At 55.1% G+C, this 141050-nt stretch overlaps 2 protein-coding genes and 1 long non-coding RNA gene across 8 annotated transcripts; 1 reads left to right on the forward strand and 2 right to left on the reverse strand.

Moving 5' to 3' along the window:
* Window positions 1–28425: 28425 nt before the first annotated feature.
* On the reverse strand, window positions 28426–95227 carry Myom2 (myomesin 2). Of its 3 annotated transcripts, none has more exons than XM_046446435.2 (37): window positions 95073–95227; window positions 91369–91486; window positions 90005–90154; window positions 85874–86012; window positions 85605–85762; window positions 84473–84565; window positions 74552–74640; window positions 74420–74470; window positions 73457–73621; window positions 71248–71409; window positions 69125–69266; window positions 67130–67329; window positions 66475–66528; window positions 62105–62232; window positions 59544–59727; window positions 58268–58442; window positions 56708–56829; window positions 54980–55167; window positions 53328–53454; window positions 52134–52312; window positions 50983–51097; window positions 49641–49797; window positions 49447–49553; window positions 47316–47360; window positions 46750–46886; window positions 42697–42841; window positions 42543–42602; window positions 41559–41626; window positions 39610–39723; window positions 39333–39420; window positions 38786–38824; window positions 37127–37232; window positions 32451–32614; window positions 32176–32212; window positions 31194–31216; window positions 30642–30697; window positions 28426–29086 (listed from the first exon to the last, which is right to left on the reverse strand). In XM_046446435.2, exons 2-37 carry the CDS (start codon window positions 91473–91475, stop codon window positions 28769–28771), a joined length of 4392 nt encoding a protein of 1463 aa, XP_046302391.1. In that variant the 5' UTR covers window positions 91476–91486; window positions 95073–95227; the 3' UTR covers window positions 28426–28768. The 3 variants fall into 3 exon arrangements, with proteins under 3 accessions (XP_046302391.1, XP_046302397.1, XP_046302404.1); XM_046446441.2 differs by lacking the exon at window positions 95073–95227 and adding an exon at window positions 94197–94323; XM_046446448.2 differs by lacking the exons at window positions 91369–91486; window positions 95073–95227 and adding an exon at window positions 90600–90747.
* Window positions 95228–111658: 16431 nt separating this feature from the next.
* Window positions 111659–132137, reverse strand: Kbtbd11 (kelch repeat and BTB domain containing 11). 4 transcript variants are annotated; one of them, XM_058580157.1, is made up of 3 exons: window positions 132042–132137; window positions 123001–123160; window positions 111659–117869 (listed from the first exon to the last, which is right to left on the reverse strand). In XM_058580157.1, the coding sequence occupies exon 3, from the start codon at window positions 117176–117178 to the stop codon at window positions 115208–115210; it is 1971 nt and encodes a 656-aa protein (XP_058436140.1). In that variant the 5' UTR covers window positions 117179–117869; window positions 123001–123160; window positions 132042–132137; the 3' UTR covers window positions 111659–115207. The 4 variants fall into 4 exon arrangements, with proteins under 4 accessions (XP_058436140.1, XP_058436137.1, XP_046302415.1 ...); XM_058580154.1 differs by having other exon boundaries at window positions 131998–132097; XM_046446459.2 differs by lacking the exon at window positions 132042–132137 and adding an exon at window positions 131911–131968.
* Window positions 117770–130837, forward strand: LOC124093937 (uncharacterized). Its single transcript, XR_006852085.2, has 3 exons — window positions 117770–127800; window positions 128654–128813; window positions 129698–130837. It is a non-coding gene; the product is annotated as an uncharacterized LOC124093937 (long non-coding RNA).
* Window positions 132138–141050: the final 8913 nt, after the last annotated feature.

Consider the following 141050-nt stretch of genomic DNA (forward strand, 5'->3'; position numbering starts at 1 on the left):
ATCCTGAGACTTCTGCTCTGTTTTGTTGTGAACCCAAAATGACTCTGAATAATAAAGTCCTTTAAAACAAATAAACGCATGCTCGAGTCAGAAGCACGCAAGTCTGCAAAGTGTTGCGGAACGAAGGTGGACGAGCAGCCCACTCAGATCCAGGGGTCAGCTTCCCTGGTGGTCTTGCAGAGACCTTGGTGGTCCTCCTTTCTGTTGGGGCCTCATGTCCTGCTTGGTCCTGTTGTTAGGGACGCAGTGCTAGAGCTGTGCAGTGGGACCAGCAACGGGAGTCCAGGAGTGGCTAGGGTCACACTAAGGAAGTGCAGAACCTGTGGCCAATCCAAAAGGAAGCCACCGCCCCTCTGCTCTGTTGGGAGACTCCAGCGCTTTGGCAGAAGAGGAAGGAAGGTACTTAGGAGCTGGAGAGGGTCTGAGTGCCACGCCCCCTTCCACAGGGACAACTGGCTTCTGCCTGGAAACAAAACATGAACCTTGTTCTAGGCAGCAAGGGAATTTCCTGACTTCTTGTCAGACTAGCTAATAAGGTTGGTATTTATTAATTATAATGCTGTGATATCTAGTGCCAGATGAAAAATTGCATCCCATTAAGGACTGCAAAGAGACCCAACACAAGGCAGCTTCATTCATCTGCCAGATGGGGGGAGGGCGCGGCTCCTCCATTGTCTGCCTCATCACCATCTCACTGCCTGGGTTTTATCATCTCACAGTCCGGCTGAGTGGCCCTCACTGCCAGTCTGGTGCTGATCGGTCTCTGTTTATCAGCTCCAGGCTGCCTTCATCTCCAGTCCCACCCAGGAGCAGGAACTAATGTGAATCAGGGGTTCCAGTCACCCCTACAGAGGTGTTGTCTCCAGGTGGTTCTGCAGCAGTGCAACCACAGGTCACAGGTGCAGGGACTTCCGTCCACACTGGGCTTGCTGGTCTTACTGCAGAAGGAACTGCTAAGGCCAAGCCAGAGAGCCTGCTCTCAGCTGGACGGCTGCCCGTGAGGCTGACCCGACATGTGCACTTGCACTGCGAGGGGTTCTGGGTGCCTCTCCCTTTCTCGGGGACATTCTTACCACTCCCTGAGAACACGGGAAGTGTGAGCTCCAGGTCTTTCTCATGCTCTTGTCACTATTAGTGGCTGACCCAGCATCTGGCTCAGGGTTGGAGGAGATCCAAAGCCATGGCAGAGCTAGGTGGGCACTGGGCCTGGTGTTCCTGCAGGACCCCTGCATCTCAAGACAAAAGATTCTCCTTGCTCGTTCCCCTGGTATCTTTCCACCAAGATGCCAGCAGACTTCCTTGCTGGAAGAGTCTGTTCCCTGCCCACGGCCCTGGCCTCACACCTGTCCCTCAGTGCTCTGGGGAATCTGAACAAAGCAGCTCAATTTGAGCCTGATGTTCTCCACTGCTAAGGAGAGAGACTCCAGGAGCGGCCCCCGCCAGGTCAGGCCCAGCAGGTCAGCAGTGGGAGACAGCGTCCCTCACCTGCACTCACCTCCCCTGGGGCCAGCCCAGGTGGGAATTCATTCACATTGGCAGTCCCACTTCCCACGGGACTCTAGACAGGGTCCACCTAACATTGTAGTGTAGTGTGGCCCAGCAGTCTGTCTGGCGTGGCTCCGACCTCCCGTCTCCCCTGTGAACCAGGCTTCCCCAGCTGATGAGATCACAGCGGGAACCCACACCAAGGGCATTCTCTTGGGCCACCACTTGCCGCAGCGAGGGGGCTCCAAGGACGTCTGCCTGTGTGTGACCCCCAAAGCTCATGTGCCAGACACTTCACCCCAAGTCCACACGATGGCTGAACTTGGAGGCCGGGCCTTTGGGAGGTGATGAGGTCAGGTGGGGTCCTGAGGGTGGGCCCACGACAACTCTCACAGCTTTACAGGGAGAGGGGACAGACTTGAGCCAGCACGCGACGTACCAAAGTCCCAGGACCTGGCTGTGACTTCTCTTGCTTTGCAGTCCCTTTAGGTCTTTGTACATGTGGCGGGCTTCCTGTGGCCAGCAAGTTCTGGACCCCAGGGAAGCCTCAAGTGAAGAAGAGCAGGGGACATCAGGTGACAGCATGCGCCCTACTTGAGCGTCACACATTCTGTGAAACCATCCTAAAAATCACAAGTTCTCTTATTTAAAAAATATAAAAATTAAAAGATATAACATGAACTTCCACTTTTATGAGATATATCGTGAAGAAAAATCTGATTTATAGTCAGGAAACACACAGGATGAGGTTGTTGTGATCTTACCTGCCTCCTGTGAACACTTGGCCAGGGGCTAGAAGGTCCCTTCCTGAGCCGGAGAACTGGGCGCCTTTCATCGTCAGCTCCACAGTTCCCGCAGCACAGGTCCTCGCGCAGGGCAGGTCAGCTCTGATCACTGGTGACGTAGTGGACCGTGGCTTCACAGCCAAGCCTCCGGCCACGTGGCAGAAGTGTGAGGCTGAGGCCAGGCTTCCTGGAGGACTCCGAATATTTCATCACAAACATCCCAACTTGTCGCTGACTTTCTACACTTGTCTGTTGGGCTGGAATTCTGAAGTCTGGGAGGAATCCAAGCCCAGGGGCAGAACAATAAGACGTGAAGGCCCAGAGAGACCACGAACAAACTGGAAGTCACAAAGGCACTCCTTGGAACGCAGCTCATCGACTGCTCGTGAAGAGTGAGACCGACCAGTGTTGTAAGCATCGGCCTTAAACTCGGACCTTACAGACTGATGTCTTATGTCTTATGTCCGTGTGTGAGTGAGCATGGTATGCAGATGCACTCGAGTTTTAGAAGTGCTCCACGTCACTTCCTCCCTCGGCCAACAGGAGAGGGACCCCGTTGCCGCTGCACTTACTTCAAGTTTCCTCCTGGATTCTGGGAGCCTGCCGTGTCACCCCGGGTATCTCCACTGCTCTGAAGCCGGCTGCAGCCACCTCAGTGGGAGCCTGTGCGGTTGCCCACCATGGTCACCCGGATGGGCTCATCACTCCACTCTGGAGGGATTTCCCCTTTTCCTCAGGAAACAGGGAACAAAAGAGAAAACTGGAAAAACTACCAAATCAAAACAGTTTCAACCAGGGGAGAGCTGAGGTTTAGGGCTCCCCATTAGCCCAAATCTAAGGGGAGACAGGTCTCTGCAGGAGAGATGGTCCCCCATGCAAGACTTCAGCTGGTCAGCAGGGGAAGCTGGAAGCTGAGCACGTCTCCGCGTGCCGTGCCGTGAGGGCTGCCGCACGGCAGCGCAGAGCTGGCCCGGAGTGGGCTGCCGGGGGCCGTGTGGCCTGCTGACCTGCAAAGGTAGGGTCATGGCCACAGGCAGGCCACGGCCGACATCTAGGTCCATTTTCCAAATGCATCTGAATCCATTTTTATCTTAACAAAGATCTTGAAATGCCCTGAACCCCAGAATGGGAAGGTGGGCTAGGATGCTTGATGGCTGGGACTTGCCACTCAAAGACCCAAACCTCCGGATGTTGTCTAAATACTGATCCTGACTCCCACGGGGCAGGACGTGTCACCAGGTCACCTGCTTCAGGCGCCCATAGGAACCTGGACACCCGGCCTAGGCCCCTGCATGTCTCTCCAGGGGTGCACACATCGCAAGACCACGGCTGTCTGCCTGCTTGCTCTGTGGGGGTCACTGACGCGGCAGTGCCCTGGCAGCAGCTCCGTGGCCTGATTGGTTATCGAAACCAGGCTGCGACCTGTGAACTGCTCTGAAGAATGTAGCCAGTCCTCAGCAGGTCACCAGAGAGGAAGGAAAGCTAAGGGACCCTGTGTCAGCCCCTGCCCTTTGCCCACCAGGCCCAAGTCATCAGTGCTGGTGTCCTGCACTGTGTCTGACCAGCACAGACGCTGTGTGCCCTGCTCTCGCTTCTGGCTCTTTGCTCTGCTCAGTGGAGATTGACGCTGGGTGGCACCTGTGCGTTTCCTTGGACATCGCTTTGACAGTCCAGCCCCTGAGGTCCCAGCCCAAATATGAAGGACTTTTTGAACATTGGATAACTGAATTAGGGCAAAACACCTTAATTTTGCCATTGGTCCTACAATCACTGTCATGGAGAGAATCACCATGACAATGACCATCTGCACATGTGAAGGCCTTTGGGTCTGAACTGCCTCTCCTCCCAGCACCACCTCTGAACTCCTGGCCACGCCCTGCCCAGAGCCTGCCTGCTCCCTGGAGAAGCAGCACTCACACTCAACACAGCAGCGAGAAGCTCAAGAAAGGCAATCCTGGCTCAAAGGAAGCAGGCATGAGGGATATCTGGACAAAATTGTGATTCTGTGAATACTAGTCGTCTGGAACATTTTACTCCCAACCACGGGAAACACAAGATCTTTTCAGCATTCACCAGTAGAAAACAAACAAGAAGGAACAACAATACAGAATGCAGAGAGAACAAAGCCGTGCAATAGGAGCAGGTGTGCGTGACCTGGAAGGCACAAAGACAATAGCAGCATCTCTGGTTCTCTGAAAAGCAGAACAGTGCAGGAAAATACCCACAATTTCAAGGGAGAAATGACAAAAACAGAACTGGTGTAAATTGGGAGAGTAGATTGCACTTTTTGTGTTGTGAATTTGGAATGTCTGGATGAACTGGGTGGGATTTCCCGCACACCCAGTGCCCACAGGACCCCTGCTGTGAGTTTCCGTGGGCCTGGTGGGCTGTCCCTGCGTGGCTTCCTTCCCATAACTAAGTGAATGCAGACTGTAATGTGATCTGGGACTTTCAAGCTCTGCCTTGGTGTCGGGAGGCACCTGGGGGGAGGCTGCTGCTTGCTGCTGGGCCTGCAGGAAGACTGACCACTTGACGCCCGCCACAGGTGAACAGGGACGGACTAAAGGTTGGGAAAGAGGTGGGTATTCTCCCAGTGAGGATGCACCTGCGTATCTGAGGAGACTTGAGGATCAGTTACCCACAGGTGTCACAGCTCAGAGGGACATTCAGGAAGGCAGAGTGAAGGCTTCCACTTGGGCTGTGCTAGAGTGAAAGGCTCCGGATTTGCCTTTGCCTTGAAGTGGGACTACCTACGGCTGAGACCAGCGGAGCCAGGTGTTAGATCCAGGGAAACTGGCGGCAGAGTCTGTGAACTGAGAGCAGGAGAACTTAGCAGCTGAGTCCTGGCTGCTCCCAGTTCCTCCCAGAGGCTCGCTCACATCCAAAGGAGGAAGGGTCCCCGAGTGCAGGAAGTCCTTCTGACCAAGGGAGGAGTCGAAGAAGACCAGAGGCCTGGCCTCGGGAAAGGCCGGGAGGAAAGGGGAGGAAGGACGAGAACCAGAAAGAAAAGGGCTCCAGAAGTTTCCAGGGGCCTTGTGTCTGCCTAGCGTACGGCACGTGTGGGAGGTAAGAGGGGGCGCCAGGCGACTGCCTCTGCTCCTCCACGGGCAGCAGATGAAGCACTGAGAGCAGGGCCCTTGGAGCTAGAGGATCTGCCCTCTGAAGAAGGCCAACGGGAGACACCAGGTCAGAGCCACACTCACTTCTATTCACACCTGGGATGTGCCAGACTCCACGGCCCCTTGCTTCACTCCACAGGTAACAGCAGCACACTCTGCTAACTGATGGGGACGGTGTAGACAGTGCCGACGGAGAGAAACCAGGGCAACGGGGTTGGGAGCATGGGAACTGGGCCCAGGTGGCCGTGGGGGTCTAAGTGTCCAGGACAGGGCCACCTGCAGTTAGCTTGGAGGACGCTGGAGAGCAGAGTGGGAGATCCCCAGTACGCGTCTGCACAGAGAGACGGCCTGGGAAGGGTCACTGAGGAAGGGCCACCCGGGGAGAGCTGGGCCGTCAGGCGGTCCCAGTGCGGCTGAGGCTGCAGCAGAGCCCAGGACTCTGGTCTCCTCGTCGTCCTCCTCACAGGAAAGTGGGCTCATCCTTCCAAATCCCAGCAACAAGGACTCGCGGCTCTCGGGTCCGCCTCGCCCTCGACTGGGAGGAGAACGCCTCACACGTTTCCTGCATGTGTCTCGCACAGAGTAGGGCTCAATCCATGGTGTTCAACTGGATTTTTAAAGACCTTCCTTTCCTTCATTAACCCAGCTCCCCAGCACTGTATTTCACTATCTCATTGCAAACCTAGCCTATAAATCTGAAAAGTAGTGGTGTGGTTCAGAATGTCTTCAGAATTTTCGAGAGTTGATTCATGGTTATTTCTGTAAATAACAGATGTGATTCTGTTTGAATCTGGCTGACATTATGGCTTGCAAGTCACAGGAGGTGATTTGCGGCTGTCATCTGTCCCACCTGTGAATCGTGATTTCTTGCTTAGAGACTGTGCTCAGCCCCATGCTCCAAAAAAGAGCATAAATCTCAGGAGTGGATACACTTAGGTCAGCTGGTGTGCCAGAGCAGAAAGGTGCACGTTCATAGAGGGAGAGGCCAGGAAAGGGCCCCGCGAGCTGGGGACGGGGCTCAGGACGCAGCCCTTCTCCTGCAGCCGCAGGCCCGTCCCTCACCTTGACCCCTCGCCTGCGCACTGTGCTCCTTACAACAGCGTTTGGGCTCTGCTTCTTTGCCCCCCTTTCCTTGTTTGCTGGATGATTTCTGCAGGATGAACAAGGACAATGAAGTGCAGCTTATCCACGCGGCAGGGACCTGGGACACGGGGCCTCTCCCACCTGTCTGCATGCACGGGGCTTTCTTCCTTTAATTTTTTTAAAAACATTTTTAATTGTAGATGAACAGGATCACTTTGTGTTCTTTTGTTTTTGTTTTTGTTTTGTTTTGTTTCTTGGTTTTTGTTTTTTTATGTGGTGCTGAGGATGGAACCCAGTGCCTCACACGTGCTAGGCAAGCGCTCTACCACTGACTACAACCGCGGCCTGTTCCTTTTCCTGTCAACACAGCCCAGTCCTGCTGTGACACCGTGCAGCAAGTTTGCGTTCACTTTAACAGACCGCCACAATCTTGTCTTTCTAGGTCTGAATCCCTGTGGCAGCTTTTTGCTAATGATTCACATTGCATGTGCAGTACCTTCCTACGCATGCTCCCAGGCTGGCCTCCTCACCGTCACCACCACCCACTATCCTGCAGACGCCCAGGCCACAGCAAGCCCAGAGGGCCACTGGCAAGGGGCAGGCACGACTCCCCCGCTAACGTGATTCTGAGCATGCACACATCCATCCTCGCTACATGACCTCTAAGGTGAGTGTCTGCGATACAGAAACGGGCTCATGTTTCTATCCTTGATCCATCTCACTCTCAGTGCTGTGCAGAACCCACTGACTTCAGTGACGGGGGTCAACACTCGCTCCAAGGCTGCCTGGCATCACCCTGCACCTCCGCCCTTCCTCGTGAGCACCCACCGCCCATGAGGGCTCTCTTGGTCACTAAGAATGAGCGTCCTTGTTTACGCAGGCCTCTGGAGTCCTCGTGTTTCTGAGAGACAGGCTCAGAAGCAGAGGCTCTGCCACAGGCACGTGGGTGTCCAACTCAGGTAGATTTGTTCTAACTTGTTCCAACACAGCTTGCAACTGTTTTATTTCCAGCAACAGTGCACACGAGTTCCCCAGGCTCACTCACATGCGTGTCTCTGTGCTCACTCACACGCGAGTCCCTGCGCTCACTTACACAAGTGTCCCTGCGCTCACTTGCACGAGTGTCCCCACGCTCACTTGCACGAGTGTCCCCACGCTCACTTGCACGAGTGTCCCTACACTCACTTTCCTGCCTGAAGTCACTGCTGGACACTTTGCCAATCTGGTGTACATTAAATGATCTCCCATGTGGTTTTAGCTGAAATGTCCTTATCGACTTGCGGTTTTCAAACATGGACGACCTCTCCCACCCGTTCACGTAGGCCTTTAGTTAACTGCACAACTTGCTGACACCACATTCAGAGTAGCAGCCAGCACAGTGTCTTGGCAGCAGCTGGCAGCAGCAATGGGTCCCCTGTCCCATGCTTGGGTCTCCTCCTTGAAACAGCCATCTCTTGGAGCCCTGGGTCCCAGGTCCCTGCTTCTCTCTTTCTGTGCTTAGTGACTCTTTTCCTGATGCCATGGACTGAATTGTGTCCCTGTCTGCTGTCATTCTCATACCCCACTTGGCTGCATTTTTTGAGATGGCTCTCAGAGGTGGTGAAGGTTGAGGGCCCAATGGGGGTCCTGACTCAGCAGCACTGGTGTCCTCACAGAGGAAGAGACACCACACCTTCTCCACCATTCATCTAGAGATGAATACGTGGTTTAATCATGTCACATTGAAACACACATCAAAGCATCACGTGGTACCCCTGTATCAGTCAGCTGCCATCACTGTGATAAAACACCTGAGATAATCAACTTACACAGAGAAAAGGTTTGTTTTTGTCAAATGGTTTGGGAGGATCTGGTCCATGATCAGTTGACTGCATTGCATTGTGCGAGGCAGCACATCATGGTGGGTTTGTGCAGCAGAATAAAACCACTCTCCTCATGGCAGGAAGCAGAAAGTGGAAGAGGAAGAAGCCATCCTGCTCTCCCCTCCTAGGGCGTGTCCCCAGGACTTGACAAGCTGCACAGGGAGGGGGGGGGCACCTCTCAGAGGTTCCACCAGCTCCCAACAGAGCCTCCCTGGGACCACACCTTTAAACATGGGCCTCCAAAGATCCAACCTAGGGCAGACCCTTAAATATACACAAGTTAAAAATAAAAGTCACAGTAAAAAATAAAATTTAAAAATACTCAGTGAAATTATAAAATTCAAAGAGAAGAGGAAACTTGCTGAGAGTAGAGTTTTTGTAAGTGAGTACGTGAGGCGTGAGTGGGTTGACCAGCTCTGTTCAGCCTTCCGTCATGAAGACACTGCAAGTGGGTTCGCTGCAGAACAACCATGCGCATGTTAAATGATCTCCCTTGTGGTTTTAGCTGAAATTTCCTGTCGACTTGTGGTTTTTGAACATGGATGACCCTCTCCAAGTGCCAACTTGTACAGAAGAACTGAGGACTGGGATCCAAGCCAGCTTCCTCCCTAGGCCGCGGGAGCTTTCAGTGGAGAGGCATTTAGAAGCACAAGCAGGTGAGTGCATGGTGAGATCAAGACAGTTGTTTGTGCATAAAAAACTGCCTCAGGATTCTCACCATATACATCTTAGCTGCACTCGCTTACTGTTCACTCCATGCAAAGAAACACTGAATCACAGGCACAGCTAAGGTCAAGAATTTCCTGTTTCTCTTCACATCAAGGACTGTCAGATTTAGGAAAAACAAACCATGCAAAACTGCAACCACTTCTCTGTGAATTTTAACTTTCGTCTCTAGCATAATGAGCCGGGCCCTTTGTAAGTCCCCTCACACACATTTAACCAGGTAGTCATTAAGTTGATTTAGCCTGTAGGTAGATCTCCATGTCTGGTGTTTGACTCTCCCTCAGTGAAGACTTCCTGTGCCACATCACAGAGAGGCAGATGGCTGAACACGAATGGGCCACGCCCTGATTCAGGCCAGCAGGACAGTAGGGAACTGGCACAGCTCTCCACCCGGCAGACAGGCTGGAACTGATCCTCAGGCTGGGGTGGCTATGGACTCTCGCATTACTCAGGAGAAACTGAGAAATGCCCGCGGACGCTGCCTGCCTGAGCCACCTAGTCCTGTCCCCCAGCCTGCCCCACTCCAGGTCTCGCCCACCGGGCCCCAGGCCAGAATTCCTGCTGTGCAGCCCCTCAGCAGCTCCAGCAAGGACCACGACTTCCCTCTCCACGGCATGGCGGCGGAGTGAGGCTCTTTCTCCAGGTCCTGTGACTGGGTCGTCGTGAGCCCTGCAGAGTACTGTCCGGAGTCACTGCAGACAGCGGAAGCAGGTGGAAAACGATGAAGAGCCACCAACCAAACTGCCCTTGGCTCCAGAGAACTCACAGATGCTCCTCTGACCAGCACCGAGCGGCCACACCACAGCCAGAGCATCAGGACCAATGCTCCTGTGTGCCAGTGTTGAGTCACAGTCACCCTCGGGGACACGCGCCCGCGGGAGCCTCGGGGGCAGAGCCTCAGGAGAGCAGTGGGGGGGGGGGGCTTCCTTCCCAGGGAGCTTTGCCTTCTGTGGTCTTTCCCTTCACACCAAGAGAAACATGCACACGACTCCATCTTTAACTGGAGCGCAGCTAATTATCCCCCTGGCTTTGTGAGGATCGTGTTGTGTCTGTGCTGCCCTTTCTTCAAGTAAAATACTGTCTTCAAATAAAATATTTAATCGTTTCATTCTGGTTTTTGATTCAGCATATTAACTCATAGAGATACCAGCAGCATTTAAATGACTGCAGGTGGAGGTACCAAGGACAGTTCCCAGGGCAGCTACAGGGGGCTAGACCACGAGGCAGGAGAAGATGCATGGCCCCACCGCCCACACCCCTGCCCTCCCTCCCACGGTGGGAGAGGAGGGGGCTGGGGAAAGGGACAGGTGGGGACACTGGTGTTCCTCCTCCTTGAGAGAGGCAGGGAGCCCTTCCTAAGGGCTGGAGGAGAGCCTGGCGCTCCGACGTCTCCAGCCTGAAGCAGCGACTGGCAGCAGGAGTGTGGCAGCTCCCTCTAGTTCCCAGCCGCCTGCACCCACCCGGAGCAGAACGCAATCCAGCCTTTCTCTGTGTCTTGAGTCTGCTGAACAGCACTCAGCACCCGCACTCCAACAGGACAAGGGTGGCCACCGCGTGCTAAAAGGACACGGTATTTTTATGTTCCTTTGGCTGAAGGGATGTCGTTTAAATTCAAGAGAAAGTGAGTAAATTAAACACGTATTGGGGTGAATATACCCCTTCAGGGGAATAAATACACACTTCTCCTTGAGACTGTGAATTCTAAGCCAGGTTAAGCCCAGGAAGCCCACCATCTGTCCCACAGTGCGGCTTGACAGATGGGATAGAAGAGGTCAGCCACAATGGGCTGACCCCTGCTTGTCCCCGAGAGCAGGTAATGACACAGAGCACGCCTCCATGGACAATTATCCCACCTCTGTGCGTTTTTGTTGTTGTTGTTGTTTTGTCATTGTGTCAAAATGTATAGCCATTGCCAGTTTTTATGATGAAACATCAATTCTTTCATGGTAAAAACTGGCAGGAAATCACTCCTCGCATAAAGTTTCATCAAAGGCTCAAATTCTGCTCAACATCAGTCAAGTCGTAACTGACCTCGAGGACGTGTGTGCTGAGTGTAGGTTCTCCTGAGCTGGGCACTGTGTTTGGGAGGTCGGGTTTTCCTGTGTGTTGCTCTGTTTGTTAACATTTGAGAACGAGGGCTCTCTGCACCCTGGGGCACCTTACCTGCTTGCCCGGCACTAAGCCCTTCAGTACCTCTGCAGGGACCTTGCTCACCCACCAGCAACCTGGGTTCTGCACAGAAGTCCCCATCTGCACTGTGACTAGTTTCCCAGGATTGAGCACCAGCCTAAAAAAGGTCATCTACAAGAACAAAGAAGAAACTAGCAGGTATCTACAAGAGAGCTAAAGGGAGGGTCTGCACTGGTGGTGTGCCCAGTGTCACCCACGTTCTTATTTCATGTTTCTGTAGTTGACAGTTCATTCAATACGTATTTTGGACACTGGCTTCGGGGGAATTATAGCCCACTGGTTTTATTGGGTCTTTAATATAGTTAAACATTCTAAACCTGCTGAGATGGAAGCAGCTTCCCTCTTCATCCCAGTCCTTGGCTACACAGACTCGTGTGTTTTCTTAAGACTTGTTACAGTTTTCATTGTCTTACGAGCTACTGAGCTTGAAAGATAAGATTATCTCCATGTTTCATCATTGAGTCCAAGTGAACTATGAACAACAGTCATTGAGTGGTGTTGGGTCCCACGAGCTACTTCCCCCTGAGCTTTCCGTCTCTCTCTTCTCTTCAGCCCAATTTCCCTGCACTTTCTGTCCCCGTCCTGCAAGCGACTTTGTAAGAGCACCTCCAGTTTTGAAATGAGGGGAGGGATAAGATGACTGTCTGGTTTTAAAATAGGTGAGATAGACAGACGATTGACAGGTAAGCAAATAGAATGATTAAAGATGTCATTAGTCCTCCACACCTGCGCAGAAGGGTGTCGACCGATTTCCTACCATTGTCACCCAGTTTGAAGATGAGGATATAAGAGAGAAAACAGAGATAAAATTGAACAAGAAAGCCTTCCTTTTGACCTCTTTGGTAATTTCCTGCAATAAGACTTCTTATAAAAAATATATACATATTTTATAAAAATAAATGTTAGATGTGTGAAATATTAGACATAAAAATAAATATAAAGCAAACCTAAGATTGACATATCCTTTAATCTTACATATAAAATGTCATGGAACACATTAATACCTTGCAATCACAGAGGATGCGTGATGTGTTTGATGATGTAGAATTGAGAAGAACCTGATTCCACTCTAGTGCATTCTTCAGTAGTCTCTCCAGCTCTGGGGACAGAATGATAATAGCCATTCTCAAGTCCTCACCCCCAGGACATCCTGACACTGACTTCAGTTTTAGCCAGACCCAGGGTTCCAACACGACCACATCCATCCGTATCAACGGTCACCTCCTTTCTGATGCGTTAGAAGTGCCTCTGTTACATTCTGATTTTGTGTGGAAGATGGAAACCCAAGTGAAGTACCTGACCCGGAGGGAGGAAGAACCAGACGGTGCGTAGGTTCTGGTAAAGTCAGAGCAGTACTCAATGGTGTATTCATTAACTGTCATATTACATTATTTTATATCTGCCTGCTTACTAGGTACAAGTGGTAGTAAATAAGTAAAACCCTAGAGATTTTCTAAATAAAATATAATATAGGTATGTTTGCATATTTTACAGGTGACTGGATTTATTTCCAATAATGAAAGATACAGAAATATATAGAAAATTTTTGATTCACACAAGTAAACCATTGACTCTAACACAAACACAAATACACATTTCCTACTTCCTTCTTATTTTCTCCTAATTTCCCTACTTTTGCATACTTTGAAAAAAATTGTATTGATAAAATTTTAAATGCTATTTTAAAGAAAATATGTTTTACAGCAACTAAACAAAGACAGGACTTTCCTTCCCCATGGGATGAGGACCTTACTAGATGAAAAGAACCAAGTCCAAGAAAGGGCCTTTCAAAGATGCTGGTCCCAGTGCTGGCCAAGGCACCTCGAAGGCCCTGGCTCCTGGGAATCACTGCTGGACGTGGGACATCCAGTACCTCAAACTCTGGATGGGAGTGTCCCCAGGGGGCTGGCGCTGCCTCTGGCAGGACCCCTGCTGGGGTGGCCCCTGGGCTGCCCCTCCTGAGCTCCTGCTCGAGCCTCAGCCACAGCTTCTCTCCTGGCCAGGGGCTGGCACAAAGTCTCCAGAGACAGCAAGGCCATCCTCATCCTCACAACCCTGGGCTCTTACGGCTCCAAAAATAAAGAAGCCTTTCTTTGCTTTCTCAAATTCGCCGTGACAACACCAGATAAGGAATAATCTCTCAAATTTTCCGACATTTTTGGAGACAGAAATCGCGTTCCTCACAATGTTTGTTTGCACACAAATATTTCTGCCCATTGGTAACAGAGGGAAGATGTCAGCCTGCTGTGAGCTGCGTCACAGTTCCCCAAGGTGCCTGGGTGGAGCCCAGGGAGAGACGTGAAGCCCAGTCCCGTTAAGCCTGACGCTGAGCAGTGAGATCTCGTAGTCCTCAGGCAGTGGGATCCTGGGACTTCAGGGTCACACTGGCCCCTCTGGGCCCTTCACTCTCCTACTCCCCCCAGGAGAGTCCCTCTGTAAGCACCACAGGTGGACGCAGCAGCCTGAGGGGACAGTGATCATAGCAAATGGTGGTCAGAGGCCAGATCCATGCAGAGCATACTGTGCTGAAAAGCAACAGGTTTAACGTCTTATGCTGAGCTCTCTGTGCATTTAAAGTACATAAAAGCAGCAGATGAGAATGAATCCATCCACTGGAGATCTGTCCCTCCACCAGCCAGAAAGACACCAACCAAGAGGAGAGGGAAGGCGATGCTGAGGTACTCTAGGTCAGCCCACACTGACCAGGAGGGAACGGGGAGCTCCCCCCGCAGTGTCCACACGTGGCCTCTTTCTATCACGTCACCACGGCTGAGTCCAGCAGAGAAGGCAAGGAGCGTGAGCCCCCCCGGGCGGGGAACAGGCAGTCAGCAGTCGGGGGACCCTCGCGGGGCTGCCATTGATGAAGCAAGCACCCTGGCAGCTTTCACAACAAGGGGCTCAGCTCTGGTTGCACTTTGCTTAGAAAAAGGTAACCTGGGCTGGGGCTGGGCTCCGCAGGAGAGCACTCGCCAGCCCAGGTGAGGCACTGGCTCCGATCCCCAGCGCCACATAGAACAGCTAAAACCACGCCTTAGAAGGCAGCCTTTCCTTATGGGTGGTGCTTAGCTCCCATCTCTAACAAATGCCCGAGACGGACACCTCAGAGGAGGAGGGTTCTGTGGGCTTCAGAGGGTTCAGTCCGTGGTCACTTGGCCGTCCCTGGTGAGGCAGCTCATCAGGGCGGAGGCTTGTGGCAGTGGGGTCGCTGCACCCATGGCAGCCGGAGGCAGAGAGGAAGGGCTGGGGTCCCTGGCCCCACCCCAGGGCATGTCCCTGAGGACCTGACTTCCCTCCACGAGACTCCACCACGTCTCCATGGCACAGGGCCGGGGACAGAGCGCGTAACACGTGGGCCTTTGGAGGACACTTCACATCCAAACTGAGTGGACCACAACCCCGCCCTCTCCATGATTTTCAAGGTGGTTCCTGAGGACTCAGCTCCTGCCCAATCTCTCCTGCTCACCACCATTTCCACTCCATGGAACCCTGCCTAGCACTGCCTGGGAACTCGCCATCTGTGACCAACTGAATCAAAGAGGGGCTGCCTGTCCAGTGCCCCAGGAGTGACCTGATCAGAGGGACCTCGCTGTCCAGTCTGCCAGGAGTGACCTGATCAGAGGGACCTGGCTGTCCAGTCCCCCCGGAGTGACCTGATCAGAGGGACCTGCCTGTCCAGTCCCCCCGGAGTGACCTGATCAGAGGGACCTGCCTGTCCAGTCCCCCTGGAGTGACCTGATCAGAGGGACCTGCCTGTCCAGTCCCCCCGGAGTGACCTGATCAGAGGGACCTGCCTGTCCAGTCCCCCCAGAGTGACCTGATCAGAGGGACCTGCCTGTCCAGTCCCCCCAGAGTGACCTGATCAGAGGGACCTGCCTGTCCAGTCTGCCAGGAGTGACCTGATCAGAGGGACCTGCCTGTCCAGTCCCCCCAGGAGTGACCTGATCAGAGGGGACCTGCCTGTCCAGTCCCCCAGGAGTGACCTGGATCAGAGGGGACCTGCCTGTCCAGTCCCCAAAGGAGTGACCTGATCAGAGGGACCTGGCTGTCTAGTCCCCCCAGGAGTGACCTGATCAGAGGGACCTGGCTGTCCAGTCCCCCCAGGAGTGACCTGATCAGAGGGACCTGGCTGTCCAGTCCCCCAGGAGTGACCTGGATCAGAGGGACCTGGCTGTCCAGTCCCCCCAGGAGTGACCTGATCAGAGGGACCTGGCTGTCCAGTCCCCCCAGGAGTGACTTGGTCAGAGGGGACCTGCCTGTCCAGTCCCCCCAGGGGTGACCTGATCAGAGGGGACCTGTCTGTCCAGTCACCCCAAGAGTGACCTGACCAGAGGGACCTGGCTGTGCAGTCCCCCCAGGAGTGACCTGGATCAGAGGGGACCTGCCTGTGCACTCCCCCCAGGAGTGACCTGGATCACAGGGGACCTGCCTGTGCACTCCCCCCAGGAGTGACCTGGATCAGAGAGAACCTGCCTGTGCACTCCCCCCAGGAGTGACCTGGATCAGATGGGACCTGCCTGTCCAGTCCCCCAGAGTGACCTGATCAGAGGTGACCTGCCTGTGCACTCCCCCCAGGAGTGACCTGGATCAGAGGGGACCTTCCTGTGCAGTCCCCCCAGGAGTGACCTGATCAGAGGGGACCTGCTTGTGCACTCCCCCCAGGAGTGACCTGGATCAGATGGGACCTGCCTGTCCAGTCCCCCAGAGTGACCTGATCAGAGGTGACCTGCCTGTGTACTCCCCCCAGGAGTGACCTGATCAGAGGGACCTGCCTGTGCAGTCCCCCCAGGAGTGACCTGGATCAGAGGTGACCTGCCTGTGCAGTCCCCCCAGGAGTGACCTGGATCAGAGGTGACCTGCCTGTGCAGTCCCCCCAGGAGTGACCTGGTCAGAGGGGGCCTGCTTGTGCACTCCCCCCAGGAGTGACCTGGATCAGAGGTGACCTGCCTGTGTACTCCCCCCAGGAGTGACCTGGTCAGAGGGGACCTGCCTGTGCAGTCCCCCCAGGAGTGACCTGATCAGAGGGGACCTGCTTGTGCACTCCCCCCAGGAGTGACCTGGATCAGAGGGGACCTGCCTGTCCAGTCCCCCCAGGAGTGACCTGATCAGAGGTGACCTGCCTGTGCACTCCCCCCAGGAGTGACCTGGATCAGAGGGGACCTGCCTGTGCAGTCCCCCCAGGAGTGACCTGGATCAGAGGGGACCTGCCTGTGCACTCCCCCCAGGAGTGACCTGGATCAGAGGGGACCTGCCTGTGCAGTCCCCCCAGGAGTGACCTGGATCAGAGGGGACCTGCCTGTGCACTCCCCCCAGGAGTGACCTGGATCAGAGGGGACCTGCCTGTGCAGTCCCCCCAGGAGTGACCTGGATCAGAGGGGACCTGCCTGTGCACTCCCCCCAGGAGTGACCTGGATCAGAGGGGACCTGCCTGTGCAGTCCCCCCAGGAGTGACCTGGATCAGAGGTGACCTGCCTGTGCAGTCCCCCAGGAGTGACCTGGTCAGAGGGGGCCTTCCTGTGCAGTCCCCCCAGGAGTGACCTGGATCAGAAGGGACCTGCCTGTGCACTCCCCCCAGGAGTGACCTGGTCAGAGGTGACCTGCCTGTGCAGTCCCCCAGGAGTGACCTGGTCAGAGGGGGCCTTCCTGTGCAGTCCCCCCACGAGTGACCTGGTCAGAGGGGGCCTGCTTGTGGAGCCCCACTGAGAGCTGGTCGAGGTCTCTGCCTTAGCCGTGACCCCAGGGTGCTGGGCCTCCCCTCTGCCGCAGCTCGCCTGTGACTTCACCTCCTCGCCAGTTTCTTCAGCTCCCTCCTGCAAGGACGGGAGGACGTCACTGCAGACAGATGATGAAGTCCCTTACCTGCTGCAGCCTGGTGCATGGGGAAGGCTGGATGCACCAGGAGCCACTGTGCCCACTCTGGGCGGACTCCAGTGAGCCTGCGCCTGGAGGAGGAGCGAGGCGCCTGGAGGAGGAGCGAGGCGGGGCGCCGTGCACTGAGGCTGGGCGCCCTGGCCTGAGGAAGCGTGGGCACGCTGGTCACCCTCTGCCCTCCCTCCCAGGCCAGGAGGAAGAAAGGAGGGGAAAACATGGCCAGCTACAAAGACACTTTGCTCATGTTGCTTCTCCTGGTATGGAGCATGGGCCCTGGCTTAGGGCAGGAGGGCGCGTCCTGAAGCCACCCTGGCTGCACCTGGGGAAGCAGCAGCTGTGGGTGGGAGCCAGCATGGGTGCTAGCAGCACAGGACTCGGGGGCAGCTCTGTGTGGGGAAAAGCCAGACCTCACTGCACACAGCCCAGCTCCAGAGGCCACGCAGTGACCCCTCGCCTTTGTGCTCAGCCCCTGCTGATGGTGGAGTTACTCTTCTCAACCAAAAGGTTGCGTTCCCTCCTGGTGACTGCTCGACCCGACAGCTCTGCTCGGGGGTTCTGACAGCATGAGGAGGAAGACACAGGGCAAACCAGCATCTCGGAGAGAATACTGTGAGCATGACGGGATGACTATAGGGTCTTGATCGGGACAGGTGAGGTGCATGCTTCTAGTCACGGAACATGCTGCGTGATGCTTTAACTAAATGCCACAAACCTAGATGTCACCTGTCCTAGATGGGGAGAATCTGAAAGCCCCCTATAGTCAAGATGAGAAACTTGAAGAAGTCTCTTATGCCGTAGGGTCCTTTTGAGTAGTGGTGTTTTCACGTACATCATAAATACCAATGTGTCTGGCAAGCACACTCACTAAATGTTCAAAAAAGATGTGGCAATTCAACCAAGAGAGCTCGCCACAGGCAGAGGATGGCAGGTGGTTCAAGACAGGGTTCGATCCTGAGGAGGCGGCTGCAGAAATCCATCTGAATGACCCAAACTGTCACATGACCCCAGGTGGCAGCCAGTTCCTGGGGCACCGGGCACTGCAGGACTTCAGTTTTCAATCCATGTAAGTACTCAGCAAGTGACCTGTGTTATTCAACCTCCGTTCTACATTTGCAGGTAAGTGGATGGAGCTGGAGAATACCATGCTAAGTGAAGTTAGCCAATCCCAAAAACCAAGGGCTGGGTGTTCTCTCTGACAAGTGGATGCTGATCCATAACGGGGGGGCGGGGGCATGGAGGAATGCCTCCATGGATAGGGCAAAGGGGGGGGAGGGGCATGGGGCAGGAAAGACGGTGGGATGGGACGGACATCTTACCCTAGGCACAGACGGGGGAGAGGACAAGGAGCAGCCCGTCCTCTCGCTGACTGCTGTGGAGTGCTGAAGGGCTCAGCCACTTTGGGAGACAATCTGGAAGTTTCTTCCAAGCTGCACACTCTTGCCCTGTGACCCACAATCGCACTCTTCAGGATTTACTAATGGGGTGAAAACTCGGGTCACACTAAGGCCTGCACGCAGATGTGGAGAGCGGCTTCACCGTGACTGCCACGCACACTCGCTGCCCAGGTGCCCTCAGTGGGGGGTGGCACACGCAGACAGAGGCACTGTCAGCAGTAGAGACCCACTCGCCAACTGCGAGGACCAGGAGGAGCCTGGGTGCCGGGGAAGAGAGACCCGCCAATCTGAGGGGGCAGCTGCATCACACCTGGGGGAAGGGGGCGCTATGGAAACAGTGGGCACATGCGCAGCCCCGCAGCAGCCCCAGGTCCATCAGCTGTGGGCCCCGGGAGACGATGATGCATCCATGGGGCTGACTGAGAGACGCCATGCCCGGGGCGGTGCTTCCCCTCAGTGTCCCTGCTCCGGTGCACAGGCACTCTCTTAAGGCTGCAGACCTACAGGGAGTGACAACCCTACCTGAGCTGCCATGCTCAGCACTGGCAAACTGCCAGCCGCTGGGAGCGACAGCCCCAGCCCGGGGTGGGGACCGGCCAGGCCCCAGGGCACAAGAGGGAGACGAGCTACAGCAGGTGGGTGGAAAGTGTGTCTCAGACGCCTGCCTCAGTGAGGGAAACAGATTGGAGATCAATGAACTAGGCACCCATCCCCGAGGGGAGACGGCGGCAGAGTTACCATGGCAAAATAGAGCAGGACCTTGTGAGCAGAGACCGCAGGGAGGCCGTCAGAAACAGGCTGCGCCTGAGCCGTGCACAGCCGAACCCAAGGCTCTCGCCCGTCGACTGAAGAGTGCAGCACAGACTCAATGGACGTGGGGGGCCGACTCCAGCAACAACAGGGGTTTTAAGTCACAAGACAGGCTGCAGGACTCTGCCGTCGTGAGCCTGCCATGTGTGCACAAAATGAACCCTGAAAGTAAGACTACACTGCTCTGGTCGCCTCAGAATTCACAGAAGGGCACCATCAACCCGTGATACTGTAGGGCAGATCACAAAGAGGACACCACAGGAGATTTCTGCTAGACCTGTGGTTGACACCCAGACCAGGAGCAGTGACAGGGCTGGTCACAGGAACACCAGTGCAATGTCCCCAATTACACAGCTGCAAATAACCCAGCAGCAGTTATTTGTAAATAATCCGGACTTCAAGGATGGCTGAACCCTAGAACGTGTTGTGTTTGATTCAACCTGCTAAAGAGCACCGAGCAGACATGATGAGCACTGAAGAATCCTGTGACGTGAAATCAAACACCAGCCATGCCAGCAAGGAGGAGTGGGAAGGGGCTTCACTAACCCACACGTGGTGTCCACAAAAGCACCTGCGGACCTAGAAACAGTGGCCAGTGCACTTGCCACCTCCTACACCAGTGCCTACTCACAGGGTCCCCAAGGTGGAGTTTGCAGACCCAATAAGAAAAGTAAAGCTCATGAGAATCATAAAGAAAGAAAGGAACCGGTCATTTGTGAGCCACACAGTTGTCAGCTGAGAAAACCAAAGTGGATCTGCAAGCCATCAGAACCAACCCCAGAGGGAACTGTCTCCAACTACACGCCATTCTGCAGCCGCAGCCGTGCGCCATCAGGACAGGTGTGCACAAGAACGCAGAGTAACGGGAACGTCACACTCAGTTGGCTGCAGCACGAGCGTAACAGCCCTTCCAGAGAGCAGCCTGGCAGTGCCCCGACTGTCGGTGGCACGTGGCTCCTCCTGCTTCTGCATCTGTACCCTAGGAAAGGCTCATAAATGCACAAAAGTCATCAATAAGGACGTTCATCTAATACTGGTTACGACATCAAAAATTGGAAACAGGCCAGTTGTTTCTCAACAGGAGCAGGTAGAACTGACAGGTAGTTAAGAACCAGAGAGGTTAGGGAGTTCTGCTCAGCCTTGGGCCCTCAGTGGCAATTCTGGATGCAAGGAAGGAGAGGGGAGGGAAGGAGGTTGAGCTGCATCCAGAATCCAAGGGTGTGTGCACACGCTTGTGTGTGTGTGTGTGCACATGTGTGTGTGTGCCCTTTATCCAGTTTCCTAAAGCGTTCTGTCTTAGGTTTTACATTACAAACAGAAGCAGCCCAGTGCACATACCTGGAAAGGAGAGAGGAGAAAACCCACAGAGGATGGTGACCCGTCCAGAAGTCACCACCATCAGCCTTTAATATTCACAAAGCACAATTGTCCTTGAATTGGTCATGCACAGACAGACGACCACTTGAGTCTGGTTGACAGATTATAACTTATACAACTATGGCTCCTATTCCTGGTGCTTCCTCAGCTCCCTCTAGCAATGCAAAGTGGACCAGCCCGGAGTGCCCAGCGGAGACCCCCCCGGCTAGCCCGGTGGTCCCACGTTGCGGGACAGCCACGGAGCACCTGCCTCGAGCTCTGTCGGAGGTGAATGTCGCGACCCCTCGCCGGCAAGGGAAAACACGACACAGGATTCTTCTTTCAGAAGTTTATTCAGGCCTTGATTCAAGTATCATCTTCTAGCGACCCCCCGCCGAGCGCCCAAGCACAGCCTAATAAAGCCTCCCGCATACCAATCCCAAGCTGCCACGTGGATCTCTCTCATAGGGTGGTAAGGGATTGCGCGCCAACTCTCCATATAAGGAGTTGTTTATCACAGGCCACAGTGGAAGCCGGCGCCATCTTCTAATGGCGGCCACGGTCTATAAGAATGGCTTACCACAGGTGAACGGAAGGCCCTTGCTGGTTCTTGCTGCATGACTCTCAGAGCAGAGATGCAGCAGGGAGCAGCACCGTGTCTGCCCTGGGGGAGCCGTGGCGCAAAGAAGCCACAGACTCACTGCCTGATGTAATAGTGCTTGAAGGTGACAGGGAAACAGCTTTGTATGAACGAGGGGACCTGTGACCTCGTTCGTACTCGTCATCATGCTCGGTAAATCCTCTGCTCATGGGTAATTCTGATTGAAACTTACGTGGGTACCGAACTGAGTGATCTCAGGGTGCCCGTTCAAGCACCATTTCACCGGCTGATGAAGTGGATTCTTGCTGGAAGAAACACATCCTCCCTGACCTACTGCCCTCCTCTAACACCCTGTGAGAGCTGAGCATGCACCGCGGGCTCAGTGGGCCAGCAGAGCCCTGCTGCCTGGTCTCACTGCCCTGGGCAGCAGTGGGAAGAAGCAGAGGCTCCACCACTTGGCCAGGGAAAGGACACTTCTCAAGTCTGCAAGGCAGGGGGCTGGGGCCAGGTGGGAGGTTTCCATTGCCGACTCAGGTTGCCTAGCAGAGGGATGAACAGAAGAACTCATCTCTTTTTTCATTTTCTGTTTCTTTCTCTTAATCTTTAGAAGGGGAAATGTGGAGACATGTGCCTGGAACTTCTGTGTTCAAGAGAAAATGTGGAGCACCTTGAAAACAATCACTCTGGCAGGAGATGCCATCCTTGGGTGGCAGGGAGGGTCTGCACCTCTACCCTGCTGGCCAGTCAGCAGGTCCCCCAACCCTTCAAAGCAGCCTTCCTGGCCTTGCACAACCAGGACCCACTCGCTCTCAGCCACAGGCCCTGCCTGGGCCTCAGCAGGATTCTGCACCTACAGGGAGCTGCACGCTCCTTGGCACCAGAATCCTGGAAAGACTTAGTCTTACTTTGCTACTGGATTCTAACCTGTGCGTACCCCATGAGCTGACCCCTCTTTCCTAATGCCCCAACTGGCCTCTCTCTGCACCTGCTGAAGATGCCCTTCCTGCCTTGCTGGGCTCCTCTGTGCTACACGGGCCTGAGATTGCTTCCTGCAGGCTGCAGGTGAGCCCTGGAGATGCTTGTCCCTCTGCCTGGGAGCTCAGGGACCAGCTGCCCTCTCGCTTCACAGTGACTGATGAGTTCCTAACATGACTAGGACCTGTGAAGAATGTCAAAGGAAGAAAGAGCAGGCTGTCTGCTGTCGCAGTGGGCACCACGGATCCAGGACTTCCCCAGTGGACCTCAGATTCCTGCAGGCTGCCTGGGCAGGAGCCTGGACGTAGCCGAGAAGGCCAGGAAGGGGAGCAGTGCCTATTCCCTGGCGCCCACCTCTGGTCAGCACAGCCACATTCAGCTCATCGAGGCCAGGAACTGTGGTTCTGTATTTAGAGTCATCAGAAAAAGACAGGAATGACGACACCCCACCTCTCAGACCTGAGGCTGTTAGGTGTGCCGGGGTGTCATGAGGAATTAGACAGGTGCTTGGAATAGCCAGGCAAGGCCAAGGACTTCTGCAGAGGGTGTGCTACCAAACAAGGCCTGGAGAGCAAGGACACCCAGGTGGGCGTCCACCCGCTCTTATCCCTAAGTGCCCCTGACCTGATAGGAAGAACTCAGGATTACAATCCACACAATTGGCTAACTGGGTTATTTAAGAAATACCCCTTCAGTTATGCCCCCCTCCCTCTGTTCTCTCGTGGTGGGAAAGCCTTCCTGGGGTGCATGCATTCTGACATGTATGCAGCTCTTACTTCCTCTTCTAAGTTATTCTTTCTTAACAGAGAGATTTCTCTTCGTTGGTCAGACCACCCCTTCCCCTACCTGCTTGTCCAGGGGCTGATCAGGTGGTGGACTTTGGATCTGCCCCATCCGTAGGCTGTGGTGCTTTCCATTCTGCTATTTCCCATGTGGCTGCCTTTCCTACATCCCAATTTTAGCCGATTTTTAAGGCTAAATAGTGCATTCTGAAAATGGACCACTGGACTTTCTATCTCTCACAAGAAGAACCTGAGAAAGAACCTGATCCTAAATGAGAAGTGAGCATCCCGAGAGCCTGCTGGAGGGAATCATGGGAAAGCCCGAGGCCAAGACAGGATGAGCCTGGTGGGCCGGGAGGAGGCCCCGCTGTGGCCAGGGGACCCAGGAGCACACACAGACACCGCCGAGCCCGAGGATGCTGGTGCCACAGGAAACGGAGGCACAGGAAAGGACACGGGTGTCAAGGCTGCCGCCGGCTGAAGGAGCCCGGACGGGTGTGGATCTGGAATCCCTCCCGCTCTCCCCAAGGCCCCAGTTCTCAGCAACTCAGCCAAGGACAGGCGTAGTACTGCTGGGGAAGCAGCGGACCCTCAAGAGCGCCAAAGCAGAAAGTGGCTGGATGAACACTGGCCAGGGCTGGGGGAGTGAAGCCACAAAGGGAGCCCAAGGCCACTGGGCGCTCTGCTGGGGTCCAGAGCAAATGGATCCGATTCTCTGCCCGGTGTCAAGTGCCATCTACGCTTTTCATACACTCCTCCAACGTCCTCCTCCAGTGTGCCTCTGTAATATGCTCCCTTTGTTTATAAAATACGGTCATGTTTCCACGGGTAAGATCTAAATAAGACATTAATCCACGTTAAGCCAGTGAAAAATGAGACTATCATAAGTAATCTTTCATCCCATTCATTACCTAACTAAACCTCACAGAGTCAATTAAAGCAAAAAAGTAAAGATGACAAAAGTTAATCATGTTTAGTCACCATGAAATCCAACGCCTGTAGGCCCTGCTCTGCCCAGATGCCCCGGAGAGTCCTATACAATCAAGAAGCAGAACAACGGAAGAGAAAATGTTGGACGGAGGAAGACAGGGACCTGGGTCCTGGTCAGGCCCTGCTGTGACAGCTCGCAGCCGTCCTGCGCTCGAGGGGGAATGTCAGTGCCCTAATTTATGGCTCTGACAAACGAGGGAACCTGCTGCCTTTCACACACTCCCTGACGGGGGTGCTCAGAATCCACGCCCCACACCTGCTGTCCAGGTAGATCACACTTTCATGGCTGCGCTGAGGCAATCAGAGCCCTGCACCTCACCAGGTGTGTTTCCTCCTCCAGGTGCAAATCATGGGACAACTCAGAAGCTCTATCTACCTTCAAAATGGCCTGCTATTTCCTGGAAACGGACATTGGCCAGCCCGTCCTTGTCACTGGGGTGAGCCTACTGCCTTCGGCCCATCTTCACTCCCTAAGTGACGCCTTTGCACAAGGGACCAGCTGGCCTGTGCGTGGCCCCAGTGTCTGTTGCATGAGCGCCATCTAGTGGTCCCCCAGGACCATGACCGCAGGCCAGGCCTTTAAAAACTTTAAAAGGCTGAAACTTCCAACTCCATCAGTCACATGCCAGGACAGAAAGAAACCAAGAGGACAGGTCCCAGGAAAGGACTGAGGCTGGGTCGGAGGCACACTGAGCCCCGGAGCACCCCGGGGTGCACCAGGCTTACTGTGATAGCTGCAGACTGCTGGGAGGCTCAGCCTGGAAGCCTTAAAGGAGAGCTTTTCTAACAAGCCACACACGGGATGCAGACACTTGAAAAGACATTTCCTGGGCAGCCCCTCCTCTCAGCTTGACCGGCTCAGAAGTTCAGGGGTCCCCCACCTGTGACTGGCCGACATCCCGCTGACCCACCAAGGCCCACATGGTGCAGGGCGCAGCAGCCAGGGGCCCGTGGGCATTTCAGAGCTTGTGAGGCTGGCGGGCCAATGCACAGAGGGCGCCAGGCTGTGCAAAGCCACATGGCCGTGTGTGTGTCTGTGGGGGCTCCTGCACCAATTGTCAGGCCGGGTGTCACCGGCATTGGCGACTCTCTTCATGCAGAACCCTGAGGGTCAACTGTGATTTGATTTGAACTTAGGTCATATACTTATAAATTTGACAAGTCTTATTGTAATTATTGCCTCTGATGTATCCAAAATTCCATTTTGAACTGCTGGGGGGAAAGCAATTTTGAAAGAAGTGAGACACAACCCAACTTACCAACAGCCTTTTCTTTTCCCCTGCCCTGGGATAGAACCCAGGGCCTCGTGCACGCTGGGCCGCCACTGCACCACTGAGGGGCACCCAACTGCCCTGCTTTCCAATTAACTGTAGAGATGGAAAGAGAGTCTTCCTCGTGGCTCTAAGGCCACGTGCAAGTGGTGTGGGGAGAGACCCTGACACCATGTGACACTTCACCAAGCTAGACAGGGACAGCGGCACAGGGCAGAGAGCAGACCTGGACCTGCGGTCACGGCCCTGACTTCTGACAAAGTTGCCAGAGGCACATGAGGAAGGCGGAGTCGTCTCTTCCAAATGCTGCTGGAAACTGCGAGTCCACATGCCGAGGAGTGGAACTGGAGGCTCACTTCCACCGCAGGGAAAAGTCGCTCAACAGGGATCAGGGAGTGGAATGGAAGGCCCCACCTGGAAACACCAGGAGGCCTGCAGGGAAACGCCCCAGGACTTGGTCTGCACAGATTTCGTGGATACACCCCGAGACAGGCGGCAAACGTGAACACGGTATGGTGTCAGAAGAGGGGTTGGGAAAACCTAGTGAACCCCATGCAGGGCAAGAACTAATACCCAGGACATGCCAGGGCACAACTCCATGGCACAATAGCTCAAAATGCGCAAAAATGGGCAAAGGGCCCAAATGAACACTGGTCAGAAGAAACAGAGACGGCCAAAGGTCCTCGCAGTGCTGCTCACTGTGACCGTCAGGGAAGGGCCAATCAACCCCAGGGGGACTCACCCCACACCTACTAGGAGGCGACTGTCACAAAGACACAGAGGGCAGGTAGAGGGGCACGTGCCTAGTGGGGCCACCGGAAGCTGCAGAGGCTCCTCAGGACACTGACAGGGGGTCACCACAGGATGCAGCGGTCCCCACCACTGAACCTAATTCCAAAGGGCATGAAGCCCATGTAGCAGAGGCACCCGCACCCCCAGGGCACCCAGCACCACGCAGTGGCCACCCTGAGAGGACAGGCTGGCGTCACAACAGAAGCACCTTCAGGACAAGATGGTGCACACGATGGGAAGCCCGGCCTCCAAGTGGGGGAGTGTTGCTCTTCGGGATGACCTGGGGAACCTGCAGCCATCGTCCTCCGGAGGGAGCAGTGCTCACGATCATCGTTACAGTGACCAGTCTGCGAGCCTGTCCCACACCCGGGCAGCAAGTCACCCTAAACCGCGTCAGAGAGCACTGCACGTGCTCATGTACAAAGCCCCGACACCCCATTGCAAGGTCACAGGACCCAAGTTCACTCCAGCTACCACAGCGCTCTCAGAGGGTGTGGTCCTCATCGTAAGTGGCATCATTCACCCTGGGCTTCCGGGTGTGGGGGATGGAGCCCAGGGCACTCTGCCACGGAGCTGTACCCCAGCTCCTTTTGTTTTTGACTTTGAGACAGGGTCTCCCTGAAGTTGCTGAGGCTGGCCTTGAGTCGCTGTCTTCTTCCTTCAAAATCATCAATGGATTAAAGACAAAGATCTTTTTGCAAAGTAAAGTGTTGACATCACAGGGCTGATTCCCCTGGCCTGGACTCGCACAGACGCGTCCCTCCCGTGAAGGACGATATTGACCACTGGTGAGACTGGGGTGTGGTCCTGGTGCACAGCGCCAAGCCTGAGCTCCTTGGATTCGATGGCTGTACCATGGTGACGGGAGACAGCCCCACGTCCTCTGCTCTTAGGAAGCGTGGGCCACAGCGTTACCGACCAGAAGGCAGAGCACGGCTCGTCGGCAGAGGCTCCCTGGGGTCCTGGGAGAACCAATTCTGTCCGGCCCAAGATCAGCGGCCCAGAAGGGCTGTCTGCACTTCCCCAGCTGTCCCTTGCCTGGTGGCCCGTGCACAGCTCCTGGCTACCATGTGAGGCCGACAGAGAGGGAACCAGGGAGGTGGGGCAGCTGACCTCCCACCTCCTGACTCCAGCACCGCTCTCGGCCACAGTTCCAGCCACACAGGAAGCTAGTGGACGGCCGGGACATCCTCCCCAGGTCCTTGGCTCTTCACCCCGGCCTCTGAGGGGCAACTGGCCGTCAGAGCAGTCTCCCCCCTCACGCGTCCTCCTCTTACACCAGAGCAGTGGGGTGAAGGTGTGTGACAGACACCGGAGGACCCTCCACCCGTCTGGGTTTCTAACCCCGCTCTCCACCCACGGGCCCTGGGAGCAGAGATGGCACAAGATGGCCCTGGTGTCGCATGGTGCCAGAAGGTCGGGGCCACTCGGCAAACCAAGCCGGGAGCACACAGGCTACACTGAAAGGGCACGAGGCTGAGCTGGAGCAGTGTGAAGGACAGAACAGAGGGCGGCGTGGACTCCGACCCCGGTGCACAGCACAGATCCCATGAATGAGCAACTGAGGCGAGGAGGCGGGCCTTACTTGGGAGAGAATTTCAATCAGTACGTTCAGACACTCCCTCCAAGAAGGGGAGGCTGGACTGGCGGCCACAGTAGAGATGGGCAAGAGGAGAGGACACACCTCAGCAAGTCGTGAAGGTTGACAGAGACAGGCGCCCGACATGATGGAAGAGCACCCCACACCCTGGACTAGAGGACGAGCCACACCCGGCCCACTCCTGGGAAGACAGGGAGGAGAGGGGGTCACAGACCCAGGGAGGGAGGACAGGGGACAACCCAACGGAGCTGAGCCGTGGGTGGGACTCGGGGACAAGGAGCGGTGGCACTCTTGGTGAAACAGAGGCACGCAGAGTTCCCCTGGGGCTGAGCAACAGCCACACAGACTCCCAGCCCTCAGCTGTGGCAGTGCCTGGGAAAGCAGGAGGTGACAGGAGCCTGTCCCGGGGCTGCGGGGCCTCTGCCTTGTCTGCACAGCGTCAGGGTGGCTCGGGTCACTCAGAACAAAAGTCCCCACGGAGGCATCTGGACCTGGTGTAACTTCTCCAGCCGCACACACGGGCTCACTCCTGGGGACCTGGGCGCTCAGGGCCCCTCTGCCCGTGTCAGCGGTGGCTGCCCAGCCCCACGGGAGGAGCTGTGAGATGGAGCCGTCCTGGGGGGGGCGCCCACATACCTGGCTCTCCTCTGGACTAAGCTGTGCCCCTGCAGGGAAATCGTGACCTGATCAAGTCAGGAGGGTCATGAGTCAGGAAGATCAGTACAGAAACACAAGGTGACTTTTACAGTTTTATTAGTCGAGAGCAAGAGAAAACTGGCCAGGGAACAGAGGGACTTGAGAGCTGCTGGGCCCGGCCTGCAGCCACCTCCTGGGCCGCCGCTCAGGTCACGGCCCCACCCACCACCAGGAGAACAGAGCTGTGTCCTCCACCAGCTCCCTGTCCTGGCCCCGTGAGCACAGAACCCGTCCAGCCTTGGGAGAAGCCAATGAAGACAAGCACCTAATGCCCAAACCAGAAACTAACGTGTGGCCCGCTCTGGACGCACATGCAGCCCACTCGCACAGCACACGGCACCCCGCGACCTCTAGCCCCTCCCGCCCACCCCAGGCGGGGACCCCTATTCAGCTGCTGCAGAGGTGGACGCTGGGATGAGCTTCGGTCTGGCCTGCTGGGGCGGCGGGACATCCGGGATCTTCTCCCCGTGCTTGTACACGCTGATGGTGACGTCGATCTTCTCTCCCCCATACTTGTTCTTGACGTTGATGCTGTACTTCCCTGAGTCCTCGGAGGTCACCCCCTTGATGGTCAGGCTGACGTATTTGGCCTGCTCCACCTTCACTGAGAAGTGTTCGCTGAGCTCGACGTCCATGTCGTTCTTGAACCAAACCACCTCAGGGTCCGGATTTCCAAACACCGTGCAGGTCAGATTCAAGGTCTTCGGGGGAAGCGGTGGGGAGGGAAAGGAGAGGGGAAAAGGGAGGTCAGGCCGTCTCCCAGTGCTCACGGTCATCGTTACAGTGACCAGTCTGCGAGCCTGTCCCACACCCGGGCAGCAAGTCACCCTAAACCGCGTCAGAGAGCACTGCACGTGCCACGAGAGCCCTCCCTGCTCACCTCGGAGAGCCCTCCCTGCACGCCCTGGCATCCCCGCCACACGGCTCTGACAGCCCTTCCCGCTCACAGTCCTGGAAGAGCAGGTACGAGGAGGGCCCGTTTCATGGCAGCTCACCCAGAAACCAAAGGAGTGGTTCAGTGAGCGCCAGCTGGGAGCCGGGCCTGGGTGGGTCAAGAATGTGTGGGCCGTCGAGCTCTGCATTTCATAGCAGGTGCCTCAACCGTTTCTACAGTCCCTCTATTTCAGAAATGAATCCTTTTACCAGTTCCTCTTCGCATCCAGAGAATACGTGTTCTGACAGCTAGCAAGCTGGATGCAGCACTGCACTCTCAGTGCACGTGCAGACACTCTCAGCCTCTGACAACGCAGCTGCTGATTTCTCAATTACATCTTTAGACAAGAGCCATTTCTATTCTGTCCCAGGGCTCTCTGGGCTTTGTCAGCTGCTAAAGGGAAGGTCTGTAAATTTTTGCATTTTGGCCTGATAAAATCCTCTCAAGTATCCATGTCCCTGTGACCTTGCATTAGAGTCACTGGAGCAACCAGAGAATTACCAATTAAATATCAGTAATTCCACTGACAGGGAACCCATTAAATCTCCAATCAGGGGTTTTCATTATATATTCCAGAATGAGAGGTGGAGTGGAGAACTTCTCTCACGTGTTTCATAACAGCTGTGACTGCTGATGCCCAAGGGGCTTTCTCCTTCATGGGGGGAGTGTGGGGGAGTGCCCCACCTCCTCCTTGCTCAGCTATTCCTGAGTGGCCACGGACCAGGGGCGTCAGACCTGGTGGGCCCTGACGGTGCCTGAGTGTCACCGCCCTCTGTGTCTCAGAGGTGCCGTCTGAGGATTCAGAATACTGAGCTTAGCTTTTGGTTTTGTTTCCAGTGCTGAGGATTGAACCCCGAGCCTCGCACACAGGAGGCAGGCACTGCACCCCTGAGTCGTGTCCAGGATCCGGGGCCACTCCATCCTCCGACACTGTAGAGATGGTCACAATGGCCAGAGAGAGGCGGGGGGGGGGAGATTGCGGTGACCTGCAGGCCTAGTGGTGACACCTCACACGCTCTCTGGAGCTCCCCTGCCTGCCCTGAGGATGGGGCCGCGCCCCCACTGCGTGGCCGCCCCCTGCCCTGAGGATAGGGTTGCACACCCCTGCGTGGCCGCCCCCTGTCCTGAGGATGGGGTTGCACACCCCTGCGTGGCCGCCCCCTGTCCTGAGGATGGGGTTGCACACCCCTGCGTGGCCGCCCCCTGTCCTGAGGATGGGGTTGCACACCCCTGCGTGGCCGCCCCCTGTCCTGAGGATGGGGTTGCACACTCGTGCGCGGCCACCCTCTGCCCCAGCTCTGCACCCTGCAGCCTGCTCTCACCTTGCCTTCCATTATGGTCACCACATCAGGCAGGCCACCAATCACCTTGCCACGATCTGCAACAGGAAAGCCACTGTGTTGGGAAGGCACTGACAGCACGTTCCCTGGCACCTCGTGGCACCAAGGTGGAAGTGGGAAGGGGCATGTGCCCCTCTGGGAGGCGACAGGGAAGAGAAGGATACATGCACCGTGGGAGAGGAACCACAGGCCACGGGCAGGCAGACCAGAATAGCAGGCCCTGTTCAGGGGCAGGCGACAGGCTCCAGAGGGAATGTGGGATGTGTGCCCGAGGGTGACAGAGAGTGCCAACCCATGACCCGGGAGGAGGAGAGGGGTTGTGGCATGGGGAGCAGGATTTTGCAAGGGGGGGTGGAAGACAGGAAGGAGAAAGGTCCAGGTTAAAAAAAGCGAATCTAGAAGGAGGCTGGACATGCTTGAATGGGGGCAGGAACGCTGGCCGCTTATTGTCTGCACACCAAGTTAGTCATGGGAAACGGGCACCCTTTGCACCCAGGTCACCTGCCGTCCTGTTATCATCCCACATGTACTTACTCTTCTCTGCAAAGGCCGCAGCCCTAACACCACGGGGAGGAGAGAGAGAACAGACATGCTGCTGTCAAAAACGCACCACACAGAAGCACAGGAAGAGAATACACCTGCTTCTCTGTGCAGTCTCCCTCAGTCCCCAGGGTCTGTTCCAGGACCCCAAAGACACCAAACCCCACTCTGCGCAAGCCCTTCAGATGAAGAGGACTGGTGTTTGCATAGAACCTAGTGCCTCTGGTTTCCTTTAAATCATCCCTGGACTGCCTGTAACTCCTAATGCCAAGTGGACCCTTGGAAAAGCGCACTTACACTGAATTGTTTTAGGGATCATGATGAGAAAAAGTCTGTGCATGGTCAGCACACATGCAATCTCTTTCCAAGTGCTTTTTATCACGGTTGGCTGAACCCAGGGATATGGACCCTCTGCTCACAAAGGCCAAAGTTGACTTTTCTGATCTCTTCCTCTGCCTTTTCTGTGATGGGGAGCACACCAGCCAGACACTGGGTCGCAGAGGGAAGGCCGCAGGCAGACCCACCAGGTGGAGAAACTTACTTTCTTTCACCAAATTCACCAGATCACATTGAAGACTTTTAAAGTGATTCTGAATTGATGGTTTGGGTTTATCTTACTTGTGCAGATGTGACACATCACTAGCAAGCGCTCATTTGAATCCTCTAAGACTCAGACAGGCATGTGGAAATCCCCAATCATTTGTTTAAAGGTTGTTCTGTATGATGTGTCACCATGATTTCAATGATTTCAGAAATCTAATCATTTAAAGTAAGCAGGGTCGTGACAACTCTGAAAAGCTAACTCATAAATGTGCTTCTGGTTTAGAAGAATGCTGCCCTGCTACAGAGTGAACTACCTGAAGAGCACATTCCTGGGGTCACCTGGGCGTTTATAGACATTCCCTCACATAGCAAAATGCCCTGAGCCAGCCAGACCACGATCTGATATAAAAATAATCATGTATGAAGGTCTTACTTGAGTTGCTGGAACTCCGCAAAGGCTTCATCGAAGGCTGCAAGGAAACAGTGCACACGTTACTAACTGTGGAAGAGCTCAGCTCCTGTCTGCAGATGTTGCAGGTTTGATCAACAGAAATGATCAATGACCAAACGAGTAATGCACTGCCCAGAAGAGATTTTCTCTGAATGAAATCACACACTCAGGTGAACGGTCAGCACATCTCCTCTGTTTTGGGATCTGAATGGATCACTGGGTACCAGGCATGGGTAGATAATGCACAGGTCTCTCACCTTGTCCAGAGAGGTCGAGTGAGCGATGATGATTGTCTTTGCCATCAAAAATCTCAAAAGTGTATTTGCCTTTGTCCTTCTCCGTGGGTTCACAGATCTGCAGCCAGGCCATCTCCTCACTGCCCCCTATGCGCATGTGCTCGCTGGATGAGATCTTGGCATCTCTTTAAAGAAGCCACAGCAACACTTCGATTCAGTTTCCATGTCCGACGCACAGTACCAGGGGCAACACTATGTACGCTGGGGGGGGGGGGGGGGGGGCGTCTTTCTCACTGATGCCAATGGCCTGGAGATGTTCTGGCTACTACAGTTTCACCAAGAACATCAGTAACTCAAACCTGACGCTTCCTGAAATTACACTGTACTTAATTTTAAAGATGCATTAGTATATAATATACACCTGTCACATGATAAACTTCAAAATACTTCATACAGCATGGCAGCTCCTCACAAAACTGCAAATGAAACTCTGATATGCCGCAGCAATTGCACTTATGGGAGTACACTCCAAAGACCTGGAAAGAGGGGTGCAGACAGATACATGTGCACCAAGATCACAGCAGCACCGCACACACAGCCAGATGTGTGCAACTCGTGTCTGCTGAGAGAAGAAGGATAAGGCAAGGTGGTCTCTACAGATGGCGGGATTTACTCAGCCCTAAATGGGTAAGGAGCTTCTGCCCCGGCATAGCCTGAGTGAACCCTGAGGACGCCAGCTCAGTGAAACGGCAGACACGGGGGACAGCCACATGGGGCCCCACTCAGAGGAGGCCCTGGGACAGAGGTAGGCTGGTGCATGCCAGGGGCTTGGGGAGGGCCGGGGAGCCGGTGTTCCGTAGGGACAGAGCTTCAGTCCACAAGGTGAAGGAGCTCCGAGGAGGACAGCGGTGCCAGCTGCGCTCCATGTCATCGTGCTGTCTGCTTACAAACGGCCGAGGCACTGAGCCCCACCTTTGTGGACCTACACAGGGTTTAAAGCTTGACCAAGGACTAGGTGCCAGCCCTGCCTTCCAGCACGACCCCTAGGCCACACTGTGAGGCCAGCCTGTTTGGACAGGCCTGCAGAGACCACCTCCCAGTCACTGAGAGTTAGAGGGTGAGGGAAAGATTCACAGAAGTCACAGTCCTGGGCTCAGGGAAACAGACTCCAGGGCCACACACACACTAGGACGCAGGTCTCTCTCCACCCACCAGCTTCAAGCAGAGGCCACAGTAACTTTGGCCAAGTAGGGGTTCTGCAGAGAACCGGCCCTGGAACTCACGGTGTGTCTTATCACCCTTGCAGCAGCCAAGGATGGGGTTCAGGGGGCTGCAGGGGCCAGGCCAGGAGGCAGCTCCTGGGCTTCCACACTGATCTCAGGGAATGGGCTACTAAGGACAGCCCAGGCCCCGTAGCCCTGCTCAGTGCTCTCTGTCTGCAGTTGCCACCTGATAGCTCTTTTAATAGCCAAGTAGAGCATCTACTTTTAATGGCCAAGCCTTGCATCTCAGTGATGGACTACAACCACAGAGCAGATGCTGTTTGATAGTCAAACAGTAAAACGTACCTAAAAGTACATCCTTTCCAGTTTATATAATACCTTGAGGCCCAAAGGTTATACTTGGGTTATAAAACTGCTAAAGAAGTGCCAGCTCTATTATATAATAAATCCTGTTTGGAGAAGAACAAGCAGAAATAATGCCCCTTTAACAAGTCAGGAATTTGCTGCAGTGTTTCTGCCTCTCTGTGTATCTAGTGACTCTTCCCTGGATGCTGCATGGTGGTGGTCAGACCTATGCACTGTGCCCCTGTCTGTCTGGGATGAACACCCTCATGAGGCTCCCTGTCACTCACGAATGCCTGGTAGTAACTGCAAACTCCATTCAGTTCCCTGCTCTTCACTTACTAATTGTGTGGCCTTGAACAAGGGACATATTTCTCTCACTAACCCTGAACTTCCTCATCTCTAAAATGGGGCATTAATACCCAAGTCATCGGGCATCTGTGAGCACCACCTGAAACCATGTGTCAGGTGTTGGGCACAAGTGCCACAAGCTAGGGCTGACATCGCACATCCACATTACTGTGTGTGCCCGTGCAGGTGTGTATGGGCGAGTGTGGTCTCCAAATCCCCAGACCCAACACAGAGTACACTCCTCAGACAAGCCAGACAAGCTGAAGGGGCGTGGCCTCTCCAGGCATGGACACCATGACCAGCCCCACCATGGCCGGATGCAGGGCACAGCTGCACCTGTGTACAGCTTTCCATGAATCACACTGCCATAAAAGAGGAGGCCTGGGAGGCTGAGGCAGGAGGATTGCAAGTTCAAAGCCAGCCTCAGCAACTTAGCAAAGCCCTAAGAAACTCAGCAAGACCCTGTCTCAAAATAAAGAATTAAAAACAGGTTGGGAAGGACCTGAACAGACACTTCTCAGAGGAGGACATACAATCTATCAATAAGTACATGAAAAAATGCTCACCATCTCTAGCAGTCAGAGAAATGCAAATCAAAACCACCCTAAGATACCATCTCACTCCAGTAAGATTGGCAGCCATTATGAAGTCAAACAACAACAAGTGCTGGCGAGGATGTGGGGAAAAGGTACACTTGTACATTGCTGGTGGGACTGCAAATTGGTGCGGCCAATTTGGAAAGCAGTATGGAGATTTCTTGGAAAGCTGGGAATGGAGGCACCATTTGACCCAGCTATTCCCCTTCTCGGTCTATTCCCTAAAGACCTAAAAAGAGCATGCTACAGGGACACTGCTACATCAATGTTCATAGCAGCACAATTCACAATAGCAAGACTGTGGAACCAACCTAGATGCCCTTCAATGGATGAATGGATAAAAAAAATGTGGCATTTATACACAATGGAGTATTACGCAGCACTAAAAAATGACAAAATCATAGAATTTACAGGGAAATGGATGGCATTAGAGCAGATTATGCTAAGTGAAGCTAGCCAATCCCTAAAAAACAAATGCCAAATGTCTTCTTTGATATAAGGAGAGTAACTAAGAACAGAGTAGGGACAAAGAGCAGGAGAAGAAGATTAACATTAAACTGGGATGAGAGGTGGGAGGGAAAGGGAGGGAGAAGGGAAATTGCATGGAAATGGAAGGAGACCCTCAGGGTTATACAAAATTACATACAAGAGGAAGTGAGGGGAAAGGGGAAAATAATACAAGGGGGAGAAATGAATGACATAGAGGGGGTAGAGAGAGAAGAGGGGAGGGGAGGGGAGGGGGGATAGTAGAGGATAGGAAAGGCAGCAGAATACAACAGACACTAGTATGGCAATATGTAAATCAATGGATGTGTAACTGATGTGATTCTGCAATCTGTATATGGGGTAAAAATGGGGGTTCATAACCCACTTGAATCAAAGTGTGAAATATGATATATCAAGAACTATGTAATGTTTTGAACAACCAACAATAAAAAAAATAAAAATAAATAAAAACAGGCTGGGAATGCAGCTCAGCGGTTAAGCACCCCTGGGTTCAATTTCTGATTAAAAAAAAAAAAAAACAGAAGGAAACAGAGAAGAGGTAATAGATCCTGGGTTCCAGGGGGTTTGATTCAGCTGAAGAGAGATTCATCGTCTTAACAAATAAGTCCCATAAACAAATGCACCACAAAGTGTACCCGAGTGTTAGTCCCCTGCCTCCAATACACTTTTCTACCAAGATCCTCCACACAGATGTGTAAGGAGTCTGCCCAGTGCTGGCTGTCACACTCAAGAGCACAGCAGGCACCAATTCCAAGCACGAGGCACCAAGCTCTGAGGGCCATACTATTCCGTTTCTAAGCCCAGCATCCAAGACAAGGCTGTAGTGTGCCAGACTCTCAACAGAAAAACACAGGAACATGTAGCCCTTTAAAACTAGGAGTTGCTCATAGCTAGACCCACCTGGACAAAATAATACTGTTTAAAATCAATAATACTGTTTATGACCACTGTTTCCCTTCTGAAACCCAAATTAGGCAAATGCAATGTCCAAAGGCACAGTATGGACACCAGGACAGAGATGGGACACCCTGGAAGCACAGCCCATGGACATTGCCCTCTGGCCTCTCTCTCGGGTTACGAGGGACAGCAAAGCAGCACTGGCTCCATCTGCCCCTCCTCAGGTCCTCGCACCAGCAGCTGTGGGCTCTGGGGATGGTGATCCCAACACAGAAACCCTGGGACTTAGATGCCACCTGCCTGGTCTCGGGTGCGAGCCTGCAGCTCAGTTCTGAAGGGCCAGACCCCAGTGGCAGAGAACCCTGTGCATGGCTGAGAGACAGCTCCACGCAGTTGCTCTATCGGTGACGGGACCCGCCCAGGTAGGCGGGACAGAGGCCATGCTGCTCGTGTGGCAGGATGGCGGCCTCTGCATTACTTCAGTTATGGCACGTTGGGCCCCGGGTTCCTGATGGAGCTGCTGGGGATGTGCACCCCGGCCTCCAGGGGCTGCTCCCTCTTCCCTCCCTGCTCGCTCCCAGTGAGGCGCACCAGGAGCAGCCCGGTGCATGGGGAAACTCTGACAACCGCAGGAGTCACTCCTTCTCCTTTGCAGGTCCTCCCCACAGCCAGCCAGCCCCCACCCCAGCCCAGGGCTCACGATGGCTCAGAACTGAAATCAGGAAGGACCAGGCAATGCCGTGGCACCCAGCCCCATCCTGGCCGTGCGCCCAGTACTCACTTGTGGTACCAGTTGACCTTCATTTCCTCTGTGAAGTACTTCATGAAGCACTGGAGCCGGATGCCCTCCGGGGTGCACAGGATCTTCAGTGGAGAGGCAGACGCCCCTGCAGACACAGAGCCATGCAGGTGTCAGGGGAGCAGCGTGAGCCGTCTACAGCGGCACACTGGATATTGTGTGTGGAATACTGTGCATATCTTAAAGATTCGACATATAAAGTCTCTCTGCTTGGCAGTAGTGAGAGAGGAGTAAGGCACTTGCCATAGGCCGTCACACACTGTTATAACCACACTCTTTATCTTTGCTGATCACACAGCACTCTTTTCTAGTGAGGGATGCCCTAAGTGCGTGCCAGGCCCCAGGTCCTATTCTCAGTGACGCTCTCTACTTCAAACACACACCTCCCCAGGCACACCCGCTCCTGTTCTGTACTCGCACGTGTCCATTCTGATCCTGACACTCGGGTGTGTCCACCAGCACCGCATCCTCTCATTTGAGTGTGGTGAACTATGCAGTCAAAGACTTTTGCTCCACATTCCCGTGTAATATTCATTCTCTACATGAGCATTGGCCATGCCAGGATGATTTGGAAAGCCCTTTGCTAAACACATCAGAGACTCATGGCTTTGGAAGAGGATCGGCATCTGCCCCTAGCTGCTTCGCTTCAGTGGGAGAGCCAGAAGGGCATAAACATGCAGCATGGAAAACACTCATTGGCCTGCATCTTAGGTGTCGTGGAAGGTCAGCCAAGGAGTGACACTCGGCAGGAGTGACGGGGTCAAGGAGATGGGGGCCTGGGGTCAGTCCTCCAGCACCAGGAGTTCCTGGGTGAGAGGACAGAAGAAAAATCTAAGCATCACCCCTGGTGGCCCCCAGCTGTGTGCCCTACGTGCATGAGAAGCTTCCTGAGAGGGCAAGGAGAGGCTGCCTTCCACGGGCCTGGTCTACCTTCCCAGAGTGAAGAACATGGGTCCATGCACAACCAGGTAGGCTTGCTGGCAAAACTAGAGAGTCTCTCTTACCCCACTGCCTGGGGTAAGCAGTGGGAACAGACAATCTCACAGGAATGCCAGAGACGGAGTGTCTGCAGTGGACCCTGTGCTCAGCCGAGGGCTTCTGCTGGCTGCCCATGCAGTTAGACCTCCTGACGCCTAGGTCTCGGTTACTCATCAGAAGATACAGATTATGACCTCTCTAAAGAGCCTACCGCAGTAAAATCACATGATTGTCAGCATAAACCACTATGTAAATATATTATTATTGAATTATTAACCCATATTTTTGCTCTCACAGTTTCCACAGGAAGGCAGATCAAGAGAGAGAATTTATTTGCCAATCTAAAATTAATCTAATGCCTGTGACACAAAGCCCGAGTTTTAAAATTTCATTATTGCTATTTATCATTTGAAATAAAGATGCTGATAACAAATTTGGATAAAGCAACTGTCCAGACTAACCAAGGCATGTTGGAAGAGGTGATGAATTCTGATTTTAAAGCAAAACACAGACTCCAGATCCAACGCGGAAAACACTGAAGGGAGCATCATGGAGCTGCGTGCACTGTGGCCCACAAGCTCCGTCCCTGGAGGGGCGAAGGCCACTTCAGGCAATAGACTTTAGCATGCAAAGTGACTGGAGAAGTAGAGGGCACTTGCTTACCACAGACCCGACTCATCGCCAGAATCATGTCCTCGTACACTGGAAGGGAAAAGGGAATGCACGGTGACCACGTGTTATCTCACAGAAAGCAGCCTTTCCAACATTGCGTTAGACGCCAGAAACCAGGACGTTCGTTTGAAAAATGAAGAATGAAAATAGTGATATCCATCCATAAAAGGCCCAAGAGGGCGATAAATCCTTCTAACCTAGTCTCTTTCAAAGTATGGGCAAGAACATTTCATTCAACACAAATCCAGCTGTGGGTTTAATGAACCTCTCCATCACAGCTGCCAGCATTTCAGCTCTGTTGGTGTTGGGATGAGCTGGCTTCCCGTGAAGGGTCCAGATGACATTTCCCCTAAGCTGCAGTAGAATCATACATTTCTCTAAAACACTTCAGCAGCTCTGAATGCAATGAATGTTTCCTTCTACAAGTTTCTGCTGCAGAAACAGTGTGTGTACCCGCTGAGGACACAGGAGCATGCATGTCTCAGCCAGCTCGCCCTGGGGACAGGGCGATTCCTGGCAGGATGAAGGGTCCTTTTACCTTTGCCAGCTATGTCAAGGGTAGACACGTCTTGACCTCTGTCATCTTTCAAGGTCGCCTTGTATTCACCATGGTCCTTCTTGGACAACTACAAATAGAGCACACCCCATATTTATGTACAATCAGTATGTGTGGGGCACAAAGTGTAGCAAATGCTAATCCATTTCCTTGTAAACTATGGAATTTCAGAACACACACTGGAAGACAATGCAGAATTCAGGAGTTATCAAAAAACCTAACTCGCTTGGGTTCTCTGATTTTACTGAGCATACAATACCTTTGGTATGAGCAGCTCACAGATCCCCTTCTCCAGGTTAGGCATGGTCTCAGTCTCATACAGAACATCATCCTTGAGCCACTTGAAAACCGTTTCTTTCTTGGTGTTTGCAACCTACAAAACAGAAATCTTCAGTGTAGCACATGAATCACTCTGGCTTGTAGAAAGACTTTAGGACTATAAATTAAAGATCTTACACACACACACACACACACACACACACACACCATTCTCTCAGATAGAGGCCCATGGATAAGCTTTCCCTCCTCTCAGGACCCTCAGGTGTGAGGCAAGTGCTCCACCACGGAGCTACACCCCGGCCCTTATCACTTCTAATGACAATACTTTCCTAAATTCCCACTTCACAGATGGGAAGTCATTTTGGACCGTGAAATCAGACCTTTTGGTTTATGTGAAGTGCCTCTCATCAGGACTAGTCATCAGCAGTGCATCTTATTTATAAACAGCTAGACTGTCCTTGGAGCGTGTGAAACTACCCAGTGGTTGCTCCTGAGCAGTGTGACGCTCCAGGTGCTGCCGTGCAGAGTGGGATGCAGAAAGAGGACTCTCCCTCTCCTGAACGCCCCGCCAGCCTGTCTCTGGCTGAGAAGCTAGGCTGGGGGAGCCCAGGCAGGTGCTCTGCACACAGGCCCCAGGGTGCGGGCGGTGAAGAGCATTCTCTGCACAGGGGAGCTGTGCTCTCCCACTCCAGGCTAGCAGTCTGCATCCCTAACCCACACAGAACAGGAGACGAAGGCAGGGTTGGGAAGCACAGATGCTTAGGAAACGTGAAGGCTTCTCACAGCAGCCGTGTGCACTGCCGTCATCAGCAGCAATGCCAAAATACAGTCCCCATAAAGCAGGGGTTCCGCCTGCCCAGTCACACTTGCCCCCAGTTTGGGAGCCTGCCTGGCCCAGTGTCTGAGGAACTCCTGGGGACAAGTACACAGGGGGCTGGGAGGCAGGACCTTCCTCTAACATCATAAATCATGCTCCCCATATTTTGTCACATACATAAAGTTTAAAATAGCCATCTGCCACAGTATCGTTAGATGAAAACTGGTCCACAGAATTTCAGAATTGACTTTACTCATGTGAAGTAGGTGCATTAAATTGCAAAAATACTCAAATCTCAAGCAATATTTATTTGGTTTCTCCAACATCTGAGTTTAAAAGTTGGTAGAGCCTTTAGTCAAGGACACAGGGTAGTTTGAAATATCTGCAGAGAGTAATACACCACTTAGGTGACATCAGAGTCCCCAGGGAAGAACTCATATTTTTGCTGCTGCCCATGGGCTGTGCACGACCCTGGGTTCCCCAGGAGTCAGAAGAAAGACCCAGCATACCGAGCACCTGCCCCCATGTGTGCTAAGTACTGACCACCTAGTGGACTGATGTCTACTGACCTGTGTCCTGGGCTGCCCTACTCGGCTCCGGAGTCCTCCCCTTGCTGAAACTCCCTGCTTGCTTTTGTCTCCCGCCCCCTCAGACTGCAATTACGTTGAGGAGAGAGACCGTGCATAAGGGACCTCTTACCCCCCACCCAGCCCAGCGGCAATCACTGAGTGGGCCAACAAGCCACAGGTTTCCTGAGGAAAATGCAATCTAACCAAAATTAAAGCTGGTTAACTGCTGAGTTATTGAAACTTGGAAAACATCACGCTCCCAAATGTGCCCCGTGAAGTTCCCAGAGCAGTGCACAGTGGGCGGACTTCGTCAGGGGCTCTCTCACAGACTCACCTGCCAAGACTTAAACACCCACTTGAGCCTGCTCTTGTAGGTCGCCATCCTGCCATCTTCTCACAAAGACGGAAGGGCAAGCCCTGAATGCCACCAGAACAAAGCCGTCCCTCGGCACACACCTGAGCCAGACCACAGGCCCCAACCCTCAACCTCTGCCAAGACCAAGAGTGGCCCCTGTCTGCTCCACCTTGGAACGAGGTCCTCACCTTACAGATCAGCCGAACCTCACATTCTTCCGTGACATCCCAGTGCAGATACTCAGCAAAGTGAGGGCCTAGGGGGGAAAAGGGAAAGAGCTTATACCCGTGAGTAAGTGTGCATGGTACAGATATTGAATACACATGTGTATGGTGTGTGCTTCCAGCTGTGTGTGGATATACACATGTGTGTACTGCTTACATACAGCACTTCCGTACACTATGAAACCGAGGTACTTTCACGGCCCCGAAGTCGACCTGGCCAACAGCTTGACCTAGAGGTTTTGTTATGCATGGTTTGTGTGGCTTTTAAAATCAAGGATAGATTATGTACATTTGTTTAAAATCTCAATCACTTTTATTTAAAATAAATGTAGAAGCAATATATTAACAATGCGATTGTCCCATCAACACAAAAATGCAAAGCAGGGTTAGAAAGTAAGTGTCAACTCCTTTCATAAAATCACCTTCTACACACTTGGCTCAGATGGAGTCGGGGTAAGGAGAAGGAGAGCCAGAAAATGACAGGCCCTGGACCATGAAGGCCATTACAGATGTCCATCTGACTGCTGATTGGTCAGAGGGTTGCACCCGGTGAGGTGGGAGACACGATGTGGTCACACCCGGGGTCACGGAGTGGGAGTGCGCCCGTGTGTCTCACGCTGTGTGGAGTTGCCAACGTGTGTTACAAAGCCAGGGAGTGGTTGGGAAGGACAGCGTGCAGAACACCAGTTAGTCAGCAAGTTGGCACAGAGACTGGCCAGATGGACACTTTCCCCATGGGCTGTGACAGGACACAAGAACAAGAGAGTCCTGGGGTTCCAAGTTAGACGAACAGGCAGGGTGCGCACAAAGCAGAGGACAGAGAAGCATCCAGGTTCCCTCGGCCACGGAAGGGCGTGGCTTTGCCACTGAAGACGCAGAGACCTGAGAGGATGCGAGGGCTCAGACCCCGGTCCCGGCTCCCTGCTGCGCCTCGGGGAGCCAGCTTACCTTGCTTCCTGAGAAACTCCTTCCTTTGAAACTCAGCCTCTTCTAGGACGGTCCTGAAGGCTACGGTCAACATCCAAGAGAGAGACATAAACAGGTTTGCTTTCCCCTACTGAGGAATTTTCTTTGACACGTGAAAGAATGCAATTCAGCGTACCATCTCCAATAAGAACCAGGGAAGACTGACTCTTGGCTTTTCCATCCTGAATCTGCACAGTGTATGTGCCTTCATTCTCAATGGTGAACCGATCCATCACCATCTCAATGACGCCAGTTGATTTGTCACACTTGATTCTGTGTGTCTGCAAGTAAAGGGACAGGGAGTCACACCACGGAATCCCTCTGGCTCCCTCCCTGCACTTAGAAGTTGCATTGACTATTGTGACTTAGGGGCTTGTGCTGCAGAGTAACACAGAATGAAATGTCATCAACTCAACCTCTGGTGGACCATGGACCAAAGACCAGGAGCCTGCATCCTGACAAAGCCCAGGTTCCCTGGGGACATCCCTGAAAGTGCCACCCCCACACACTCATGCCCAACATGGACACCTCATACCCAAAACAAGCATCTGTGCAAACAGTTAAAATCCAACAGAGAAAGAAGAAAGAAGAGACCCCATGCACAGAGCTACGATTGCATGGCCCTCATCACAGTGGTCCTCAGTCCCTGGGGTGCACAGCCACAGCCTCCGCAGTGCCGCCCACGTGGGTACAGCAGGCTCTGCTGAGCACAGATGCAGCACAGCAGGCTTGTGACTTTGTCACCTGACGTCATCCAGCGCACTCAGGATACAGATAGGGGAGGACCTCCTCAGGGAGGTCTGGCCTCCCTGCCTCCTTTGCTCTGTGTGGGAGAGCGGGGCCTCACCTCACATTTTCCAGTGCAGCCTGTCCCCCAGCTCCTGAGCCTCAGTGTCTGTATCCCAACGACAATCTGGTGGCCCTCTTGCCCTTGACCTCCTCGAGCCCCACTTCTTGTGATAGTCCCCAGGGGAGACTCTCCAGTCACCTTTGGGTAAGGCTGGATGCCCTCTGTGGGTCTCTGTATCCCCCATCCAAATGTCTCTTGCTGGCTCACTAGCAATGGGTCCTGGAGAAGCCGGCATCTCTTACTTATCTCTGCAAACTTTCCCAGCACCTAGCACTGCACCTAGCCAGCAAAAATCACCAATAAAAGTGACATTATAAGGCAGTCAGCCCCCCGTGGAGAGGCAGCGGGCTCTCCCTGTGGCCTCCTGCAGCTGTGGCCTGGCACTGGGGTTTCCTTGGGGGCATCCTCAGTCCTTGAGCCTTCCTACTCTCTCCACCTGTGAGTTCTGAGCTGCCCGCGGCCCTGCAGAAGGAAGCAGCTCCCTCTAAGTGCCTGGCTGGGACAACCAAGCACCTGAAGACGAGCCAGGCAGGACACGGGCCTCAGGGATACGCACTAACAGGGAGACTAACAGGTGCAAAGTCACGCTGCATGGAGGGGAACAGGGACCGAAGGGGGCAGGCTGTAGGTGAGGGCCACGGGGCTGCCAGGGACCAGGCGAGTCTCCTGGATCAGGGTCAACTGGGAGGTTGCACCAGGACCTCCCTTCTCAGTCCCTCCCTGTCCTTGACACTTCCCTTCCTTCAACAGCCACCCACTCCCCAACCACCGTCACCACACCAGCATGCCCTGAGCACACAGCCCATCTGGGTGGCCCTGGGTGGTGACCTTCAATGCCTCCAGCCTAGCCACACCTCACGTGCCCTGAGACTCTGCCCTCTCGCTGTGTGATGAGCCACAGACACGGGAAGGTTTTATGGTTGCTCATGTGCTGTGCCTGATTCACCCCCAGATAATGCACCATCTGAAATTAAGCAGGGGTCGTGGAGGAAGAGCCACACCCACATGAATGAACAGCTGTCCCAAATGCAGCAGGAGCCTGCGGGAGCCCAGACTCAAAGGGCAGGGCCCAGGGCACCTCCTGTAGATCACAGCAGGACTGACTCCTCTGCCTGACCTCTCCACACCCCGGGGGCCTGAGCTAAAAACAGGCCACATTTGTCAAGGATGTCCTGGTTTTAGGCATGAAAGTGGGAGGCCCTCAGGAAGCATGAGCAGAACGAAAGCCCAGCCACCTGTGTGAGCCACGCCTCCCGCCCTCCCCCAGGGCTCCACAGGGAATTCCTACCTGCCCATCTATTCCCACAAGGTCCCTTTCTCATTAAGGCTGCTTCTGGTTTTTATATCCAAATTCCAGTGGCAGAAGAGAGATGCCACAGCAGAAAGCCACCAAGTGACGAGCCGGACACTTCCAGCCGCCCCTGGGTGCACACCGTCCTCCGGGCTAACTGCAATGCAGCTGTTCTGAATATCTGCAGCGCGACTTCAGGCTTTAAGAGAATAGAGCCTGCTCCCCCACCACCCCACGCTTCATCTTCATGAAACCCCCAAATCACCTCTACAATGACAGTTCCCGATGCTCACTATTGAAAACCACAACATGTGGGAGACAGCAGGACAGGTGTTCTACTGTGACCTGCAGGGGGACTCTACAGCCCACGTGACGGGGGGTGGGGCAAGGGGCAGGCGTGGTCCCGCCTGTTGGGGAGGGAATGGATGACAGAAGCACACAGCAACACTGAGCCCCCCTCGGAGCTGAAGCAGTGAGACCACACCTGAGCCGGAGGGCCACCCCTGACCCTGCGAGGGGCCCACCTAGGCCTGGAGTCTCCAGCCTAGCAGACTCTCCTCAGCTCTGATGAGCGTGAAGGCAGGATTCTCGCCCACCCGACTCTCAGCAGTGCCACAGTCTTTTCTGCACTGCGGTATCTGGGCAGATTTCAGAAAAATAATTAGGTTTCTTGCTACCGCCATTATGCAGCAGATAAAGTTCAATGATTCTGTGAGTGCCAAAAACACAGGATTTTATGTGACTTTCACAAAGCAGCGTCAGTCTTCAAGTGTAAAGGCTTCCTGTGGATTGCTAATTAAGAAGTGAAATAGTGCACCACATTCCAAAGAGTAGCCGGGCAGCCAGGACACAATCTCTAAAGATTGTAGGAAAAGCTAATTAAAAGATGTTCTGCAAATGAAGCTCAATTACACTGAATTCTGCTTCATCTCTTGGCGTGATCTCTGCTCAGAGAGACACTTCTCCGGCCACCTATCAGGCAGTGCCTCCTGCTGATGGCATCTGTACAGCTGGCTCTTCTGCAGCCCAAAGAATCTACGTGCTCTCCACTAGCCAACTCTGCCACCCGGACAAGTCCTAAAGCATGCTGTGATTCCCTCAGGACAGACTGAGCAGATCATGTGATAAGTATGCGATCCTGGTCCATGTGAGATTTCCATCTGAAGGACTGCAGTTGACCCCTCTTGGCTTTGCAGAATAGCAGGACTGAAGATGAGGCGGCCACTCGGGAGAAGAGAACTGGGCTGCCCACATGGCCTGGTGACTTGTGCACCTCGAGCGTGACCAGGGCATCAGGACTTGGTAGGCCAGCTGAGTGCATCAATGACACTCACTCAGTGTCAAGAGAAGAGGGGTCAGAAGAGCTCACAATGGTGGGGTCCGAGAGGCACTGACCCCACCACCGAATAAAACAGACCCCTTCAAATAGGTGGTCCCCTAACGGGGTGTGCTGGCGTGCTGTATCAGCAAGAGGAAACGTATCCCACAGGACCAACACCTCAGAGAACACAGGAGGACTCCTAGGGGCCTAGTGAGGGTCATCTTAGCAATTAAGGCAGAACAGGGCAGAGGTCCACAGGGTAGCTTAGCCGCCCCCTTGCCAGATCAGATGTTCCACAGCAAGGCAGCAGTGTGCAAGCTCCAGTGTGCTGCGTCTCCCATGGGAAGCCATCGGGGGCGGGATGCAGGAAGGTTCTCAGGACAGAGACAGAATTCAAGCCCTCCAGGCCACCGCCAGAGGAGCTGCTCAGTGGGGACATTTCCCCAGGTCCAGAACCTCTTCATAAGGCTGAGCTCCGAGTCTCGAGAACCTAATTTGTCATTTTTGGATTCCAACAGGCTTGGATTTCAAAGACTACTGAGTCTCATCCAACCCAGAGCAATCTCTGAGCACCTCGAGGACCCACCATCTCCTCTCCTCTTGTCAACCGCCTACCCCCAGTTTCCAAAGCTCAAAAGGAAGGGGAACACACAGAATGCTGACCCCAAGCCGCGGACGGCCACCAAACCCGGCTCCACCAGGGCTGCAGCGTGCTCCAGGAACTCACCTCGCTGTCTGAGACTTCTCTGTCATTAATGACGAATCGGAAGCGGGCGTCTGGCGATAATTGCTCAGCCTGGAGCCAGAAGCGGACCTGGCCCTTGTCGAAAATCTCATAAGCTAATTCTGATTTCAGAGGAATGGCTGCAGAAGGAAGGAAACCTCAAGTCAAGGTCCCGTCCTCGTGAGGAAGAGCACAGCCAATCGCAGGAAAACACCAGCCCTGAAACACGGGCGGCACAGCCCTGGAGAGCTGCACTGGGCACTGGAACCAGAACTCGAGGGAGGGTGAGTCGGCAAGGAGCCTGTGCTTCACTGACGCCTCGCACCTGTTCTGGGGGCCCCTTCAGGGTGCCGTCTACCACTGCAGCTGCCTGTGTTCGTCCGTGCTCAGTGGGACTCGGGACTGAAGACAGCATCCGACAGACACATTGTTGTACCTCTCCAGAGTATAAAGAGGCACTTGCAACTGTCGTTACGAGCCCACAGGCTGGGACCAGGGTGGGACTGCCCTGCCCTGGGAAGCTGCCCCGTGGGCTTACAAGTGTGCCCGCAGGGCAGCAGATCACTTACTGGGATTCTTTATCTCATGGCTCAGCTCCATCAAACGCTCAAGTTCTAGAATGAAGAGAACAGATTTTAATTAATTTTGACCGTGCATTCAGAAGCCTGTACACAATAGCTAAACAAGAGCAGAGACTCTGTGCCACCATGATCTACTGTGAGGATATGGAAGAAATGCGAACTAACATTGAGAAGATGGAGAGGACACGCTTGCAGGCTGGGCTGGGATATAGCTCAGTTGGCAGAGGGCTGGCCTCCCATGCACAAGGCCCTGGGTTCAATCCCCAGCAGCACCAAAAAATAAAAATAAAACAAAATATAAAAGAACGCACTTGCTCAGGGGAAGCAGAGGGCAAGGTCGAGCTGCATCTTGGGAAGGATGGAGCTGGGCAGGCAGGCAGCTCCCAGGGAGCTAGAGAGGAGGCCTCGGGGAGAAGACAGGGGGCCTAACTCCAAGGGAACCCTCTCCCTGACCTAACCTGGCTGGGAATATGCTGTTTCCTCCCCTTCAAAACTTCCTTCTTGGATTTTATTAACAAGAAAGTGTATATGTGATCAGCCGCCCAGCCCTGACCTGTGCTTTACCATGAGCACAAGAGAGCAGACAGACACACTGCTCTCAGAAAGACCCGAGCAGAGTCGGGGCCACCAGAGCACGGAGCCATTTCTCTATTCCCCCTCTACTTCCTTCCTTCCTAGAATCAGGAATCAGAAACGAGATGATGGCCACCAATGTCTGAGCACGTGTATTTGAACTGGAAAATGCAATCAGTCTTTTCCTGACCGAGAGCAAACTCCATCTGGCTGTTGGTCTGACTGTAGGACTGGCTCTCCCATTCAGATTTCCTGGGAGAATGTTCCACTGAATGAGGTACACCTGCAACTCCAAGGCCTCACGTCAAATATAGTATAAAACAAGGTGGGAATTTCACCCTTTGCTGATTTAAAATTAAAATGGAAAGTGTCATATGAAAACTCACTAGTGCAGAGGAATACGTTCACTTTTCAGAATGATTTAAGGGTGTTTTCTGCAGACAGAATTGTTTGAGCCAGGGCCGGCACAGGAAGCCTGTGTACGTGCAGCACAGTGAGGACCCAGAGCACGAGGCCAGCGCCCCTCTCCCCCACGGCTCTTGCTGCATCTGGCTCACTGTATAAGTTCTCCTGGATTCAACCACTGCAGAGCCACACCTGATGTGTCTCCGGCTGCCTCCCCTGGATGCTTCCCTGTCCTCCCGACCCACGGCTATGACTTGAATGTGCCCCCAAGGTTCATGTGCTGGGGATTTAGTGCCACTGCAGTGGTGCTGAGAAGTGGGACTGTGTGAAAGCCATGTTGCCAGGGGTGGGCTTGATACCAAGAGAGTAGGGGCTGAATTAAGGAGGACCTGGGCTTCCCGGGTTCACCTCCCATCAGGGGTTAAGAGGAAGGAAGGTCCTCACAGACACAGCCCCCGATCTTGGGCTTCCAATCTCCAAAACCATAAGAAAATAAGGCTCTCTTCACTAGGAATCACCCAGTCTGTGGTGTCTGCTATGACCAGGAGGCCACTGACAACTCAAAGACTTGCCTATGTGCCTCCCAGTACCCGGGGGAGCCTGCACCCTACAGAACCAGGCTAAGCCGCCTTGGCCTCCAAGGCCCTCAGAGGTCCTGTGATGCTACTCGGGGTGCTGCAGAGCGCCCGCCCCACGGCTGACCTCTGCACAACACTCAGGGCTGAGGGAGCAGGGGAGGGGAGGGCTGGACAGGAGCGCAGAGCCGCCCGCCCCCGGGGTGGGGATAAGGACCAGCCCCCTGCCTCAGGCCTTTGCCTATGAACTCAGTGGACGCCTGGGAAAACCTGCCCCTTGATGGCCGCCCCAGGCCGACTTCTCCCCGACCCCCAGCCCTCCTCCACTGTCTGCACTCACCCAAGAACTGTGTGAAACCTGAGCCCCCCACAGCTCTGTGGGGCAGAGACCACCCACTCTGGATTTGCTTGATTGTAAATTTTGACTCCTTTGAATATGCCGCCTCTTGCCTCCAACAAACACCCCTTCTCTAGTCAAACGGGTGGATACAGAAGTCTGTATCAGAATCGCTCTTTGAAAGCATGAATAAAAACAAAAGAGCAAGCCTGCATCATTTAGACATTACCTTCCTCATCCAGAACAAAACTGGAGGACACGCCATCCGTGTCACTCACGGACACAGAATAGGTCCCCACGTCCACTTTATCTGGATTCTTAAAGTACAGCTTCGAGCTGGAAACAGAGACAGAGCTGGGGTGAGCTCCTGCTGCTGTCTGCGGGATGTCCAGGGCTCCCAGCGCCCGCCTCCCGGGGGCTCACTGGTCGCCTTCCGTGTGCACGCTGAACCGCTCCTCATCGGCTATCTCCTCGTAGGACTTGCACCAGGTGAACTGAGAGGCGTCCGTCATTTCCTGGCAGTCAAAGCTCAGGTAGATGTCGCCTTCCTCGTCCACGCCAGCGCTGATCTCCTTTGTGCCTGCAGAGCAAGGGTGACTGAGCCTGGCACCAAGTGTCCTGTCTTCAGAGGGTGGTGTACGGGTGAAGAGCTTATCTGACGTCTGATCAGCACTTTCACTTACGTCCACTGACCCAGACAGCAGAGAGGGAGCAGAGTGCTCAAGGGAGCCCTGACTGGCCACTTTCAGGTCACTACATTTCTGTCCACTTCCTTTCTGTGTCCAGTACTATCTAGAAGGCCAGGGGCTGCCTCTCAGGCCTGGCCCCTTTCTCCCTGAGGCCTAACCTGCCTCACCTATGCTGGGCAACTTCACCCACACAGGTGATGATCTTGGTTCTGGGGAGCTCTGCTTGTTTGCTGAGTCCACCCAGGGGTGGAGCCATGGCCAACATGTGGCCAGCCAGAATTCAGCTCTTAGAAATCAGGATGGGATACTGTCCAGGGCACAGTGGTGCACATCTGTTATCCCAGTAGCTCGGGAGGCTGAGGCAGGAGGATCATGAGTTCAAAGCCAGCCTCCGCAATTTAGCAAGGCCCTAAGCAACTCAGTGAGACCCTGTCTCTAAAAAAAATACAAAAATACAGTGATTCAGCTTCCCTGGGTTCAACCCCTGGTACCAAAACAAAAAAGAAAGAGAGCAACTGGGCGGGAGGGGCACAGCTCGACCTCTGCGGGAGAGCAGAACTGAGGCCACGTGACACAGATGCTCTCAAGCTTCCAGAAGGATGGAGAAGTCACAAAGAGACAGCAGAACGAAATGAACAAGAGTCCACAGGACAGTGAAGGCCCCAGGGGGCACAGCAGGTCTCTGCGAGTGGCTCCATCACCTCCCACAAAACCAGCCACACACCTGTACGCAGACCCCAGGAGCTGTCCTGCCCCGGGGGTTTCCTTTGCATAACTCCTGGGGGTTTAACTCATTGCAACCAAGAAAATATCAGACAGCTTTATAAATTTCTGATCAAAACTCAGCAGCTATACAAGAAGCCACCTTTCTTCCTGAACATCATGATGACCAAAAGCACTGTCCTCCTGCCCTGGGTCTCAGCATAAGCAGAGGTGGAGTGCGACTTTATTTCTTGTGCTAACGCCAATCTGCCTAAAAACTGCAGGGGCGCCCTTTCCGTCACCCAGCACACCCGAGAAAGCCCCCCACTTGCACGTGCCCCCTACGGCTGCTCCGCGGCCTTGGCAGCTCTCACCTGGCCTGGCCTCCACCAGCACCGGCTCTGACGTGTCGGAGGGCTTCCCCGGCCCACTGGCATTCACTGCCCTCACTCGGAACACATACGTCCTACCTTGATGCAGGTCACAGACCTTGAGAGGACAGGGAAGTGTCAAGTGTAGGTAGAAAACACAGCCTTTGCCATCGTTCACGTTTTAAGGTGAACACACCTTCCTTCCTTTAAAACGCTTTTCTGGTTGGGAAAGGTGTACTGACCGAGCAGCAGAGAGGGAAAGAGATGCACACCAGGCCCATCTCGCTTCAGGAAGAAACACGTTAGGGTATCTATCGGTCTTTTCTGCACATTTTAAAGCACAATTAAATCATATTGACTAGATTGCAATCTGCTGTTCAGATTTAACTATGTTAAACTATGTTTAACACGGGGCTATGGGACGAAATACTATCTTAAGTGTGATCTGTGACTGCAAAACGGTCACTTGGACACATCAAAACGAAGTTAGCTACTTCCCATACACAGACATGCGGGCCGTCCTGGGTGGAGAGTGGTGTTCTCAGAACCCATCTCTTCATTCACCAGAAGCTCTTCCCAGGGTGCAGAGGTTCAGCAGAGGGCGCCGTGAGTGAGCACCCAGTGCCTGATGCAGGCGAGGCATCTAACCATACCCCAGGCCCACACCAGGAGGGACCACTGGGCAGCTGGCAAGCCTCCAGGCACAGGGGCCTGCGGGACCGAGGACAGCTGTCATAGCCACCCAGGGACAGACGTCCCAAGTGCTAAAACAGGAATGTTTGGAGAGAGGACAGAGCCACATTCACTGTGTGCACTCACATCAAGTGACGTCTACCGTGTCACCTGAGCTATGTAGAGAGCTGTGGGTGGAAGGGGCATGACACAGCATACAGGCCACCCCTGCTGAGAGCTCCTGGGTCCAGAGGTCAACGAGGACTGTGGCAGTGCTGGACTCTGTTAGACTGCGGCATGGCCGGGAAAAGGGCCGGCCACACAGCCCCTGCCACCACCTCCGGGGCTCTTCCTGCCCCGGCCAGGTGCTCCTGCCCTCACTGTGCAGAGCCCAGAAGGGTCAGATCCAAGCCACCTGAACAAGTTCCTCAGGGGCTTGAGCAAAAACACCTTCAGGTAAAAGGAAGCAATGAACAAATCACCTTCAAATAACGATTTGGAGTTGCCACCTCATTCACCGTCTTCCATTCCCCAGAATCTTCTTCCTTAAAATCCACCAAGTACCCAGACACAGGGCTGCTGCCTGCATACACTGGGGCCTTCCACAGCATGACCAGCGAGGTGTTCCGGACCTCACAGAATGTCAAGTCATAGGCAGGACCTGCAGAGCCAAATTGGACCTGTGCTCAGCCAGCTCAGCACACCCCGACCTGTGCCACAGGCAGACGCGCCGGGACATCCCCATGTCCTCCTCATGACACTGAGGGCTCGCCCTTCCTGGAAGGACTGTCCTGATGCTGGGGCTGGGGAGAGCCCAGCTCGGTCCTGCAGCACCCCGTGGCCTCAGGGAGATAGTGGGTGTGTAGCCACGGGCCCACGGTGCTCTCCCGGCCAGCAGGTGGCATCAGAGAGAGGAGTGCAGAAATGGGCAGGTGCGTGCTGCAGCCACTGGCATGGAAACGCGAGGCCAGCTAGCGCATGGCCCCGCTCTGCTCTCTCCAACACCAGGTAAGCCTAAAGCTGTCTGCTGCTGATTCCCAGCTCCAGACGGGCTGTGGACAGGAAGGGGAAAGCTGCCCAGCAGGCGCCATCTTAATTAGAACACACAGGGTCTAAGCCAGTCGGCCAGGTGCCCCGTGAAGGCCCTGGAAAGAAGAGGGTCTTCTCCTATGGACTTCCCTCAGGGTCCAAAGTCGGCTTCACTAGAACAGATAGGGCAGAGAGAAGGAAGCAGGGCAGGGGGAGGGGGCGATAGAAAGGAGGAGGAGGGAGGACAGATGCCTGCTGTGTCCACTCCCGGGGGCCTGGCGGCTTCCCTCCTGCCCGCCCTCTTCTCCTGCCTTGGGCTCCTCTCTGTCCCCAGGAAGCAGTGGCTGGCGCCACACCCTGGGAACATGGACTCTGGAACCCTGTCCCCTCTCCAGTGACCTGGTCAGCCATCCGTCCCTCCCACTGTTGGCCCTCCCTCTGCCCACTGCCTGCTCCTGAGCACCCTGCCTGCGCTGCAACACTGTGGCTGCTCGGCCACTCCCAGGCACGGCTCGTGGGTTTTGCCATCATCTCCATGTCTGCTCACTGGGAGAGGAGGGCATCCACCACAGCTGCCCACCACACACCTCCTGGAAAGCCCACTGGCCTGCCCAGCTCTGGGTGGTGTGTTCAGGGACGCGTCTCACCGGGTTCTGGTGCTGTCCACGCCTCACACTTGAAGAGCTCACTGGGGTCCGATGGCTGTCCGATCCCCGCCAGGTTGACGGCAGCAATTTTGAACTCATATAATGAGCCTTCCACCAAGCCCTCCACCTGCGTAGATTTTGCCTCAGTTACTACAGGAAATAACGTGCATCCCGGTCCACTGAGGAAAGGAGCATTATGGTGGTTTGTCAATGAGTCCCGGGGAAGGGTGCTTGTGGGAAAATTAGACTAGATCACCTAAAGAGAGCTGTTGACAGACCCAGCAAGCTGCAGGCACAGGTCAGACCCATTCACCCCTTGACACTCCCACAAGGATGAGAGGACATGCCCTGGGGTGGTACGGAAACTGAGGCTGAGAGAGGGGTCCCACAAAGAGCACACACAGGTGAGCAGAGCAGGGGCCCCTGAACCCTGCCGGTCCCTGCAGACCCCAGACCTAGTCCTGGCATTGTGGGACGGAGCTGCGGAACCCGCGGGAAGCCCACTCAGGCCTGGCTGAGTGCCACAGGCAGCCCGCCACCCTCCCCACCAGGCCACCTGCTCTGCCAGGCGAGGGCCTCGCTGGCAGCTCCCGGGGCACTACAAGCCCATGTCCACGTGGGGCCTGCAGACTTGCCAGCTATGGGTGAGACCTGGGGAAGGCCTCAGCCAGGACACGGGCTTCGGCCCGCAGGTGGTAGAACAAAAGCCACGTCCAGCACATGCTCTCTAGAACCCTAGAAAAGAGCTCCCAGAACAAGACGTGGCAGTTAAACGTTCCCACTCCCTGGAAAGCAGAGCCCATCCTCATTTAGGCTACTTGCACCCAAAAAAGAGGAAGGTATTTTTTCTCAGGAACAGAGGACCCAATAGAGAACATCTAGAGGTTGTGGCTGAACACAGCAAATATAAACAGGGTCACATCAAACCTGGGTTTTGGCCACATGTATTATAGCATGCATGTATCATGGCACGCTCCATATGTAAGACAGACCATAAAGATAAAACATCACAAAGCAGAATTTTCTGTAAGACAGAGAGTAGACTTTGCCCCCAAAACCCTTGTCTCCTAGCATATGTGGCCCCTGTGAGATGCGTCAATCCGAGAAGGTAATGACAGCTCCGGTCGCTTGTCCCATGCCCAGGAGGAGCCAGAGGCTCGGGCAAGTGGACTGTGAAGCCCAGGGCTGCCTGGGTTTGCCTGGCTTTGCCTTTGGCCCCCCCTCAGTCCCCCTCTCTCCACGCTGCGGACAACGTGCACTGTGGCAAGGGACCACCCAGGATTTCGTAGGAAAGGTGCAGCACATTGCCGAACAAGCACCTGCTCAGCACCACTGGCCCCGGCACTGGGCTCTGCACCAGCTGAGCACCTGAGAGGGCGCCTGCCTTCCAGATGCTCAGAGCTCCCACAAGGGACCGAGCTGGTCACCCACTGTTTGCAGATCCCTCAATTACTGCCTCTGTTCCTCTACTTCTTCTCAGAAAAAAAACAAACGTTACCTAAGATCTTTTCAGATCCAAAACTCCATGGCCTCACGATGCTAGGATTTTTACACTCACTTATTTCCTTATCAAACCACCTAAGGTCATCAAGCTCTGGAACACTGAACAGAGAGTGCCAACATTCCCAGGCCCAAAGAAAAGGGGAACCCACCGTTAAGATCCTCTGCTGCACAGGAGAGGAGTTGACCTCATGCCAGTTCTTGTGGTGAGCTTCACGCTTGTCTATATAATAACCGAGGATGGGTGAGCCGCCGCTGAACTTGGGCACCTTCCAGCCCAGGGTCATGGTGTGGCCATCACAGTTCAGAAGTGTGATCCCATATGGGTGGGATGGGACGGCTGCAGGAAAGCACAGTGCACAAGTGACCAGCCTGGCTCCGGGCCCTCGTCTCACCCATGGTGTGGGGCAGGGCTGGACCCATGACACTCCAGCTCTCCCTCCTGCCTCTGACACTGGTCCTTTAAAGGTGATGAGTGGATGGGTAGACAGCCTCTCTCATGGACAGCGCTGCTCTTTCTAAATGCATCTACCAGTGTTTACAGGATGCAAGGCACCGCACTGTGTCAATCGGTCTGGACAGTGGACCACAGAAGGTTCCCTTCGTGGCCCACTAAGGAGACCTCAGAGGAGCTTTCCCACGTGTGGTGGGGAAGAGCAACCACGGGGCGTGGCCCCAGTGCCTTTTGGCTTCCTGCAGCCATGGAGGCTTGGATCGATGCAGGTGCTCATGAGCGCACATTTCCCACGTCAGGAAAGGGCCACCTCATCCTAGGAAGTTGGCAAGAATTCAACAGCTTCCCTGACTGAGCCACCTGGAGCCTCGACCCCCAGTACTGAGGGTCAGCTGCTAAATGGGAGCAATGGCCCACATTCCCTAGGGATGGGGTGAGAAGGCAGACAGGCGTGCTTGGACGTCCCTCCTGGGAAAGCTGGGAAGAACCAGGACCTTAAGCAAAAATGGGGCTAACTCCTCGCCCTGGGGCCCTGCACATGGTCAGATCTGACGTTCCTTGGAGATCCCAGCAGAGAAACCTTAACTTCCAAAAATGCTTGAAAATTTAATTGCAGATGAAAAACAATAAAACAGCCACAACTGTCTCTCAGAAGTGAAAGGAAAATACTTGATTCAAAATGTGTGACAATTGTGTTTTGAAACATCGCTGAATGTGTCCAAAGATATGGTGTGTTCGACAGGAAAGATCCACAGCAGCAATCACAAACACTGACTCACAAGTAATAAATATCTTTAACCATCACTATTCGCGAATACAGTCACAAGGTGACGTAAACATGAAGATTTCTAAAATGACTTGCTAGAGTTCCTTAAGCTCATAATAGCTGAAAGCCCAGGTACCGTGGTGCACAACTATAATCCCAGTGGATCAGGAGGCTGAGGCAGGAGGATTTCAGGTTCATAGGCAGCCTCAGCAACTTAGCAAGACCCTGGCTCAAAATAAAAAATAAAAAGGGTTGAGGATGCCACCGGGTTCAGTCCCTGGTACCAAAAAAATTAATAAAATAATAGTTAAAGGCCATTGGTGGTTCTGTTTCACACACACTTTGAAAAGAGAAAGTCCTGCCCTGTGGCCTTCCTTTTAGTGTGAATGGGGGCCTTGGGAATCAAGCTGGCCTGCAGTGGTGTCTGTTTCCATTGGGGATTTAGGGGCACCCCCTTGCTTCCCCCCACACTGGCATTTCCACACAGCAGCCAGCTGACCAGAGGCTTCAGCAGAAGGCATGGGCTCCACCGGCCAGCCTCAACGCATATGCTCCCTGGCCAGCCTCCACCCCTGTCCTCCGGTCCTCTGCAGTGGCACCCTGAGAGCTTATTCATGCAGAACTCATGGCGCCCTCGAGGACCACCCACAAGTTACGCACTGAGGGCGGCCTGGACCTTGATGACTTCCGACTCCTGGGAGTTCTCACTCATGCCCACAGCGTTGACAGCTTTGACCCGGAAGATGTACTGCTCGCCCGTGGTCAGACCGTGCACCACGAACCTGGGAAGACACAGGGTCATGGCACAGGCTCACCTAGGTCCTTCTCCTCCAGCTCTTCAGACAAGACGCTCCCTTGGACTAAGACCCAGCCAGCTTTCCTACAAGAGCGCCACACGGCCTTCATTTTCAGTCTCCGTTAACTGATTCAACACCTGGCAGCACAGCATCAGACACACCAGGAGCGGCCGACCTCGCACCAGAGTCATTGATTCTGAGCCTCTACCTTTACTTTTGATTTTCTGGGTCTTGTCCAGATCAAAGACCTTTTGAAAATCAATATCCAGCTCCTGGCACTCGGGAACCACATGCATCTAGAACTGAAAGAGAAGCAACCAAACTGCAGACAGGACAGGCTGACCGTGCCTTGACCCTTGGCAGACAGTGTGTCCTCACCAGACCCGGCGCCACAGGGCTCTGTGCTCCTATCTGTACGGCGGGTGTGATGAGACCTGCTTGTGGTGGCATTATGAGCTTTCAAGGGGAAACTACAAGAAAGCACGCAGCCAGCCAGCCTGCGTGTGGCGAGCATCCAGTGAACCCCAGCGATTGCTTTCTAGCTTATGTAGTGGACATTCAGGTGAGAACACTACTGATGCTCTTATTCTGCTCAGTCTTTCTCCATTTGGGGCCAAGGACTCTTGGACCATCCAGCTTTGCTCTCCTCGATTCCTCCTGCCTTTGCTAACCATAGCTTTTTATAGCATGCTTTTTAAAAAGATTTTAAAATGAAAACTGCCACCCCATCATTACTAACCACCCACAGGGCAATTGTTTGGCTGCCTGTATTTTCCTACATAGAGGCCCACCAACCGCGGGCCCTCCCTGCACTCGGCCCGACCCGGGTGTAGGGTGCAGTGAGTTCCAGGAGGTCACGGTGCTAGCTTCGGCCCGCGCTGCCTGCCACAGACTGACTCCCCACTTTCCCAGTCGGGGCTGAGTGAAGCAGGACTGCCTGAGGTCTGCATGCACAGAAGCCGCAGCAGACCCCAGAAGCACGCACCACTGCCTAGGTAGGGTCGTTGCACACTGTGGGTGTGAACCCAATTGTCCCACTGAACCCCGTAAATTTGTACAACTACAATAATAATTGAAGAAACAGAGGCAAAGTTCAAAATGTCAGTATGGAAAAACAAAGCTCCTGGCGCGTCTTAGTCACCGTCTTAACCCTCCTGCTTCCTGCGAAGTCCTCCGTGGCAGTAAGAAGAGCTGAGATGGGGGCAGTCTGTCTGATGGACAGACAGCAACTCCATGGAGAGCAGCTGGCACAGTGGCAGCTCACTGTGTGGGCAGAGCTGTAAGTTACCCACCCCTTTCTGTGACCAGCCTAACAGACGGCGTCTAAGGGGTGTCCCAGCAGTCTGCCCTGCTCTGGAGCTGGGGTGTGTGCTCTGCCTGCCCACCGAGGCAGTGTGTTGCTCAGGGGCCGCAGGTGGGGCACCTGTTGTATCCGATGGGCTTGTGGTTGCACGGCTCCCACTGGTTAGTCCCCGCCACGCAGCAGTCCACGTAGTAGCCCAGCAGGGCCTCCTCGTGCTTCGGCCTGTCCCACTGCACCACCACGGATGTCTTGGTGTTCCGCGAAGCAAGGACTCGGCCAGGCGCAGAAGGGGCCACTGCAGGGGGGACAGAGGGTCAGCACACAGGAGTTGCTGCACAGAGCTGGGCTTTTCCCAGGGAATGGGGAGCTGGTGGGAGCTGCAGGTGGAACGTGGACAAGGAGCAAGGGAGATGGGGCTGCAGGGTGCTCTCCCCACACCCCACACGACCCCCCAAAGGAACTGTCATCACAAGTCCACAGAAAGATCACGGGAAGGACAGGTTCGCCCGGCTGGGCCAGGCTGCTTTCCAAACGCAAGTCTCACCATCTAAGCAAATAGGGTGCCTGGAGGAAGGGGCCAGAATCAAACCAGTCTGACCCTCTGACCTTCTCCCCACTGCCAGGCCCCCGTGGGCCGTGGCCACCAGCATTTCAGCCCTTGGTGTCACCAACATCCCTAGAACCAGTTAGCTCACCACCTCAGCCACACGCCCCCGTGTGGCCACTTACTGTCACTTTCTATGTGTGCCAAACAGGCGGGGAGGCTTCTGCAAGGTGGCGGGAGTGTCAAGCCTGTGGGTCTGGACTTGAGCCCTAGAAGCCTGAGTGACTGAACCCGGGCCTCCAAGACCCCACTCCCCACACAGCCTGCCCGCCTTGTTCATTTAGTATCTGCCTTCCCATGAAATATGGCTTGAAGGGGGAGGAGACACCTGGGCCAGAGTGGGAGTCCTAAGCCAGATCCCGTGGGAGGCCCAGGGGTGGGGAGGCCTCCTGCTAGCTGCTGGGCTTCAGCATGGACTGCGAGTCAGACGTCCCAAGGTTCACTTTTGAAAGCTTCCAAGAGGGTCTTCCAAGCCACACGGTCAAGAGGCTGAACCATGCTGAGGGCTGGACCCTGGCCTGAACCCACTGTCGGCCCCTTCGCTGATTTCATGGAGACAAGACAGAACTTTGGAGGACTGTTGAGAACTGACCAGAACCTGGTGAGTTGAGCTGAGGATGCAGCTCCGTGGTTCAGTGCCACTGGGTTCAGTCCCTGCCCTGCTGGTAAAATGGGACCCCACACCAACGTGCCCTGTGGTGCACACGACACTAGGGACTTCTTCCACTGGTCTCCAAGGTCACCTTGCTGCTGGCCTGTCCCCTAGCCTGGCTGCTCACCATGACCACTTACCAATGGCATCCTGTGCTTGGATGGGGGGTGTTATTTCTGACGGATCACTCAGGCCATGCTTGTTGGCTGACAGAACGCGGAACACATACGACTTCCCCTCTGCAAGGTCAAAGACCGCGTACCGAGGGGACCTCACGGCCGTCTGGGCATTGACACGCTGCCAGCTGCCACTCCCAACCACAGACTGCAGAGGGAAGGGCAGAATTAAACCAGAGACCCTGGGAGGGCAAAGGAAGACAGCATCCAGCTGCCACACCATGGCATCCCGCACGGAGGACCACAGGGTGTACCCGTCCTGCACTGTGGACGGTAAGACACCCCTGTCCTGCACAGAGGACATTGGGAGCCTCTGTCCCACACAGAGGACAACAGGACTCGTTTGCTAATTATATGAAAGGGATGCCAATTTGGAGAAGTGGGTAAGAAATTGCGCAGGTTGGAAATTTTATTAATAAACATTATTCTGTTAAAGTGAAGGAATTTTAGGAGCATAAAGGAATCAATACGCAGGTTGCAATTTCCGTAAAACGGAAGGGCCTATATATAATTAAAGGTACATTAGGAGAATATTCACGGAACTCCACTGTCGCTTGGTGGCTCACACTGCGGTTAAGATTCTTACCCTGATGCAGCTGCCTAGAGGGTGCTGGTGTGTTGGGCATGTGACCCGAGCTGCGAGCACCGCCAGGTGTGTGTGTACTGAAGAGCCTGTGGCCACCTGCATGGTGGTATGAAGGTCTCTAACCAATGACAGGGTCCTGCCATCTTGCTATAGCACAAGAGGCATGTGTGTGACGTGCCACACATAAAAGGCCGTGAGGCAGGCTGCCCACACGACCCTCGGGGTGACACCACTATTTCATCTCTTGGAACCATGGTGAGTCGAACATCACCAGGGCTCCCGAGTCTCCACATTTCTGTACTGCATAGGTAATGTGTCTCCTTGGTCACGGCTTTCCAAATCTCTATTAAATGTCCCGCGATTTTTCCCTCCAGAGGGAAACTGCCTTCTGAAGGTAGGGTGCCCGGGACGGGGTGCGTGGGGCCTGCTGAAGCCTGCAGGAAGAGCAGGTGTTTGGGGAGCAGCCACAGCCCTGGGAGTGACATTCACCTGAAAAGGGAACTCGCCTCTCGGTTTGGCAGAAATGAAAGTCATTTTTTGAGATCCTGCAGTCCTGGGGATGGAACCCGGGCATGCTCTACCACTTACTCATCTCCAGTCCTTTTTTGAGTCAGGGTCTCCCTGAATCGCACAGGTGGCCTTGAACCTGCAATCTGCCTGCCTCAGCCTTCGATGTCCCTGGGATTACAGGTGTGCACTGCCACAGCTTTTAGGAAGGTTTTGTGGAACCAGCTGCTTGAGGGAGGGCCCACTGATGCCCTGAGGACTGCCCCCTGTGGCTCTAGCTGGATGGTGGAGGGAGGCACGTTTCCTGTCGGAGGAGGTGAACATGGGAAGCAGGAGCCCTGGGAGCTCCCACCCATCACTCCTAGTCTGCACGTCCTAGCCTCTGCCAGAAAGAACTAAGGCCCCGACTCCCTGGCCCAAAAGTGGACCCTCCTCCTAAAAACGTGTCTGCAGGTTCTTGGTACTGCACGGGCAGAAGAGAGCAGGGCCGTGAGGGGAGGAGGTGCCTCCACCAGGGATAGGCTGCGAGTGGGTGCCCTGTGTGCTTTTGTGGTGCCAATGGCACCTGCTCATGCAGAGTAAGTAGCACTGCCTGGGCGGCTGGCCTGCTGGCCAGTGGGGGCCGGGTGTCGCCAGGCACAGTCTGATACCTCGTTCCTCTCCATCCACCTTCTCACGGAGCTGCGTGGTGTGCCACATGCTCACACTGAGAGTTACACCCACACTACTTGTGCACACCATGCACTGAGCTCTACGTTGTATTGTGAGGCAAATTTGCTATCCCAAAACCTTAGCTGCAGGGTTTGTAGGACTTTACAGTGTTGTTCAACCATAGCCCACAACCCAATAGTGGGTCTCCAGATCAGTCGAGTGCCACAGCCTGCATTGCCAATGCAACAGAACAGGCTGATTGAGAAGGCATACTGCATCCAGGGCACCTGTGCATGTGTACTGCGGCACCCGCATGTGGGCATCCTGGGCTGCAGTGCACTCTGCCTTCTCTAAGTGTGTCCCCGTCATCAAGGCCTCAGGCACTGGCCTGATCCTTAACCTAAGCCTGCTCCACCAGGTGGTTCCCTCTATAAGACCACCACCCAGTGGGCACAGGCTGGCGCACAGGCCTGAGCAGGACGATCTGCATTTCTCAGGACCTGCAGCACTGGGGGCTGGAGGAAGTATGCAGATCCCTCGGGCTCAGCTGGGCATGGAAACCAGAGAGAAGAGCCGCAGCTCTGCTCGCACTGGGTGGCAAAGCCCAGGTAGGACCCCTTCCCCTGGAGCCAGGTCCCACTCCAAGACACTCCCCACAGTCACAACTCTGCCCACCCCATTATCCTGTGAGTGTCTGTGGAGACCAGTGGGACCCAGCCCTTCTGTCAAGCACAGCAAAGGGACAGCGTGAGGTCTGCTGGCTGAGGTCTGAAGAGATTACCTTCTCAATGAAATACATTAAGGGCTCCTTGCCCCGGGGAGTGGGCGGGTCCCAGCTGAGGACCACGTAAGTTCTGCTGACCTCCGAGGCGTGCACATTGGAGGGAGGGCCTGGGATCTGAACGTCACCTGGAGGAGAAAGGAACTGCATGAACCCTGTGAACACCAATCCCAGGCTCCCTGGGCACAGCCCGGTGGTGCAGCCTGGGCACTGCCGCTGCCACAGAGCCATCGGGAAGGCCAACAACCCAGGGCTACGGTTTCAGAGCCAGAGCATGAGGCACCTTAGAGATAGTCCACCTACTTTTCTCTCTAATTTACAAGAGTGTCATCCAAAAGCTGGAAGGGGAAAGGATTTGCAAAAAAGGAATCAGTGTTTCCCCAGCACGAGCTCCCACCCCAGTGGGAACGTGTGCAGGAAGACCGACACCTGCATCTGCACCGGGCAGCCTGTGGACACTGTGCTGGAGCTAACAACCCTCCCTGATGCTTTCCTCCCCTGTGCCCTCCAAGCACTCGACTCACAAGTCAGCTCCTGACACACCTGCTTCTCCCCCCCACACACACACACACAGGGTCTGTGCACATTCGCAAGGACCCTGAGCTACACCTGTGTGCTTGAGCTTCTGCAGGGACATTAATAAGCAGATGACAAGGACAGAGTATTTGCAACCAGAGACATCGGCACGCCATCCTTCTGATCTCATCTTTTTAAAAACGAGGTGAGGTGTTAGAGATCTATGCTGGAATTTATAAGAGATTCTTGAAGGGTGGAGGCTTTCCAGACTTGTGGCCCCTTTAATTGTGAAATAAAATCTTGTGAGCTTCCAATTAGATTAGCACATAATTAGAATGGTTGAACTGTCCCCAGGACCTCTCTGTGCCCTTCACAATATCCAATTGCTCCCCTGGGACCCGGCTGCAGGCGAGGAATTGAACAGCCACATGGAAAGAGCACAAAACAAGATTGGGTTTCATTTCATGAGCACAGTGCACTGTAGACCGAGCGCAGGTCTGATCTAGGATCATTCTGGTGAGTGGGTTGAATTTCAAATAGGAGTCAGTGTGTCCCAGGAGAGTGCAGCAGCAGAGGCAGAGGAGTGGAGTGGGGGACAGCCCAGGGCCCTGGGTGGCCTCCCTAAACCCACACATGTCCACACTCAGAGATCCCAGCTAGGGGGGGAGACACAGGAACCCCACGCTGAGCTCCCAAAGCTAAATCTCGGGAGTTTCAGCAGCTCCCAAGAACAGAGGGGAAGACAAAGCTGACCAGCAGGTGTGGGGGCAGAGCCAGAGCCAGAGGAAGTGGAATGAGAAATGCCTTGTCTGACTCCAAGACAGGGAAAAAGAACCCAGTCCTGGTGAGCAGGAGGCCCCTGCGGGGTGAGACTCCTGAGTCAGGAAGACATTCTGTGTCACCCAGGGAGGCAAAAGCACATGCCTCCCAGCAGCAATTCATGACGCTGCCCTTGGCCTCTGCTTCCTATCAGAAGGCCTCCCTGGAGCCCCGTCCAGCGCCCCAGGGCAGTACAGGAGAGAGTGGGAGAAGACATAGATTGCTTAGCTACTCCCACTCGCTGGGATTGTGCTTTCAGGGGAAAGTGGTTTTGCAAACTAAAAAAAAAAAAAAAAATATATATATATATATATATATATATATATATATATATATATATATAATATATGTATGAATGTATACCCATATGTATATAAACACTTATTTACACACGTACATATCTACCACTATGTGTGCATTACTACACGTGTGTGTATACATGCATTATACGTGTGTGTATGCATATAGGTTTCATCCAGGTGCTGCTTAGAAAAGCCTCCACAGCCATCATCTTAGACGTGGAGCAAGATTACAGTGGATTTCAGACAGGAGTCAGCGTGTTCAACGTCAGAATGCAGAAATGGAGCCCGGATCTTTCCAGAGCCCACAACCACCATAGCTGAACTGGACTCCAAGCCTGGGTCTTCGAGTTTTGTTCCATTAACCTGAGCACACCATGACCACCTAGGAGACATTTCTCAGCCACAGAAACCTGAGTTGAGCTGGCATCTGTAGAACCCAGAATTCAAGAGGACGCCCAGCCAGGAAGGCCAATGGCAGAACCCAGAGTGAACTGCTGGCAGGCACTTGAGCTTCACACAGCCGAGTCCAGGGCAGATCACTGGACGCTTGGAAGCCCATTAGTAGAACACAGACAATCTCGCTTCCTTCTGCAGGAGCCAGCCCTGGCCTTCCCAAAGGGCAGTTGAAGAAATACTGGACAAGGTGGACGACATCAAGGAAGGAGCGTTCATTCTAACCTCAGGCTGAAGGAGATACCGACCAACTGAGACCAAAATGATCAGGGAGCAGCCCACAGCAGCCAGGCAGCCATTCTCCGCCAACAGAGGGACCTCACTAAAGGGAATGGCTACTGCCATGTTTTAAAAATCAGCTTATGTGAAGGAAAGGCAAGAGTAGAGAAAGGAGCTCCCAGGCAGCAAATGCTCGGACCCAGGCGAGTTGCTCAGAAACACTGTAGAGCTTCCTCCTCGCTGAGGACCTTTTAGTTAGGGGAGGCACCCTTGTTTAGGTGACCACGGGGAGCAGACAAGTGTTCCAGCTCCTATGGCCAAGCCAGAGCCTTCGACCTCGCTGGCTTCAGACCACGGCAGCCGCCTGTTCCCTGTCCTGGGCTTGCAAAGCCCCTTCCCTGCGAGGCTGAACTGCGGCCAGTGTCAATGTCCCAGGAGGTCAGCCCTCATCTAAGGGTCCTGGCCTCTGCCTCCATGGCCGGCTGTGTAAACAGAGCCTTGGAAATGTCTCCAGGGCATGGACAAAGCACCACCCCACCCAGGAGTTCGCAGAGGAGGAGGGCAGCCCAGGAGCTGCCCACCCACCGCACAGGAGAAGCTGTCCTTGAAGCTTTGCTCCAGGCACGCGGGCCTCTGAGAGCTGGCCCCACCTTGCACACCAGCACTTAGCGTCCACAGGTAAGAGTTGTTCCACCAAGAGGCATAGCTAGAAAGGTCCCTGCCCCCAAAAGACTTGTCAATCTGTGTCACTTCCTGTCTCCACTGCTCATCACAAGGACCTTTACGCAGAGAGGATTTCATCATATTAGTGACGTGTACGAAGCAAGTCACACCTTCTCCCTGTGCTGTGTTGTCTGAATTCCTAGGTGTCCGCCCTGGTGGGCAGACTGCATCTCTCCACTGACCCCATCTCCCCTGAGGTAGAACTGCCCTTCCTTGGGCACACCAGAACCCCTTGTCCCGCAAGGCTGGCCTGCGGCAAGGAAATCTCTCCAGTATAGCCTGGAGTCATTTCTCCATCATGCAAGCCTCTACATTCTAAACTCCAAAGCAAGGTAGAGCGTGACTGTGCACTGGGCGCGGTGCTGGCTGGGGGAAGGAGACTGGGAGTTGGGAGTCGGCCTGCGCAGGACACTGCCTTCTGTTCCTATTTATGGAGCACCCCTGCTGGTGTCTAAGGTCCTGGAGTGGAGGTGTCCCAGGGCTCGGGTGCTGCCTCGGCACCTGTGCACAGCCCTCAAGGGCATTCCTCAGCACCTAACTTCCCTTGTGGGCAGCCGAGACACACCTTCACCCTGGGCCCTAGAAAGGAATCTTTCCCGGGCATAAGAAACAAAGCATGCACACTGTGGAGGCTGCACACGTCAAACACGGAAGCGAATCAGCAAAACCCAGATGTGCGGCTGTCTCAGGGAAGAAGCTCTTCCAACACAGAGTTGATAAAGAAGCTCTAAGAAGTACCTCTCTGGGCCAGTGGCTCCAGGTTGATCCAGAGTCTCACCTCCTGTGCTCTGTGATATGATCACTAACACTGGAATCTCCTTAGCTACTTTTTCTAGCTGCCTCTGAGAAGGTTATCAATGAGAAGTGCTCACAATATTAAACATAAGGAAAGACAGGAACTTTCCAACCAGAACATCATTCCAGAGAAAAGACTCAGCCCATTTGAGTTTAAATGTTAGGAATGAAATTTTTGCTTTAAAAAAAGGTGAATAGAACACTTCTATTAACAGAGTTCTAGGACAGGACCCAGTTCTTAGACTGACCCAGGCCAGTGCCGTCGAACCTCAGGCTCAGTTTGCTCTCCCTTCGTGGTCCCCAGAAGCATGCTCTGAGAGCCCAGCTGGACAGGTCACTGCGGCCTCACCCCTTGCTCCTCATTCTGCCTCACTTGCCTGTTTAACATCTGTGGTTCTTAAGCCTGCAGACTCAACTGCAGTTTCCTTCCCACTTGGAAAGACTGCGCCCGTCGTGTGAACGTCTTGTCCTCTCATATCACTAAGCAGCATCCTAAACCACGGAGCAGGCACAGCGGAAACTGAGTGCCCCAGAGTTGCTCACCTTCAAGGTCGTCCTTGTAGATCACCATCTCTTTCTCTCCCTCCAGGTGAATCGCTGCAGAGAGAAAAGGTGACGCTGAGCTGGCACCCAAGGGTGCCTAAAAGAGTCGGCAGGCCTGATGCACAGCAAGGTTCGAGCCACTCTGCATCTGCCTGCAACACAGCCAGTCCCCGGGAATAGGCGGAGACGGTGTTCTGGAAGGTTCCTGGCCATTTTAGCACCTCTCAGCTCCTCACAGTGGACCCAAAGAACCTGGCAGGTAAGGAAAGCACCCTGGCTTGATTAAAGCCACAATTAAGGGTCCAATGCCGTTAAGGAGAGGAACCTGTATTACATGAAGTGAAGACACAGATTCAGGGCAGTTTGGCTTCAAGGCCCCGTGCCCTCATTAGCACACATTTATGTGCTGTGATTATGTCATCTGTGGACTGAGAAGGGATTCCAGGACAGAGCTCCATGAACAGGAAGCACTGGTTAGAAAGTGTAGATGTCAGCCTGGCTGTCCGCCTTCTGCAGGACCCTGACAGAGACATGGGGACGGGAGTACAGCCCAGAATGCTCGGCTCTCACAGCATTCCTGAGGCTCACACACGGAGGGTCCAAGGGGAAGGACAAATCACCCAGTCGTCCTTTAACTTAAATGTCCCCAGCCTACCTTGTAACCTTCTGAGGTCAGCGGGGTCAAGGGCAGCCACAGCGTCGGAGACCCGGGAAGGTCTGCTGACGCCTGCGCTGTTGACGGCCCTCACGCGGAACACGTAAGACCTTCCTTCGAAAAGTCCCGACACGGGGTACTTGCAGATCTTCACTGGGGCGTCGTTGCACTGAACCCAGTTGTTAGTTCCCACTTCACATCTTCAAATAAAAACAGGGGGAAAGTAGAAAACAACACACACAGCCAACTACCAAATACTCACAGGCGAAGCCACACATTTCAGTTGTTCCTGGAGATTCCCGCAGGGCAAAAGCCATGCCATGAAAATACGGATTTCCACAAACAGGAGAATAACAAACTGGAAGACAGCGCTACTCGGGAAACACAGTATCTTTCTCTACCTCTTTATAAATACCTCCTACAGCAGATAGGTATCATATGCAGACAGACAGAAGATGGAAAACTTACTGAGTCTTCATACTTTACAGCGTGAGATCAGCCGCAAGCAGTTGTTGCAGCTCTAACCTCCATAGTTTTTTTCCCAATTTACATGCCAAAGTAGCCCCTTTCCCTCAGTGCCCCCACATGCACCTTCTCCACCTGAGCCAGGGGACAGATTCTCCCAGGACGCTGACTTGCAGTACACCGAATAACATTAAGATATTTCTGTCCAGAAATACCTGGAAATAAGTTCTGACCAGAGCTGGAATGCAGGAAAGATTCGCCCCCATTTCTCAGTGGTCGAGAAATCTAAGTATAAAAGCTTCACGTTAAATGCCCACGAGAACGTCAGCCTGAGGGTGCATTCATGTCAGACAGAAGCTTCTCCGATCCTTGCACCCTGGCCTGTGCCAGCCAGAGTCCTGCATGGTCAGCCCTGGGGGTCTGCAGGAGACTGACTCAGAACACAGCCAGCAGGTCCATGGTGGAGGCCGCCGGAAGGACGTGCTTTCTGTGGCTCTGGATAGGTGTCAGTGGGGGGAGGAACGTGGATTGTTGACTGAGAGGTGCGTGAAGGAATGTGACGGCATGGGTGGAAACACAGACATCCCAGGGGTGGCTGGCTTGTTGATTCAGGGAAGCCCTGAACATGGCACTCTTCAGGTCTGCTGCCTGCTCCCAGGTCTCTGGATTGTGGATGCCTAGCTAAACAGGGGGCTTCACTGGGCTGGAGAAGAGAAGCCCATCTGCCTAAGCCAAAAAGTCACACCAACTGATTTCTTTCCCGAAAAACCACCAATTTTACTGTCATATCCATAGTATCTTAAATCCCTGCCAGAACCCCCCCTTGTAACCCCAGAGTTTGCCCCTTCTGCCCCCCTTCTAAATTCACTTTCTGTAATAGCCATCTCTTCCAATGGCTGAAACGTATGACCAAGGACTCCACATCTAACAAATGCACTGGGCCAGCTCAGTACTCCTCCCAGGCTCTGAGGATTAAACCCAATAAAGGAAAATCAAAGAGCTAAAACCCCAGGGGATCTAATGATGGTCTAAATTTAAGTTATTAATACAAAGACAAATCCAGTATTTATCCTTTGAGCTAAACCTGGAAAGCAGAGAAACCCTTCTTACTCAATAGAACAAGCCAGAGCTGTGGAGACTGTGACCTGGTGTGGCTCCTGCCGCGCTGACACTCAGGGTGGGGGCCGAGCATCGCCTGCCACATGGGCGCCCCTTCTGCCCTAGGCCCAGGGGGACACTCAGCACATGGCCTGCCAGGGTGGAGCATGCCCGTATTTGTTACTGGGTGCCACCGGCCAACAAGGCTCCAATATCAACACAAAGTGGCCTTGGGCTTACCCTGGGCTCAGACCAAGAGGCGATATTTCCCAACCACCTAGTCAAGAGCGTTAGATGCCCAAGGAGTGATGTTCCCGAGCCAGTCAGGAAGAGCACCAGAGGCTTGCCTTTGTAAATGTACCCGAATTCGCCGTCTGGGCTGACGTTCATTTCAGGCGCTTCCGTCACAGGAAGAAAGCCGAGCCCACTCACCGGTCAATGAAGTAGCCGAGGACAGGGCTTTCGGTGGTGGTGTTGGGTGGCTTCCACGTGACGATGACATAGTCTCGGTTTGCATCATGACACTGCAAGTCCATGGGTGCTCCTGGAGCCCCTGTGACCAGCGGGTCAGCGTCTGAGTGGGAAGACATGATCACTGTCACTTAAAGTCAGGGTCACTGCAAGCCTGGTCCCTGCTCCTCCAAACTCAGATCTGCCTGCTGGGCTAGACCACCTGCCATCTCCGTCTCGGTCACTCAGACCCCGTCCATCCTCTGGCGGGTCAGTGCCAAGAAGTACAACTCACTTAGGAGTTGTTTTAAAACTCGGAACACTGAGCCCTCTGCAAGACTCTCAAGTCTGTGACTTTTTGATTGGATCTGAGGTTAAGGTTCACCTTTTCTTAGTGTCATGTGGTCACGTAATGGCACGTTGTCAAAGATCTGATGAGTCAGCACTTTAATGCCTGAGAAATACTGCCTTAGACATGTTCATATTTCAAAATCCCTAAAATTGGGAGATACTTTTTTTTCTGGAAGTTGTGAGCAAAAGTCTGGGTCACTACTCGACCTGTTCTTTTTACAGACTCATTACAACCGTAATGCAGTTAGGTCTTGTCTTCAGGTGTTAACTCTGGCTGTGCTGAGGGAGCAGAGGTGTTGGCAGCTACACTCTGAGCACCTCGTTTCCTTGTCTGGAGGTGGGCTTAAGGCGGGCATGGCTGGAGCGCGTGCAGCAGTGTAAGCTCACGGCTTCCCACACGCTCTCCCCAGCATCTGAAGAGCTGAGGGCTTCAGGACATTGGCCCACACTTTCCCTCACGTTTGTCTCCAGAAGTCACCCGCGGGTGAAGTGCCCACGTGGGCACGTTCCCCTCCTGCTGGATAAGCAAGGCAGTCCAAGCTGGGTCGCATCAGCACACTGTCACGGGGTGCAATATCTTTCCAGAAGAATGCAAGAGAATGAAGGTACATTTATGCCATCCTAATAAAGCCTGCCAAACCTTGAAGGGTCTAAGGTCGCCGCCTTGCCAACCCTCACGGTCTGGGGGAGTGTGGAAGGTGAGGTCCTGGTGTTGAGCTGTTCTCTAATGAAGGAGCCCTCCCTTAAACACTGGCCCAAAGGCGGCCACATGGACAAACAGCACACTGACTGCCTCTCAGGTCCCCACACCTGGGCTGCAGCCCTGCGCATGTGCCATGACGATGACGTCACATGATGTGATGAACCCTGAGCCCAGGTAAGGCCTGCCAATCAGGATGGATAACTGGACAGTCAGACCAGGGCAGCAGCCAACCAGCTACAACTGGGCAGCAGCCACTGTGCCTCTCGGGAGCCTGCAGAGGGCAGCGGGGTGTGCAGGGGAGGCCACGGGCAGATGCTGAGGAAGGACACAGCCCCTTCCGAGTTCAGAGCCTGTGGCTTCACAGAGGGAACTTGTCTCCAGCTGCGGCATGATCAAGGCTGGTCCCCGTGCCTCGAGCCTTGGAGGAGTGTGATGTGTTCTGCGCACACTTTATGCATGTGTTATTACGTCACGTACTACGTGTTGTGAGTGCTGTTACCCGACACACGCTCCCGTCACACATTGTGTCATAAATGCATGGGGGTAACACATGTATAGTGCTGATACTGAGCCTGGCACATCCTGAATCTTGTTTTTCTTTCCACAAACAGGATTCAGAGCCCTGCCCTGACCCGCTGTGGGAGTTACATGCACCAGGACCCTGCCTGACCGGAGCTTCGGGGATTCCTGGTCATTGTGCTGGGATGTCCTAGACATGGGTCCAGCTGAAGTTGGGCCGTCTCTGTGAGCTGGCAGGGAAGGGGGGCCTGACTGGTTTCCCCAGGCTGGACACGTCTCTCGCTCCAAACCAACTCCGAGGGTCCCTCCACCCCTGGTGAAGGTGGGGATGGGTGGGAGGCCACGCCACATCTCTTCTGACTTACGTGGCCTCCTCGCTCAGGGCAGCTGACCAGCGGGCCCGGGCAGTGCCTGCCTTGTGTCAGGGAGGTCTGCAAGGAAAGCCACCTCCTCGCCCCTCCCGCACCCCTGCTCAGACCCTCTCGCTGTGGGGCCGCCTTCTCTGCAGGCTCAGGCCGTGCCCCAGCCCCACCTCTGACAAACAGGAAGGCGCTGTGGTCGCTGACTCCGCCTCGGGACACAATTCTCAGGGTGTACAGGCCCTCGTCGTCCTTGTTCAGGTGGCTGAAGGACAGCGACGCCTGGCCTTCTCCAAAGAACATCTTGGTCCACTTTGACTCTTTCAGCAGCACATCTGAAAGAGCATCCAGTTCAGGTTGGCTCGGAAGCCACCCAGCGACGCACAGGAACACCAAGTGGCTGCTGGAGACATCTCCCAGAGGCAGGACAGTCCAGTCACATGCACAGCACATGCGCAGAGAAGCGCAGTGGGAAGAGCTCCTGGGGGAAGCAGAGGCCCCCACAGCCAAGACCTGAGCACGCCCTCTCCAGCCAGGCTCCCAGTGGGTCCTGCTTCTCAGCACACAGCCCGCTCCCACCCGCATCCTCCGGCACCCAGCAGGTACTCAGGAGCGCCTACTGGATGGTGCTCCGGTGGGCAAGAGCGCAGACGGGGCATGTGAGCCCCGCATCTGGCCACACCCCAGCCTGCGTGCAGAGCACCCTCGGCCGCCCTGTATCTGCCTCGCCTAGCCTGGGGCAGACCTGGAGGATGCAGGCAATTGAGTGGCATTGCCTGACAGCCACAGGGATGTCCACCAAAGTGCTAGACGTAGCAGGAAGGGGTGTCGGTGCTCAAGAGAACCCAGGCCGCCTGGCCAGCAGCCCAGGAGGGCCCTACTAAGCCCAGAATCCCATTGTCTAAGCAGGGATTCCCTCTAAGGCCATGAGCAGTGGCTGCGAGTGTCCAACAGATGACAGGCCAGAAAACACCAGCGGAGAACCAGCCTTGATAAGGATTTCTGAACTAAGACCACATTTAGGACATCAATGTTTACAGCAGCTCAATTCACAATAGTGAAGCTATGGACCCCACCTAGGTGCCCTTCAATAGATGAATGGACAAAGAACATGTGGCTCATAGACACAATGGAATATTACTCAGCCATAAAGATGAATGAAATTATGGCATTTGCCAGTAAATGGATGGAACTAGAGACTATCATGCTAAATGAAATAAGCCAATCCAAAAAAAACAAAGGCCAAATTGGGGTGGGGGAAGTGTTGGTTCATGGGATTGGACGGCGGGGTGTGGGGGGAAGGAAAGGGGGATGTGAATGGGAAACACAGTAGAATGAATTGGACATAACTTTCCTATGTTTATATATGAATACCTGAGTGGTGTAACTCCACATCCCACAACCACAAGAACAGGAAGTCATGTTCCATGTATGTACAGTATGTCAAAATATTCTAGTATCATGTATAACTAAAAGGAGCAAATAAATAAATAAATAAAATTGGGGAGGAAAAAAGGACTGGCTTAGGGACTGACCTAGGTCCGCCCAAAACTCAAGTTGAGATCCTAACCCCATGTGGTGGTGTTAGGAGGCGGCCTTTGGGTGCGTAGGCTGGGTGAGACCATGCAGTGGGGGCCTATGACAGTGCCCAAGAGAAGAGCCAGAGCCCCCATGAGGGCTTGGCGGGAAGGCACCGTCTAGTCAGGGCAAGGGCCTGCCAGACACTGAGCGTGTGGGCAGGGTCCTGCACCAGCCTGCAGCACGGCCTGAAACGGGCTCCCAGGACTCCCAGGGCTCCTCCCGCAGGCCTCCTGGAGCCTGCTTCCTGTCGGGGAAGGCCTTCCCGTGGTCACAGGCCTGCAGCATCCGTAAGACGCTGGATAGGACCTCAGCAGACCTGGCTGGATCCGGGCCTTGAACAGCCTTGGTGCCTCCATGGAGGGCCGCAGCCCCCCAGGCTGGTCACACTGGATGGTCTTGGGTGTCTCACCAGTGAGGAAGCTGGCCAGGTGTCACGGCATCCCCTCCTCTACAAACAGAGCCACCTGGCTGTCCCTCAGCACACAGAGAGCCATGCCAGCTCACAGTCCGCCCTGACAGTGGCCAGCCACGGTGGGCGGGGCATGTGTGGACGACTCCTCTGGGTTCCATGTGGGCAGCCCTTGCATGGGGCTGTGGACACCACACAGGCACGTCTGGATTCAGGAAGCTCCTCACTACCTCTCCAGGGTTCTCCCAGATGAAGTTCAAGGTCAGTGTCGGCTGCCCGTCCCTGGCTTTGCCACCACAGCAAGCCCTGTGGCAGGGAAGGCCGACCCATGCCAGCAAGCATCAAGGGTCACTGCTACCCAGCACTCTCAGCGCGGGCGGCCAGACACTCACCGTCCCTGTACCACTCGGCCCGTGGCTGCACCCTCTTCAGGTCTGGAGTCACCAGCAGCGTGCACTTGAGCGTGAGCGTCTCACCCTCTCTTCGGAAGGTGACTCCAAATTTCTCCAAGAACTGAACATCGAAGTGTGTGTACGGGATCACCGAGGACAGGGGCACTGCAGGAACGAGTGGGACAGTTAGTGCCGTGGCAGCTTCCGCTCAGAGGTGCCCTGAGCACAGCAGAGAGCTCCACCTCAAACTGTGCCCCCTCTCGGGAGCCCTGCCGGCCCAAACGTGTGTCCAGCACATTCGTAGGCTGCAGCCCAGCCCCCACAGGTTAGCAGACAGCGGCTCTGGAGGTGAGCAGGGCTGAGTGAGGTCCTGAGGACTGGTCTCCGCAGGTGTGGGCACAGCAAGGACATGCCATCTGCAAACCAGGAGGTGGCCCTTGCCAGAACCCATCCTGCCAGTGCCCTAGTCCTGGGCTTGCTGCCTCCAAAACCCTGAGAAATTAGCATCTGTTGTTCAGTCACATAAGCCACAGGACTGTTAGAGCAGCCGAGCCGAGCCAGGTCGGAGGCAGACCAGCATCCCGGAGTCAGATCCAGTCACTCAGGCGCAGCTCGGACCCGAGTCTTGGACTTAAGCACAGGGCCGACTCCCTACCTCATACCCAACTGAGGCCTCAGAAGTCGCTCCTTAGTTTCAAAATGAACAGTGGTCATTCATCAATAGTGTCATTTTTAGTGCGTCAAACGAATTAACTAGACGCAGCAGTGTCGGCAGACCAGATCTCAAAGGTACGTTTGGCAGGGGTGTAAGGGGTGCGTGTCAGAGGAAAACCAACTGTATATGTTTTAAACCTAGGAGTCTAACAAAATATAACTTCAAAACTAAGATTTGACCTTACTTAGCAACAAGTTCTCCCTTGGACGCTGTCTGCACACGTGTTCCCAGACCCCAGCCCCACTCACGTCCGATTGGGAGTCCCACGGAGTAGAGTGGCTCCTCGTCGCCTCGGAACCCTGCAGGACAATCAGGTAAACATGGCAAAGAAAGAGACCAGCAGGGCCCAGGCTGGCCGCCCCCCCGGGGTGGGCACGCACTTCTCACCACCACCGCAGCGTTGGTTGACACCTGACCGTGCCCATTGGTGGCCACTGCCGAGTATGTCGCAGTGTCATCAAAGTCCACCCTTGAATAGAAAAAGCGAGTCTGTGGAGCTGCTCTGGAAAAGCCGGTGACCTGAACTTGAACAAAGACATCCCTCGAAAGCAAACCCCGTGACCTAGATAGGCTGCTCCTCAGCGTGTGTTCAAGAACAATGCCAGCGCTACCGTGGGGCGGCGGACGGCAGCGGAATTAATTATAGACAGAAGAACATCTGATCCCAGACCACAGCTGGGCTTTGACTGAGAAAGAGAGGACGCAGGTGTTGAGAGCCTTGGTTTCACCCTGGGAAGCCCCTTCCGCCTGGGCCTACGACTCTGCTCAGGCACTCAGGCTCCTGGACCCCCACCTCCAGCAGAATCATTGGGCGGGGACTAAAGGGGCAAGACCGGGGCCTGCCCCCGCTCTGCCGAGAGCAAGGACTCCGGCAGGGAAAGCCAGGCCCCTGGTCAGCATGGCTGGGGCCACCGGCCTGGGAGCCATGACAAGAGGGTCCAGGGAGCCTAGGAACTTGCACAGGGAGCCCCGTCTCCGGGTCCTGATGACCTCCACCATGACAGACAGTGCCTGCACTTGGCACCGTCCCTAACCCTCCAGGATGACAGCCGGCATAGGTGCACGAGAACTCAGGGAGGCCCAGAGGGACCAGAGTTTTGTCCGGCACAAGCAAGGGGGTTCCAGACGTGTGCAGAGACCCACTAACCTCCCAAGTGAGCAACGCCCTGCTAGACAGCAAAACATACTCCGTAACCCAACCTCGCCCCTCAACAGGATTTCCAGTTCCTAGGGGGTCATGCCCAGGACCTCGAACAAAAGGGTCCCCCACATGCAAATTCCTCCATCAGGACATATTAAAAAGACTGAGCTGGAGGGCTGGGCTGGGGCTCAGTGGTGGAGCGCCTCCCTGGCACGTGTGAGGCCCGGGGGTTGGTCCTTAGCACCGCATACAAATAAATAGAATAAAGGTCCATCAACGTCTAAAACAAAAAGCCTGAGCTGGACCCTACCTGAGGCATGGGTGCATGTCCACCCCTGGGAACCTGGGAAGACCATGACCTGAAAATAGCAGAGCCCCAGGCCTCGGGCCGGCACTTCCACACAACCCCAGCTGTCCTGCAGAGGCCCAGCTCAGTCCTGCTGAGACCGCCCCCCCACCCGAGTCTCAGCAGCGGGGTGTGAGCAGCAGTTCTACCTGGGGTTTCCCTGTCCAGGCCCTCTGCTAGTGACGTCACAGTGACCCTCTCAGGGACCCTGGAAAACAGGTGCTACTGTCCCACTCCTGTGGGAGAAGGAATCTTTCCCCAAATCTTTGGAAGACTTGGGGAAATGAGGTCCACAGACCCCAAACATTGCACTTTTGGAGCAGTTTCCCTCCCAGACCTGTGGTAAGATCTTCATCTAGAAAAGAAACCACACCCCAAAAATTACACTGTTGAAAAAAGAAGAATTTACCAGAGTCTGAATTTAAAGTGCATTAAGAAACCGATGCCCACATGACAACCCATCCCTGGGTCATTAATAATTTTATTTTCTTCTCTTTTCATCTAGGAGCTAGAAATATTTTCTTTGAACAGACAATACACCACCTCCCATGAAGGGAAGGGATGGTTCGGAGGCCTGGCCCCCTTCCGGTACTCCTTCCCTTCCTCCTGAGCTTCAGTTCAGTCTGCTGTGTCCCCTGGCTCCCTTAAGTGCCATTGCTCAAGGGAGAAATCAAGCTGAGACTGAGTGCATGTTTCTGGCTCACCTTGTAGCCACAGGCCCACTGCAGAGCCATGCTCAACCAGGGTTCTGGTGTCAGCTCCTTAGGAACCACTCTGCCCTTGCACCTCCTAATGTGCTGCCCGACACACAGCTACAGTGTGGTGCCAGCACACAAGTCCCGTCCTCGTGTGGATGCCTTTCCCATGTCCTAGGTGGCTCTGCCTGGGGAGTGCACATGCTCACGCCCACCAGGACTGCCCGAGCACACCTGGGCTGGGCTGGGGGTCACTACTCTCCTTATCCATATTCACTCACTGTTTGTGTACTTCTTTCAAACAGCATTGTAATTTCCTAAGTGCATTCTCCAAATAGAAATACGCCCTTCTGGGATAAGCCCTAAGCCTTTCTCCAATCCCACCCCTGCTAGCAATAACTCGACAGACAGAGAAAAAGCAGAGACCCATCCACAGACCTGGCTGGAAGTGTTCGGGGTCAGAGCACCTGGCCAAGAGGCAAAGCGTCCTGCACCAACGGCCCAATCAAAATCCCCTAAACTGAAGCCCATGTGGGGGTCACACAGGGACAGGCCAAGCCTTGGAAAGGGGGAGCCAGAAGCTCAATGCAACCACCCAGCCACACAGCAGAGCCAACGGGGCAGCCCCACGCAAGATGTCCAGGAGTGGCCAGTCAACAGGGCAAACCCTGGCTCCTGACTGCCAAGGGAAGAGAGGATCTGTCTGGACCTCAGGGAGCAGGGAGAAGATGGCCCAGAGACTGGAATCAGTCACCAGAAATCTCACCAGCCTCTCTACCTGTCAACACCCTTGGGCTACAGTCAGTAAGGTGGTCTCCAAATTGCACTCCAGGGTTTTCAAATTGAATCTTGTGCTGAAAACATCCTATTCATTACGTTTTTTAGCGATTCTTAAACCTGTAGTAAAAGCCTGTGCTCAGGCCCATCATATCCTCAGTACATGACAAAGGGCAATAGCACGAATTTTGCATGACAGTCAAATCTGATGTGCTTGGGCCTTGGGGAGAGTTCCTACTACCTGAATCATGTCCTGAGACTTCCGGGTAAATCTTGCTTCCTTTTGCAACTATCTATCCTTGTGAATCGGGGTTTTATTCTATGTTGGGCCATCAGATCCCACAGGGAGGTAGAGGATAAGACTTGAGTTCATCAGCCACAAGTTGTGCTTCAACTCTGTGCTTAATGGAAGGGTAATGACCCTGACTGATGATTCTCGTCGGTTCACTTTGTCATGAAAAACCGTGCATACTATAAACCCTTAGAATGTATGTATCCAGCACCTACGCTTCCCGCTTCCCGAGAGGAACTCTATGACTGGATAAACAACGTACTTGGAAAACCTTGTGATTTGGGAGACAATGTTGCCTACATGTCATCAATTAAGATGTCTTAGCTGAACTCCAGGACCAGGACCGGAAGCTCAGGAAAGGTCCCCTGCACGCTCTGCGCCACACGGGCCCTGCTGGCCCTCACCTTCCTACAGAACACACAGCTTCTCCGTGTTCTGAATCTGGATGGTGGCTGCCTCCTTTTCCTGAGCAGGGAGGAGCTCGAGGAAGGGGAGGGACATAGAACACATGGAGTCCAGCGGAGCCTGCGGGAAGGAGGGGAGCAGCAGGCTGAGCCTAAGAGGCCGAGGCAGCAGCCTGTCCCTGGGCTCCCAGTTTGTCCTCACAGACAGACTGGAGGCACAGGGTGGCCAGAGGCACAGGGTGGCCAGAGCCACCTAGCGCATTAGCACCAATTAGCTGTCAAGTAACCCATTAGCGCTTCGTGCTCACACCCAGGGCAGGACACAGGAAGCGGAGAGCCCTGTGCCCAGAGCTCGCACCTTCCAGGCTGGGGCGCGCCCAGGGCAGGTCCGCGGGCTTCCGTCTGGTTTTTAGGAGAGCCTGTGGGCTGTAAAGTGACCAAGACCCACTGACTTATGGCAGTGGTCCCCAGAGCTGGGGACTCCCAGGAAGGGCTCCACAGGCGAGGACCTCCACCTGCTCCTGTTCCTCTCACTCTTTCCACAGGTCTCTCCAGTGAACGTTTCACAGAGCAGAAAACATACTGCAGTAGAAGTGGACATGTCCCAGACAAGCACACACGTACGAGGAGAGGGCACAAAGGGGTCTGTCCACGGCTGGTACTGTTCAGGGCTGCGGAAGCACAGTGCCTGGGGCAGAGGCGGGAGGCAGCAGGGAGGCCAGGAGGCCAGGAGGGGGAGGTGCCCAGCCAGACTCTGTCTGCAGCTAAACTGAAGAGGCAAGAGTTGATCCCACCCATTACCTCAGTAGGACCCAGCCTTCTGCTCCTCCCCAGGCCACACCAGAGACAGTGCTCAGCAAGCCTGGGGTCTAATTCCAGCCCTGACTTCATGATGCAGGAACTTGCAAGGGTTTTATTTTCTACTTGGACAGAGTCCCAGAATCGAGAGAGTTTTCTTTGGTCTCAAATTTTAGAAACTTCCACAGGGCACTTTGCCTCCCAGGGTCTCAGTTCAAAGCGTCCCCAACACAACAGCAATTAAGAAACTAAGGCTACTTCGTGTTTCCAGATGGGCAGTAAATCCCTTGTGGGTAGACAAGGCCCAGTGCCCTCAGGTGCTAAGAGGCACGGACACTGGACTTAAAATTTAACTCAAATCACAATCTAAATGCCAAAGTCCAAAAATCAAGTACAAGAAAATTTTGGTCCTAAAAACATTCTGCAAGGAGTGGGCAATGGTGGCGTTGCTAATGGAAAGGCAGGTTCTCCTAAACACCCACAAGATATAAGAACCACATGGGCCCCTGTGAAGAAATGGGTCTCCATTCAAGCCAGTGTGGGTCCTTAGAGAACACTCACGAGCACATAAAACAGTGTCAATCACAAGTTCAGATCCGAAGAGTACCAAAGGGTGAGCTGCTTTGGCACTTTAAAAATTCAGCTGCAGTAGCCAAAGACTATTCATAGGAGCAAATGTCATCCTGGGCGGAGGGGAGCTCCGTGCCAGCCCAGGGAGGGGTGGAGAACACATCCACACCCTGCGATCAGCTCGGATCAGATGGTGTGTGCTCAGCACTTCGGAATGAACAGCTGAGATGAGCTATAATTTGTGGGCTTCCCTGTTGCTCCTTTCCTGAAGAACATTAGTATTTCATCTACTAAAACGTAATGATGGGGATAAGAAGACTGAGAGAGAAGCCAGTCTTAGAAGTTTCCTTTCCCCAAATTTCCCAAATATTTGCAGGTTTGTTCAAAATGCAGGGCGTGGAGGACCCCTGGGCGTGTGGATGACTGAGCTGTGATCTCCCGTCAGCCATCAGCCAGCTTGATCTGAACTCTACTCCACTCTGCTCCACGTTGTGCCTAGTGTCCAGTGTGAATGCTGCAAACATCCCTGGCTGACGTTCCTCCTGCTTGAGAAGGGACGTCACTTTTCTGCTTAAAGCAATGATTAAATACAGCTTGGTACCTGCCCCCGCCAGTCACAGCAGACACCCCTAAAGGTCAGGACCCCCGCAGAGGCACAGGCTCTCTTCCCAGCCTGAGTGGGAAGGCAGGAGTCAGCAGAAACAGGAAGCAAGAAGAGCTGGTGAGGGGAAGGCAAGGGAGTGCTGGACAGGAGTGAACCAGGTGCATTGGCCTCTGCAGCACAGACAGGCACTGGCAGAGAAGCCCCTGAACCCAGCTCCAGCCAGGCTCCACCAGCCTTTCCACCAGTATCAGCCCCCAACAGGTCCCCAAGACCTGGCACGATGCTTAGCTCTGGCAGCTCCCTCCATCGTGGTCTCCCTCCATCCTGGTCCGTCTCCACCCTGGTCCCCCTCCATCCTGGTTACCCTCCATCCTGGACCCTTCCATCCTGGTCCCCCTCCATCCTGGTCCATCTCCACCCTGGTCCCCTCCATCCTGGTCCCTCTCCATCCTGGCCCCCTCCATCCTGGTCCCCCTCCATCCTGGTCCCCCTCCATCCTGATTCCCCTCCACCCTGGACCCCTCCATCTTGATCTCCTCCATCCGGGTCCCCTCCATCCTGGTCCCCTCCATCCTGGTCCCCCTGCATCCTGGTCCCCTCCATCCTGGTCCCCCTCCACCCTGGTCCCCCTCCATCCTGATTCCCCTCCATCCTGGTCTCCTCCATCCTGGTCCCCTCCATCCAGGTCCCTCCCCATCCTGGACCCATCCATCCTGGTCCCCCTCCATCCTGGTCTCCTCCATCCTGGTCCCCTCCATCCAGGTCCCTCCCCATCCAGGTCCCCTCCATCCTGGTCCCCCTCCATCCTGGTCCCCCTCCACCCTGGACCCCTCCATCTTGATCTCGTCCATCCTGGTCCCCCTCCATCCTGGTCCCCCTCCATCCGGGTCCCCTCCATCCTGGTCCCCTCCATCCTGGTCCCCCTGCATCCTGGTCCCCTCCATCCTGGTCCCCCTCCATCCTGGTCTCCTCCATCCTGGTCCCCTCCATCCGGGTCCCTCCCCATCCTGGTCCCTCTTCATCCTGGTCCCCTCCATCCTGGTCTCCCTGTATCCTGGTCCCCCTCCATCCTGATTCCCCTCCACCCTGGACCCCTCCATCTTGATCTCCTCCATCCTGGTCCTCTCCATCCTGGTCCCCCTCCATCCGGGTCCCCTCCATCCTGGTCCCCTCCATCCTGGTCCCCCTGCATCCTGGTCCCCTCCATCCAGGTCCCCTCCATCCTGGTCCCCTCCATCCTGGTCCCCCTCCATCCTGGTCCCCTCCATCCTGGTCCCCCTCCATCCTGGTCCCCCTCCATCCTGGTCCCCTCCATCCTGGCCCCCTCCATCCTGGCCCCCTCCATCCTGGTCCCCCTGCATCCTGGTCCCCTCCATCCTGGCCCCCTCCATCCTGGTCTCCTCCATCCTGGTCCCCTCCATCCAGGTCCCTCCCCATCCTGGACCCCTCCATCCTGGTCCCCCTCCATCCGGGTCCCCTCCATCCTGGTCCCCTCCATCCTGGTCCCCTCCATCCTGGTCCCCCTCCATCCTGGTCCCCTCCATCCTGGTCCCCCTCCATCCTGGTCCCCTCCATCCTGGTCCCCCTGCATCCTGGTCCCCTCCATCCTGGCCCCCTCCATCCTGGTCTCCTCCATCCTGGTCCCCTCCATCCAGGTCCCTCCCCATCCTGGACCCCTCCATCCTGGTCCCTCTTCATCCTGGTCCCCCTCCATCCTGGTCCCCTCCATCCTGGTCCCCCTCCATCCTAGTCCCCTCCATCCTGGTCCCTCTCCACCCTGGTCCCCCTCCACCCTGGTCCCCCTCCATCCTGGTCCCTCTTCATCCTGGTCCCCCTCCATCCTGGTCCCCCTCCATCCTGGTCCCCCTCTATGCACCCTCCATTCATACCTGACCTCCTCCATACCTGATTCCCCCACACCTTATCCCCTCTGTACCTGTCCTTCCTTCATACCTGATCTCGCTCCTCACGGCTCCCCACCATGTGGGGCCTCGTCACACTGGCAAGCCTCAGCAAGAGCCCTCTAGGTGGCTTAGCCGGGTGCCCTCACCCCCAGTGCCTTCCTCACTCCTGCTCAGGCTCTGCCCCATCCTGCTTCCCGCCTGCTCCTGCTCCTGCTGTCCTACAGTGCTCCTGCTGTCCTACAGTGCTCCTGCTGTCCTACAGTGCTCCTGCTCCTGCTGTCCTACAGTGCTCCTGCTGTCCTACAGTGCTCCTGCTGTCCTACAGTGCCCCTGCTCCTGCTGTCCTACAGTGCTCCTGCTCCTGCTGTCCTACAGTGCTCCTGCTGTCCTACAGTGCCCCTGCTGTCCTACAGTGCTCCTGCTGTCCTACAGTGCCCCTGCTCCTGCTGTCCTACAGTGCTCCTGCTCCTGCTGTCCTACAGTGCTCCTGCTGTCCTACAGTGCCCCTGCTGTCCTACAGTGCTCCTGCTGTCCTACAGTGCCCCTGCTGTCCTACAGTGCTCCTGCTCCTGCTGTCCTACAGTGCTCCTGCTCCTGCTGTCCTACAGTGCTCCTGCTCCTGCTGTCCTACAGTGCTCCTGCTGTCCTACAGTGCTCCTGCTCCTGCTGTCCTACAGTGCTCCTGTTCCTGCTGTCCTACAGTGCTCCTGCTGTCCTACAGTGCTCCTGCTCCTGCTGTCCTACAGTGCTCCTGCTGTCCTACAGTGCTCCTGCTCCTGCTGTCCTACAGTGCTCCTGCTGTCCTACAGTGCCCCTGCTGCCCTACAGTGCTCCTGCTGTCCTACAGTGCTCCTGCTCCTGCTGTCCTACAGTGCTCCTGCTGTCCTACAGTGCTCCTGCTCCTGCTGTCCTACAGTGCTCCTGCTCCTGCTGTCCTACAGTGCTCCTGCTGTCCTACAGTGCTCCTGCTCCTGCTGTCCTACAGTGCTCCTGCTGTCCTACAGTGCCCCTGCTGTCCTACAGTGCTCCTGCTCCTGCTGTCCTACAGTGCCCCTGCTCCTGCTGTCCTACAGTGCTCCTGCTGTCCTACAGTGCTCCTGCTGTCCTACAGTGCTCCTGCTCCTGCTGTCCTACAGTGCTCGGGCTCCGGCTGTCCTACAGTGCTCCTGCTGTCCTACAGTGCTCCTGCTGTCCTACAGTGCCCCTGCTCCTGCTGTCCTACAGTGCTCCTGCTCCTGCTGTCCTACAGTGCTCCTGCTGTCCTACAGTGCTCCTGCTGTCCTACAGTGCTCCTGCTCCTGCTGTCCTACAGTGCTCCTGCTCCTGCTGTCCTACAGTGCTCCTGCTGTCCTACAGTGCCCCTGCTGTCCTACAGTGCTCCTGCTGTCCTACAGTGCTCCTGCTGTCCTACAGTGCTCGGGCTCCGGTTGTCTTGTAGTGATGGCACTGAGCACCCTCTCCCTCAGCAAGGCTCTGTGGGTTGGCATCTTGAGTTTTTTCCCTACGGTCTTCAACCAGTGTCAGAAAACCTTGTTCTTTAACAGATCCCATATATGCACTTTTTCATTAAAAGCAGTAGGAAATACTTTGATAGTAAACACGAATCTGGGCAAGGCCACGGGAAGCTGTGAGCCGGCTGAGCCTCTTCCAAGGCCTCCGGGCACTACGGAGGAAGCCCACCCCGACGCTGCTTACAGTTCATCTTGTGTTCTAACGTCTCACACTTTCCACTGCTAACACCACTCCCTCCTCTTTCCCCACAGGGATTAGGCATAAATCCCTAAGCACACAATCACACGCACACCACAGATCATGCACGTGTGTGACACTCACACACTTGTGATGTGTGACCTTGGACCTGAGTCCCACAGTCACTGCTGGGCTGTGGGGAAGTTCAAAGCTCTGCTGCCTCCTGACCATCACCTTCAGAAGAGAATGTGCTCAGGAAGGGCTAAAGATTCATCCAAGTCACGGGGAACCTGAGGTCTTTCACCTCCAGGGCAAGTGTGCACTGTGATTACAGTAATGAAGTAGTCTCGTTGGTTTAAAAAGTGACAGTTGCACCATCAGATGGTGTCCTGGAGGGCTGTGGGTGGAAGAGGAGGCATGTGACATTCTGATGCTGTGTGAAAGGTCAAGCCTGGAGGATGGGCTTTGGTGGCCAGCGTACCCCAGCATCTAGCATAGCACAGGGCACACCGTAGGTTCTCAGTGACGGCACACTGTAGGTTCTCAGCACAGGGACGGCACAGCTCGCCGTTGGAACAACAAAGTGTCATGAGCTTCCGTGTGCACATGCCATCTGTGGCTGTGTGTCTCTGAGTCTGTGTGTCTCTGTGTCTGTGTGTGCTGTGTCTGTGTGTGCTATGTCATGTGAGAAAAGACACAGCTAGATGCACAGCGAAACACTGACTGAACGCTGGCCGTGGGCACAGTTTTATCATAATCATCTGCACCTTCTACAATTGTTTAGTGTGTTGCGAGGGCAGGCGACCAAGGCCAGTCCACTGGGCAAGGCCTGAGCTGAGGGTCGTGTCTCAGGCCTGGCAGCGAGGCAGTCTGCTGAGCAGGGGTCCTCTGGATCGCCCTGCATTTTGGTGCAGTTAGGAGACAAGCTCTGCTCGTTTTCTGTAAACCACTTCTGTCTTTGCTCCCAGAATCTGTGTGCTCAGTCCTGGCACCAGGGCCAAGGTGAGGCCCTGCCTTCTCTTGAGTTTGAACAGATTCCAGAATGCAGTCCCAGCGCACACCACCACCCACAGGTCCTTACCTGTTGATCTCCAGAGTGTGCACGCCATACTTGCTCTCAATCCGGTACTTCCCTGGCTCACCTGCCTGGCAGATCAGGCTGCCGTTTTTGTACCTGGTCAAGGAAACCTCTATTTTAGTTTAAAGGCAGACTTTCCCAGCCCCCACACTGCCCTCTAACGCAGATCTGCTCTGCCAACGCCTGGCCCCTTCCTCAGCACCACACAGGGGATGCAGAAGGCATGAGGTCCATTTCTAGTTTGCTTTTTATATATTTTATATTTTTATTTTTATTTATTTATTTTGCAGTACTGGGATTGAACCCAGGTGCACTCTGCCTTTGAGTTACCCCCGTTTTTATTCTTAACTGTGAGACAGGGTCTCACTAAGTTGCACAGGCTGGCCTTGAACTTGAGATCCTCCTGCCTCAGCCTCCCAAGGGGCTGGAACACAGGCCTGCACCACTGAGCCTGGCTCTGTTTGGGGTTTTCTTCCAGGCTGTGCGGCATCATTAGGCCTGTCCAGGCAACCTCTGACCTGCAGAAGGCCACCTCCAAACATCTGCTTGAGCCTTGTTAGAAGTTCAGAAGTTCATTTCATTAAAAAAACAAAACAAAAAACTGTAGCTTGTGCTAGCTAGGTTGCAGCCTGGCCGATCAGGCTAAGTGTCCCTGGAGCCCGTGGGGCCAACCCTCAGCACTGACCCATGGCCAAGGAGGGCCCCCCTGAAGGGCAGAACTCCCTGGGCCTCTGGCTGCCACCTGGCGGTACCGACCCACCAGGGAACGTACACACAGATACTTGGTTTTGCAGCAGATGCTGAAGCAAGCCGGGTCTGTGGGGGGTGAAGATTCAGCTCTTCAGTTCTCATGCGCTCCCTACCACAGGGCAGACCCGTGGGCTTGGCGCCCAGAACCAGCAGTGGTGCTGAGGCCAACTGGGTGAGAGCAGGGCTTGCAAACACAGGGCGGTACAGGGAGCTGCCTTCAAAGTGCTCTGGAAGATGGGCTGAGCCGACGGCACTGAACGCCAGCACAGGGTTAAATGGAGATTTGTGAGTTCCTATTAACCTGTCTCCACCTCCTGCTTCTCCAAGTGCCCTTCCTGGAAGGAGACGCAGTGGGACCTGGTCCCCCCACAGCAGAGCCCCTCACCATTGTACCACGGGCGTGGGGAAGCCCTGCACGGTGAAGCAGAGCCTCACGGACATCTTCTCCCAGACGGTGTGGGACCTCAGCCGCACCAGGATCTCAGGGGCCCTGCTCACATGCTCCTCAAACGCGTGTCTCTCCCACGCCATCTTGTCCTCTACCTGGCACACAGGAGCAAGAGTGGTCAGGTGTGGTGCGGCATGGCTGGGCGCCAGGCACTCACCACCTGGGAGGAGGCGAACCGCGTCCACCCCCGTCTGGGCTCCTCCTACCATGTGCTGCAGGGCGTACTTGTCCAGCTTGTCCCGGGCCTGGGACCGCGCCAGGTGCACGTTCTCCTCCAGCTGGGCCAGCTCACTGAGGAAGCGCTCCCGCTTGGCCTCTCCATAGGAAGCCACCAGGGACTGGTACCTGCAGGTCCAAGAGGCTGTGTTAACGTCAAGTGCAGAGAAGACGGGGGGGCTGACCGGCCACAGGCCCTCCTGGACGCCCAGAGTGGGTCGCGCCACCTGCACTTACTCTACCTCTTTCTTTTAGAGTGTATTTTGGGGAAGAAGTTGTGAAGAAGAGCATGTGTGTGATGTATGAAGAGAACAAGGCAGGAGGGACATGCTCAGTCTTCTTGGGCCATGACAGACCCCACTGTAAAGCTGGCCACGTTCTAGAGACCTGGAGCAGCCGTGGCAAACGCCACACTCACCCCTGGCCGCCTTTGGCACCGGGGAGCTGTGTGTGCTGGTTGGAGACTCCAGAGAACAAGGACTGCTGCAGGGCCAGAGGGTGGGGGGACTGTCCCTCAGGGAGGGCCAGCCCCTGTTCTCATGGACACGGAACTCGTGCCCACAGGCACGTAATAAAGACGGTGCCACTGAAGCCAAGAGGTGGCCTCTTCCTTTGACGAAACAGAGGGCTCGGCTGTCTTCTGGGTCGGAGACCAGCAGTCAGAAGCTGCTGGACGAGAGCCACTTCTGTGTTGGCTCTGACATGACCTGACGACTGGGAACGCGGACCAGTGTGCGGAGCCTGGTCTCCTGTGCAGGCTGTGGTTTCTGAACCAATGTGAGAGTCAGCAAGCCTTTGAATAAACAGTGAAGAAAAAGTCTGTGTTCCAGAGAGGATAAAGCAAAAGACGTGGAGCCTCCAGTCCGTCAGGATGGAGAAATGGCTGAGAGCTCACAGCCCGCCTTTGTGAGCCCCTCCACTCCACCGGACCCCACGGCGCCAGGGATGTCCTCAGAACCGGGCCCTGCGTCCCAACCTCCTCCCCCTCTCATCGGGCACCCCACTGGCCCCACCAGAATCGGCTGCTCTCGTTGCCCTGGGGACTCCACCCCACTCACAGAAGTCTCCCCACCGCACCCTCCTCTTGAAACTCTGTCCTCCCACGGAGCCCCTCCTCGCCCAGCACTGCCCATGGCTCCCAGAGCTCTTCTAGTCCCTCTGTGGGCTTTATGAAGACGACAGCCTGCATCCTGTGTCCTCCTCAGGAGGAAAGGGCTGGACTACTGTCCCCAGTAAATGCCCGCACTAGGACTCGGGGTGATCTGGTGCCCGTGGGGTGGGGCAGGTTGTGTGGGAGGCCCGGGGAGGAGAAGCTGTGGAAGTCAGAGTTGGTGCTTTGCCATCAGAGGTGGACACCAGGCCCCAAAGCCAGGCTACCAGAGCTGGAGGAGCCTTGTGCCCAGGGTGTTGGGAAAGTCATCCAGATCAGAGGTGACCATGGGTGTCCTGCAACCAGGTGCCGGGCTCCCGTCCAAGGCCCTTCCCACAAACCCACGGGCCTGACTGCAGGTTGGCAGCTGCCCAGACCCCAAATAAAACTCAGACTGAGTGCTCTGCACTTGAGATCAGGATTCCAGAAAATTCCACAGCTTCTTCACACAGAGCGTGACACAAGGCCAGCATCACTCGGCCCAGGTTGACAGGCCTTCCTCGTCACTTCTGACACGTGGCCCCGAGTCCCCCCCGCCCAACTCCGTTTCGCCCAGATGTGCTGGGCCCCTCTCGGCCAGTCAGAGGACATCTCCTCACGCCAGGCGGGCCTCTCCTGGATCCTACACGCTGACTCCTGCTTCTCCTGGGGCTGGCCCACCGTCGGCTCCTAGGGCCTCTCCTGGCTCATCACCGCCTGCTTCCTTCCGCCCCTCTCTCTCCCTGCAGAGCGCGGCCACGCTCCTGAGCATCCACGGGTGTAGGTCGGGGGCGCTGGCTTCACATGTGCCTGAGTCCCCCCCAGGCAAGAGGAGGCTCCGGCTTCCTCCCTCCCGGTGCCAGCTCTGGAATGTGTGTCTGCAGAGCAGGGAGCATACGCCTTTCCAGTCCCAGTGAGTCCCTGAGTGACAGGGAAGGATCAGAAGTCCTGCCTGCCTCCCAGGGTCAGGGCAGGCCTGGGGTCAGGCTCCAAGCGGTGTGAGCCCTGCCCCTGCTCTTCAGACTAAGCACAGAGCCCAGGCTTGCTCTCCACCCAGGGCACCGCCTTGACAGTTGTGGGTCAGGATGAACGTGGGTCTGGAAGTTCCTCCCCCATCCGCCCCCGCTGGGCATGTCGAGAAAGTCTCTGCCCATCGGCCACCAGCTGAGCTGGACTCTGGCCTGTGCGTTCACTCTAGAGGGTGAGCCCCGTAACAGCCAGAACTCGGGGGCCACCCTTCACCAGCACAGAAGCGAAGGCATCTGAGGGCACTTCTGATCTGCCATATCCCCCGGGACTCCTGAGCTCCACACCGTGCACAGTGCCCCTTCAGCATCTGGGGAACCCGGGGCCTCAGACACCCTGGGCTGCCGCCCCATCACTGGGCTACTTCCCCAGCCCTGTTCTTAATTTCAAGACCGTCTCTTGCTAAGTCTCTGAGGCTGGCCTCAAACTGGCAAGCCTCCTACCTCAGCTGGGATCAGAGGCCACCACGGGACCCAGTATTTGTTGCACATGAGCAGCAGCACAACCTGAGGATCCCTGATTCCACCTTTGTCCAGGTTGGTGAACTGTTATCTGCGTGTCGGTAAGGAATTCAGCGCTGGGGTAACACTTGGGGTAGTGTGTGAGGTGAAGTGTGAAAACAGGGCACAGTTCACTTCACCTCTCAGCCCCCCTCACACAGGAGCACAGCAAGCATCCGAGGGGAAGCACCAGGCCCCGGCAGCTCATCAAACCCCCGCCACACACACTTGCCTCCTAAGGAGGCGGGATCACTGTCCAGGTGCCTCACGTGGAACAGTGTATGTGGGATCTGAGAGTGGAAGGCTACACAGCCAGGAAGAGGAACAGCAGGATGGGGGTCAGTTCAGGGCCAGCTCCACCATGTCCACATGGACAGCACCCATGCCCATATGCTCACCCATGGCCCTTCCCGTGGTGAGCTACCAGTGGGAAACCTGAGGAACAGGAGTCATGCACTATGTTCAAGGGCACACGGAAGAGCCACTGATGAAATAACATGGTACAGCTCACGTCTTCTCTGTCCAGTCCCGAGAACTTAAACATAGATAGAAGAACCCTTTTAAAAACGAGCCAAGCAAGTTTAAGTTTTAAATACTTAAAAATGCAGATTGTTTTTGTGTCTACATTTTGAAGTGATTCCTTAATAAAAGAAGTTTTCATTTGGCAATAAAATCCATTTACAGGGCGAATTTGCCAAAGACACTTAAAAGGTAACTCCAAGCTTTGAAAATAGGAGCTTGTCTTACAGCTACATATTGGCTGATTGAGCAAGTCACTCCATCTCAAAACAGTTTTCAGAAGGAGCCACGTTAACCCAGCCTCGTTGTCCACAGACACAGAGAAGATCTTTAAGCAAGAGTAGGGAGCTGGAGGGAAACATCACGGTGTAATGTATCCATCTGTTTATTTTGTTCTTTAAAGACCAAAGCAATGCCACCAGCCATTTTTCCACACCTGGGATTAGTTTTAGGACTGACATTGCTACTCCGTCCTCTCTTTCCTATGACACTCTGTCCGCTGAGCCAACTCCACAGAAATGCAAAGTATGATGATTCATAGAGCCCCTCGTGGCCTCCAGTTTCCACTGGGACAACTGCTCAAGCCCTGGCTCCCTCTTTGGAAGATGACCTTGCTGGGATCAGCCACTGTTCCTTAATAGCCAGAGAGGCTGTGAGTGGAAATTCAGACTCCATCTCTGGCGGTTGGCTTGGACGCCCCTGAGTGAGCAGACAGCTCCTGCAGAGGCCCTCCCAGCCGCCATGGACCTGAGCTGCAACCCCAGGCTACAGAGCAGGAGACTCCCCCCAAGCAGCCCCTGCTGGGATTCACAGAGTTCACGCAGCAAAGGCTCCAGGCCAGTCCACTCCGGTGCCCTCTCTGCACGCTGCCCTGGGCGTCCAGCCTACAGCTCGCTGAGTCTGCTCTGACCACACTCTGAGCAGCCAAGGGGCCGCTGGGCAGTTACCTTCTTTCATTCTTATGCTCCTCCTCCAAGGCGCTCAGCCGCTTCGCACAGAGCTGGCAGGTTGTCCCCCCCGTCGAGGTCTGGCTAGACGCGCTCTGTGCGGATGACTGCTGCTTCAGGGACTTCTGGGATGACCGGGAGGACGCCCTCCTGAAGAGACATTGGTAACAATTACCTGTCCAGGAAATCGTTGACCTGCATCCCAGCAGACACCACGTGCTTTTCATATACCCCAACCGTCCTGGAAACACACGCATGTGCACACAGAGCACACTCCCACACATGCACGCACTCATATGCACACACGGTACACATACACTAATACATGCTCACAAACATGGACATGTGTGCTCACAGGGACACACACACACACACACATGTCCACACATGCACATACTCATACACAAGTGCACATCTGGTGCACACCCGCATGCACACATATGCTCTCCCACATGCCTACACATGAGTACTTGCACACATGCACAAACCCTAACCTGTATCACGTCCTCTCTCCCTCCTCATCCCCCAAGTCAGGTTCCCCATCTCCCTGGGTCCAGGGCCAGTCACTGCCTCACACACACCCTCACACACTTGCCTGAGCCCCTCTGGGTCTGAGGCCATTCCCTGCACTGCCTCCCAGGGTCCCTCCTGGATCAAAGTCCTGATTATATACACCTCAAGGATCCGAATCTCCCTGAGGCCCTTAGGAGGGGCTGCAAATGTCTGACTTCTTTTGTTACAGGGGATGGCAACTCAACAGGAGTGCCACAAGTGATCTAAATATAGGGTGTTGGTGACATGTGGCAGGACCCACAGCTAAGTGCCAGGCCAGAGGTCTCTTCCTCCCTTCTAGCCAGCCCATTAAAATCACAGAGATGCTGCCATCAAACAGCATGGGACAGGCATGTGCCACTGCCCAGAGATGTCCTAGAGGCTCGGGCCAGCTGCATCTGCAGGAGTACAGTCTCCTGCCGCAGGACTATCTCGATGTAGAGAATCATTGACGTTGGCTCCACCTGCCAGTATTGTTCCATTGACTTCAGTCCCTCTGCCCTCTAGCTGGGTGACTTTCTAGATCCTACTTCTAGAAGACACAGAGGAAGAGCAAAACTGATGAGCTTGTACCAAGAGTCCCTGGGGTCATGGTCTCCACCAGGGGCTTAGCACCAGGCCCAAGGAACCTGCAGGATACCGTGCAGTCACACAGAGGCTCAGCCTCTGGAGAGGACATGTGCACCAGGGGACACTGGCATCCCTGCTCTCCCACGAAGCAGACATCACTGGAGTTGGGAGACGAATGCTGCCTCCCCTGACACACGGGCCCCGCAGGCAGAACCAGGCAAGTCTAGCCTGCGGTGACTTACCTTTTGGATGCATACTCGTCCAGCAGGTACCTGGTCTGAATGTTACGGTAGGACTGGTCAAAGTGCCTGTGTCTCTTCTGGTAGAAGGGCAGCGCCACCAGCGACATCGTGCGTGCTCCTGGGGAGGAGAGCAAAGTCAGCCCAGCTCTGTCTCCAGGGGAGTCGGCCTGCTGAGACTTCCGCATTCACGTCTGCATCATGGGACCTGCACTCTCGGCCACAGCCCATGGGGGAGTGAAGGCAGACCACACAGGTGCAAGTCATGGGGGCCTGGCGTCAGGAGCCCGGCTAACCGCCCTGGGCCCAATCTCCTCTCTTGCTTTCCTCCCCGAACACTGGAGGACTGGGCTGTCTGCCTCGTCCGACTGTGAACTCCATGTTTATAGAGCACCTAGTGTGTCCATGGCCCTGTGAAGAGCAGCGTGAGTGCTGAGGATAAAAATGATTAAAACAGGGGCTGGGCTGGGGCTCGCGTGGAGCGCTCACCGAGCCTTACGAGGGATAAGGGGCGGCTGACCGGACAGCGGGGGGATCTGGGGAAGGAGGGAGCCACACACAGGCAGGACGGCAGTGCAGAAGGCCTCTGTGGGGAAGCTGTGGTGTCCACGCAGGGCAGGCTGGAAGAGGCGTCCTGGTGCCTCTTGTGTTTACACCGACATTGAGTTAACCTGCCAGTGTGTTTGCCCAAATGTGGCCCACATCACAGGAGAGGAGGTGCTGTCCCCAACAGGGAGTGCCCACTGGCTCCACCACGCTCTGAGGAGGGAAGATGCCCGTGTCTTTAGGGCGCGAGGACCGGCTCCCCTCTAACTGTTGGGATGCCTGTCAAGGCTCCTGCACCTCAGCACTCGACCTGGCTGACTCCACCTGACGTGTGGTCCGCTGGCCTAGAAGTCTCCAAAGGCTCCGGGAGTAAAGACCAGGCACTTGGTGGTGACAAGGCACAGCTGGGGCCAAGCTTGCTCACTTCACTTCACAGTGAGGCACAGACTCGCTTCAGGGGTCCCCCGACACGGAGAAAGGTGATGCATGCTTCGCTGCATCTGTTCCCATTCGTCCTCCTCCTCATCAGGACATCAAAATCAGGAGCCACCAAGTGCTCTCTACATGCTCTCGCCCGGGTCACTGGGAGCACCTGCCACGTGCTGTCCACGTCCTGGAACCACTGGACCTGAAGGGGGACCTCTCAGAGCTTCTGGCCCTGCAGCATCCCTGACCCAGGCACTGACCCTGCGCCAAGCTGCCCTGGATTCCACTCCTCCTCAACCTTCTGCCCAGCCAGACATGGCAGCAGGACATCAAGCCCATGTCCAGGCCTGAGCACTTCCCTGCTGCCGAGGCTCATTCCTCGGCCGCCTCCTAACTCAGAGCTTCCCTGACCAGGCTGGGATACCTCCCCTCCCGGCACTGTGTGCGGCGAGACCCGGAAGCACCTTCCTGAGCTCCGTGTGGGCTCTGTGGTGCAGCCTGGGCAGGTGTCGTAAAGCAGAGGGTCCTCAAGAGAACGTGCCCGGTGCCACTGTGCTGCCAGGCTGGGAAGGGGCCCTCCGCCCCCGCCACCCTACAGAGAACCCGGCCTTCCTGCAGAAGAGGTCTCAGCTGTGCTACGTGTCGCACATGTGCCCCCCAAGGACAGGAGAAGCCTTTCCTCAAAGGGTAGGTCTTGGTGGAGCCCATGGTGCAGGGCTGTTGAGAAGCCCGGACTCCCCAGGGACCTGAGAGCGGAGCCCTCTGTCACTCTGGGGCCCTGCTCCGTTCCCTGTAAAGCCAGAGAGCTGCACTAGGTGGCAACTAGATCCCTGAACCCCCAGCCATGTGTGTGTCCACAGCCATGTTAAATAACACTGGTGGAACACTGCCCTGTGTGAGCTGAAGGTCCCCAGGAACACCACCCACCCAGGTCCCGCAGAGCCCAGGCGTCAGCAGGTCTTCTGACCACTCCCGGCCACTTTACGACTCATGGCCTAGCTCTGGGGCCACGCACAAGTGCTCCCCACACAACTGGGGACTTTGACATCACCATGAAACCCAAGCCTGTGCTGGAGCCTGGGACTGAGGTCTGGGGAGTGCCTGGTCCTAAGCCCTTCCTGGGAAGAGCCCTGTTGAACTCTTCTTTCATGCAGCCAGGCACCGCTTCAATTTGCAAGGACATTTCAAGTTCAGAGCCATTTATTTCCATTTGGTAAAGAAAGTATTGATTCTACAGCTGAAGATGTGGAAGTCCAGAGACACACCCAGAGGGAAGGCCACTCAGTGGGGAGAAAGGCAGGGGTTTGGCACTCGGAGAGGCCCTGGTGACTAAGCCCTGGGATCCTGTGACGGGCGTTCTCCTGTGCCTCCACCCCGGGAGTTATGTGGGCCAGTGATTTTTCCAAAATGGTTATCAAAAATTATGACAGCCAAAAGTCCTTAAAAACATAGGGGTCAATCAAATATAGCTTGATGTCTAATCTCTGGCAGCTAAATTTTCCAGAACTCCTCCAGGAACCTGCCAGAGCCAGAACGTGAGCTCAAGGAGTCCAGCCTCAGAGCTACAAAGTCCTCCTGCTACTGAGAAGTCTGATTAATCTCACCCTAATGCTTGAATAGGGCAGAGTCAGAGAAACTGGATCCCACACTGCCTCCTGCACCAGCTGGCTCTCCAGCAACCAGGGAGCCACCGTGTTGTCACGGGTATGAGAATTAAATCAACAGTTCTCAAAATTCCACAGTTCCACCTGCAGAGTCCCCTTGCTGTGACCAAGAACGGCATGTGCATTCCACACAGATCCACTGCTGACCTGCTGACAGTGACATTCTACCCCCCTCCAGAGCACTCGGCATCTTACCAGTCTTTGCCCAGTCTGCCACTTGTACAGCTCAAGAGGTCAAGGTCTGGGAGCAGGGGCACTGAAAGCCCCTCCAGAGGGAGGAAGGGGCAGGTTGGTGCAGGGACTTGGCAGCAACCAGCAAGTCGGTGCCAGGCTCCCGAGAGGTTTATCTGAGGACCCTGTTTATGAAGACCACCTCTGAAGATGTGCACGCCACGTGCTCTAGGCTCCTATCTTCCTTGTACTCAGTAAGGAAAGAATGTGAGGCAGGGAGATAGGGCATGTCAGCGGCCTCTCTCCTGCTGGCTGCCCGGCCTGGCCTCAAGCACAGCTGCCAGCCCTCTCCTTTCCTGGAAGCCTAACTACCGGCCCTGCAGAATGCACAGCTCCTCACGGGGCTGAGCAGGCAGCCGAGAGGACCTGGAGAAAACCTTCATCTGGAGCGAGCCTCTCGAGTCCCTCCGGGAAGCGGCCACCCCTGGGTCTAAACCAAGTGACCCTCCTCTCCCTTCTTCCTAAGAACACCTCCCCTTTGCTTCATACCTTCTGCAAATCTGCCCTCTCCTCCTTTTCATTTCTGAGACCCTCATGACAACCAAAGGTGTTGGTCAACAGAGGGACATCCGTGCAATGCTGCAGAATGCAGAAGAGACCCCGCTTCTCGGAGGGGTGGAGAACAGCACGGCAACACAGGCCAGCACTGGGGAGCGAAGAGGATTCGTGGAGCACAAAGCCTCGCCACAAAACCCAGACCCCCCGAGTTGATGCTCTGCTTCCCTGAAGTGAGTCTTTGACAGAGCAGCCTGGGAGACCTCACCCGGCACTAGGTCCGCCCCAGTGTGGCTCTTCCCCCAAAGCCACCGCCAAGCAAAGGTGAGACGATGGGACACTTACCCAACTACAGGAGGTGACAGAGGAGAGAGGCTCTTGCCGCCTGGTCACCTAGCTTCCTAGGCTCTGGCTTGGCCAGCAGAGCCCAGTTTTCCCTCTGCAGCCCCGTCCTTCCTCCCATTTATGGCCTGAGGAGGCGCTATATTTAGGCACATGGGACTGCCTCTCCCAAATGATAGCCGCATCATAAATCACTGGCCTGGTCTCAAGAGGGAAAACGTCCGGCTGTAGGGGGAATCAAATTAGAAAGTTTAAAGTGTCCATCCTGCGCCCCAGCATGCACTTTCATTCCCAGGAAGCAGAGGGGCTATCCGGCTGCTGACCAGAAAGGACAGCCACTGATTCCCTCCTGGTGGCTGTCCACACTCGCCTGTCTCTGATTAAGTGCTCAGTCCTCTTGTGCCGCGGGGTTCCCTGGCACGTGCACCCTAACCCAGGGTGAGTCTGTACAGGCCTGATGAGCTCTCCCACCGTCCACTGGCACCTCCCCCAGGGGCTGATGAGCTCCCACTGTCCACTGGCACCTCACCCCAGGGGTTAATGAGCTCCACTGTCCACTGGCACCTCCCCCCGGGGGCTGATGAGATCTCCCACCGTCCACTGGCACCTCCCCCAGGGGCTGATGAGCTCCCACTGTCCACTGGCACCTCACCCCAGGGGTTAATGAGCTCCACTGTCCACTGGCAACTCCCCCCAGGGGCTGATGAGATCTCCCACTGTCCACTGGCACCTCCCCCCAGGGGCTGATGAGCTCCACTGTCCACTGGCACCTCCCCCCAGGGGCTGATGAGATCTCCCACTGTCCACTGGCACCTCCCCCCAGGGGCTGATGAGCTCCACTGTCCACTGGCACCTCCCCCCGGGGGCTGATGAGCTCCACTGTCCACTGGCACCTCCCCCCGGGGGATGATGAGCTCCACTGTCCACTGGCACCTCCCCCCGGGGGATGATGAGCTCCCACTGTCCACTGGCACCTCCCCTCAGGGGCTGATGAGATCTCCCACTGTCCACTGGCACCTCCCCCCAGGGGCTGATGAGCTCCACTGTCCACTGGCACCTCCCTCCAGGGGCTGATGAGCTCCACTGTCCACTGGCACCTCCCCCAGGGTGGACAAGGGAAGCTGGCAGCCCTTGTATGTAGTGCATGTGTTTTAACTTCAGAAACGACCTCGCTTTGCACTGGGTCTACCTCAGGCTAACTCAGCAGGAGCTGCCTTGCCATTGCAAGGGGCAGGCCTTCTCCACAGACCAGGTCTTGTTCAGTCACCACCACAGACGTGTGCTGCCGCTGAGCTGCACCATGATCACTGGTGTCCGTCACTTTGCACAGCGTGTGTCCAATTATAAATAGCACACACCTGGCACAGTGCTGTGGCCAAGAAGAGGGGCCTCCTGAGGATCTGCAGAGCTGCATCCAGACTGGTTTGTGAGCTTCAGCCAGCAGCCTCACAGAGCTGGCTCCCCATCTGAAAACGTGTGCAGTAGCAACTCTCCTGTGAGTTTGTTGAGAAAATAACACATGAGAAGTGTCTAGAACCTTAAAAAAAAATGCCTCCATGCTCCACCTCTGGTTTACCAAGAGCACCAGGAACCAGCCAGGCCAGTGGACGAATCAGAAAAGGCAACATTGGAGAGGGAAGGCCTTCCACATCCTCTCCCCAGGTCCCTGACCAGGGGCTCTTGTATTCTGGGCCTTACTCCCCTCAGTATCCCAGGGGCCTCACGTATGGACCCCGCCTCACACAAAACAGCTACCTTCAGCCATGACCACCACGACTGCCCCAGGGCGGCCCCGTTGGTCTTTCCTGCAGTTTCCCAGCAAACTATAAATGCACAACCCACCAGCACTTCAGCACTGCACCTGCACCAGGAGTGTGCCTGACTCAGGTTAGCTGGAGATGCACAGGAGTACCCTGGAGAGGACGAAGTCCTTCTTGTCCCCATACATTTGCCCTCCTGACCCCAATTTCAGAATCCACTTGGTCTTGCTGCCACCAGGACCACATTCCTCCGGTTCTGGATGGGCCTACCTCTGTCTTTGGTCTCATAGCACCTTGGGGCAGTTCTCCAACAATAGGACTGGGTTTTCCCAAACACCTGACCTTCAGTTCAGCAAGTGTCTGCTGAGCGCCTCCTGTGACTTCAGGAGGATGCGTGGAGGACCTCGGTGGGGTGGCTTATGAACGAGATAGCAGCTGTTCACAGTTCTGGGGCTGGATGTCCAGGACCAAGATCCCGGAAGAGCCAGGGTCCACGCAGATCCTGCTTCCCGGACCACGGCCTATCACATGGTGGAGGCCCAGGGAGCCCTCCTCGGTGCCTCCTATGAGGGCACCAGTCCCACTCCCCAAGGTTCCTCCATAACTTCTTCCCCTCCCAAAACCCTCTCCTAAGGCCATCACCTTGGGTTTGAGGATTTGAACATATGAATGGAGGCCGGGGACACAGCATCCAAACCCTGACAGCAATCAGACGTGCTGTTTCTGTTAATCAGCCCCTTCCTTGGAAAACCCGAACCTGCCCTCCTCCCTGACCCATGGTACCCCACCCCCAGGGGGGCTGCTCAGTGTGGTGAATCCCAGTCATGTGGGTCCAGCTCTAGTCTCTCACAGGGACATCCTCCTGAGAGAACCCAGGGCTGGGCACCCCTTGTCACTGGGAGCCTCAGAGCCACGTGCTCTTCTGTGACATGGGAAGCCAGTTTTCTGGAAGCCTGATTCTAAAGAAATCCTGACCTTTCCAGCCACCACCTCAGGGCAGGGCCCTGAAGAAGGACAGAGGCCAGCTCCTGACAGGAGAGGCTGTGCCTTCCCCTCTGTGAAGGTCACGGGTCTGTGACTCCCAGGACCCCACTGTCAGCCCTGGGTGGAGTGGCCCTGAACTCTGATTGGAACCCAGAAGCAGAACAGTGAGAGACAAACCCAGAGATGACGCTCCGCGGAGATGCGGCCCTCTCACTAGGTCTCCACCTGCAGGGTGGACAAACGTTCTCGGCTGAAGCTACTCGGTGGGCTTCTGTCATGTGTGGCCAAAGAATCCCAACTGCAAGATGTGGCAGAGCACAGTGGGAAAGGGAGGTGGCTGCTCCCAGGCCTCTGGGGTTCTCCACCCAGACCAGAGGGTGGGCTGCAGGGCCAGGGGATGGGCCAGAGGGTGGGCTGCAGCTGGCACAGGCCAGAGGGTGAGCTGTGGGGCAGAGGCTGTGCTAAAATTCCTAGAAAGGAAACCTTCTGAAAAGGCCTTTTGGAAGTGGATTTATGACATCACATCGGAGTGACACATTGCCTACATCACATGTGACACAGAGTGGAAGAACGGCGTATTCTAGGCCAGAATGTTCCTTTCAGATATAACCACGGTTACATGTATGTAGTTGATCCAGCACTACTAGGTACACAGTGGACAAACTTGAGTCCTATTTGGAACATCCGACATTTAGAAGTGCACGAATTATGTTAAAAGTAGAGAGAGTAAATAAAACAGTTTGTAGATTTTAAAAAAGAAGAATCCTGACTGCTACAAAGGACTAGTCAGTAAGGTGCATCCTGATGCACAGCTGGAATTTCAAACTTGCTAAACAGTCGGTGAGAAATGTCATGTGACCTAGAAAAGGGGACCACAAAGCAGGATTGGAGGTGTCTTCATCCTGCAGGACTCTGGGGTCCTACGGGTTGTTGGCCAAGTGGCGTCCTGAGAATTACGTTCTTAAAGCACAAGGCCAAAACTGATGTTCAAATCAGGAGAATCACTTTCAATATTTGCAAGAAATAAAATTATTCTTGAAGATATTTTGACAACTTCCACACATGGGCCTCAGAAAACAAAACGTGGTCCTATGGGTTTCAGAAGATACCCACCTGCCCAGTGCTCAGAGCTCTTCCCAACGCAAGGATGAAGCCTCTTGGTGCAGAAGAGCGGGAGTGGGACCACCATGGTGGAGACGTGTTGGGGCTGCAGAAGTGTCCCAAAAGCTCAGAGTGAGACCGTCACCTGTTATTGGGGCAGTTTCAGGGACACCTAGCAGCCTGTTTCCTCATCTCTGGAATGAGTTTCCCAGGGGAGACTGCCGGGGAAAGAGATGAAATCAGAGGGAGTGGGCAGCATTCACCAGGACCTGATGGGGTTGTGGTGACCAGGGAGCTCCATGGCACCCGGCCACCGTGGCACTGTGGGACCACAGTGTCCACAGCCTGCCTCTCCCTCCCACAGGCAGGGACACACCCCAGGGGTCCCCGAGACAGAACACCAGTAGCACTCGCGGGGGGCTTGCACGTGCCCACCCCATTCTTCCTTACGAGCGGCATGGCACTCTGCACCGTCCTGCCCAGAGTCCAGTGGCCCCGCCAGGCAGGGCCATCAGAGAGTGCTGCTGAATGGCACACCAGGAGGCACAGGTGACTTGTAGCCACTGCTCCCAGCTCTGTCCCTGTCAGTCAGTGTGAAGCGTCCTGTGGATGCAGGACATCCCACCCCTAGGTGTGCTCCAGCTCCTCGTCCCCTCCGGGACAATGTAGGCCACAGCAAGTCCCCCACACTTCTAAAGCCACTTGTGACCAGGACACCAGCAGGATCAATGCCTGAGGCCCTGCATGGCCTGCCCCCACCATGCTGCAGAACTGTCACCCCCACCCCAGGGTCTTCTGCGCCCATTTCCCCTCCATTCAAATTTCAGCACAAGCACCAGGTTTGGGGTGCCTCAGCTGAGCCTGGCTTAGGCTCCCCGGTTACCAACGGGCCGAGTTCCTTCCCTTCAGGCCCACATCTGGATGCCAAGCATTGTCCGTCACAGCGGCTGTCCAGCCCACCTTGCAATGGGATGCTGTGGAGTCCCAGGACCTTCCTTAAACCTGGCACACAAAACCCTCCCAGCAAATCCTTGTTGAGTAAAACAACAAACCACTTAAACTAGCCAAGACGCCCCCGCCCACGGCAGCCAGAAATTCCGTGTGACATGGTCATGCTCTTCCCGACTTTGCTGCCACTAGATGGCTCGTTGTTTGGCGTTACTCTGTGATATAGTGCAAAGGTTTTTCCATATTTTGTAAATCAAAACATATCCTAGGAAACCTGTCAGCAGGGCTTAGCTCTGCGCCCTTCAGGCACCATGTGTGCGGCCACTGGCACGGCCTCCCTTGTGGTCACTGTGTGCTACGTGCCCAGGCCTTGGCGGCACGAAGCCCAGAATCCAGCAGAGCAGGGGGAGGTTTCCCCCAGACAGCACAGTCCCTCTGGACTAGGAAGAGGATAAAGATGTTCTCAACAGACAGGAAACCAAAGAGGACATGCTGGCCTGGTGCGTGACGAGGCGGGGGCGGGGGCGGGAGGCGTGGATCATCTGCAGGCTGGGCAGACACACGTTTCTACATTTGGAGACGCAGGGCTGTCATCTGATCGGTGGTGCATTCTTTGCTGCTTCTAAAGCTGAAGGGTAAAGACTCCCTCCTAAAATCCATACCACTTGGCCAAAGACTCGTTTGGAGATGATGGTTGGTCCAGATCTGCACCTTAGCTGGAGCTGAATGCCTCGCATGCTGTGCAAGCCAAGTAGGAGCGTCTTCGCCAAGCGTGGAAGCTTCTGCCCTGTGGACTCTCCTGAGGGCTCTGCACATAGGGCTCCTGGGGACTTGATCTCTACAGTGCCACTACTAACCACACCAAGCAGGAGGCTGTGCTGGCCACAGGGCCTGAGCTGGCCATCAAGGGCAGGGCTCTGTATCTGTCAGTCTGTCCTTGGAGTCACGTGCCCTTTCCAGAGCTCTTCCACCGCCCAGAGTCTTGTGATTTTAGACAGATGCTGCTGGTTTAAGCCCCAGCAGACTCTCAGTTCAGTGCTGAACGATCATGCACAGGGACAGAGCCTATCTCACAGGAACAAGTGGCCAGCAGCAAGGTCCCAAAGAAGCTCCAGGAAATGGGATCCAGGGCACAGACCAAGCATGCTAAGGAGAATTCCGTTCCGAAAGGGCCCAGAGGCTTAAAGATTCCACATAGCACATCAGGCCAGTCCTTACAAGGAGGGTGGCTACAGAGGGGGGTGGACGGACTCTGGCAAGTGGGCATTCGCGCAGCAGGCTCAGCCTGACCTGCATAGAGCCTGAGGCAAGCTGTGTGCCCTGGGTTCCAGAAGAGGGAGGGGTGGGCAAGGCCAAGAGAGGCGGCACCCAGGATGCCACAGGGCAGTGGAGCTCACCCTCAACACCCTGGCTGCACCCCAGGAGGGCGGAGACTGGGGCCCAGAGGGGCCAGGGCCTGAGCCCCACAGGTCTGAACTAAGATTCCCACACCTGGATTTCCAGGCCTTTGTGACTCAGCCTCCTGGAGGGCTGACCTGTCACGGAGGGAAGGGGACAACGAAGCCAGGTTAGGGTCCTGGAGAGGGCCCCCATGCAGTCCAGCACATGACTCAGATCAAAGCCCGACTCAGGGGTCTGACCCAGCCAGACAGCACCCCACTGTGTGGCCCTCGAGGAGGCCTGAGGGAGCTTCCTGACGGAGAGGAAGTGAGAGGTTGGACAGAGAGCTCTGAGATCTCTCTCTGCCCAGATGCCCACGGTTCTGCCATGATCAGAGGCTGCACGGCTTATCATCCAAACTGGGGCCACTCTGGAGTGAAGGGGGAACTGCCGAGAACTAGTGGACACCAGGCACAGAGCGATGTCCCTAGTCACAGCACATGATCGACAGAAGGCAAGCACTGAGCAGCAGGGTAGCCGGGATTCTCCACCAGGGGCCGGTGCCCACGCTCAGGGACCGGGTGTGTTGACATCCTCAGCCCAGGGGAGGGCACCGGGAGGTGGGCGCTGGGGGTGCTGATGCCAGTGGGCACCCTCATGGTGGGATGGGTGGCCTCATAAAAAGGTCTCAGGGGCCACGGCCCACCCCCCAACCTGAGAACCCCACCTCCATCCTAGGATCCTGCCTTCGGCTGGCAGGGCTCTGCCTCACCTCAGCCCTGGACTGGCAGCCCCGCGTGGTGAGAGCGAGCTCCTGCCGCTCAGGGGGCCTCTGTGTGCCTTCTGTTCTATCCGCCCAAACAGGCCGGAGCAGTTGCACCTGGGAGAACCGTAGATATTTAGAAATCTGGACACATTTGAAAAAGGAAGCGCTTGGAGGCCTCTCTCTCCCTCTCTGTGTTGGCTTTTTCCCTAAGACCATTCTTCTTCCTCCCGTAAACATGGGTAAAAGCTCCCTAAACAGGGACTTGGTGTGTCTTCACCGTCCCGGACTGAACTCAGCCTGGTGACCTTTCACAGAGCCTCTCACGGGCCGGGCTGGGGGCGGGGCCCTCCGTCATTGCTGCTGTCCCAGGCTTCCTCTCTGAGAGTCGGAGAGGAAGTGGCAGACGGCAGGTGTCAGGGTTGGACGTGAGGTGTCCCCAAGAGCTCACTGTGAGGGGAAATCATTGGGTAGCAAGAGCCTTAGCCCAATCAGTGAACTAATCCCCTGCTGGGATTAACTGGGTGGTAACTGGAGGCAGGTGGGTGTGCCTGGAGGAGGGGGCACTGGGGGTACCTTTGGGGTATATATTTGTATCTGGCCAGTGGAGTCTCTGCTTCCTGATCACCTCTGCCACACTCTTCACCATGATGTCCTGCCTCACCCAGAGCCCCGAGGAATGGAGCCTGCTGTCTATGAATGGAGACCTCTGAAATCCTGAGCCCCTGATAAACCTATCCTCCTTTACGATGGTTCTGGTCGGGTCCTTTAGACGAGGTGATGAAGAGGCTGTCTGAAACAGCATGCCAGCCATTAAACTGGCCTGAGGTATTGCAAGGGTTAGTCACATGGAATTCTGATTTCACTCCATTACACACAAAACGCTTACCATCTCACCTGGGGCCCGAAATTATTCAGTATTAATAAATCAAAAGACGATATTTATTCAGTATTAATAAATTAAATAAGCATGAAGCCATCATATACATTGAAAATAAATATGTTGCAAACAGAAATAAACACAAAGAAAGATGGGCAGGTGGTGCATTCCCGTAACCCAAGACTCAGAAGGCTGAGGCAGGAGGACACGTGTTGGAGGCGGGCCTGAACACAGAGCAAGACCCCACCGCAGCAGGAAGCAGGTCGGGAATGTGGAACTCCTGCGTGTTCACACATCTCTCTGGTGCTTGGCTCTGGGAGAGACACTTGGAACATGGCTTCGCATGCAATTGTTGGTTGAAACATGAAAACATCCATCCTGCACGGATGCCCGCTTCTCCGGGTAACAGTGCATTGACCTGTGACCTCACCAACAACAGGAGCAAGCGTGTCTGAAGGAGGAGCTGCCGCCTGCAGTCCGAGCACACCAGTGACCTTCCCATACTTGGTCACATTAAAATCCTTCACACTCTCATGCATTTTGCATTTTTTTCCCATTGGCGATTTTGTAATGTAGGACACCGGTCATTTGGGAAATGGTAGTGTCCATCCTTCACTGGACAGTAGCATGAACTCGGGAAGTCACATTTTCAACACAGCCACCGACCCCTGGGTGTCACTGCACTCATGTCCACCCCTGCTGGTGCTGAGCCCTGTCCACACCTTGAGAAGCCCTGCCAACCTTGCCCCCGTGGATAGTCACTGTGTCCACGAGAGGGAGCTCCAAACCAAAACTCCAAAGCTTGGTTCTGCAGCCAGGAAAGAAAAAAAAAATTAAATAATGTGATTACCGAAAATACTTTGTGATTTTGAAAAAATGATCATGTGATGGTAACTCGGCTGTAGATAGTCACAATGATCGCCAACAATATGGCAATGTCGAAAAAATTCAGTTGAGCTGGGAAGGAGACAGGACAGCAGAAGTGGACAATGGGTACAGAATGGCAGGAAGAGAACAGGTCCCACCATCCTACAGCACAGGGGGGCCACTGTCACCAGCAACACCGGATATCTCAAAAAAAAAAAAAAAAAGAGAAATCCGAATGTCTCACCAAAGTTCTTATGTAAAGAAAACAGAAGATAGACCACCCTACAGTTCATATCACACTTAAAAAAGTAGACTAGATTTCAAAAGAAAGTGAAAGACACTAAGAAAAATGTGATTCATAAAAGATCATTAAATAAAAGAAAAGTCAGAATAAGTTAACAGCACAAGGAAGAATTGGGAAAAAAGTAAATCATTTTAGAAATAAGGACTAAGCCATAGGAATACAAGAAAAGGTTGAAAACAGCAAATAACGCCCTAAGGAAATAGAAGGCCAAAGAGAGGGGGAAAGCTGTAGAAGGGAAGGAGGAGACAGAAGGGTTTTAAGAGGACTGGGGTTGTGGCTCGGTGGTGGAGCACTCGCCTCACGTGTGAGAGGCACTGGGTTCAAGTCTCAGCACTGCATATAAATAACTGAATAAAGTAAAGGTCCATAAGCAACTAGAAATTTTTAAAAAAGAGATTTTTCAGAGAAAGTTAAAATATGAAGGAAAAAAAAACAAAAGTACAACCCAAGAAGGAGACCTGAGAAGTGGAAGAACAGGAGAGCAGATATCAGAACCAAAGTCCCACGAACTTTTCAAAAGTAAACACACATATGTACGTATATGAATCACGCACCGAAATTGACGGAACGACAACAGCCACACGTGGTCTGGCAAGGTGGCCCGGATTTAAGGAAGCACTGTGGGCACCTGTCTGCTGTGTGTGCGGGAGGCCACGCGGCCACCGAGGGGAGGGCACCGATCCTCGAAAAACTGTCCCACCTGGCACTGAAGGCAAAGCAGCAGCGGGCGGCTGCTTCCCTCAAAGGGTCCTCAGACCTGTATCTGGAGGCGCTCCCAAGGTCGCTCAGCTTCCTAGCGCCACGAGGTCTAAAGACCACGTGGCCCTTTTGAGCCACCGAGCTCCCTGTTGGAAGTACTGAGGTGCCTGCTCTGAAGTGGGTGGGCAAGCTCGGACTCCCGCCCAGGGGCAGCAGCAGGACCTGGCCAGTCCGCAGGGTCACACCCTGACCACTTCGGCCCTGCGCCCTAATTGGAGAACCCAGAGGACCAGCTGAGCGCTTGGCCGATCCAATTAAGGCCGAATATTACAGTCCGAGTGGACCCCAGGCTTCCCTCTGCTCGATTACCACGGTTATTTCACACAGGAGGCGGCTCCGCGGGTGGTTCAGCTGGGGGCCCACCGTGGGAAGTGAGAAAGTGGAGCCTACAAAGGCTGGGGCGCTGTGGCCCTTGTCTCCTCCCGTCAGGAGCCTGTCTGGGCCAAGACTGTCGCTCTCAGGTGGCAGCCCCACCATAGGACTGTTTGGTGTCAGGGCCCACAGGAAAGTCATAGGTGGGCCTGTAGGTAGGATGGTACCCTCACAGGAAGACACTGCGCTTCCTCCCAGCGGTCACACCGGGAGGTGCCCTCTAAAAGCCAGGCGGGCCAGGCACAGAACCTGCAGGCACCACGTCCCTGGGCTTGCAGCCTCCAGAGCTGTGGGACAAGCAGTAAGGCCACGGTGCTTTGTCGTGACTCAAACTGACCACCGCGCCAGGCAGGCCAGTGCTGGGCCGCTGTCTTGGGAGGAAATCCGATTGGCAGGCAGGGAGGGAGAGAAAGAGCCTTTGTCTGCAGCTGCATCCTGCAGCCTGTCCCTCCCCTCACCCAGCAGGACAATGGGCACTTCTCTGCCCTGTTTTTCTGCTTCTGCGTTTGGACGGGGGGTAATCTGTGACCAGCAAGATGCAGGAAAGAAAGCATCTTGTGTAGGAATGCAGCCCAGGAAACCATCGACGCTGTCCATGAGACCTTAGAAGGGAAGGGGGCTGGGGAGGCAGGAAAAGTGCAGGAGGAAACACATGGGAATTCCCAAGGCACATTTCTGCAGAAAACCTGGGGTGCTTTTTATGCAGTTGGAGTCCTGGGCCAGCTGCCCCTGGGTGCCCAAATCCTTACCCCTGGTGCCACTGTGGGAACCTGGTCACACGGTTCACTGGGACCAGCCCAGGTTGCTGGGCTTGGGACAGGGCTCTCTGCACAGAGGGGTTTCCGAGAAGGCGCAGCTCTGCTGTTCGTGGTCTCCTTCATACTGCAGGGAGGTGGAGGTGGGAGCAGGCCTCAGAAAGTCCTTGTGCATCGGCCCGACCACTCCCACTTGAACCCCAGAGCCAGTCAGTCTCCAAGTGTAAACACATCTAACTAGCCCCAGCTGTTGGGAAGCAAGTCTGCTGGAAGTGGGACCCAATGCTTGACCTCATGATTCCCAGGAAATCCTCTGACTGGAAGAGCATTTTCAATTCCGCAGACCTGTACCAAGGCACTCATATTAATCCAGAGGGGTCTGAAACCCAAGAGAAAACATGACTGCGCATTTGCCACGAGCAATGCCCCTAAATGACGATAGGACGTGGAATACTGCTGGTGGGCACGAGCCACGTTTTTGTTATATTTTTGCTTATAATGCATAGGTAAGACCAGCTATGCCAGTCCTCTTCCACGCTTTAGAGGTTCCAAATTAAACCATGGAAGCAGAAGCAGACCGTGTAAGACTGCTGCAAAGGTCAAATTTGTAGGTCAAAGGACAGATTTAAATTTCAACCCCTTTGACTCCAAGCCTCCCTCCAAATGAGCTGCTCAGTCTTCTCTGAAGTTCAGAAACTCACCTGCTCACCAGGCCCTCGACCCGGGGTGGGGGGGAGGATGGTTGGGACCCCTTGGCAAGGAGGCAGGGGCCCAATGAGGGGACCTCGGGGAAGGGCTGGTGCCTGCCCTCAGGCAGGCTGCTCCTGGGCCTGGCAATCACACTGGCTCTGCAGGAGGATGCACCCATTGCCTGTCCGTCACCACCTAGAAGCCATCCAGTCTTTAAATGTCTCCACAGTGGCTTGTGCTTCACCCAGGTATAATTAGAACACTTGGCTCTAAGCTTGAAAACTGAGCTCATCTTGCAGCTTGGGGGTTGTAGGACCTCCATCTTGGCTCGTGCTCACCATGATTGCTGCACCTTCTGTGGCCCCTGGTGCTCACCGTGTCTGTGTGAACGGCGTGATCCACCCCTGCTGCTTCTCAGTCAGATCCACAAGGCACGCCGTGTCCACTCTCCCTTAGATCTCGGGGATTCTGCTTGTCCAAACCCGACTCCTCCTCCTGGCATCTGTTTGGTTCTGCTTTCTTAAGTCCACGTCAGTGTAAGGAGACATGCTGTATGGTAGGATTCCACCGCTCCGTGTGTTACGAGAACATGTTTAGAAAAGAGTTTCTTAAGGAAAATACACTATTTCCTTTTATAGGAAATCCTGAAAATAAATTAAGAGTTAGACAGCTTACATATTACACACTTCTGTTAACAAACATTAAACATTTTCATTGTTCTTCTATTAAAGATTAATCCCCAAATAAGAAGCCATCTGGGGAAGTTAATAGATTCGACATTCATTCAAGTTAAGGATTGCTATTCAGTAAAAGGTCCCCACCAAAAGTGCCCACTGGTAGGTGGGAGAATATATCTAAAAATATCCAGAATAAAGTGATCTCTCTAAAGTCTACAAGGAGCTCGACAAATCAACAGGAAACACTTAATGAAAAGATCAAAGAAGTTAAATTGGCAGGTCCCAGAGTGAGTGGTTTCCCACAGATGCAGGGATTCTTGGCTTAGAGGATGCATGAAAAGGCACGTGAAGCTAATGACCTCCTGTCCAGGGGAAGGACAGGCTGACTAAAATAAGGCACGTAACGAGGGGGTGCTGTGTGCGAGGGAGGGGGGCTCCTGGATGCTGGCAGGTGGGGGAGGGCACGGCCACCCAGGCATGTGGAGGAGTTCCACGGTGGCTAAGTGGAAGTCCCAGAACCTCGCCCTGGTCCTGTACCTGACTTGAGAGGAACCTTAGAGCGTGGAGGAGACTGGCATGGCTGGTCTTACCTATGCAGTGTGAGCAAAAATACAACAGAAACATGGCTCGTGCCCAACAGTATTCCAGCTCATACCATCAAGACACTGCCACACTGTTGGCAGCTTGGAGGCGGCTGGGGGATCTCCCCAGGGACAGATACCTGAGGACCACGCCTGCCAGGGGAGGAGGTGCCCTGTGAGTCTCACACAGGACATGCTGGAAGAGGTGAAACTGGGCCCAGTGAGAGTCCAGTGGTCAGCAGGGTTGTGGAGGAGGAGAACAAGGCCACAGAGGCCTAGGGCAGAGAGGCTCTCTTGGTGCTGCAGGGGACATGAGTCAGCAAACATGTGCCCACACCCAGGGCGTCTCCAGCACCACGTGGCCCCCCGTCGGCTGTGGGCCCTGGGGGAGGGGGTCTCACAAGCCCACCAGCTCCAACAAACACTCGGCTCTAAGGGGTGCTGCTTTGGAGGCTGGGCTCAGCTGGGGGACAGGGTATTTTTAAGAACCTTTGGTTCATGCCTCACAGCGAGCTGAGGAGCCTCTGCCGTCCCCTCCCTTCTGCAGTTCCCCTTCAGAGCCTCGCCCGGCACTACCGGTCCTGTGGCCGCCTGCCGCAGGGCCCCTCCCTCTGTCCTCCCTCTCCTTGGTGGGCTCCTCTCAAGTCAGCCTGCAGTGTCCCTAGGCCACCATGCCTGTTCTCAACTGTCTGCTCTGAGTGCAGAAGGATGGTGTCAATGTCACACGGGGGAGGGGGAGGGCGCAGCCAGCCCTGGGCCTCCGCTCTCACATCCCAGGACTCGCCATTCTGTTTCCTGGCAGGCTCCTGGCTGCATCTGTGCCACCCAGAAGACTTTCTCCCTGCCTCACGTTGCTGTCACCCATGTGCTATCCTGGCTCTGACACTCACCAGAAGCTTCCTAAGGGAGGTGTACCATCTGGGAGCCACAGTTCCTTTCACAGTGGTGGATACAGTGGTGACCTTGACCCCAGACTGTGGACTGGAGAGGTCAATGGTAACAGCAAAGCCACAGGAGTTGTCAGCCAGACATTGCCTTGAACATGAGTGTGCAGCCCAGAAAGGAGAACAGGAGGTGAGTGTGGCGTGCGGCTGCTCTGGACTTCCAGCCTTGCCACGTGCAAACACAGTGCTGGAGCAGGCGTGGCCTGTCGGCACTCCAGGACACCTGCTGGCACTGAGCAAGCAGTTGTTGGCACCACGTGTCACGGCCGCTTGAGGTCCTCTGAGCAAAGCAAGTCTCATCTGCCGGCTGCGTCCCAGTGCCATGCAGAAGCCAGGTAGTGGCACTCACTGGATGTTTGCAGGACTGTCACTTCTGCTTCATTTCAAGACCTATGCCTCATAAACTACCGGCCTTGCAGAGCTGCTTCAAGGGGTGCTGTTTCCTCTGCAATGCCACCCAGCATCAGGAACCAGGTATCTAGGACATAAGCAGCCAGGATTGTCCCTCTCACTCCAAGGGCCATGAGCCTGTACCCTCCCTGAGAACTGGAGACCAAGCCTGTCCACAAGTCAATGGCTTGATCTCTGCCACTGCAGTGTGTGGAGACACTGTCACCATGTGATAGCTCTAAGGTATTTGCCACACAATTGCGATTGGCACAGCCTCAGTGCCCACAGGCCGCATTAGCGCCTTGTTCAGCACAACACAACACACAGATGCACCTCTTTGCACAAATAGCTTTTACTTCATTTATCTAAAGAGGTTTAAAATCCTTCTTCTCACTGAGCAAGACTATTAGAGTTATGTGAACTGTTCTCCTGGATCTCGTTCACCCGACTTCTGCTAGATGATTCATCACCTCAGTCTGAAAAGCCTGTATGTTCTTTGTCATTACATCTAGTTTCAAAGGCTGCAAAGAAAACCACTCTGATTTATTATCCAAATCCTAAAACTTGGCAAGGAAAACACTGAGGCTCAGGGAAGTTCAAATTGAATAATATTTTTGCAGAAGAAAATGCAGGAGAGAGACAGAGACAGCAGTTGGGGTACTGAGCACATCTCCGCCCTTCAGCAACGTTCCTGTCCCCTCTGAGTAAAGAGAGATCCATGAGGGAAACTGTCTGGACCGACTGCCACCAATCAGCAGTGGCTCTGGGGTCCTCCAGTGCCCACTGAGCGGTGAGGTCTGGGTCTGCAAGTGCTCACTTCCCGTTCACAGGAGGATTGACAGTTGGAGACAGGGCTGGGGGCTGAGGAGGGGATGTGGACCCCGACTTGGAGGGGAGCTGGGTGGTGACAGGATGGTGGTCACTCAGAGCAGGGTGAAGACTGGACCAGGAGAACACTTACCTCATGGTGCAGTAACTGTGTGGCCAACCCCAGCGTGTGCGTCAGCATCGACCCATCTCCAGACACCAGGCAGTGCCGCGCCTTGTCACGGAGCCCTCTCCTCCTGGGCATGGCCAGCCTGGGTCCACACGTCCCGCTGAGCTGGGCTGGGGATCTGTGGGTGGCGCAGGCTGGGGCCAAGGGCTCTGGGCCTAGCAAACCCAGAGCCTCGTTTTCAGGGACCCCAGATATGACCTCATGACCTACCATCCAGCTCTGGAATTAAGGTCCAAGCGTGCGGTGACCTGAGAGCTCAGAGGGCTCTGGGCCACAGAGGTCACTTCCTGTCACACACAGGAAAAGCTGCTGCTCCCAAGGACGGGCGAGTCTTCTGAAGGGCCACTCGCGGAACTGTTCCGAAATGTAGGAGTTTGTCACAGTTCTGCCTTGCTGTGACTCACTGTCCTTGCTCCTTCTCCCTGGGAAAATATTGGGACCGCCCCTTCCTCACAGGCAGCCTGTCCTGAGGACCTGCCTGTGAGCTGGGCCCACCTCAGCCACCTGAGGCTCTGCATCCCAGTGCGCTGGGGCCCACCTGATGGGGCTTCGCAGCCCATCTGCAGAGGCCAGTGCTGCTCTTCCGCTGGGGGTGCACATGCAGCTGGTCTCCTCTGCTCCCCACTGAGCCTGTTTCTCAGTCTGTTCTGAAGAGCTGGGGTGCACAGGGGCAGGGAGGCACCTTGGCTCCAGCCCCAGGCCCTCTGGGATTCCAGTGGGATGAGGAGGTGCTCCTGGGGGGAAGGGGACAGGGGAGCCTGTGACACTCCCTGGTCCCTCCAGGTCTGGCATCTTGCAGAGCTCGCCACTGGGGAGATCCGGCCACCTTCAGCATCAGCCGGTTCGTCCAGCCAGCGCAGGCCTGCCCAGGGCATGCCCCTCAGACACCCTACCTCTGCCCCAACACTCACCAACCAAGGTGCTCCATGCCTAAAACCCCCGAGCCAGGGACCAGGCAACCAGAGACACCCATGGCTCACCCCACTGAAAGTAGCCAATCCTGAGCTGATTGCTCTGCCCGGCTGTTTCTCCCAGAAGCACAGGTAAGGGCCCAGCCTGGCTTTGTCCTCTCCCCTGTCCTGACCACCTGGCGTTTCTCCCCTTGACCCTGCCTGGATGAAGTGACCCTCCATGAGACCTCGGCAGGTGATAAACTTCTTCCTCCCAAGCCTCAACTGGTTTCCCCCTGTAACCAGCTGACCCCACCACACAACAGGCCGCGGACAGGTCCTCAGATCAGTGGGCGTCTCTGGAAGGAGAGGAAGGGGGTCAAAGGAGCAGGACCCCGTGAGGACCTGTGAGGGGCAACTTGGCCTCGGGCATTCTGAGCTGGACAGCTTGCTTCACAGATGGGGGATGCCAGCCCTGGGGGACGCCCAGCCTGGCGTCCTGCTGCCGAGCGGGGGAAAAGCAAGCACACACAGACTTGTGGGGCACTGGCGTTCCACATAGTTTATTTCACCTCTGCATAGATCGACACACATAAAGGGTTTTACAGCATTGATGCTCAAGCGCTGATAAACACATTAACAGACACAGTAACAGCTGCTCTGAACTTGCCTTACACGGGCACAGCTAGCTGGCCATTAGTAAAGGGCAGCATGTAAGTACTGGTTAGTGGGACTAGGTAGGCTCTGCCAAGCATCGGGGTATTCAACTCACAGTACAGCTGTGGGCTTTCACTCAATCCGAATCCATGCACCAGCCACCCGGAGCACCTGCCACCCTGGCCCCCGTGCAGGGCCCGTGGCTCCCCGGTCTGGTGGTCTTTGTGGCCGTGAAGCAAGCACAAATGTCGTGGCTGCTGGAAGGAACCCTGACACAGCTCCGACCTCTTGTTCCACTTGGAGCCCCTGACACCGCCTCCTCGCGGATAATGACACTGCAGAAGAAGGGGGTTAAAACAGTGACACCGAACCGCAAAGGAAAGCCCCCGTCAGCCAGGGAGGCATTGACTGAGCACAAACAAGCACCCTGCCAAGAGGTGACAAGCAACTGTGCGCCGACTGTCCCAGCTTCAGCAAAGAGCCCAGAGCTGCGGACATCAACAGCAACAGCAATAGGAAGTTTCCTAAGAGACCCAGAGAGTTCACAGCTGCCAGCAGAATCACTGAAGGCCCAGAATTAACCAAAGTGGAGCAGATGGCTCATTTCTTGCCTAAGTATTTGCAGCAAGACCAATACAGGTCAGAGTTTTAACTGAGGGCAACTCAATCCGCACAGCGTTTTCTTAAGAGGAAAAGAAACAGGAGTCACCACAGCCTCAAAAATCAAATCACCATGACCCAGATCCAGAGATCTGTCAAGAGTTAGAGTTGGGGTGTTCCCACCCCAGAACACAAAACAGAAGGAAGACAGGGCTGCGCTGAGACGTGCCCTCGACGGACAACCCAGAGTCAATGCCTGCCAGCTACCCAGAGGACAGAGCCCTCGCGTGCACACTTCCTGAGAGCAGCACTGTCCTCCCAGAAGGAGAGGCCAGTGTGCGAAGGCTGACCTTAGGAGAACATGGCTGTCCTAAACCTAGAAACCTCTTTCCACGCCCCAGTGATCAGCAATTGTTCACACCAACTACCTTCCTCAACTGTGTGGGACGAAGACTTAGACACCTGACGAAGGCAACAGGAACCTCCTCAGGCCTCAGGCCTCGGGGGCAAGTCTCAGCAATGTCAAAGGGCGTGGCTTTCGGGTCTTTGATGGGTGCTACCCTTGCTGCACACCGCAGGGCCCGGCCCCACAAAGGCAAGCAGCCTGGTGCTCTCCAGGTGTCAGGGCCTCTGGCCTTTGTTCTCACGTGATGGTCCCACATGGGTTGGCCAGGATCCCTTAACTACTAAGGAAGCAGTTGTTACTTCCACCTCGGGGACCTGCCACCAGTTCCCACAGGCACTCTGCCACTAAGCCAAACATGAACAGCTCGCTTCCCGGGCACCGGGGGATGCCACTCGACACCCAGCACTCCTACCCTCTCTCTGGAGCGCCGTCACTCTGGAGATCCAACTCAAGAGTGGACGTCCCAGGAGTGACTTGTCAAGCAGAATCACAATGCTGGTGTTTTATGAATTTGATATTTAAGGGATGAAAGTATTAGCCTGTACCCTTTTCATATTAAAACTTTTAGCATTAGTAATAACATTCTAGAGAGTATGTACTACCATATAAAATGTACATTTTTTCAAAAAACATTACCTGTTCCTTTTTGCTGTTAAGTATTTCTCGAGTATATTCCTATAAAAGGCCAATAAAATCAGGCTATAGTAAGTCTCTCTTTCTTTCCCAAAATGATGGGCCAAGTTTCCAAGACATCATCTTGGTTCATGCACACTCAGAAGCAAGCATGCACACCACCAGAACACACTCCAACTGCCACTGTGAATCCCACTCCCCTCATGCATGAGATTCATGCTGACCATTTCTAAACACACTTAACCAAGACTTTCACAACCAAAGACTCTAAAAAGCACCTCCTACATCCCACTATCCCACCACTGGTTAACAAGGAAGTCATGTCAAGGTCTGCATGGTTTCATCTAGGTATGTTCCAGAAAGTTATGCATTTGTCCTATTACAGTAAGATGAATTGGATTTGCAATCCAAACCAGTTTGCCTGTTCATGAGCGTGAATTCTACCCTTGAACTACTAATGGACAGGAAGTCCTGGCCAGCATTTCTGAAAAGTCAACTGACCTAACAAATGAGGGGGAAATCAACTGATTTTTTTTATATCTTTGTACTTTCTCAAAGTAGTGAGTCTCACTTCCATTCTATTCAGGTATTTTGGAATTCACAATGAGATAAACATCACTTGCTGAACTACATTAAACATACATGATATTTTCCCTTGTTACATTCCTTATGATATGTCACTCTGCCTTGTTTTCTTAGAATGATGTTGGTAAAAATTAATATCCCTCATCAGAATTACATGATACACATTTAAAACATTAGGTAATGGGTTTAAAATGTGCCTGTATCATTCATTTTTAGAACTGTCAAAAATGATTCTAACCCTCTTTTTTAGGAAGTGTCCCTCTTGGCTCCTTCTAGAAGGTGGCAGGAATGAGCAGACTGGCTGTCACAGGGTCCTTTCAAAACAGACAAGTACCTTCTCAGTGAACTTTCCTGATTCCATGTGCTGCCGGGTGACATTTCATCACCAAAGATCAAAAAGTCAAGTCACAGTGAATCGTCACCACGCCACCAAGGACTCCAGGCCCCTCCACTCGATGGCCTCAGTGCTCTGGCTTGTGGGGACCCCAGTGATGTGTCCATGATTGGCAGAGGAAACACTTCCAGTGCCCCAGGGCCTAGAAATCCCATTGGTAATTAAAGGTTAAGTCACTCTACAGCTGAGCCCACCACAACTGCAGCACATAGTGACACGAGCTTTTTAACTAAATCACAGAAAGCTTTACTTATCAGCTATGGCTTTAAACCTCAGGCCCAAAACAAAAGAGAAGGGTGACTTCTCTCTTCAGCTGCACTAAGAGCTGGTGTGGCCTACTTTAGGACTCCCTCTGTGGCCTGGCCAGGAGGGAACCCTGCCCAGCGCCTCTAATCGCCTCCTCTGTGCTCAGGGCTCAGCTCTCCGAGAGGGCGGTACCTTATATTCACCTTCCTGCACCCCAGGGCGGCAGCTGCACCTGACGACCCATCTGTTGACCCGCCTCTCTTCCCCTAGGTATCCTGCATCTCATCTTAAAGCCATTTGCGCACGTCTTACATCTTATGCCATCCACCCACTAAGCAAAATGAAGCAAAAAAGAATCCAGAACTGAGAAGTGCTGAGAATGGCACCGGAAAAACGCCTCAGGGCCCCAAAGCTTCTATCCTCAAAGTGTATACATGGTGCAGTGGGCAGCAACCCACCCCACCGCTCTCTTCCTCCTCTCCTCTGCCCCCTACCCACTGGGAACTGCAGACCACGGGGCCACCCCTTTGGTCCCACAGCTGCCCAAGGGAGATGCCCAGTGATCCCGGCCTGCCCTAGGCCGCGCCCTGCTCCCCCCGGTCCGGCTTCTCAGGCAGGTTGAGCACAAACGGGAAGAGTGTGCCCCGGATGTCCAGGGGGGCTCCCAGTGGCTCTGGCTCGAAGCTGCCGCCGGCGCCCGCGTCGCCGCCGGGCTCACCATCCTGTGAGGGCACGAAGCGCCAGGTGCCCGCTCGGCTCACGCAGTAGATTGTGCCGTCCAGGGCGGCGCAGCGGAAGGGCTGCAGGCCGGCTGGGGCGCCCGGAGGCCGCAGGTGCGCGGCGCACTGGCTCCACTGCTTGGCTAGACAGTGGTAGCGGAAGACGCTGACCCCGCCGCCCGGAACGGCCGCCGCCTGAGCTTCACCTCGAGCCCCGCAGAGGTCGAAGCGGTAGATGAAGCCATTCAGGGCCACCATGTCGGCTGAGCGCTCGCGGCTGCTGCTGCACGGGCACTCCTGCCACTCGTCGCGTCGAGGGTCGTACTTGAGCAGGCGGTAGAAGAGGGAGCCCCCCGACACGTAGATCTCGCCATTGCAGGTGGTGGCCTCATGCGCCACAGCGAAGGCGCCCCGGGGCAGCGGGGCCACCGCGGTCCAGCGGTCGGCACGCGGGTCATAGCGCTCCACGCTGAGCAGGCACTCGCCGCCCACGGCGTACAGGTGGCCGTCCAGCGCCAGCAGCTGCAGCTGCGAGCGCGCCTGACGCAGCGGCCGCACGGTGCTCCAGCTGTTGGTGGCCGGGTTGTAGCAGAAGACCTGGTCGGACGGGCGCGCGCGACCATCAGGGCCCGCGGGCGCCACGCCGCCGGCCACGAAAAGGTAGTTGTAGAGCACGCACAGGCCGCAGCCGCGCGCCGGCGCGCCCTCGGGTAGCCGCGTCAGCTCGCGCCACTCGCCGACCGCCTCGTGGTAGCAGTAGACTGCCGCGTCGCCGCGCGCGTCCGCGTCCCCTGACGGGCTCTGCGGGCGGCTGCCTGAGCGCTCCCCGGCTGGCCCGAGCGCGGCGGCCAGCAGGCGGGCGCGGCCGGCGCGCAGACGGCGGCGCAGCAGCAAGTCGCGCTCGGCGCCCGAAAGGCGCCCGAACACAGCGGGCTCGCGCAGCACTTCCAGGTAGTGGTCGCTCATGAAGCGGTAGACGGCGTCGCGCAGCTCCGACAGCCGCTGCCGCTTGGCGGTGCTCAGCACTTCGTAGCAGTTCGCCAAGTTCAGCTGCGGCCCTACGGCGTCGGTGGCGCGCTGCGCGGCGCCAGGCAGCTGCAGGCGGCGCGCGCCAGCCACCACTTCAGCCACGTTGTCGGGCCGCACGCCCGCCATGCGTCCGCTGTACGCGTCGGCCAGCAGCAGCTGCAGCGCCGCGAAGCTCACGCCCTGCACCCGCAGCACGTCCCGCGACGCGCGCGCGCGGAAGTAGTCGCTGCGCGCCGCCAGCACCGTCTTGTGCGCCCGCAGCCGCCGGCCGGACACCTCGATAACCAGGTCGGGCTCTCCGTGCGCGGTCCCGACCCCGGGGGGCACAGGCGCGGGCTCTCCGAGCTCTTCCTGGGACTCAGACTCCACCAGGGACAGAGATTCCGCAGGGCGCGCGCGCTCCTGGCGAGACGAGGGCTCTTCCGGGGACACGGGATCCTCGGGGCGCGCGCGCTCCTCCGGGGACACGGGCTCTTCCGGGGACACTAGCTCCTCCGGCGACGCGGCGCCCGCGCTGCTGACCTCCCACTGCGTCTCCACCACGCGCTGGCCGCTGCGGTGCGAGGGCGAGGAAGCCGCCGCGCCCTCCGCGGCGGCAGCGCGAGACTGCGGCGGAGAGTCGTCCCCGGAGCTGAAGCACAGGGACGCGCGGAGACTGCAGGGTGTCTGCGTGGGGGACGCAGCGCCCTCCCCCGCGGCCGGCGGCTGCAGGCTGCCCTCTCCCGGAGCCCCAGGCTCCGTCCCGCTGACGCTGCGGTCCCCTGGGTAAAGGACGCAGGGGGCCACAGAATTCTCCATGGCGGTCTGTGCCTTGCCGCTGCCCGAACGCTCAGTGGCCGCACATGCCTGGTCGTGGCCAGGCGTTGTTTAGGGGTCACTAGCTTCACACGCTTTTCTGGCACGCGATCAGATTTCACTATGTCCACAGTTTCCCCCTGTGCACACCGCTCCCTTCTGGCCCTTCCCTCTCCTCCCCTGCGAGGAGGGCGTGCCCAGCACTCACTGAACTTTTGAACGCTGGGGGTTCAGCGCTGGCCGGGGATATGCTCAGGTGGGGAGGAACCGGCCAGCAGCGTGGCCGGGACTGTGATGCTTTAGTCCACGCACCGGACAGACCTGAGGCTGCAGCGCTGGCTGATGTGGCTTTGTCTGTGGGACTGGTCTGTCACGTGTGTCTGACCCCCAGTATCCCCACAGGAGCACTGTATCACAACGCTGCTGCCTCAGACAGAAGGGCCCCGGACCTTAAGGACCTTGTTTTTAGTTCCACTGTAGGTACAGACCGGATCCTTCTTTTTGACTCCCATTTGTAGTTACACCCAAAGGTCAACTGGAGGGTGCGGTCTATGTCCTGGCCTCACGGCTCTGTCAAGTCCACATCCGCACCTGCCAGGTGGGTGTCAGGAAAGGTCACTGTGCACATCGGAGACCTTGCTTTCAGCTTCCCTTGTCTGTCACCGGGTGCTTCCAGATCATTCACACTCTGTTCCTGTTGACAGGAGAAAAAGGAGATTTGAATTTGCATCGTGCAGTGAGCCTGTTCTGTCACTGGGTGGGCTCTACTGCAGTCCCTCCCCAGGTTTCCGATTACAGCTTTGGTAGTGGTGCTCTGGGCATGTGACTTCTCACTGCTGGAACTTGGTGAATGGGATGTGCAGAATATTATCTAGGAATGAAGAAGAGGCATCGTGTTGGGGAACCAGCTCAAGGATGGCATTACCAGACCTGGTCTTAGGTCTAATGGGTGGAGCTGAATGAAGCGGTTGGTTCCATAGGTCAAAAGCAGCCCAGTGTGAACCATCCCACCTTTTCATCCTGCTGAATGTATGCAGAGTCACGGAGTCTTTCACTGAGAGAGCATGGCTGGGCTGTCATTTTATCAGTGTCGACAGCCTCTCTCATTCCTTTTCAGTCACCTATTCAGACTCAGTTACAACAAATACTTGTTGAAAGTGTTAGGGAACCTCTCTGAGGTCCGCCTCAGTGAGGACCCCAGGGAGTCCAGTGCCTACACCTGCTTGAACTCATCACTCTCTTTGTTTTCTCATTTTTTTTTTTAGTTGTAGATGGACACAATACCTTTATTTATTTATTTCATGTTGAGGATCCAACCCTGTGCCTCACACATGCCAGGCAAGTGCTCTACCACTGAGCCCCAGCCCCAGCCTGAACTGGTCATTCTTGGAATCTCATCTCTGAAAACCCTCAGAGGAGCGATGGCACAGACAGCTAACGGAAGCAAAGACCAGCATGGGAGGGCCTATGTGCCCTGCAGAGGAGTGTAGGATACTGTCACACAGTGTCTCCCAAAGTGGAAGAGCCTTGGGGAGTCTCCCACCTGCCCGGAGGCGGCTTGACCTAGGGCAGAGGGAAGTGGGATGATAGCTTCCCCAAGGATGTGCACAAGGAAAGCATACACAGCGAGCTGCGTCTCTTCATTATGCAGAATGCTTACTGACCTCTCAAATGGGAGAGCAACTGGCAGTCACCTTCCCTCAGCAGGTCCTGATGTTTTGCTTATCACACAGAAGGCCACTGCCAGTCCCCGTAAACCCTGGGGGAAGGGTGCACACCTGCAGGCCCGCTCCTCCTGCTAGTTGTCCCTGGAAAGGCCTTTTCCTTATTCTCAGAAATGGAAGGTCTTTCCGCTGGGAATTCATGCCGTCCCCCTCCCTCTGCCAGATAGCTTTCCCAATCACTTTCTGACACGCTGCACACACTGTTGTGGAATTCCTGGGAAATGCAGTGTTGGGGAAGTCCAGGAGTAACCTGAAGCCCTGTCCTGGTGTGTGGTCACAGGGGATGCTGAGGGACAGGCTGCTGTGTGGGTTGGGCCATGACTCAGCCCAGCACAGCCTCCCACCCACCATCCAGCAATGCTCTGTCCAGGGGGTGGAAGAGATCGCTGGCCACAGCAATAAGCATGAGGTCAAGCTGCAGACCGTGAAGATCAGGAACATGTGCGGCCCCCAACGGCTCCAGGGGGACTCCAGCTGAGTCATCCAAGGTGACACAGGTCAAAATGAGGACACAACTGCCTGTCTCGCTCAGAAGTGTATGCGAACATCAGTGTCTGACACAGAATCTGAGCTGGCTGTGCTCACTGGCTTTTTAAACACTGCTTCTGCAAATACAGAGGACCACAGACTTTGGAAAATGAATGTCATTTTTTTCTTGGAATGGAAGTGGCTCTTACTTCCACTCACCCAGAAAGGCAGAGCTCAGGTGTCTGGAAGACAGGACTGCTGGGCTCGCCACAGCTGCTTGCATGTCCTCCAACCCAGTGTCACTAAATGGCCTCCTGAACTGTGTCACTCCACTGGACCTCCCCTGTCCTGCAGCAGGGCTGGCAGTGTGAGCTGGCTCAGGCAAGGGTGGGCAGTCCCACCGTGGCCCCCACAGGCATGGCACAGCCACCCAGCCGATGGGGCCTGCCTCCACCCTCCATGAAGCTGGTGCTGGACACACCACTGTAGACACCTTGAGGCCTGTGCTGATTGTCCTGAGGGCTGAGATGCTGGCCTCTGCTGCCCCCGTACCAGGGCCAGAGCTGCACTACTGAAACCGCTTCCCCAGCATGGGGGGGGGGGGCACCTGACTGACATGATCTCCCAGAGCCTTGCAAAGAGCCAGCAGCATCCGGCATCCTGCCCCACACGAAGGAACGAAGAAGGCAGAGGCTGTTAAGACAAAAAGTCCTCCTTCTTTTTTGGGGGGTGACCCAATGCTGGGATTTTCCCTTGAGGTAGATGGGCAGAGTCAGCTCACTGACCAGCCCTGGGAGGAGGTGATGAGCTCCACAGGCTTCTCCCAGGGAAGGTGGCCTGAGCTTTCTGACCTGCACACTGCTCTTCCTGCTTGGCCACGCACAGGAAGCAGGCTAGTCCTGCAATTCTATGCTGTGCTTCATCCTTGAAATTCACCATGTTTCTTATTTAACTTAAGGGGCAATGTAAGATTTCAAGCCTGCACAATAGAGATGTTTAAAAAAAAAAAAGTTCTCTGAGACCTCAGCAGCAACCCTGCTAAGACCCTTAGCATCAAATCTCTCTGGACTAGAGGCTGGGACCCCCCCCCCCAACACACACACACACACACACACACACACACAGGCTGGCTCTGAATCAGTCCCTCCGGGAGGCTTCTGTGCACAGGACAGATACCCCAGCTGCTCCTGTGGAGGGTGGAACTGCAGGAAAGTCCCCCAGCATCACTCCTGGAGTGTGTCACAGCCCTGGGGCCAGACTCACACGGGCTCTGGCTGAGAGGGCTTCCAGGGATGGGGATGAGGAGCCAAAGTATCCTTCTGCATTGAAAGTAGGAGGTCGTACAAGTTTCAACTAGATATGATTTACATAGCATTCTCCCCTGGAGAACATGACTTTTTTCTGGACCTTATACATGCCTGAACAAAAATATTTTGAAGTTTCCTCACTATTCATAGGAATTAAAAATACAAAATTACTTCCCTATGTGCACATTTAATGTGGATGTTAGCTTATTCAAAATTAAATATAAAATTTCATTATGCCAGTTGCTATGAAGAAGCTTCCTTTCAGTCACAGGGAATTAATTCTTTGGTTGTTAAGGGACATAGGAAGCTCATGTGAACTTCTGTGGCATGGGCTGCTGACATCTTCCACACTGTGCCCGCCTCTGCCACCCTAGGCTCCTGGGGAATACCACCTTGTCACGCCCACCGCATGCCTTCCCCAACACCAGAATTTACCTAGTTAAGAGCCAGCAAATTGAAAGGTTAATTAAGAAAGAAAATACAAGAAGTGAAGAAAACCTAGTCTCAGAGGCTCACCAGGGACTCGGGATCTCAGTACAGAATGTGCTCATCTGCCTGCAGCTGTTCATGCAATTATTGTTCTTCAAGGTCATGGCCTCCTTAGGCCAAATTAAATGGGGGCAGAGTCTCTGGCACACATGACCACGGTGGGAGGGGGCCTGCCCACAGTGCTGAGGGAGACCCAAGTGAGTCCTCATTCCCGCCCAGTTCCCACCTGCTCAGGCCGCAGCACAGTTTGGGAGGACCTTGAAACGTGCACTGGCTGCACATTCCAGAGCTGCCAGGGAGCACTCCCCACGGAGCCCGTTTTCACTGAGGAGTGCACACCACTTGCTCTAAAAGTAAGACAGCCTGCTGACTCTGAGGACCTGAGACCTGACCCACTGCCCTGAGGGTCTGGGGGACATCCAATAGCCCAGCCGTGAGGATCCACCCAGGAAAGAAAACCCAGCCCCACCCTGGGCAGGTTTCTCTGTGCAGCACAGAAACGGCACCACCACAGGTCAGCAGTAAGTCCCTTACATCAGGTGGCAGGGGTTGGGTCTCTTCCACCAGAGTGGACTGACATCCTGTAAGTTGTTTTTATGAAGGACACTTTAAGACTGCATGGACAGTGATATTCCTGACCGTGCATGGGCACTAACAAGTAACTGATGCTCCCCCGGCCTGGCACAGGTCTCCTGAGTCACACAGAGTCACGTCCTAACCCTCCCAACACGCTACCCAGCAGCGGCTTGCCAGCCCCCATGCAGAGGGGAATGACTCAGGTGATGCCTGCTGCATCAGTGCCTGAGTCCTGTGGCATGCCTCCAGCGTGTCTCCGTAGGGTTTCTGGGGTGACGGGGTCAAGTCTGGTGGGACTTCACTGGGGGGAGTACATTACTGAGAATTCCCTGAAGAAAAGCTTCAGTGTAGACGGTGCTCTTAAAGCCCCCCTGCTCAGGCTGGAAGGTGAGGTACAGGGCACCTGCTCCTCTCACTTGCCAGTCTCACCTGCTGCAGGCGCTCAGGGTGGGGACCACATGGTGGCAGGCTGTGCATGGGGTGTTGGTGTTTGCAGTGAGAGCCTTCTGCCTGGTGACTCTCCCGCAGCCAGGAGAATGTGGTTCTCTGAGCCCACGCTCCTCACTGCCTGCATTAGTCACTGCAGCCTACCAGTGCTGGCGGGGTGGTCCTTGGCATGAGAGAGGGAGATCACACCAGGAGGGCTGCAGTAAGGCTCTGAGAGGCATCGAGGAGGGGAGGGGAGAGTGAAGAGCAGGGAGAGAAAACCCAGCTCAGAGGGCAGCCAGACAGGCATGAAGAGGGTTCTTAGGCACCGCATGCGTAGAGACGGCTTCTGACATACATCTCACCAAAAGTGGTTCCAAGGTGGGAGTCTCTGGTTGCAGGGTCAAGGCAGGCGCCATCATCTACGTCACTATGCTGAGTTTTGGTGTCTTCTAAAGCAAATACACACTGCTGTCATGCTCATAAATGTATGTTTTAGGGCACAGACTGTCTTTAAAAAGAGGGATGCTGGCCAACGAGACTGCTATGTTGTGGGCACGTATGGACACGTAACAACAGATCCCATCGTGCCTACAACCACACTGCACCAATGAAAGATGGGGGAGTTAAAGTGCATGACGGATTGAAAACCTGGCGATAGGAAGGAGGACTGGGACAGGGGCTTTCTCTTGCTTCTGTTCTCTAGCACGAACCTGTGAGAGTCCTAGGTCCTGCTCCTGAGGCACACGCCATCGCCAGCCTGAGAACCGTCATGGCTCCCACCTTTGGCTGACAAAGTGTGTCCCTCCCCGGGTGAGTCCTACCTTCATCTCACCTGTCCTGTGTGCACCTGTGGAAGGCACTGGCGACAGGTCAGCTGACACTCCTTTTCAACTGGGCAGTCGCTGTTCTCTCTAGGGCAGGTGTCACTTCCCCTGCAGGTGCTGAGGTGGGGACTTCCCCAGGTCCTCCTTCAGTGCAAGCTGAGGGCTCACCTGGTGTGGAGAACAGACCAAGAACTCAGGTGTCTGGGAAAACACGCTGCTCACAGCATCTCTGAGAACAAAGGCATTAAAGTGAGACGCTCCTCAACTCAAGCACCCGCCGTGAGTGTCCCTCCTCTGGAACATCTGGCCTCCTCGAGTGTGATGAGGACTGAGTAAGCCAACAGCCACAGACCTCCAGAAGTCTCTGTGTGTCTAGTGTCCCCTGGGCATCGCGTAGCCAGGTTCCAAGGTCCCTCAGCCTACAGCTGAGACCTGAGGCAATTACCACGACCAGTGGTTACCTGACTCCAATGCGGAAACGGAAGCTCCCAGTTCTGCTCCCTTAGGGAAAAGCCCCATCCTAGTAAATATCCCCAGGGGCCCAGCCAGTCCCAGTAGCCTGTGCACAGACACAGTGGTGGACATGCACTCCGGGCCAGAGCCAGTGGGGAGGGCATGGGCCTGGGGCCAGACTCCCAGGAAAGCCCGTCACCAGCAGAAGAGAAGAAACTCAACAGAGCACAGCATCTGAGAGAGGAGCCGGAATGGGTCCTGCCCAAAGGCAGCTCCACGCCGCTTCTGGGTCTGAGCTGGTGGCTCCATTGCTGGCTGCAGTGAGCGTGAGAGGATCCCCATCCCTGGAAACCTGAGTGATTCTGAGCTCAAAACCCTCCTCAGGCTGGGGCCTGGCACTTGCCACAGTGGCAGGACGCTTGCTGAGCATGTGTGAGGTAAGGCTCCATCCTTAGCACCACATAAAAATAAACAAAGGCATTCTGTCCATCTACAACTACCAAAAAACAAAAATTAAATCCCTCCCTTGCCCAGTGTTTAGGATTGAACGGGGTGTTCATAAGGAGCCCCATACAGAGTGGCTTCTGCCCCGTGAACCTTCACAAGCACAAAGAAGCGTCCCCACCAAGAACCACAAATCCCCAAATCACAAAGGCTCCCTCTGGCAGGGTGAGAGCCCGCACTGGACTCTGCCGGCACTCACAGCAGTGGCCCACCCAGCCCCACAACCACACACACAGCACAGGAGGAAGAGTCACTGCCGATTCAACAGATGAGAAAATGCTCAAGGATCACTATTAAGTACCTGTCCCTAAAAGACCCAAGCACGATTAGCAAGGGAACAGGAACAGAGCTTATACTGGCCCCTTGTTCCTCCTCTGGCATGTGCAGCGGGTGGCTTCAGAGACATCTGAGACTGCTGGCCCAGGTGAGCTAGCAGGGCTCCCTCCTGCAGGCCAGAAGTTAAGAAGCGTGGTCTCAGCCTTGGGGACGGGAGCTCTGACCTGGGTTCACCGGGGGATGGTGGTCTAGGGCATAGCTATTTGCAGGAATTTGAAGCATCCTAGAGATGTTAAATTTACTCCCGTCTAGTTGGACACCCAGTCATGGAAGTTGCTGGAAAGACTTGGCCATCTGCCACTTCCATCCATCAGGGATGTTTTGAGCTGGAGAGTTCTGAGATTGAGTGCTGGGCTTCCCACCTGGAAAGACAACCTTTACAGTGGGCGGCGGGACCCACCCACAGGACCCACCCTTGCAGGCAGGGGAGTGGGCACCCAGACTCCACCTACAGCAAGACTTAAGAGAACAACTCTGCCAACCTGCTTCTGCTACGGCATGGCTGAATCCCTTGAGTCAGACTGAAGTACTGAAAGAAAGACGGACGGGAATAAATCTACATGTTCATTCAAGAGTCTCCACATCAGATGAATGCAAATCGTGCTCTGGGTTTCTGCAAGTGAGATCAGGACGCAAACCAAGAGTATTGTGAAACTGGAAGCACTTGCTGTTCCTGGAGGCCCAGATTACAGAATTATCTATTCAGCTGGACGTGCAGTGTGAGTATTAAGATCACCCCCAGAATCACCGAGACCCTGGAGAAAGGTGTACCATTGTAAACCTATCAGGTTTCTGAGATCCAGTTCCGAGCAATGTCTTGGTCAGCTTGACTTCAGCGTGCTGCAGATCCCCTGCCATCAGGCTCAGGATCCTGGAGCTAGTCCAATCGTCTACTCAGATACCCACCCACTCCTCAACCCTGGAAAATGACCAGTACTCACTGCAGAGAGGTGGGGAGCACCTGCAGTTTGCAGACAGGGCTGGGTGCCTGTGCAATGGCGAGGAGTCCCAGCCCCATGGAGCTCAGCCGAATTCTAATGGATTTCAAACCATGTGAGGGCCTTGGCAGGACACAAGCAAGGGCTTGTGTCCCTGGCTCCTGCTCAGGGCCAGTGAGTCTCCTCTGGGATGTGAAACACACGGAAAACTGAGAGAAGAGCAAGGCAGACAGTGTGGAAAGAAGCCTGGGTCCACGCTGAGTCTGGCTGGGGGGACTGGGGGCTGGCTGGAGTCGTGGGGAGCAGGACTCTGTCATCTAAACATGGGAAGTCAGCCATGGCTTGGAGACATGAATCTAGGACAGTGGGGCTGGGATCCGAGGGCTCAGCCAGGTTTTACCAAGATTCCTCCGAGTCCTTTTGTACAAACACAGAGGACTGCTTGACTACTGAGTACACATCACCGCTAAACTGACTGTGAAAATGGTAAAACTGGATCTCCCTGTGTCCATCCAAGTCCATCTCAAAAACATGAATCTTAATTTCTGAAGGTTTATTTGCAGAAAGTTACCATATAATGCCATTTACATGCATTCTAAACACAGAAAATACCAGTGTCTTTTAAGGACGTGAAAACCAGGAAGGAAGGAGAGGCAGGAGTCTGGGGTAGGATACGAAGAGGAAGGGGGCAGGAAGGGTGCTTCCTGCATCCTGGGGTTTCTAAGAGTAAGAGTCACCTCTCATGACAAATGACAGCCAACTGACAGCTGTCTGGGGTCTGCCACACCTGAACAGTAAGCACTAGTTCTTTTTGACAATTGTGCTGCCCGTTTGTGAGAATACTGAATGAGGGACTCTCAAATCCTAACCAAACAGATCAAAGAGGCGGGAGAGGGCATCTTACCCCTGATCAGGACCCGTGACGTTCTAGTTGAACCCAACCCAACGGTGGGTGTGATCTTGCACGTCTCTCCTCTTAGAACCTCAGCAGCTGCGAGTTCTGACTTTCAGGGGCTGGAAGACTGATTCCATGTGGGTGAAGCTAGAGCTGCACTTGCCGTCTGGATGCTGGGGCCTGGGGCCTGGCAGAGGAGAAACGGGAGGCGCCTGGCCCAGGCCTGGTGGTCTGCCCTCCCCGGGGAGGAGGGAGGAGGCTGAAGACTGAGGGTGATCTGTCACTGTGGATACTTCTGCCACTACTTCTGAACCAGAATCAAGACCTGTGAACTAGAAGTTTCCTGCCCCGTGTTCCTGCTGGGCGGGCTCCAGGGTGGAAGCACATTTGTCTCCAGCCATGCCCGAGACTGAATCGGAGCAAGCTGGGCCACCATTTCCTGTTTTTGCAAACTCTTTTTAACATCTGTGACATCTGGATAAATATGGTTTATAGGTGAAAGTTGCCAACGGCGATTTTGATTTCACGTTTCCCCCTTAAAATGAAAGTTTGGAGTCAATAGCTTCAATATACACAGGGTGAGAGAACAGTTCAGGCTCAGACGCTCTTTTGCAAAACAAGGGTCCAACTTTGGCAAAATGTCATTTAAGACATCAATGGCAAACAGCAAGGGTGGAGCCGCAGCCTCAGGTGTGAACTGCAGGGCCTGGAGAGATGTCACGGGCCGCGTCTCCCTCCTGAGGTCCCTCCAGGGCTGAAACTTCATCCCTGTGCCTGGGACATCTGTGAGACACCAAGACCAGGAGAGGGGCTCTGCCTCTGCACAGCTGGGTCTCCAGTCCTGACCAGCTCCCGAGGGCCCATGCTGGGGGCAGGGCTGGAAGTGGCTCCAGCCTTGGGACCACCCCCACCAGAAGAGCATTCCTGATGCTCTGCACCTTCTCCCTGGGGGTCCCGGACTGGCCCTAGCTAGGAGACTTTCCTACAAAGGGACTTCCACAGACCTGTGAATGTCCTGAGAGTACGAGGCCTGCCCAGAGGACGAGAGCACCACACTTTGTCAAAGCACAGCAGAGGGGTGGCAAGATGGCAGGAAGGCAGGCCAAGCCTCAAGAATACAGGTCCCAGTGCAGCTCTGCTTTGAATGGGGCACAGCAAAGAACCCCAGCAAGGCATGGCCTCCGGTCCCTGCTGCCTTAGCACCGCAGCCTGCCTGTGCAGGGCCCCCATGCCCAGCCCACCCAGGGGGGCCTGCCCAGGCACCCGCAGGGAAGCTGCACTGCTAAGGAGCTGACCCTTTGCTCCCCGCACCACCCAGAGCTGCGTGCAGGCTTTGCAGCCTCTCTCTAGTCTGCTCTGATATTACAGCCACCCCCTCTGTGGCTTCCACTGCACGGAGACCCCTCCTGTCCCTTCACCTCAGCCTGTCTTCAAAGGCTCACTGTGTCTCCCCGAGGCAGCATATATAGCTATTCCACACCCCCACAGGGAATTGAACCCAGGGTTGTTTTACCACTGAGCCACATCCCCAGCCCTTTTGGAGATAAACTCTAAGTTACCCAGGCTGGCCTCTAACTTGCAATCCTCCTGCCTCAGACTCCTGAGTCTACAGGTGTCAGTCACCATCTCTCCAGGTCTTTCAATTGGAGAACTGAACCCATCTGATCTCAGTGTGTTCACAGGTAAGGACTCAGTTCTACCATTTCTCAGTTTTCTCACTATTTGCATGGTTCCTTTCTTCCTGTCTTGCTACCCTCCTTGTGGTCAGCTGACTCTCCAGCTGTCCGCTTTGATCCTGGGTCTCTGTCTTTGCTGTCTATACTGTTGGGTTTTGCTTTGGGTTGCCCAGGAAGCCACATGAGCTCCTTCGAGTTAGAGGGAACCAGGCCTTGCTGGGTTTGAAAATAAAACTCTCTTCCCAGCCTCTCCACCCTGGTCAAGGAGCAGCCTGCAGGCAAAACCTAAATCCAACAGGGCAGTGAGGTCCTTTGCGACGATGCCATAAACACCTGAAGCAGTCCCTCAGGAATGGTCAGAAAAAGGACCCTGGACTCTGCTCTCCTCCAGTGCACAGGGCTTCCAGGACTTTCTCACAGTGGACTTGGAGCATGTCCCAGCAAAGACAGCCAGCCAGCTTGGGTGCTGCTGTGTCCAGCTCACGGACCCCAGCAGGTCCACAGAAACCCTGGTGCTGTCACGCTGCCAGACCAAACAGGACACGAGGCTCACAAGGTGCCGGGCAGGACGCAGCCAAGAAACCACTTGGCTGCCAACACCAGGCATCTCCTGGGAGAGGGAGGGCCCCCGCAGGTCAGGGCAGAGCAAAGAGGGTCTCCCAAAGATCAGGCAAGCCCCTCACCTGGCTACCCACCACACCAGCTGTGTCCAGGTCTGGGAGGGCCAGGTGCCCCACCTGTTTCTCTCCCCAGAACAGAAGGGTGATGTGGTCAGTTTCCGGCAGGCCACCGTACCCAGGTCAAACGCGGTCCACAAATCACTGTGGAGAGCTTTTTTTCTTGTTCTTGTTCCTTCCAGACATTTAAATCAGTGGACTCTGAGTAAAACAGGTGGCCTCCCTGAGTGTGGGCCTCCTCCAGTCAACTGAAGGCCTCGGACAAGAAGGAGAGACCTCTGCGTCCTCTGCTCTTCCCGGATTGTTAGCTTTCTGATGCTGTGACTCAGCACCCAAGGTGGGGTAAGTTATAAAGGAAAGGGGTCCCCCTGGCTCAGTTCAGGAGGCTGGGAGTCCAAGGACACGGTACTGACACCTTCTGTGCATCTGAGGGGTGTCGAGCTGCTCCAACCCATGGTGGGACGTGAAGGGTGAGTGCAGAGACAAGGGCAGTCTTCCAGCAACAGGACTGCGAGGTGAGGCAGTCATCCTGAGTGGCTTCAGGCCACACCACCCAGCACTGCTTCACTGGGGACTGAGGTAGAACCTGAGTCTAGGTGGAAACACGTCACATTCAAACCACAGCACCTGGGTCTCCTGCCTGCTGGCCTACACCTCCACAGTTCCACGAGTCAGTTCCTTTAACCGGCTACCCAGTGAATCCACACACACACACACACACACACACACACACTACTGGCTGTTTCTTAGGGAACCCCGACTAGTTCGAGGGTAGGCAGGAGTGACCCAAGCCTGCCCCACATGGCATCCCAGGGCCTCCTACGTGCTAGGCCAACACTGCCACTGACTTTGCTGGCCGCTCTGGGGCAGATATCTCACCTCTCCCACGCACAGGCCTTCACGTGGAGAGGAACCAGCCAGACTTGAGGGCCTAGAAGTGGAGCCCGAGTCTGACCTGTTTCACAGGAGGGACGTGACCTTAGCAGTGGAGGCAGGCCATGGCAGATTACACTTTGTAGACAGCTCTGAGGACGTACCCACTAGTTGTGCTCTCTCTACTGGGTGCAAGGACCCGACTCCTCTATGCACAGTAGAAGAGACCCACTGTGACTTCTTGCTGGAAAAAAAATGACCCCACTTCCACTGACAGCTCTCTCAGGACACAGTCCTTGGTGACCATGAGTCATCACAGAAGGTGGCCTTCTCTAACATGCCATTCCCTGCAGCAGGGTCTTTGCCACGCCATCTCATCCCGAGACCTCAACTCATGGCCCTCTGTCAAACACGCTCATGGAACGTACCCCTTCCTTCGGAGCACTGATGTGTCTATTATACGTGAACTGACAGGACTGCACCTTCTGTCCTCTGCTGTATCAAGAGTAAGCTGCAAGGGGTTGGGCCGAGGCTGTGCCGGGCCCTCAGCAGGCACCACAGTCATGAAGGCAGGAGACACGATGGCACAGGACTGCAGGGATGCGGGCTTCCCTTCACGAGGCCCTGTTCAACTGTCTTGTCTAGCTGAGAAGGGTTGGTGGGTAGGCTCCTGGAAGTTGTGGATTTTTTTTAAAGTTATTCATTGTTAAATATTTTTACAAATATATTCTGAGTTCCAACACTATAATCCAACATAACCACAATAATTTCAAGAGAAAAGACAAAATGGAGGCCACTTTTGAGAGAAGAACCCCTGAACTCCAGGGGAGGGCCAGCGTGGCCCTGCTGGTTTGGGTTGGGTAACTAGCTGCTCAGAGGGCAGCTCTGAAGCCCACTCTGCAGTAGACCTCCTTGACCAGGGCTCTAGGAGCAAGGCGGCTCAGAGGCAAACAGCTGCCTAAGCAATTCCAGAGCTGCAGCAAGCTATTAAGGAGCGATTGATGCTCTTGGTACTTAGGAACAACTGAAATAGGATCCCAGATGGAGGCACTTACAACTTGTGTGCCTCTTGGATCCAGTTCAGGGAAAGACCCAGAAAGCATGCGTACAGAGACAGAAAGCTTCTACCTGCCATTGCTGCTGTGTGACGTCTGCTGGAACATGAGGAGATCCCGTCAAACTCGCACTGTCTGGGGAAATGTGCAGAGTCCATGTGACAATCCCCAAAACACACTTCCAGAGCCCTCCAGCCTTCCATGGAAAAGTGCCCCAGGAGCCACGTCGGGGCCTGGACACAAGAACACCAAAGGACGCACACACACCCTGCTGCCTGGGAAGGCGTAGGTCCAGCAATCCACTATCCGTAACATTTAGGAGCTTTCTCTCCTCCCGCTGAGCCCACGGTTGCCTTAAACGCTGAAAGCAAAACACTTTGACTATTTTCTTTCTGTGCTTTCTGATGATATGATCACACATGTCCATGCAACGGCATGGAAACCTGCAAAATCATACCCAGAAGGGAGCCCTGGAATGCCAAGTTCCTAACACAGCGCCCTGGGCGTCCGCAGCTAAGCAGGGGGGCTTCCTCCTGTGACAGCAGGGCGTGGGGAGGATTATTCTAATAATAGGAACCATGAGCTCAGGAGAAAAGGCTGAAGGGCTCCATTGACATCCGCTGGGTCCCTCATTAGAGAAGAGTAACTGCTATTTAGTTGGAAACACGGAGGGGGTGCTGAGAACCGCAGGGAATAGGGCGAACTCTTACTCGGGGCTGAGAGGAAGCGCAGGAACTTGAAACCCTCATCATAACGTGCCTAAGTGGGTTGAGTAGCAATAAAGGTCAGTGCGCCGTTTCTCACTCCTTTGAATAGATGTGAGGGGGGCGAAGAGAACTTGGTTGGTAGGAATCTAAGCCGTGGTGGAATTTTTAAAAAGCCCTCCTTAATGTCACCGGCGCAGTCGCCCGGCAGGAGGGGTCTCCCGTCCGCAGAGCGGGCGGAGGGCTGCAAGGGAAACCCGCAAACTGCAGTCGGCGTCTTCCAGGGGCCTGGCCAGGAGCGGGCTGCAGGCCGGGCTCCTTCCCCCCACCCTCCCCACCGTGCTGCCAGGCACGTACCCACAGGGCTCCCCGTGCCCCGGGCGTCGGCTCCGGGAAGACCGCGGCGAGTGGGCGCCCACGCCCCGCAGGCCGCGCGGCCGGGGCAGAGGAGGCCGAGGCGGCGGGCGTGGGCTGCGCCCCGGCCTGGACCGGGCAGCGGGTCGCCAGGCCGTCCGCGGCCGGGGCCGGTGAGCGCGGGAGGGGGCGCCGACCCCCCACCCGCCCCGCCGGCGGCTCGCGCAGCTCCCGGGAGACGGGCGCCGGCGGCCCGGGCCCTCTCCGCCGGGAGGCCAGCGCGGGCGGCGCATTGTCTCGGGCGGGCGCCGCAGACCCCCACGCCCGCCGCCGCCCGCAGGGACACCGGCCCCCGCCCCGCCGCCGACTCCCGCCCACCCGCTCTGCGCCCCAGCCCCTCCCGGGCTTTGCGCCGTCCTCGCCCGCGGGCGGCCGCAGCCCCGCCGGCCCTACCTCGCCGCTCCGCGCTCTCCCTCCACCCCGACGCCCACCCGAGCCGGGGGTCTGCACGCGCATGCGCACAGGCCTCTTCCCGCGCACCTGTGCGAGCGCGGCGGAGGCGGGGGTGGAGGGCCCTCGGGCACCTGTGCGAGCGCCGCGGTCCGCGAGTCCTTCCTGCCGCCTGAAGCGCGGCTCCCGGGCTCTACCAGGCCGGCCTCCCCGGCTGGGCAGCGGGCCGCGCACCCCGTGTGCGCCGGGCGCTCGGAGAACCGCGCCGGGGAGCTGGGGCGGGGGCGGCAAGCGCGCGTGCGCCTCGGGCCGGGGTCCGCGGAGGCGCCCGGGCTGCGAGCCGCCTCCCGAGGGCCGCGCGCCGCGCCGGGGCCTCGCGGTTAACCCTTCCCGGGCTCGGCACCTGACAGCCCCGGCTCCCGCGGGGGCCGCCCGGGGCCGTCCCCCCCCCGACCCCCGCGGGTCCCCAGCAGGTCTGCCCGCCACCCGGTCACCGCCACCGCGAGGCAGGGGTCGAGTATGCCTTTCCAACACGGGCAGCGTGCGTCGCTGACGCGGTTGGAGGACGGCAGCCCACTGCCGACGACCCCGTGGGTTCCGGACTTTTGAGAAAGTTGGGAACATCGAGCAGGACGACTTTTTCTCGTGTCCCAAACCCGCCTTGGCCACCCAGGTCCCGGAGTCCCTGCTGCGCGCTGACACTGCCCAGGCCTCCAGACCTAGCCGGGCCTAGAGTTCCACCACGGCAGTCGGCGGTCGGGAGGAATGCTGGTTTTGATGGTTTGTGCAATGATTGCACTCCTGTGAGCAGAGAGCGCGGGAGCCTTGATTTTCGCTGCTTCCTTTCTTTGGCTTTTGGCAGTCTCTGCCAGATGAATATGGATGACCTACCCTGCAGCTTCCAGCACCCAAGCGCACTTGGAGAATATCCTTAACCTTCCATTCCGTTGCCACACAAAACCCCACCTTGCCTCAAGAGCTGGATTAAACGAGGCAGAAACTGGCAAAATGTTGGGGTTAAAATATTTTGTCAGTTAACTCCTGTTTGGGACATGTTGCCCAAATAAAATAAAAAATGTTTCCATTCTATATATATATATTTTTTTTTTTCAGTTAACTATAGCAGCAACAGTCCTTTGGGCTGGAAGAATTCCCAAAATCATGCTCCATTATTAGTTTTTTCAATTTACTCCAAAACACTTGAGTCTCCTGGTGTCTTTAGGTGCTTCTCTGCTTACCTTCTGGTGGAGAATACATTTAACTTCACACCCACTCTTCAAGAGAAGCTTGAGAAGGCTGACCTGACCTGGGGATGAGACCTGGGGATGAGCCCCGTGCCCACCCGCTGGCCCACCGTGGTGCTGACTTGTGCGTCTTCTGCAGGCATGCAGAGCAGGGACCATGTGGGGCCTCCCTCAGGCCCACTGGGTTTACAATGCTTGGCCTACACGGGGCTCTCCATGGATTCTTATTGAATGAAAAATAAAACATCAATCCCTGTACCCCCACACCCGTTTTCATACATTAAATGTTTTATTTAGAAAATGGGCTATAGCCCCAATGAAGTCAGGGAAGATTGCAGAGGAATGTTCGCTGCATTACCGGGAGTTTTGTATCAACAGGGGTCTCTCTAGGGTCCTAAAACGGAACCTGGGGTATGATGACAGGAAGAAGGGGTGCATCTTAAATGATGAAGCTCTTTCAAGGGTCACGATATGTCATTACAGCCTTTATGGCTCAGGAGGGACCGAGAGTGGGCAGACTTAAGGAAGTATGCACCCTGATGCAGGGTCCCCAAACTCTCCAGGTGCAGCGGTTCATGGCCTCTGGATGCTGGCCCCAATCACATGTGAAAGCTGCTCTGGCATATGACAAGTGACAGCAGACACACTCGCCCTCACAGGCCTCCTCATCTGGGCAAGGTTCTTGACCTCCCTCTGCTTGGGTTTCCTCCTCTGTAAAGGAGGAGTGAATGACCCTACCTGAGGATTAACACTGGGTGGGTGTGCTTCCCAGGGAGCAAACTCACACTTAACCTTTCTTTTCTTTTTGTTGTCCTGGGGATTGAATCCAGGACCACTCTGCCACTGGTCCACACCCCAGCCCTTTTTACTTTAGACAGGATCTCACTGGGTTGCCCATGCTCACCCTGAACTTGCAATCCTTCTGCCTCAGCCACCCAAGTCACTGGGATTACAGGTGTGGCCACTGTGCCTGGCTCACACTTGTCACTTCTGATTCCACCATGACTCCGGGGTGATTCTCAGCAAATGGATTGAACCTCTTGGTTCTCATGTCCCCTGTGTAGATGTCCTCACATACACAGCACTGGTGATGCACAAGAGGCAGCTGGTCTGTGGGTCCCCTTGCTTATTCTGGGCTTCCTCACCCCCCTTAGGAGGCTTGGATCCTGCTGGGACACAGTGTTGTTTTCCTACACGTACAGGGACCTCACCACAGACAACTTCCCCAGGGCTTTTAGCAGCTGTAAGACTCCATGCACTTCTCTTTCCCCACCCGCAAAGCAATTAAGTTCCAATAACTGTCAGGAATAGAGCCAATTGCTATAAGTGCTTCCAGCTCTTGGCACTAAAGAATAATTTGAAAATGTGTGTTGGTTTGAAACAGTGTTCATTGGTTTGTTTAAAATTGCATCCATATTGTGTAAAAGTCAAGCCATCTCCGTGGACTCCCCTATGTCAACCTCACCATGACCAGACCACTCCCTGCAGCTCTGACCAATTCTGCACCTACATCCTTGAGAAGCTGCTGAATGTTGTGACCTCTCTCTTCCTTGGGCCCTGGTTCCTCCGGCATGCCACAGCAAGCGCCTGAAGGCCTTGTTTGCAGGGAGCAATATGCTAAGCACCCAAGACACTGAAGACCGCTGTGGCCGACACTCAAATGCTGGCACACTGGTTTCTCATTCCAGGGATTCAGCTCCAGACAGCTCTGTTCTGAGATGAAGCTTCTGAGGTAATCGGAGAGTCTGTGTTTAGCTTTGCACCCCAGGGCCCAGCACTGTGCAGTCATGCTTGGTCGATGCTGGATAAAGGAAGAGGGATGCCATTATATGAATGTCTGACACTCTCTGTCCTTGCTCTTCTACTGTGATGGGTCACTGGCTTTGCTTCAGCACCGTGCAGGCTCCGCAGAGGCAATGAATCCTTGTTGAGCGAGTTTCACAATCACTAACTTAACCATTAAGGTGCTCGTGTTGATCTTGTTAAACCTTTTTTTTGGAAAACAAATTTAAAAGGAAATAAAATGTTAGTAGTTATTATCAAGTATTTTTTGGTGACATTAGAGCAAGTTATCTGAGCTGAACATGATTTCAAGTAAATCTACAAGGCATATCTCTATATAGTATCTCTGCAGTTCTGCAAGATAACAAGAAGTGGGCATCATTTTGGTTTTGGAGTGGAGTTTGGAGAGTTTAATGTAAATCATCAAGGTCACATGCTTTACATGGGTAAGGCAGTGATTCTTATCCTGCAGAGCCCAAAGCCCTTGTTGACATTTATGATGTAAAGCTGCCTTTCCAAATGAACGAGTCGACTCACGACACGCACATGTCCTGACATCATGTACGGGAATCAGTGTGCTAACAATCAATTGGCATCTCTGGTACATCTCCCAGCTTAATTTCACCGATTGATTTCTTCCCAAACATGAAAAATATTTTGTTCTATGAGTTAATAATTAACTGTGGAGCTTAAATGTGGCAGTGAGCCATGTCTCTTCAGGCTGTTTGAGTTGCTGAAGATGGCAGGACCCCCTGAGTATGCGGTCCGAGGCTGGGGTGAGCTCCAGATGGACAGCCCAGAGTCCAGAAAAGGCACTCACCGACCACCATGCCAGCCCCTTGGCAGCCAAGATGCACAAATCTGTTCACGTAAATCTGTTCTAAATTTCAGAGCAGTAAAGGCTTTGATGCCATACAAAGTGTAGCAGGACAAAGATCCAGATAAAACTAAGCGACTGATCTCACTGGTGATGATAAAATGATGGCAAAACATCTAATTTTTCAAGTCATCTTTAATTAGTGTGTGGACTGAAGTAGTGAACCCTGAAAGGTACAAACAAACCCTTTGTCTGATAACATATTCCTGTGAACAACCCCAACTCAAAGATAGCGATGGGTTGAACTGTGTCCTATAAAACAGACGAGCCGAAGCCCTGAACCCTGTATCTCAAAACACAAGTGTATTTGGAAAAAGGGATTTTTACGGAGGCTGTCAGGTTAAAGTGAGACCCTTAGGTAGGCCCTAGCCCAGCCTGACTGGCGTCCACACAGGAAGAGGAGACGCAGGCCCAGGCATAGTCCAGAGGACCCCAGGTGCACGGGGAGAAGGCAGCATGGAGGGAGGCAGAGCCAGGCTGGTGGGGTGCAGGCTGCTGGCGACACTGGCAGCTGGGCAAGGGAGGAAGGCTCCTCCCTGGGACCCCAGAGGGCAGCAGGGAGCTCCAGGCTGAAAGGGGAAGGACTGGCTCCAGAGAGGGGCAGAGTTTCCAGAAGCCTGGGCCTGTCTCCTGTGCAGCCTGGGTGCTCCAGCCTGGGTCTGTCTTCCTGGAGAGTGCCTGCCCTGGTCACCCTCACTCACAGGGCCTTTCTAGCTGGCCCCCACCCTGCTCAGGAAGCTGGTCAAGCGTTGGTGCAGAGGGCCTGGGTGGGCAGTGGCCAGCCCTGAGCTGCGCATCTGCTCGGCCCTCCTTGGTAGGTCAGGTGGGCATCCCTCTGCCTCCACCCCAAGAACACCTCCACCCGTCTTTGATCTTTCTCTACCTCTGCTGCAATCCCCTCCCCCCACCCAGAGTCCTTAGTCCTCTGAAATGACAAATGAGACCCATTCCCAAGTGCCAACGGAGCTTTATGCCCCAGGAGGGTAGCTTGAACAGCTTTTGGTCAGCAACTCTGACTCCCAGGTGAGTGGAGTGACTTTCCCCGGGGGAAAATGAGGTGGTCCAAACATGGCGGCAGCAGATCCTGCTGGGAGTGAGTGGCCCCAACGAGCAGCCTGGACCGAAGGGCCTAGGTGGTCTGGGCCAGCAGCCTCAAGCTGTTGTTTGAAGGGCCCCACCACCACTGAAGTCCAAGTTTAACCCCTGTGAGCCGTAGAGGGTGGAAGGTAATCCTAAGTAGTCTTAGGAAGTAGGACAGTGGTCAGCACCGAGGGTGAATGAGGCCACAGTGTGGGGCCTGGTCTGAGGGACTGGCCCCAGAGGAGGAGGAGGTGCTCAGCCCCTCTCACCACATGATCCCCTGTACCTCCAGGACTCTGCAGAGCACCCAGCAAGAAGGCCCCAACCGATGTGGCTGCCTGATCTCAGAACCAAGAACCAAAGACACTTTCCCTATGAGCCTCTCAGTCCACGGCATTCAGCTGTAGTAACAGGAACAGCCTCCTTATCTAGAGAGACCTGACCTTCGATAAGGACCTCCTCTGCAATCCCCCGTGAAACTGACGAGCCAACTTCAGATCACCATTTGTGTACATCTGAACGTGCCTACGTTGAATTTGCTTTAAATAAGGTATGCTAAATGTCTCCCGCAACTAGGAATCATGCTTCCTTTCTCTGCTGAATATGAATCCAAGTCCCCTTTATTCTGAGTTTACCATAAAACCTTGCTTAGTGATAAGTGAGGGTATTCAAGGTCGGGGGACATACCACGTAGGTTTCAGCAATGTGCACATACACTGACATTGATTTTTTATGTAAATTTTACAAAAATACAAAGACAATCTTACCTTTGATTTTACATTTGATGTTTTAGTAGATTAAGAAGTTATCTCCTTTATCTTTTTCTACCTTTTGTGGTATAACAGTCAATCAAAAAATACATAGTATATTCTTGACCCAATGGCGTAACTTTTCTTTTGAAAAAAATTCTGAGAATATCATGAGTCTTCATTCAAATTCTGCCAGAAGTTACAAGAGATTTTAAAATTCAAACTAGAGCACAGTGCTGCTTGAGGTAGGCACAGCAAGCCCTGAGGACGGGGAGAAGGAGCTGGTGGCCCTTGTGCTCACAACAGAAGCAAACCAAGGGGCTGGGATTGTGGCTCAGGGGTAGAGCGCTTGCTTAGCCCAGGCGGGGCCCGGGTTCGATCCTCAGCACCACATCAAATAAAAATAGAGGTATTGTGTCCATCTACACCTAAAAATAAATACTAAAAAAGAGCCAACCAAGGCTCACTGTGACAGGGCAGTGACAGGAGGGTGAACGGAGGGGACCCGCCTCAGCCTGTAGGCACTGTGGGCTACCAGGATGTCCCGGAAGTGCCTCCCTGCACTCACTGTCCTGACACCCGAAGGCGTCCCGAGGGCCTCCCGCTTGTCCCCAGTGGTGACTCGCGCCTGAGAGACCCACAGAACTAGACATAGAACAGGAACCCCCTATGATGATCCTGGAGGAGACAAAAGCAATCGTTCTCTTCATAAATGGAAGAAAATAAAACAAACCCCCCTTATTACCTAAAGAGAAAAATACCCCTCATCCTCTGCTTCCCGTCCTGGGTCACCAGGGGTTCTCCTGGGCCAGCCTGTGAGGTCCCCTGCCCTGGCCAGGAAGAGCCCTTTCCAGGTGGCTCCTGAGGGTCTCCTCCATCCCCTCCCAGCCCTCCCGGTGCTGGGTCCACAGCCCTGACTCTGGAGGCCTAAGGCAGGGTGGGCCGGGCCAATCCTGGCCACCCTGCATCCCACCGCCCCGGCCCCTGGTGGTCCTGGGGAAAGCCCTGCCCCCCCCTTGGCTTTGCCCAGGACCACCAGGCGGGGTCCCACGCCCGCCGCTCTGCATTCCTTCTGGTCCGCTGAGGCAGTGGCTCTGTTAGCCCTGCAGAGCCCACACGGCAGAGTGGACAACCCAGGGAGCCCCAGCTCTCAATTCCACAAACACCGCTACAAAACTGGCAGAGGGCCATTCCCAGAGCTGGAAGTCACCATCGGGAGCGTATGAAATCTGTCATTAGTGATAGTGATGATATCAATGAGCATCACCACAACCGTTTACTTCTCACTTTTTTCAAACAGTAGAACTCTAAGAATATAAATAGTGGTCTCAAAGTTACCGTAAGGCGTGGATTTGTCGCTCTTGCTCAGCTGGAATTTCTAAACAGGACAGTGGGACAGGAGGTGTTAGAGCACCAGGTTCCACCACGGCCTGAGCTTCCCTCTCACTGGCCACATGCCTAGGTGGCCTGAAGTCCTGATTTCTGTGGGCAGTTCCCTTTGGGGTTTGCTTCACTCCTGTTGTTTGCTTTGTTCCCTGGCTGGACACCAACCCGAGCAGGTGGACTTTAAGGGCCCAGCCCGAGCTTTGTCTGTGTCCTGACTCCCCTGATCCCTGTGACTCTGACCCTTCCCTCGTGACCACCTGAGTGCTGGTAAGAGAGCAGTGACCCGGTCCCTCTGCAGGCAATCTCAAGACCATCTCGGCACCCAGCGGCTGAGCCAGCAGAGGACACGGGAGAGCCAGGCGGGGAAAAAGCTTCTCTGCTCCCTGGAGAGTTGTCTTTGGCAAGACCCCAAGCTCGCCGAGCCACATGCTCCATCTACAGAACAGGAGGGCTCCAGGCTGTCACCTGCTCACGCTTGGAACCGGGCTGACAGGACCGGCCAGAGCTCCGGGTGGACAGAGCACCCTCGTGAGCCCTTCGAGTGCAACCCAATTCTCTGGTGGCTGGAATTCCCACCCTGTTTAGAGCTGAGGAAACTGAGGTGGCTGAGTTTCCAGTCCCCCGGGGCCAGGCTTGCTTCTCCCTGGGACCCAGGCCTTGGCAAATTCCTACCGGAAACTCGCAGAAGTGCCACCTGGCGCCGGCCCAGCAGAAGGACGTGCTGAGTGTCTGGGGAGGACCCAGGGACCCTGAACTCCCAGGCGTCGTGCTGACAGAAGCCCTGGGGTGCCAAGCGGCGCTGACCTGCTTGTCGGGGGTTGATTCTCAGAGCCACAGGGGCCAGGGTAGCCGCCAGCTGTCTCCTTTCTGTTTCCACCAGAATAAACACTGTCCAAGCTGCTCCTGGGCAGTTACTAGGGAAGAGCAAGCTTTTGTGCTCTTCACCCCGTGGGGCTCGGCCTGTGGTCTCCCCACAGGCAGCACGGGCGCTGGCCCATCAGGACGCGACAGGAGGCGGCCAGGAGCTGGGGACAGACATCCACGAGGCAGTCACGAGGAGGCACAGTGTGGCTTCAGGGACCCCTTCCTCACCCGCTGGTCACCCCACACACACACACAGACACACAGAGACACACACACACTGCATTCCCCCATCTCGTGAGAGCGCTCAGGAACCAGGGGCTGTCCCTCAAGGCCTTGCCTACCTCAATAGCACTCAATAACCTCAGAGTGTCCAGCCGGTGCACTGCCCATCTCCTGACACTCCCAACTGGCCTGCCACCTCCCATGGCCTGTGCCCAAGCCAGTCCCCGTCCCTGAGGACCCTTCTCAGGAGTCGGCCTCACTCAATTCCAGGCTTCAGATGAACCTCACGCCCCCGGCAGGCCTCGACATCCTGTGGCTCAGGGGTGTGGCCCCTGCCGGCAGGCCTGGGGAAAGCTGGCAGGACTGGACGCAGGGCCCATCCTCTGTGGTGGCAGGTGATGGAGCAAGGTGGGGACAGGGAGGAGGGAGCAGGCGTCCTCATGGGCATACATCTGCAGCTGGACTGGACAGCCTGTCCTGTAGACCGGGCTGTGGAGGGAGGAACTGCCCGTGTCTGCCCCCTCCTCTACTCTGTCACTCCTGGTCAAGTCCCCTTGACCATCAGCTGCCCTGGGCCCTAAGTTGGGTCCCTCCTGGGTCACTCAGTGGGGTCGGACCTGCTCCTTACCCAGGAGAGGGCTGAGGCCTCGGGGCTCCCTGGAGCAGATGCTAAAAGCCTGAGGTGGGGGCAGGCAAGTCCAGAGTGGCATGTGCCCAGCTCTCAACAGCACACCACTGGGACACCGAGTACCGGTCCCCTCCAGCAGCTGACTCTCAGCATACACACTCCCTGATTCCAGGAAACCAGTCCTGCAGCTGCCCGCTCCCAGGCACTGGGGCAACACCTGCCGTGGGATGCTGGCTGTGCGCGTTTCTGGGACGGTCCTCAGCCCCCTGGGGTCGCTGCAGCCTCCTACAGCCTGTAGGGAGGGCGAGGAC

This window comes from Marmota monax, unplaced genomic scaffold (assembly GCF_021218885.2).
Source record: "Marmota monax isolate L192 unplaced genomic scaffold, Marmota_monax_Labrador192_F-V1.1 WCK01_AAM20220418_F8-fsc00195, whole genome shotgun sequence".
In the NCBI taxonomy this organism is placed as follows: Eukaryota; Metazoa; Chordata; class Mammalia; order Rodentia; family Sciuridae; genus Marmota; species Marmota monax.

Bases quoted from the DNA above. Each gene is read 5' to 3' on its own strand.
- Kbtbd11 (XM_058580157.1), bottom strand. From the start codon at position 117,178: ATGGAGAATTCTGTGGCCCCCTGCGTCCTTTACCCAGGGGACCGCAGC.
- Myom2 (XM_046446435.2), bottom strand. From the start codon at position 91,475: ATGTCGCTGGTGGCGCTGCCCTTCTACCAGAAGAGACACAGGCACTTT. The intron at 90,155-91,368 runs GTAAGTCACCGC...ATGTCTCTTCAG, and splicing joins GACGAGTATGCATCCAAAAG to GAGGGCGTCCTCCCGGTCAT. The intron at 38,825-39,332 runs GTAAAAGGACCC...TTTCCCTTCCAG, and splicing joins CCTTGACATAGCTGGCAAAG to TGTACGAGGACATGATTCTG.